At 30.9% G+C, this 144,179-nt stretch overlaps 16 protein-coding genes, 1 non-coding gene and 1 pseudogene across 19 annotated transcripts in view; 14 read left to right on the top strand and 4 right to left on the bottom strand.

The window, feature by feature from the left end:
* LOC114192673 (UPF0481 protein At3g47200-like) overlaps positions 1 to 1,113 on the top strand; it is a 1,638-nt gene extending 525 nt beyond the window's left edge. The window contains exons 1-2 of the mRNA XM_028082451.2: positions 1 to 319; positions 411 to 1,113. The exon at positions 1 to 319 is cut by the window's left edge and continues 525 nt beyond it. Coding sequence (XP_027938252.1) covers positions 1 to 319; positions 411 to 945 — 854 coding nt within the window. The 3' untranslated portion in view covers positions 946 to 1,113. The remainder of the gene's footprint in view (positions 320 to 410) is intronic.
* Positions 1,114 to 2,760: 1,647 nt separating this feature from the next.
* Positions 2,761 to 4,808, top strand: LOC114189517 (UPF0481 protein At3g47200-like). Its single transcript, XM_028078106.2, has 2 exons — positions 2,761 to 3,596; positions 3,987 to 4,808. The coding sequence occupies exons 1-2, from the start codon at positions 2,815 to 2,817 to the stop codon at positions 4,531 to 4,533; spliced, it is 1,329 nt and encodes a 442-aa protein (XP_027933907.2). The 5' UTR covers positions 2,761 to 2,814; the 3' UTR covers positions 4,534 to 4,808.
* A 445-nt stretch (positions 4,809 to 5,253) lies between these two features.
* On the top strand, positions 5,254 to 7,317 carry LOC114191919 (UPF0481 protein At3g47200-like). The gene is made up of 2 exons (XM_028081373.2): positions 5,254 to 6,259; positions 6,478 to 7,317. The coding sequence occupies exons 1-2, from the start codon at positions 5,451 to 5,453 to the stop codon at positions 7,016 to 7,018; spliced, it is 1,350 nt and encodes a 449-aa protein (XP_027937174.2). The 5' UTR covers positions 5,254 to 5,450; the 3' UTR covers positions 7,019 to 7,317.
* Positions 7,318 to 10,802: 3,485 nt separating this feature from the next.
* LOC146884541 (dihydroflavonol 4-reductase-like) lies at positions 10,803 to 16,027 on the bottom strand. Its single transcript, XM_028081375.2, has 6 exons — positions 15,816 to 16,027; positions 14,406 to 14,575; positions 14,123 to 14,317; positions 11,486 to 11,645; positions 11,213 to 11,405; positions 10,803 to 11,129 (listed from the first exon to the last, which is right to left on the bottom strand). The coding sequence occupies exons 1-6, from the start codon at positions 15,931 to 15,933 to the stop codon at positions 10,955 to 10,957; spliced, it is 1,011 nt and encodes a 336-aa protein (XP_027937176.2). The 5' UTR covers positions 15,934 to 16,027; the 3' UTR covers positions 10,803 to 10,954.
* A 5,363-nt stretch (positions 16,028 to 21,390) lies between these two features.
* LOC114191920 (dihydroflavonol 4-reductase-like) lies at positions 21,391 to 24,836 on the bottom strand. The gene is made up of 6 exons (XM_028081374.2): positions 24,641 to 24,836; positions 23,328 to 23,497; positions 22,910 to 23,104; positions 22,321 to 22,480; positions 21,977 to 22,169; positions 21,391 to 21,837 (listed from the first exon to the last, which is right to left on the bottom strand). Exons 1-6 carry the CDS (start codon positions 24,756 to 24,758, stop codon positions 21,672 to 21,674), a joined length of 1,002 nt encoding a protein of 333 aa, XP_027937175.2. The 5' UTR covers positions 24,759 to 24,836; the 3' UTR covers positions 21,391 to 21,671.
* A 6,385-nt stretch (positions 24,837 to 31,221) lies between these two features.
* Positions 31,222 to 39,776, top strand: LOC114191010 (S-adenosyl-L-methionine-dependent methyltransferases superfamily protein). 2 transcript variants are annotated; one of them, XM_028080130.2, is made up of 3 exons: positions 31,222 to 31,361; positions 35,794 to 35,868; positions 38,255 to 39,776. In XM_028080130.2, exon 3 carries the CDS (start codon positions 38,370 to 38,372, stop codon positions 39,774 to 39,776), a length of 1,407 nt encoding a protein of 468 aa, XP_027935931.1. In that variant the 5' UTR covers positions 31,222 to 31,361; positions 35,794 to 35,868; positions 38,255 to 38,369. The 2 variants fall into 2 exon arrangements, with proteins under 2 accessions (XP_027935931.1, XP_027935934.1); XM_028080133.2 differs by having other exon boundaries at positions 31,265 to 31,361; positions 38,272 to 39,776.
* A 1,079-nt stretch (positions 39,777 to 40,855) lies between these two features.
* LOC114191011 (uncharacterized) lies at positions 40,856 to 41,898 on the top strand. The gene has a single exon (XM_028080135.2). The coding sequence runs from the start codon at positions 40,856 to 40,858 to the stop codon at positions 41,615 to 41,617; it is 762 nt and encodes a 253-aa protein (XP_027935936.1). The 3' UTR covers positions 41,618 to 41,898.
* A 1,220-nt stretch (positions 41,899 to 43,118) lies between these two features.
* Positions 43,119 to 48,583, bottom strand: FLD (protein FLOWERING locus D-like protein). Of its 2 annotated transcripts, XM_028079676.2 has the most exons (6): positions 46,717 to 48,580; positions 45,600 to 46,358; positions 45,299 to 45,347; positions 45,095 to 45,207; positions 44,162 to 44,221; positions 43,119 to 44,023 (listed from the first exon to the last, which is right to left on the bottom strand). In XM_028079676.2, exons 1-5 carry the CDS (start codon positions 48,383 to 48,385, stop codon positions 44,190 to 44,192), a joined length of 2,622 nt encoding a protein of 873 aa, XP_027935477.1. In that variant the 5' UTR covers positions 48,386 to 48,580; the 3' UTR covers positions 43,119 to 44,023; positions 44,162 to 44,189. The 2 variants fall into 2 exon arrangements, 1 of the variants encoding a protein (XP_027935477.1); XR_003605839.2 differs by lacking the exons at positions 43,119 to 44,023; positions 44,162 to 44,221; positions 45,095 to 45,207 and having other exon boundaries at positions 45,600 to 45,849; positions 45,921 to 46,358; positions 46,717 to 48,583.
* Positions 48,584 to 59,179: 10,596 nt separating this feature from the next.
* On the top strand, positions 59,180 to 59,253 carry TRNAD-GUC (transfer RNA aspartic acid (anticodon GUC)). The gene has a single exon. It is a non-coding gene; the product is annotated as a tRNA-Asp (tRNA).
* Positions 59,254 to 63,377: 4,124 nt separating this feature from the next.
* Positions 63,378 to 66,870, top strand: LOC114189707 (MDIS1-interacting receptor like kinase 2-like). The gene is made up of 2 exons (XM_085675785.1): positions 63,378 to 66,341; positions 66,482 to 66,870. Exons 1-2 carry the CDS (start codon positions 64,640 to 64,642, stop codon positions 66,778 to 66,780), a joined length of 2,001 nt encoding a protein of 666 aa, XP_085531911.1. The 5' UTR covers positions 63,378 to 64,639; the 3' UTR covers positions 66,781 to 66,870.
* A 23,183-nt stretch (positions 66,871 to 90,053) lies between these two features.
* LOC114189705 (MDIS1-interacting receptor like kinase 2-like) lies at positions 90,054 to 92,569 on the top strand. Its single transcript, XM_028078358.2, has 2 exons — positions 90,054 to 91,994; positions 92,123 to 92,569. The coding sequence occupies exons 1-2, from the start codon at positions 90,158 to 90,160 to the stop codon at positions 92,419 to 92,421; spliced, it is 2,136 nt and encodes a 711-aa protein (XP_027934159.2). The 5' UTR covers positions 90,054 to 90,157; the 3' UTR covers positions 92,422 to 92,569.
* Positions 92,570 to 111,089: 18,520 nt separating this feature from the next.
* Positions 111,090 to 114,417, top strand: LOC146884538 (uncharacterized). Its single transcript, XM_085675786.1, has 2 exons — positions 111,090 to 113,413; positions 113,551 to 114,417. Exon 1 carries the CDS (start codon positions 111,121 to 111,123, stop codon positions 112,645 to 112,647), a length of 1,527 nt encoding a protein of 508 aa, XP_085531912.1. The 5' UTR covers positions 111,090 to 111,120; the 3' UTR covers positions 112,648 to 113,413; positions 113,551 to 114,417.
* Positions 112,684 to 113,004, top strand: LOC146884540 (MDIS1-interacting receptor like kinase 2-like). Its single transcript, XM_085675554.1, has one exon. The coding sequence runs from the start codon at positions 112,684 to 112,686 to the stop codon at positions 113,002 to 113,004; it is 321 nt and encodes a 106-aa protein (XP_085531680.1).
* On the top strand, positions 113,008 to 113,864 carry LOC146884539 (MDIS1-interacting receptor like kinase 2-like). Its single transcript, XM_085675552.1, has 2 exons — positions 113,008 to 113,413; positions 113,551 to 113,864. Exons 1-2 carry the CDS (start codon positions 113,008 to 113,010, stop codon positions 113,862 to 113,864), a joined length of 720 nt encoding a protein of 239 aa, XP_085531678.1.
* A 3,111-nt stretch (positions 114,418 to 117,528) lies between the features above and the next one.
* On the top strand, positions 117,529 to 121,199 carry LOC114189706 (uncharacterized). The gene is made up of 2 exons (XM_028078359.2): positions 117,529 to 120,537; positions 120,675 to 121,199. The coding sequence occupies exons 1-2, from the start codon at positions 117,549 to 117,551 to the stop codon at positions 120,986 to 120,988; spliced, it is 3,303 nt and encodes a 1,100-aa protein (XP_027934160.1). The 5' UTR covers positions 117,529 to 117,548; the 3' UTR covers positions 120,989 to 121,199.
* A 5,202-nt stretch (positions 121,200 to 126,401) lies between these two features.
* LOC114192681 (receptor-like protein EIX2) lies at positions 126,402 to 130,188 on the top strand. Its single transcript, XM_028082459.2, has 3 exons — positions 126,402 to 126,798; positions 126,871 to 129,217; positions 129,370 to 130,188. The coding sequence occupies exons 1-2, from the start codon at positions 126,486 to 126,488 to the stop codon at positions 129,192 to 129,194; spliced, it is 2,637 nt and encodes an 878-aa protein (XP_027938260.1). The 5' UTR covers positions 126,402 to 126,485; the 3' UTR covers positions 129,195 to 129,217; positions 129,370 to 130,188.
* Positions 130,189 to 133,311: 3,123 nt separating this feature from the next.
* On the bottom strand, positions 133,312 to 134,572 carry LOC114190170 (receptor-like protein EIX2). Its single transcript, XM_028078963.2, has one exon. It carries the CDS (start codon positions 134,542 to 134,544, stop codon positions 133,312 to 133,314), a length of 1,233 nt encoding a protein of 410 aa, XP_027934764.1. The 5' UTR covers positions 134,545 to 134,572.
* A 411-nt stretch (positions 134,573 to 134,983) lies between these two features.
* Positions 134,984 to 135,679, top strand: LOC146884537 (uncharacterized; annotated as a pseudogene).
* The last annotated feature ends 8,500 nt before the right edge of the window (positions 135,680 to 144,179 follow it).

Genomic DNA, 144,179 nt, shown 5'->3' with positions numbered 1-144,179 from the left:
GACCAGAGGAAATGAATGTTAAGGTTGAGCAACTGATTCTGGTGGTGCAGGATGTTTTGTTGTTGGAGAACCAGCTTCCGTACCCGTTGCTGCAACTGCTAGGGGGAGGAACCAACGAGGTGGAGTTGATCCAAACCATGAACAAGTTTCTTATTAGGTGCGATGAATGGGCCGCTGCAAATGGATATAAAAGGAGGATGGAGTTGGAAGCACCTACTCATCTTCTCCATCTTAAGCGCTCTATCATCTTGTATGACAGCCCTCCAAAACATACCACATATGTTAAAACTTCAACTCAAGACTTTTCGATGACATATAGGTATGAAGTTATTTCAGAACTGTTTACAAGTAGCATATATATAACATGTTTATTTGTATCATAGGATTTGTTTGTGGTTGCCCCTCTACAGAAACATAATGGAGTTGAAAGCGGTCGGGGTTGAAGTGAAATTAAGCAAGACACGTAGTCCAAGAGACGTATCTTTCTCCCATGGCAGGTTCTTTTCGATATTGAGACTTCCAGAGATGGTTGTGGATGACGCAACAGCTAGTTTTACACTGAACTTGATAGCGTATGAGATGTGTCCTGATTTTGATAACGACTCTGGGATCCGTGATTATATCTCTTTCATGAAGTCCCTCATAGAAACCCCTAATGATGTGAAGGCCCTGAGATCAGCACGAGTTCTGATGAACGCATTAGGGAGTGACCAAGATGTGCTCCATCTCTTCACTACCTTAAGCAGGGACTTGGTGTCTAACATGGGAAACTATGGTGGTATCATGCTTCAAATCGAGAAGCATTATCGGCATAAGTTCTTGCCCACTTGGATAGCCCTTACCTATCTCACCTATTTCAGGAACCCTATTGCCTTTCTTGCAGCAACTCTAGGCCTTATCCTCACTTTTATTCAAACCTGGTACTCCGTTCACCCAAAGAAATAACAACACTACTAGTACTGTTTTCATGTTACATAACCACAATTTTACCCATATAATTTCGCCTTTTTTTTTTTTTAATGTTTGTCTCTGCGATTGTTTCGGATTTATTAATGTATTGCTATTTTGTTTTATTAGAACTTTATGAATAAAAAAGTCGTTGAATTTGTTGTTGGGATGATGTAACCACGTAAATAAATGTATTCGTATTTTATCATGTCATATTAAAAATTTTTATAAATTAAATTTTATATATTTATTGTTTTTTATTGTATATAGTTTAATTTATTATGTAAAAGTAAGATCATTAAATATACTATTCATTGTACATGATTGAAGTGATAATGTAAACATTCTAAATATTTATATTAATTGTACCTAAAATAAAATACTGAAATAGATTTTTGGGAAAAAACATGTTTTTAGTCCTTTTAAGTTTGATCTAAAATTGAAAATGGTCCATGATCGAAATTTGATTATTGTTTGGTTTTTATACTTTCAAAATCATTGTTTTTAGTCTTTATTTTGGTGTTTTTTTTTATCGGCAGTCTCTATTTTGGTGTTAGAAATAACAAACGGCGTGTCATATGTTATTTAATTTTTTTTATAAAAAAAATTAGGCCGACGCTTTTCACAAAAACTGGAAAAATTATGTTTTTGGTTCCTGAAGTTTGAACTTAATTTAAAAATGGTCACTGGTTGAAACTTTGCCACTATTTGGTCCCTACACACATGCAAAGTGAGTTAACCCAGTTCACACAGGTTGGCTCACCACGAGCCGGGTTGAAAATGAGTGAACCAAACTGGTTCAGTCCACCATGAGTTGGTGGGTTAAGTGGAAAAAATTATTTATATATTTATTTTTAAGTATTCAAATATTTAAATAATTTTTTAAACAATCAATGAGATGATATAATCATAGTAAAATCAAGAATCAATCATCATGCTCACCACAAATATATGATGAATTGTTCCCAAGAAAGTGTCCATATAATCTAAAAAAACATGATAGGTATTACACATTTTCTGTCATGTTATTCAACAAAATATAAATAAAAAAGCTATACATTTTTGTCATGCTAATAAGAAAAATTTGTTTACAAGACGGTTGTTTGAGTAATTTATTATAAAGATTATAGTTAACAATTAAAGTATCAACATATATATATAGCTTGACAATAAAATTATTTAAATATTTAAACTATTCAAATATTATTGAACAATATTCTAACATTTAAAAATAAGAAATTGTGAACTTATATAATTAAAAATAGTAAATAATTATTAAAAAATAAATGTAAAAAGATATTGTTGACTTAAATGGATGAAAAACTTTGACGAAATGATAAGTTGGACGATGTTCTTGGATGGTTGTGCGGTGCTACGAATCCCGGAACATGCGCAACTTGAGCGACCAGAGGAAATGAGTGTGAAGGATGAGCAACTGAGTCTGGTGTTGCAGGATGTTCTGTTGTTGGAGAACCAGCTTCCGTACCCATTGCTCAAACCTGGTGTGAAGGAAAGATAATATGACGAAGGAAAATCATTTTTAACAAATTTTGATAATGAATACGCTATCTTAATGGATAAAAAATTGTTTGATGTAACATAAGAAAGAAAAAAGAAAATTTTGATGTGTATTAAAATAAAAACTTTATCAAACTTTCTCAAAGTATTATAAAGAAAATTATAAAAGAAGAATTAACAGCAATTAAAGTAAATATCTTTATTCGTTGTGTCCGAAATACTTTCCTTATTAAGCCATAAAGTTGATTCCGATGCTAGAAAACACAGCAGAAACACTGATCAATGAATTTATTTTTTAAGCAAATTAAAGGTTTGTTATACTATTACATCAAACTGATCAATCCCTCAATGGCTGAGAATTCAAAAAAAGTAAGCATTGAAGAGAGATTTGAACAGCTCCAAAACACCTCCGTAATATCAGAAATAGGTTCGAAGGCTAAGATACAACGCGTAGCACCTCATCTTGTGGGAGATGGAAGGATGCATTACGAGAAGCACTTCACGCCAAAGCTCATGTCTTTGGGTCCCATCCATTACGGTGCTCCCAAACTGCAGCTAGGAGAAGAGTACAAGAAAATGTGGGCAGCAATGTTCTTCAGATCCACCGACCAAACGCCGCAGTTTCTGTTCGGAAAGATTGCAGAAAATGTTGAAGCTCTGAAAGAGTTATTTGCGCCGGATCTTTTCACCGGAAACCGTCTGTTTTTGAAGTATTCCGAGCAAGGGTTCAGCAGCATGGAGGAAATGATATGCTGGACGCTGCTGGTGGATGCCTGTGCCCTGCTACAAATACTGGAACATTTCAACCTTTCGCGACCAGAGGAAATGAATGTTAAGTTTGAGCGACTGATGCTGGTGTTTCAGGATGTTATGTTGTTGGAGAACCAGCTTCCGTACCCATTGCTGAAACTGCTATGGGGAGAAACCAACGAGGTGAGGTTGATCCAAACCATGATACAATTTGTTGGGAGGGCTGCATGGTTTGTTCAAAGTAGATACGGGAGTTTAGAAGCACCTACTCATCTTCTCCATCTTCACCGCTCTCTCATCTTGTATCATAAGCATGGCATCCGTCTACGAAACACAGAATATGACACTACAAATGAAGACTTGTGCCTCATAACACATAGGTACGAAGATATTTTATTTTGGATTAAATATATTTTTGTCTCTCAAATATTTATAGTGAAAATTGGAATTAGTTCTTCTTCTTCAAAATTTTGATCCAATCATTTTAGAACGACATAGATTTAGTCCTTTTATCTAAAATTTGCTAAGTTTATTTAACATTTTAAATGTATTTTTTAATAACATCGAACAAAAGTACCAAATTTTGTAATTAACTTAAATATTATCATGAAACATCTCTGAAACATTAAATAAATTTTAAAAAAATTGGTTAAAAGGACTAAAATCACATAATTCTAAAATTAAAAAACTAAATTGGTTAAAGTTTTGGAGATTCCTTGTTCAAGAATTTACATTATATTAATATGACATGATTCGTTGGTGGTATACAGAAACATAACGGAGTTGAAAGCAGCAGGGGTTCAAGTGAAAGCAAGAAAGACATATGACGTAAAAGACGTATCTTTCTCCCTTGGAAGGTTCCGTTCCAAATTGACGCTCCCTGAGATTATTGTGGATGAGACAACAGCTGGTTTTACGCTGAACTTAATAGCGTATGAGATGTGTCCTGATTTTGAGAATGACTATGCGATCCGTGATTATATATCGTTCTTGAAGTCCCTGGTAGACACCCCTGACGATGTGAAGGCCCTGAGATCAGCACGAGTTCTGCTTAACACTCTAGGGAGTGACCAAGATGTTATGAACCTCTTCACTACCATAAGCAGTAACTTGGTCCCTAATAACATGGACAAATATGGTGGTGTCATGGTTCAGATTGAGAAGCATTTTCGGCATAAATCTTTGCCCACTTGGATAGCACTTGCCTATAACACCTATTTCAGCACTCCTTGGGCCATCCTTGCCTTTCTTGCTGCACTTCTCGGACTTCTCCTCACTTTTATCCAAACCTGGTCTACCCTTCACCCACCAAAATAGTGTTGGAAATACTCATGAGTCAGAGTTTTACATAAAATAAAATATACAAAATTAAATATTATATAAAAATAAAGATTCATAACATCATTATTTTAAAATTTTGGAATAAAAATAATATCAAATATCTTATTTATATAAAATCAATGTTATATATATATATATATATATATATATATATTATACGTGTAGAGTCTTACCGAAAGGTAAGGTGATGATTCCACTCGATTATAATTTTGACTACTTGTTTAAGTCTATGCAAGAAAAAAAATGTGAATAACGTCCCACTTAAACTCACCCAAGAGAAGAAAATAGACGCTAAGGTGTCTGCAGGGAGTCCGTTTCCAGCAAACCCCGTATATAGAAAGAATATTAAAGATTGAACCCTGTCACTTCAATTTTAGTTTCACATTTTGTTTCAATCCTTAAACTTCCAAATTAATTATATAGAAAGAATATTAAAGATTGAATAAAATCAATATATCTCATTTAATAATCGACTATGTTGTACCATTGCAAACTTCAGAAAACAACACATAGAATCTTGTATTTTAAGAACAACATTGATAGTACTCTTTCTCTCACCAAATATGTCAAATGCCTTTTCAAATGGTTATCTTTAAATGATTATCTCCAACTGTATTACACATAAGTGTTCATCAATATAATTGGGTTAGAAGTGCATTAAGAATGAGAAGCAATAAAGAGATAGAATACTATGAAAGAAGAAAATGGTAAAATGAGACTCGTGAGATGAACAGCAATGAAAGTGAAAATCTTTATTCGTTGCGTGCAATGAGAGGAAATAAAGTTTATTCCGACGCAAGCACACACAACAAAGACACACACCAATGAGTTCATTGCGTGAGCAAATCAAAAGTTTCTTATATTATAATTACATCAAATTGATCAATCCCTGAATGGCTAAGATGTCAGAAAAAGTAAGCACTGAAGAGAGGTTGGCGCGGCTCAGAAACGCCTACGAAAGATCAGAAATAGGTTCGAAGGCTAAGATACAACGCGTAGCACCTCATCTTGTGGGAGATGGAAGAATGCATTACGAGAAGCACTTCACGCCAAAGCTCATGTCTCTGGGTCCCATCCATTACGGTGCTCCCAAACTGCAGCTAGGAGAAGAGTACAAGCAAATGTGGGCATCAATGTACCTCAGCTCCACCGACAAAACCCCGGAGTTTCTGCTCCGAGAGATTGCACAAAATGTTGAAGCTCTGAAAGAGCTGTTTGCGCCGGATCTTTTCACCGGAAACCATCTTTTTTGGAACTATTCCGAGCAAGGGTTCAACAGCTTGGAGGAAATGATAAGCTGGACGCTGTTGGTGGATGGTTGTACCCTGCTACGAATCCTGGAATACGCGCAACCTGAGCGACCAGAGAAAATGAATGTGAAGGATGAGCAACTGAGTCCGGTGTTGCAGGATGTTCTGTTGTTGGAGAACCAGCTTCCGTACCCATTGCTCAAACTTTTATGGAGAGGAACCAACATGGAGTTGATCCAAACCATGAAACAATTTCTTATGCTTTATGAATGGGCCACTGCAAATAAAGAGAGGATCGAATTCGAAGCACCCACTCATCTTCTCGATCTTCACCGCTCCATGATCTTGTATGACAGCCCTCCAAAATATACAACATATGTTAAAACTGAAGACATCCCTCCACAAAAGACACAGTACTACAATTCAACTGAAGAATTCTGGATAACATATAGGTATCGAGTTATTTTAAAACTAATCTGTTTGTTTTGAGAATGAGTTTAAGTCTCAGATCGATTAAAAATAAAATAAATTAGTGTTATATGATGATAAAAAATCATAAATTTATTATTTAAGTTTTAAGTTGAAAATAATGTAACTATCTTACTTGGACTCAAATCTTATTAATATTGAATCTCTTTATTAAACCTAACAATTTGATTGTGGCGTACAGAAACATAACGGAGTTGAAAGCGGCAGGGGTTGAAGTGAAAGCGAGCAAGACACGTAACGTAAAAGACGTAACTTTCTCCCTTGGAAGGTTCCGTTCGGAATTGACGCTCCCGGAGATGATTGTGGATGAGAACACAGCTAGTTTTACACTGAACTTAATAGCGTACGAGACGTGTCCAGATTTCGCGAATTTCGAATTTTGTAATCACATATCGTTCTTGAACTCCTTCATAGACACCCCTGATGATGTGAAAGCGCTGAGATCAGCAGGAGTTCTGATTAACTCTCTAGGGAGTGACAAAGATGTTATGAACCTCTTCACTACCATAAACAGTAACTTGGTGCCTAACATGAAGAAGTATGCTCATGTCATGTTTCAAATTGAGAAGCATTATCGGCATAAATCTTTGCCAACTTGGATTGCCCTTGCCTATAACACCTACTTCAGCAACCCTTGGACCATCATTGCCTTATTTGCTGCACTTCTGGGTCTTATCCTCACTTTTATCCAAACCTGGTGTACCCTTCACCCACCAAAATAGCTTCACACTTTCAAACCACTGCACTTTAAGGTATTTACATATATACTATTTTCTTCCCAATTTGTCTATGGTATTTTGTATTATTAGAACTTTATGGATAAAAAACTTGTTCAATTTGTTGTTGTTGTTGTTGATGTAACCTCATAATTAAAACTAGTTTTGTATATTTGTATTCGTCTTTTTTTATTATGTCATGTTATAGTTTTTACGAATGAAATTTTAAATGTGTATTGTTTTTTATTTTATATAATTGTATTTATTAAAGTGATGTTGTAAGAAAGAAAGTTTGATTAGTCAAACATTATGACATTTGTAGTTTAATTGTAAAAAGTAGATGTGGTTACTTTTTTTCTTTTACTTTATTTGATACTTTCTTCTATAAGTTTTCTTTCTCCCTTTTCTTTTGATTTACTTTGTTTTTATTCTTTTGTTTTACATTCATGTTTTCCCCTTAGGATAACAATATATAAAACTGACCACAAGTCGTAAATAAAATTAAATCCATTTTAGAGTAATATAAATGAAATTTAACCTCCCTCGCCTTTGCTAAAATAGTTGAAACCAAAATAAAATTGATAATCATACAATTTTGTCAATAAATTTACTAACAAAATATTGATAACTAAATATCTGTATGTAAATTTTGTTGATGAATAAAAAAATTCATGACCAACTATCGATGAAGACAAATCTACAAATCTATTGATAAATATTCATTTATTATTTATCGGTAATCATTGATAAATTTTGGTTGTTGATAAAATTTATCAATAAATATCATGATCGGATTTTCTTCTTCATCCCTTTTTTTTTTCATTATTTTTCTTATTCTTCCTCCTTTTCTGTCAACGTCTCTGTTGCCATGCCTGCCGCCTTAGATTCCTTCTTCTTATTTCTTCTTTTATTCTTTTCTTCTGCCACATCTTCATTTATTTTATAAAAAAATTGTTAGATATTTTATAGGAAATGTTTTTTTACCGACAAATCTACGATGGAAAATTTTATCAATAATAAAAACTATAGATTATGATGGATTTACTATAAGATAATAACAAACTCGTTAGATTTATCCACGAATTTTAAAAGATTTAGTTACAAATATATTTACTAATAAATTTTAAGAAAACAAACTACTTGTCAAGAAATTTACCAATAGGTTTTAAAAAAATTAATTGCCAACTGATTTCGTCACGAATGGATCAATATATGAGTATAAGATCATTTAATTAATATATATTATCTATTGTACATCGTATTAAAGTAATATTGTAAGAAAGAAAGTTTGATTAATCAAACATTATAATATTTATAGTTTAATTATACATAAAATACAGAGTAGTTACTTTCTTTCTTTTATTTGATAGTTTCTTCTATAAGTTTTCTTTTCTTTATCCTTTTCTTTTAATTCACAATGTTTTCAATATTTTGTTTTACATTTGTGTTTTACCTTATAAAATAATTTTTTTAACCATCCCCTCGAACTTTAACGAAATTATATATTGTTTTCATATGGAATTGTAGTTATTAAGAGATTGTAATTATATATATATATATATATATATATATATATATATATGATATTATTTTTATATATATAAGATAATTTGACATTATTTTTAACTCAAAATTTTAAATTAATAAAATTATGAATCTTTCATTTAATATAGTGTTTAACTTTATATATTCCATCTAATGTGTAACTTTAACTTATATTTGGACTATTCCCAACAAATTTATTATAAAATTATGTTATTTATATACATTATTTCTTGAACCTTTTAAATTATTAAAATACTCATAATATATTAAGTAATCTTATATATATATATATATATATATATATATATATATATATAATACATGTTTTCAATTTTTTTTAGTTGTTTGGTTTGTCAAGAAATTTATTTGTATTTCCAAGATATTTTTTCTAATTCTTTTTCTACTCTTTTTTAATATTTGTATATATTTCATATTTTATTTTCAAATGAGAATGTTTAACACTCTCAATTTAAGTGTTCAATAGTATAAACATTTCATTTACTAGATAATATAAAAAATTATCTTCTTTATTCTATTATTATTACTTTTTGTTTCATTTGAAGAACTCTTTTGTTTCGTTAAAACAATTTTTATTTCGCTAAAACAATTTTTGTTATCTCTCAACCATCAACTAGGTCAATATTTGGAAAGTTTTCTCAAATCTCTAAGGTATTTTTCATCTAATCATATCCTAAATTATACGTTTGTTTATGATTTCATTCAATGGTCTCTCAAAATATTTTTTAGATATATATTTGATAATTTTTAATATTTTAATTTTTTATTTATTTTTATCATGTAGAATACTATTTTGATATATTTCATATTTTTTTTCTAACTCATTATCATTCATGTAATTTTATCACTATAATTGCATAAATAAATTTTAGTTACTATAATATAATAATTTAATGTAATTACCATGAATATTTTTTATCACCATCCAACATATGTTAAAGTTCAAAAGATGAAATATTTATGTTAAAATTTTAAAATTATATTATTATTAGTTTAATCTTTGTTCTTTATGTGATTTTGATCAAATGATATATTATAACTTTTATTAGTTTATAAAAAAAGAGATTTCATTAGAATTTAAAAAATTGTATTTAGTGGACATTTAAAATATTTTGTAATATTTTTTGTTTGTGTGATTTTGATCAAGTAATATATTATAACTTTTATTAGTATATATATATATATATATAAAGATTTTATTAGAATTTCAAAAATTGTAGTTAACATACATTTAAAATATTTTTTAATTGGAATATTTGTTTTCATTTTACATTTTTTAAATATACTTTTAATATTTGTTTTTATTATTTTATAAAAATTAATTAATTGGCATTGAAACAGTAAGAAAATGGGTATAGGTACGAGTAAAAATCCGTTACCCGGTGAAGATGAAGATGACACAAAAATTTGATACCTGTTAGATTCGGATAAATGAATGAATTTTTTCTCTGAGGATAGATATGAGATAGTGAAACTCGTTTTTGTCCATTGTTATAATATAACTATAAAAATACATATTTACTATCAATTTTGTTTTGATTGTTTTTTCCTAGTAATACTTACAAATTATTTTATGAAAAATAATTTTACAAGAAATTGTTGTCAATTTTTTTGTAAGATATATTTTATAAAAAATTTTGTAAAAGATGATTACAAAATTTTATAATTTTATAAAAAATAATTATCCACGAAAAAAATATTTATAAATTATAATTTAAAAAAAAACAAAAAAGAAAATATTTTCTTGTAAAATTTTATAACAAATCTGTAAAAAAATTTCCATAAAACATAAAAAATTCTAGGAGTACATATACAAAATTCTAGGAGTACATATACAAGAAAGTAAATGAAGTTAAATCAATTTGAGAGTAATATAAATGAAATTTAACCTGAGTTCCCTTTGCTAAAAAAGGTTGAAACTCAATTATGACTGTTTGAAGATGGAAATTCAAATGTCAAATTATAATATCTAAGTACATTATTGAAATGTCTAAAAGTGTTTAGAAATAGAAGAGAATATGAAAAGGAGTTGTCTAAGGAAGGAAGAAGGTAAAGAAAAAGGTTTGGGATGTGTAAGAAACCAAAAAATACTATACTATAGTAGTTTTGGCATGCACATATTCTGTGAACAGTTACTATTTTATAAATTTGATGCTATATATATAAATATCACGACGTTAAATGATGAATTATAATTTTATAATAGCCTCGGATAATTGCATATAGGTAAGAAAAACAAAATCTTATGCGAGGAATTAACAAGATTTGAGAATATTAATATCATACAATTCTCACTTCCAATTCACAACAGAAGAATCAATTGAAGAATCCGAAAAATATAAAAACCTATTTATTTATTTATTTATTTTTATTTATTAATTAAGTAGCATGTGATGGTGTTTCAGCAGTTTTAGGAAGAAGCCCTTTTTCTCTGCATGCATCAATTGCTTCAGTATACATATCCTCCAAGCTGTATTTGAATTCGAATCCCAGGTCTCTCAGTTTCTTCGAAGATAATCTTACAGGTTCCAATGCCTCTGGAATCTTCTCAAACCTAAAAATCCATAAATGGAACATATCATCTATATGAAAACCTTATATTATAAATATGATATTTAAATTTGGTGAGAGACTTACTCAGTGGGAACCTTATACTCTGGATATTTTTTGTTAATTAATTGTGCAATCTCAGGAATAGTAACGTCACATGCATTGCAGATGTATCTTCCTTCAGCTTTTGGCTCTTCGAATAGAAATATGTGAGCAAGACAAATATCTTCTATGTGCACCAGTTTACCCTGTCTTATAATCGAATAATGCTCCTCTTTTCCTTCATATATATAATTAATTCTTCAATAAATTTGAATAAAGAAATAAAAAAGAAGAAGTTTGAAAATTTTGTAAATTTACTTATGATAGGGGAAAGTGCTGTGATTATGCTAGATGGCATTGATGGAGGCAGAAAGGCGCCGACAACAAGAGTTGGAAGGATAGTGATGAAGTCCAATCCATTCTCTTTCGCAAATTTCCATGCTTCTTGCTCTGCCAGAGTTTTCGATACGAAATACATCTACATTCAAACCAAGTTAAAAAAAAAAAAAACATGATTTTTTATAGCAAATAGAAAATTCTTTATTAATTACATGTCTATAAATTATTAATTACATATCTCTATAAAGATGTCTCTTACTTTAGATTATTTCTTTAACACTAGATTACCAAAATAAATCGAATTCCTAACAACATAGGTAAAGATTCCATTGAGAAATAATGATTATTCACATGGATGTTATATACTATAGTGTAGAGATATTTGCTTTCGATTTTTTTTTCGATGGTATATTCTGGTTGAAAAATCGGAGTATATACAGACATAATAAAAAAAAGAGTTTAGGCTTTTGTTCCCAACCGAAGTTTATATTTCAAGAAAAAATTCTGGTTGGTAAGTCAATCGAATTCCAAAATAATTCATAAATATTTAAAACTAGAAAACTGTGCAAATTTTATGAGCAATTATTTTTTAATATTTTAGGAGAGCAAGTTTAGTGTGTTTTTGGTTGTTAATGGCTATTATAGTGACATGTTTTCTAATAATTGGAAGACATTATGATTTGGAGATGAAAAGTCAAATATAAATCCTTGTAATGCCTTGTTTACATGAAATATACAAGAAAAGTGAATCAAATTATTCACCAAAAAGTTTGATTTGATAACAAAGTGATATAAAGAGTTAGTTAGTTTGAGTGCTTGAGTGAGAAAAAAGAGAATGAGAGATGGTCGATCTTATAAGTAGTGTGCTCTTGCCTCAAGATGAAAGCTCTCTTTGACTCTAAGAAAAATTGGGAAGTGATGGAAAATGGTCATGCAGAACTAGAAAACGCCACGACTTCATTGAATGCTCAGATCATGCATTACAAAAAGTGCGTACGAAGGACGTGACAACTTTGTACATCTTGTACTAAGCTATTAACGAGTCCAGCTTTGAAAAGATTGCAGGCGCAAAATCTTTAAAAGAAGCTTGGGACATTCTGAAGAAGGCATATAAGGGGATGATTGAGTGAAGCAGATGAGGCTTCAAACACTCAAAGAAGAGTTAAAGAGCATGAGAATGAAAGATTGAGGAGTTGACCAACAAAATGTGGTATGTGCGATTGAGGAGTCCAAGAACCTAACAACGCTCACAGTTGAAGAGCTTATCAAGTCATTTGAGGCGCACGTGTAGCAAAAGAAGAAGAAGGTGGAGTCGCTTAAACATGAGCTCCAAACAAAAGCAACAATCAAGGAAGAGAAGGCACCTTACACTCAAAACACTTGAAGTAGAGGAAGAAGCCGAGGGGTCCTTAAAGAAGCAACACATAGTGACATTGTCAACGTGTAAAAGCCGAGTATGTAGCAGCACCATTGAGTGTCTGTCATTCAGTATTGCTTAGAAATCTTCTAAGCAAATTGGAGCATAAACAAGAAAATGGGACCGTAGTTCAAGTAGATAAAAAATTAGTCATTGAGTTAGTAAAGAACTCGGTCAACTATATGAGAGGAGCAAACACATTCATGTGCATTTTCATTTCTTCTGAGAACGGGTAAAGGAAGACAATGTGGAAGTAGTGCACATAGGAAGCAGAGAACAAGTTGCAGACATGTTTACAAAGTCATTGCCAATTATGTTATTCAATAATTGCAAGAAGTTGATTGGGATGAGGATGGAAGAAGCATTTATAGGAGAGTTTTGTTAGGTAAACTTAAATGTCACGGTTGAGCAATTATTTTTTTTTTCATGTTTTAGTAAAGCAAAAGTCAAGAGTTTAATGTGTTATGTTTTAGTTGTTAATGGTCATTATAGTGTCATATTTTGTAATAATTGGCAGACATTATAGCTTGAAGATGAAATAAAAAGCCTAATGTAATTCATATAAAGTAATGTCTTGTTTACATGAAATACACAGGAAAAGTGAATCAAATTATTCAACAAAAAGCTTGATTTGCTAACAAAACTAAATGGACAAACACTAGTTCTAATAGATAACCAAAGCCTATATTTTAAGGAATAGGCTTCGGTTCTTTGAGTGAACTGAAACCTATTCTCAGACAGTTACAATGTAGGCTTCGGTTCTACAAATAACTAAAACCTATACTTTGAGACTCAAAGTAATCATTTTTCAAAAGCAGTAACATTTTTAAAATTATTGATAAGGTGTAGACATCGGTTTTGGAATAATCGAAGCCTATACTTCGACTATTTGAGTAGGTTTCGATTTACTCAAAGAACTGAAACCTATACTCAAACAGTTAAAGTATAAGTTTTAGTTATTCCATAATCGATGCCTATATTTTGCTAATAATTTAAAAAATACCATCATATTTTTAAAGATTTCGTTTTTCTTAAAAAAACATACTATATTATTGGGCTAAGTTAAATGCTCTTTTTGCGATAGTGATAATGACATAAGTAGTGGGTTAATGCCAATTGAATGAATGTTTTAGCATAAACATAATTATGAAATTGGGTAATGAAAGACAATGAAGGTGTGAGGGAGAAAAAGTACTAACCCAACCAGGCATCTTTTCTCTTCTGCATAACTCAACATCAGTCCAACAGGTCTCATCATACAAAGACTTATGGTGATTAGTAATATGTGTGGTTATGGCTGAGGATGTGTAAATTAGTCTTCTCACACTTTTTGCCTTCAAGCAAGCTTTCATGATATCTATCACTCCCCTTATTGCAGGCTTTATCACTTCATTCTGCAATTCCAAACCACATTATAATTATGATTCATTCTCAGCAGAGAATCATCTTATAAATTTGAAATTGACATAATGATGAGTGAACCTCAGGATCTTTGGACTCAAAATCAATGGGTGTGGCCACATGGAAAACTCCAATGCAACCTTTAATGGCTTCATCAAAGCTTCCCTCTTCTGCAAGGTTAGCCTTCCACAGTGAAAGCTTGCTCTCTGCACCTGGTATGTCCAGCAAGGGCTTCACCTTCTTCATGTTATCTGCAGGGTGCACATGCATAATAATAGAGCTATGAACATTTTTTATTTCTTTACTGAAAGAAGTTTTGAATAGTATTTTATACTTAGTAATGGTCACAATTCCATTTCGTACTCATTTTTTTTTCTTTCTTACCTTTAATGATAAGTAGACACATGTATCCATTATAGAAAAAACCAAAAACAAAAGATTCCTCTCACATGTTTTCCATCTAATCTTCTCAACAAATTTAATAAAAAATCAAAAATATAGAGTCTTTACCCTTTATTCTACTTTTTCTTATCTACTTTTAATTCATTATTTTAATTACTATTAAATTATCTATTTTAATTTTATTTAATAATGTGATTTGATGATTTAACGATGATCGAAGTGATTCCATAATAGACATGTATCTATTATGGAAAAAAACAAAAACAAAAGATTCCTCTCACATGTTTTCCCTCTAATCTTCACAACAAATTTAATAAAGAAATTTAAAATATAACATGAAAACTTATTTTAGTTAAAAATGAAAAAATATTTTTGTCTTTTTCTCTTAAAATTGTATGTAGAAAGCAACTAATTGGAGAAAGTCTTTATAAATAAGTTTATTCAAAAAAACTCCAGAAAAAATTATTTCATTTATTAATTTTCTTCTCTTATAAAATTTTCTAAGAGTTTGCCCAGCTTGTCTTTATCCTCAATAATAAGACTCATAGCTTCAATAAGACTTTGTTCTCTGCGTAATTCTTTACTTCATTGTGGTCTGCCCAACAACTTTCAGAACTTTTCTTTAATATTATTAATCGAAAGTGTATCTGTACAGATTAAATTAACTTGGATAATAATATTTTAACTATTTGATAATTTTTCTTACAACATAAATTTTTTTTAAGTAGTATTAAAATATTAAAAATTAAAAAATAAAAAAATAGAAAATCACTTAAAATATACCGTTTAATATTATAAAAAAAAAATTGTCAAAGTTAGTAGTCCAAAAATATTTTTTAATTAACTTTTCTGTCAACTTCTAACACCACTAAAAAAATTTAGTTCAAATAAACATCTCTTGCAATTTGTCACATATAATCCAGTTGACATGGTTTGAACTAACTTTTGGATACCCAGATAAAACTTTATAAACTTGAGAGTAGAATGAAACCAGAAATTCAAAAGGGTAAACAAAAAGACCTATTTTAGGGTATGATATTGATGTTGGAAGGTGAAAAAGATGAATTTAGAGAGTGAGATGAAACGAACCTGGGTCAACAACGGTGGCTCGAACCGTATAGCCACGCTGGATGAGTCTCATGACAAGCCATGATCCGATGAAACCAGAAGCCCCTGTAACGCAAACGGTTGAGGATTCTGAATCCATTGTTCCGGCTTCTCAAAAACTGTAGAATGAAACCTTCCCTCTTCGAATGTTGCTGACGAATTGGGAAAGCAATGGAAGACATGTTGGGGGGTGTGGTGTTCGAACGTTTTATAGTTAGGTGATACTGAGTTTCACCTAACTAGAATAAACTATTCAAATCTCGTGGAGGTATGATTCAATAAAATATCACAATGGGTCGCTGGTTGCTAAGAAAATTTCAAAAATGAGGTTGGAAGAAGTATATTTTGATGGAGTTGTTGGAAGTAATGTTATCGTCAAAAACATGAACGTCGATGCGGAAATGTCAAATCAAATTCATGGGTTGTGATGATATTTTACTTTTATATATGAAAAATGTTTGAAGAACACTCCACATAGACCTTGAAAATTTGCAATAAAATAAAATTAGGAGTTGCCAAAATTGACTCTTCAGTGGACTGTGTTGTGAATTTTATCCTGTGTGGTGTCTCTTAAACTGCTCACAAACTTTATCAGTGGCCGTTATCACGAGAAGGACTTTAGGGCAGCTTTGTGGGTTTTCGGAAAAGTTTGGTGGTGGATGGGCACGATCCAATCTAGATCTAATATACGTAGATCAGGATCTAAATCTATTTTTTGGTTTTTTCCGGAACTAGTTTAGATTTTTTTTTTTAAATTTAAACTTTTTTTAAACTCAAATTCAAATATTTGGATGTGGTAAATCTAGATCCAAATATAGGAATTTCTTTCTACATCCCATGATTTCTTCTTGTACCCTCATAGTTTCCAAAATGATTTCTTCTTGTACCCCCATAGTTTCCAAAATTCCAATTATACATATGGTTTAATTATATTTTCAACTTGTGCAATATACAAATATTCGAGATTGCACAATGTATAATGCAAATTTATGCTCCAATTGTATAATTCATAATGCAAATTATATTTTAGATCGTATAATTTGTAATGTTAATTTACATTTTAGATTTTATATTTGTAATGTAATTCTGCATTTTAGATTGTATAATTCAAAATGTAAATTTGAAAGTCAATCTAAAATGAAAATTGTAATTAAATTGTACATTCCATAATGCAAGATTATATTCTAGATTATATAATCTATAATATAATTTTGCATTATGAATTGTATAATCTAAAATGCAATTTGCATAATCTGTAATGCACACAATTTGTGAAATTTGGAGCTTACATTTCACTTCTTCTCATTTTCTTCCTTACATCATTCTTTTTTATTTTTTTAATGTTTCTATCTTTTTTCCATTTGTTTAGAGGTGGAAATAGAAGAAGATGAAATAAAAGTGGAAGTGGAGGGGGAAGAAGAAGATTGAGTGAAGGTGGAGGTAGAAAAAGAAGAAGATGGAGATGGAGGTCAAGGAAAATTAGATGGAAATGTAGGTTGACGTGAAAGAATATAGGGTGGATGTGGAGGAAAGTATGCACATGCAATGGGAGAAGGGTAGAGAAGAACATGAGGGCAAAACTGACTTGTTAATTTTCCTATCGAGGTGTAGGAAGGAAACATATGGAGTGCAAGAAGAAATTGCTTTCAAATATTGGATCATCATGCAAATCAAAATTTATAATAAAATTTAGTCTTAAATATATATTTATTTTCTATTTTTGTTAATTTAATAAAAATGAGGAACTAATTTGAATATAAAATGAAAATAAGAATAAATTGAATAAAATCAATAAAAATATGGATCGAATGTATATTTAAGCCTAAAACTTAATTTTTTTATAAATTCAATTTTAATTCTAAATTTATATTTTAAAAATAAAATAACTATTCTATCTAATACATAAATATATAAAAAAAATTAAATAATATATAATAATATTATAATTTAAGAATATTAAATATTAAAGATAATATACTATATAAATTCTTAACATTCAAAAAACTAAAATCATATAAATCCCATGAACCAAATTCTAAGCTAAAACAAAAAATTGAACCAAATTTACTACAACTACAAGCAGCAACAAAAATCAAAAGCAAACAAGAAAACTAAATCAAGTTGAATGGCAAAGATAATTTATTCTATCTAGTTTTTTCTTCTTTTTTTCTTTTGGAACCTACAAATATCAGTGTATGTTGCTATCATGCAAAAGCAACAGAAATTCATTGCAAGGGGAAATTCATAATAAGTACACACAAAATATTCATTATTTCTAAGAATTCACTACACATCATCAAATAAATGTAAGTAAATGAAGAAGCAACACGTAACGAAATAGAAATTACAAGAAACAAACAAAACTAGATGAAATAAGGAGAGTTATTGGTTATACTATAACTGTCCATTTCCGTATCAAAAGTCTATTCACAAAAAAATGTACCTACAAATAAGAATTTGATCATCGAAAAAAGATAACAATTATATATTTCTATCATTAAAATAATAGAAACATGGGAGACATCTAAAAAGAGTTATATATGAAAATAACAATGAAAGTTTATTCATGTACATATTGTTGATTGCAAGAGGCATGAGACTTCAGCTCTAACTTAAACTTAAAGAAATTATTGTAGTCAACATATTCTTGAGAAACTAATTTTATAAAAAATACAAAAATTATCATTATATATATATATATATATATATATATATATAAATATATATATATATATATATATATATATATATATATATAAATCACTCAAAATTCCAGTTTAAAATTTAAAAGAAATGTACAAAGAAATTTATAATTCAACATGAATGGACTAAAACCGGTTAAAATTGTTCCCTCTTATTCTTCATACTCATTTCAATATTGATTCATGTCTTTATCTTATAAATTAATAAAACACTTTTTAATTTATTAGGTAATCTAAAAAGTTTATATTAATTTTTCTTTGGTTTTGTTTCGTAATTTATTTGAAACACATATTTGATCAATTTTATTCTTTTCTATAAATATTTAACTTTTATTCAATTGTCATTTGATACTTGATACTTATTTGATATTTTATACAATTATAATTTTTTTTATAGGTTAAATATGTTTGTAGTTCTTAAATTTTAATGAAAATTAGAATTAAACTATCTTCAAAATGTTGGTCCAATTTAATCCTTCAACTTTAAAAATGTATGAATTTAGTCATTTTAATAAAAAAAATTTAAGTTTATTTAATGTTTCTGACATGTTTCATTATAACATTTGAGTTATTCACACCTTTTCACACATTCCCGCTTGAGTATTAGTTAAGAAACACGTTTGAAATGTCAAATATTCTTAACAGAATTTGGTTAAAATGACTAAATCCACTCATTTCTAGATACGAGAATTAAATTGGTCCAAAATTTAAAAAGAAATTAGTTTTAATTTTTAGTTAAAATTAAGAACCAAAAACATATTTAACTTTTCTTTATTAACGAATGACATTGAAGAAAAGAAAAGAAATATATTTTTTTACATTGAATATTTATATCATGTTTTATTTATTATGATTTTTATGTTTTAGAAATATTATTTAATTAATATTTAAAATAGTAATATATATATATATAATGATTACATGTATACTTTATGAGATTAGGGACAAGATACAAGTTTCATACACGTTATAATATAAATGAATTTTTACTTTGAATCAAAATATAATAGTCAAACTCACACTAACTTGTTTTATTATCATTCTTAAGCCTATCCTCTTATTCTCGGTCGAGAAACTTGTTCCAATATATCCAAAAGTTTAAATCGTTATGAACTTAGACCAATGCCCAGTTTATCACGTATCAATTGTGTTATTATTATCTTGGTTAAAATACTTTTTTGTCCTCGTTTTTGTAGTGTTTGTTGCGGATGGTCCTCATTTTGACAGAATGTTTAAAATGATCCTCATTTTTACCGAATGTTTAAAATGATCTTCATTTTCGCAATTCGTGTTTTATTTGGTCCTTTTCTGTAACGTCGTTAAAATCATTAACGGAGCATTGTACAGGTGACACAGTTTGTATTAAGGTGTGTTATACAGGTGTGGTAATTAGATATTTGGGGTTAAATAAGTGAGCTAGGATTTTGGTAAGGAATAATGCTCTCTTAATGATTTAAACGACGTTAAAGAAAAGGACCAAATAAAACATGAATTGCGAAAATGAGGACCATTCTAAACATTCGGTAAAAATGAGGACCATTTTAAACATTCTGTCAAAATGATGACCATTCGCAACAAACATTATGAAAATGAGGACCAAAAAAGTATTTAAACCTATTATCTTATACCAATCCGAATAAAATACTAAATATAATCTAGGTTAAACCTTTCTTAATATAAAATATAGCTAGAAAAATCAAAATTATGAAATTCTAAGTTACTTTCCTTTAATAAAATAAATAGTTTAAAACTTAAAAATAGCTTGTTACAAATTTTTAATGTCTTTTTAGATGTAGAAACCACAATACTAGACTAGTAGTTTTGGGATGTACATATTCTGTGAACAGTTACTATTTTATAAGGGTGTGTTCACATGAAAAGATGGAATTGGGGAAGAGTGTAAGGATGTATTTGAATGGATATGAGTAGAATAATATGTGTGTTTTTTTGAGTGGATTTAGAGGGTAAAGTGAGTAAATTTTGTGAAAGTTGGTGAATGATTTGACTGATGTGATAGATTAAAAAATATTTTAATAGATAAAATTTGAAGATTACTAAATTGCCCTTACTAATAAAAATGAAATTATATAATTATTAGATGAATTAAGTAATATTTAACAATATTTATATATATAAATATTAATAATAAATAATAATAATAATTATATATATGATTCATTTTTAACAATATTTTAATTATTATTAATATATATATATATATATATATATATTAATAATATTATATATATATATATATATATTATAATTTAATACATATATTAAAACATCAATGACAAAAATAAAAATAAACAATTATTGAATAAAAATATTAATTTTAACAAAATTTTTATTACTTTTAATAATTATTATACCTATTTTTATTATTTATAAATATTATAAATAGTAATAAAAAAATTATTATATATATATACACATCAGTAAATATATTATTAATCATAATATATATTTTTAATAATTAATAGATTACTAATTATTATTAAGTATATTATTAAGTATTATATATATATATATATATATATATATTATTAATTTATTATATATATAATATAAGAAGGGTATATAAGTAAAATGCTTATAAATCATTTCAGATCTTTGCAAAATAGAGTGAATGAGATTTCACAAATAATTTACAAATCCATTGTAGCTTTTTCTTTAAAATCATGTAATGTTCTTTTGAAATCTATATTGTATTCTTATCATCTGTTCAAGCGAACAGACCCTAAATGTTTTAGGTTATATCACGACATTAAATGATCACTTATAATTTAATAATAGCCTCAGATAACTGCATATAAGTAAGAAAAAAAAAAATCTTATGTGAGAAATGAACAAAATTTGAGAAGATTACTTTCATAACTTATATAAAGAGAATTTAATTTTACAAGTCTGACTACTAATTTACAACCGAAGAATCCATTGAAAAAGGAAAATGATACCATAACAACTAAATTTCGATAACTTTTATTACAACCTGAGAAAATGGGAAATCACTTAAAAATATCAACTCAGATAGTAAAAAAAGTTGTCAAAACCACTTATATTTTCTAAATCCAATAAATATGAAAACCTATTTTTTTTAATTATTATTATTATTATTATTATTGACCATGCCAATTCACTGGAATTTTTCAGCAGTTTTAGGAAGAAACCCTTTTTCTTTGCATGCATCAATTGCATGAGTATACATATCTTCGAAGCTGTATTTGAATTGGAATCCCAAGTTTCTGATTTTCTTGGAAGATAATCTCACCGGCTCCAGTTCATCTGGAATCTTCTCAAACCTAAAAATCCGATGAGTGCAATTAGCCAAATAAGTGAGTATTGAATATTTTGAACATAGAAATAAATGGAACATATCATCTATATGAAAACCTTATAATAACAGAAATATGATATTTTTAAATTTGGTGAGAGACTTACTTAGTGGGAACCTTGTACTCTGGGTATTTTTTGTTAATTAATTTTGCAATGTCATGAATAGTAACGTCACATGCATTGCATATGTATCTTCCTTCAGCTTTTGGCTCTTCGAATAGAAATATGTGAGCAAGACAAATATCTTCTACGTGCACGAATTGAGCTTGTCTTATGATCGAATAATGCTCCTCTTTTCCTGCATATAAAAAACTATTCGATTAGTTCATAAATTTAGATTTATTATATCTTATAAGTAAGGAAAAAGCTGATAAAAATAAAATATATAATTAATTCTTCAATAAATAAATAAATAAATAAGCATGTGTTTGAGAATTTTGTAAATTTACTTGTGATAGGGGAAAGTGCAGTGATTAGGCTAGATGGCATTGATGGGAGCAGAAAGGGGCCAACAACAAGACTTGGAAGGATAGTGATGAAGTCCAATCCTTTCTCTTTTGCAAATTTCCATGCTTCTTGCTCTGCCAGAGTTTTCGATACGAAATACATCTACATTCAAACCAAGTTAAAAAAAAATTTATTTTTTCATACCACATAAAAATTTATATTTTATGTATATATTGATTTGTATCTTTGTTTAGAAAAAATATACTTTCACTCTATTTTTTTCCCTCTCATCTTTTATTTTCTGATATGACTGGGTGTGAATTATTAATTTTTCTGAAAAAAATAATAATAATATATTAATAATGACTTTCTGAAAATAATAATAATAATATATTAAATTACGTTAAAGAATAAAGATGAGAATAAAAAAATATGAATTATAATATCGTATCATTGTGCCTTTGGTTATTATGTATTAACTAAGCCTCTGAAAAGTAAGAAGATATGAAAAAAGTAATTGAAACTTGGTGATTTAGAATATGAAAATTGCATAATGAAAGAGAAAAAGTGAAGGTGTGAAAAAGTACTAACCCAACCGGTCATCTTTACTCTTCTGCATAACTCAACATCACTCCAACAAGTCTCATCATACAAAGACTTTTGGTGATTAGTAATGTGTGTGGTTATGGCTGAGGATGTGAATACTAGCCTTCTCACACTTTTTGCCTTCAAGCATGCTTTCATTATGTCTATCACTCCCCTTATTGCAGGCTTTATCACTTCATTCTGCACTCCAAAACTCATTGTTATCTTCATTTGCAAATCATAAAAAGTTATTCTAAATTTCTAATTAAGATGTAGAAATGGTGAGTTACACTATACATAAAAGTCAGTGTATATAAGTGTATTTTGAAGACGGTCTATGTCAGTGTATTTTGAAGATACAGTAAGAAAGAAAGAAAACTCGACAGAGAATCTAAATTCGAAAATGATAAACTGATGAGTGTACCTCAGGATCTTTGGACTCGAAGTCAATGGGGGTGGCCAAGTGGAAAACTCCAATGCAACCTTTAATGGCTTCATCAAAGCTTCCCTCTTCTGCAAGGTTAGCCTTCCATAGTGAAAGCTTGCTCTTTGCACCTGGTATGTCCAGCAAGTGCTTCACCTCCTTCATGTTATCTGCAGGGTACACATGTACAATAGAGTTATCACTATAAACATTTTTAAGTTCTTCGGTGAAGAAGTTTTGAATGGTATTTTATGCTTAATAATGGTCACAATTTTTTTTTTCTGCCTTACCTTTAATAAGTAGACATAAGACATGTATTCATTATGTAAAAAACATTTCTCTCACATGTTTGACCTCTAATATTTACTACAAATTTAACATAAAAATTTTAAAATATTAGTTTGCAAGAGTTTTTACTTTATAAATAATTTATGAAAAATTATTTCTGTTTAAAAGTTGCAAATAACTTGCAAATAAAGCTTTTAAAAAAAATAGACTATAATATATCTTTAGCATTTGAAAATTTATGAATTTTATGTTTAGTTGTATTAATTTGTTTTTTTAAAATTTAGTCTTTATTTGGTTCCTGAAAAGTTTTAAGTGATCTCTGTAATAATTTAAAACTTATCTTTTCATTTCCATATATTTTATCATAACATATATGTCATCATGTCAATTCACTTAATGCAATGACAATAACTTGATACAAAGTAAACAAAAATACAGAAAGAAAAAGTTAAGGAAAAAAATTATTACTGTATGTCAAATGAAAAATAATATTTTTTTAAGGATATAAAAATATCTTTAAGCCGCTAAAATATTTTTTTAAGTCAAAACAACTAACTGGAGACATTTTATAAATATTTATTCAAAAACTAAGTTCAATTTCCAGAAAGAAATTATTTCATTTTTTAAATTTTCTTCTCTTATAAATTTTTCTAAGTGTCTACCCACCTTGTCTTTAGCTTCAATTTGTTCTCTGCATAATTTCTTATTTCAGTATGGTCCCAACAACTTTTAAAAGATTATTTTTTTAATCATCTGAGGTGTCTCCATAGATCAAATTAACTTTTCTGTCAACTTCTTACACCACTAAGAACTTTAGTTGACATAAACATCATTACAATTTGTCACATATATATAATCAAGTTGACATATTTGAACTACCTTTTGGATACTTGAGAGTAGAATGAAACCAGAAATTCAAAAGGGTAAACAAAAAGACCTATTTTGGCCTGTGATATTGATGTTGGAAGATGAAAAAGATGAATTCAGAGAGTGAGACGAAACCAAGTTGATGGAAGAAAACGAACCTGGGTCAAGAACAGTGGCTCGAACGGTATAGCCACGCTGGATGAGTCTCATGACAAGCCATGATCCGATGAAACCAGAAGCCCCTGTAACGCAAACGGTTAAGGATTCTGAACCCATTGTTCCAGAAACTAGAACGAAACCTTATTCCCTCTGTGAATGTTGGTGATGAATTCAGAGAAGAATGGAGAACATGTTGGGGTGTGGGAACGTTTTATAGAAGCTGTGTTTGTGACAGGCATGCAAAGGATACTGAGTTTTTACCTAACTGGAATAAACTATTCAGATCACGTGGAGATATGATCGAATAAAATATCATAATCAAAGGTCGAAAGGGTCGTTTGTTGCTTGTAAATTTCGAAAATATATGAGGTTGGGGAGAAGTATGTTTTGATGGAGTTGTTGGAAGCAACGTTATCATCAAAAGCATATGGACGTGGATGCGGAAAATGTCAAATCAAGTTCATGTGTTGTGATGATTTTTTACTTTCATAGAGACGGCATTGTTCTTAGTTTTTAATCAACTTTTGGGCGTGCTTACAACATTTTTAATGATGTTTTCAGAATTAAAATGAAAGGTTTATTAAAAAAAATTATTATTGTCAAGTTTAATTAAGTTTTGAGAATATGATAAATTTGAAAACATTGGATGGTGTATTGAATTCTAAACATTTTAAAAATTTTCAACTAAGTACATATTTCTAGAAACACGTATTTTTAAAAATATTTTTAATTAGATGATATGATAAAATTAGAAATGAAGGTGTGAGAGATTATATGTTCAACTCTCCTACTACTAATATGTAAAGTTAGAAGGATAAGAGAAGTTTAAGAGAAGTTGTGAATTTAACTCTTCCACTTCCATAACATGATATTAACATCATGATGACTATTTGTTAATAATAAAAAAAAAATTAATGTTACCGTTAACCTCGGATGATACGAGAGTTATCTTGTCTGGTTTAACTTTTGCATAATTTTGTAATTAAAATAGAGTTTTTGTTTCTTAAAAAATAGTTTTATCATCATGCACATTTGTAAACATAGATTTTAGTTATCACAAAAGATTTGCATTTTCGACAAATCATTACTTTGATTTCTTAAAAATAAATATCTTAGTCATTCTTAGAAATCGTATGCTCTCGTAGAATGTTTGAGAATTGCAAATTGCATTATTTTAATACAATGTAAACGTAAAACCAGGTGAAACACATTACCCAGAACAGATTTAAAAACAAAAAATTAAAAGTCAACCCTTCAAACCTTCACCAACTCAAACCAATATGAAAATAGTAAAGAAAAATAAAGTTGGTAACCTCCACGATCATAACAACTAACAATTATTTGATTCAGATACATAATTGACCATTTAACAAGTAGAATCTAAATACTTAAGAAAACAAGCACAATTTAAAGTGTTAAACAAGTGGAGTTTAATTAATTTATGTTTAGAGAGTCATACATATTCTGCCATTGAACGCAGAATCTCCCACAATTAAGTATATTTTAACATGCCGAATTCAACAAACCCAATTGACTATGTTTAACAAGTAGAATTTAAGTAAAGAAAGCACAATTTATTATAGTTAACAAGTTGAATTTAAATAGTTTATTTATGTTTAGATACAATGGTGTATATGCTGGTATCAAACTTAGAAAACAAATATTATCATAACTAACGTGAAAGGCAGAAGGCCAAATCAAAGGTTGTTAGCTGTGTGAGCGAATATGAACTCCAACCAAGGGGCAAGTTCATTGTATTTTACACCATTTTCATTTACAAATTCAAGGGAATTAAATAACTATTTTTGATAAGTTAAATCTAGTTTATAAATAAGTTTAAAATGTAATTTTGGATTATTAAGAAATATTTTCTCCAAAATAACTTATTCATATAGTTGGATAAGTCTTTATTTATTTTTTTACTTCTGTTTAAAAGTATATATTTTTGAAGAAGTTCCTTCAAAAAAACCACACTCATTTTACAATCCATTTTAAAATATAATAATGTATATTAACATTTCAAGTTATAAATAAAATAATATTAATTAAATTGTCATATTTTTAATAACTATATAAATATCATCACCACTTTTTTTTTAATATTCGAAACTTTAGTGGATACGTTAACAAGAGCACTAAATGTGGTGCCATTATTGGCCATATCAGACAAATGTATATTGTTCACCTTCATTTTATTTTATTTTATTTATTATCAGCATTATCATTTTATTTTATGATTCCGTTTGCATGTAAGTACTCATAAATTGACTATTTTTTAGGTGAATGGAGTAGGTAAGTAGGTCGAATAGCTCGGCATCGAGTTGAGATCTTGCAAATGGATTAAAAAAAAGTGAATTATTATTTAACCTTTCTTACATACAGAAATTACTTATACATTTTAATTATTATTTTCATTTGAATAGAAAATTTCATTTTACTTTTGTTGAAAGTTGTAGTTACGCGTCATCGCTAATATCTAAAACATTCTTGTTGTGTTATTTAAAGCAACCACGTGAGTTAATAAGTCCATATGATAAATTCAAAAGACAACAAATATTAATCAAGTTGTTGGAGAATTGGTTAATACGTTTTCACATATGACAAACTTTAATGATAGATCACGTTCATTTAAAAAATAAAAAGTAAAAAGTTTGTGATAGAAATATATATATATATATATATATATATATATTACTATGAAAAATAGTTAATTTATATCACAGTTTTAATGTTAATTAATAACTAAGATAATTGAATATATATTTAGTTTTAATTTTTAATAATTATTATACATGTTTATTAAAACGAATATTTTTTATTATAGTAAAAATGAAATATGTTACTACTTATTATATTGAGTATTTATTTTATAATTATAATCTTCCTAATACAATAAATTTTAAATATTTTTATACATAATTAAATATTTACTTAAGAAAATTTTTTGTAAAATCACAGATGAATAAAGTTGATTTGTACCCTACAGAAAAGCATTTTCTCTTATATAATTATTCTGTTATTCAAATTGATGGACGGAAAATTATACAGTGCACTTCAGGTTTTAGATTCTCGTTAAATGGTGCAGATTCTTTCCAATTTTTAATAGTTTTTATTCTTATCTTGTGAGTTAACTTGTGTACATTTTTTAAATCTTTTCTATCACAAAATTTAAAATCACATTTTATCCAAAGATTAGAGGTGTAAAAATAAGTTAACTCGGTTCACATGAGTTTATACAGATTGAACTAAAAAAAAGTTAATTCAATCCGACTCATTTTTTGTGAGTGATAACGTTGTTTTCTACTTTTATTGATGTTAAGTTTTGTGAATAAAATCAACTCTTACATAATTTTTATCTTGTTTAATCCTCTAGTTTATGTTATTTTTGCATTGTTTTATTTTAGTTGTTTTATGTTTTTTTACTTCTAATCTCTATTATGTGTGTGTGAAATAAAACAATAGAAAACAATTCTGGTGTAAGAAAACAAGTTGAAACTCAAAGAAGCATGATTGGACATGAAAAATTGACTTTTACACAAATATTCATGTTGAGGGGCACCGAGATCAAGTCCAACACTGCAAACATCGAGAAAGGACTCATCTATATGTATATACTACCTTGGACCAACCTTGGAAGGCCAAAAAAAAGACCATTGGGCGCCAGGGTCACTCGCTGGGCGAGCTGGTGGCTTGCTGGGCGAAAATGACATACCAGAACTGCAGTATTCGAATCGCTAAGCGAAAATATGGCTCGCCCAGCGAGTTACATGTCCGAGAACGTCGATTTTAGGCCTCGCTGGGCGAGAATGAAGCCGCTGGGCGAGAATATCGACCCCAATACGCGAATATGGTTATTTAATAATGTTTCTACGAGAGTATTAGGAGATTCCTCATTTTGCACGAAGAGAAACACCTTGGGTGCTTAGGAGAGGCTCTTGGAGGCTATTAGGGGTGTTGGGAAACTCTCCCTTCTCCTTCTTGGTTCTCCTTCTTGGTTCTCCTTCTTCATCCATTGAGGTTTTACCCCTTTTGAGTTGGAGAGGACGATGGGCTACGAAATTGAAGGCAGAGATACGAATGGGAGGCACAATTGAACCATGAAGCAGTATTCAAAAACCTTGGGAGAAGGATTGTTTCTACTTTACGATTCTAATTTCTTCCCTATTCTTCAATTTTGTAAAACCCTAGGTTCTCCACCATGGAGAGCAATTTCTATTTGTTGAGATTAGATGTATAACATTGAATTCTTGTGTAAAATTGTGTTGTTAATTTATATGCTTTTCCAATTCATGTTAATATTTGATTTCCATGCCTAATGCTTGATGTGGATTGTTCCCATGCTTGATTTGTGATTCTTGAGGTGTTGGGAAACATCTTTAGAATCTATATTTGAATTAAATACCTAATGGATGTTTGTATTTAGGAATAGAACTTGGTTCATTAGTAATCTTAGATCTTGAAACTAATGCATGATTTCACTTGTTGATGATTCAAGGAATTGAAACTTGATGAGTGATCATAGGCTCAAAGGCTCTAGGAATAGGATTTGAGTATTCTTGTGAATTGATTTTAATATGAATATGGAATTGGGATAATTTAGAATGCATGAGAATTAAATGGTTGAAGTCTAATCTTGACAAATTGTAAATACATTATGTTAATTTCTTGTTGCACACCAACTGTTTCATAAAATACAAAAAGAGTTTTCATTGTGTTTGTGTGAACTTTGTGTCTAATTGAGTCGTGAATTGCGAGAGTTGTCATGCGTTGCACAAGCCCCTTGGGAGAGAACGATAAAATACTTATTACTTGCTATGTATGACCGACTTGCCGTGTTGGTTTTTCACTAACAGTGAGTCATAAATTTTGCAACCTGACCCGATCTACTAAGTGTTAGTGGGTTGCTCACTTATCAACATATATAACTTGACAAACAAATTAATTAAAAATTCAAACTCTTCAAATCTTATTTAGCAACATTTAAAAATATGAAATTGTAAACTTATATAATTGGAACTAGTAAATAATTATAACAACAAATTTTAAAATGTAAAAAATTATTAGTGGGTTAACTAGGTTAACGCACCTTTAACCCCCGACTTGAACCTATTTAATTCATGGATTAAGTGAGTCGGGTTCAATTCAATCCACTTTCAAAAAATTATTTTTTTCTCAACCCACCCAACTCAAATCTATGATGAGCCGGACTAACTCACAAATAAAAATCTATTTTGACATCTTTACCGAAACTATGCAAAAAAAAAAATCTTCCAAGTCTTCCTTAAATTCATATAATTATGTATTTAACACTTTTATGTACTCTTCAAAGTCTTTATCTAATCTTTTTCACCGAAGTGTCTTTTATGCTAAGTTAGACTTTATTCGATACATGTTTTATATATGTTCAAATTGTCAGATATAGAAAAGCATAAATGTCATAGACATGATGCTTATATCAAGACTTAGATTTTATCCTAAAAACTCTTAAATGCCATAATTTTTTATTTATAAGAAAGGGGTCTCTTACAAAATCAATAGAATATAATATTTTATATTTAAAAAATTGTTTTACTTAAAATAATACAAAAAAAAAAGTCGCCTAGTTAGTTGTACAAGTACGTCTAAGAGCATACCAATTAAATCAACTAACATTATTTGTTTTATACCTTAAAAAAATGTGGTTTATATGGTCCCTTTTATCCCACGTCATTACTAACTAACCCACGCTCAATTTTGTTTCAATGGAAGAAACTCCAACCATTTATTTAAAAATGTGATGTATAGACTCACTATCCTTCATTGGTGTTTGTTGTACTAAAGAAAAACAAGAATCTAAAAAAAAACATTTCTTAAGTAAAAAATAAATTTAAAGTTGAAGAAACTATTAGAGTGTCACGTAATTTACTTCAATAGAATATTTATTAAAAACTTCTTCAACTTAACTTAAGGGATCAAAATGAAATAACATGAAGATATTATTGCATGTCATTTATCTTTTTCGAGTGAAAATATTTAGCCAAACATTTAACTAAAAGGTAACCAACGTAAAATTCAATCATAATTATACGCTAATAGCAGTCAATTTTTTATAATTGTACTAAAAGAAAAAATGACAATATTTAGTGTATAAGAAATATAATATATAGTTAAATATATTAAATTATTTATAAAAAAATAAGTTTTATTTCTGAATTAAATTATAAATAATTTTATTTCTAAATTTTGTGAAGTCATATAAAACATATTTTTTTCTAACAAACAATGTAAGTAGGAGTTATATTATAATATATTATAGAACTTCGTTTTTCATATAAAGAATATTTCCTATATTATCTAAAACTATGCATATTTTAATAATTTAAACAAAAACAAAAATAAATATAGGATAGGTATTGGAATGTGTACGGAAATAGAAACAAAGCATATATAATCAGATTAAAATTATCAATTGAACCTATATATAACCCGTTCGAACTAAATTGGTTTTACTCATTTAATACGGGTCGGATCGGTTGCTCAACTATTGTTTTCCTTTTCCGGTGTCTGATAGGTCGGGCGCACTTCTTCGGGTTCTATAATAGCACGGTTTAAATATCAGTTAATCAAAAGCAATACGTTAAACGCGGTGAAAAAGGCCTGGTTTATGACCGGATTTGGATCGTGGAAAAAATTGCGGAGAGAGGTTGCTATGGGCGACGGTGTTAACTCTCCGACGCAAAGGTGAGTGATAAATATTCTCTTTTGCTTCTTCAAAAGATCCTGAGTTGATATGGTGGGTGTGTAGGTTCAGGTTCATTCTTCTTCATAATCAATCATGTGCACATTTCTCAATTTCGAATGACCAAAATCCCTTTTTTCTTTCGTGGGTCGATTTTATTATCATGTAATCCAATACTGATATTAAACTTCATACGGGTGTTGTTTCGTTTTCTTCGACTGGATAGGACTGAAATCAATCTGATTTTTGTTGCGAAGACCAATGCCAAAGGGTTCACATGATTTATGAATCCTAAAATGCTGCCAAAACGTAACGTTCTCTTTAACTCAATTTTTGGTTTTGTGATAAGGAAAACATCTAGGCGTCCAACTTGGCTTTCTGTGTTTGTTTCTTGATCGGTTCTCTTGGAGATATTATTAGGTGGACCTGAACCAGCATGGGTCGTTTGATCTTAATATGATTCTTAATCAACTGCTAATAATTTGTTCTTGTAAATTGTGAAATTTGAATTTGTGTTATACAAACATTGGTCATGTTGGGTTTTTTAATAAACTTAAATGTATTAACCACTATAGGTAACTAACCGTTGTAAGTGATTAATGGACTAGCCGTTGGAGTCTAGGTAGTTAATGAGTTAGCCGTTTATAGCCGTTGGAAGTACAATAGTAAGGAAATGTGGGTCTATAAATATATTATGTATTGTATGAATAAATAATAACAACAAGAGGTGGATAAAGTTTTTTCACAAGATCATTTGAGTTGTTGTCTAACAAAGTGCTAACAAAGTGGTATCAAGAGCCAGTTAGCTTGAGTGTTTGAGTGGAAAAAAGAGAGAGCTAGAGAGTTTGAGTGTTTGAGAAAAGAGAGCTAGAGACCTAAGTGTTTGAGAAAAAAGAGAGTGAGATGGCCAGTCTTACAAATAGTGTCTCCCTACCCAAGTTGACAAAGGCTGTCAATTATGACAATTGGAGTCTCAAAATGAAGGCCCTTATTGGATCCCAAGAAAATTGGGAGGTGGTTGAAGATGGTTTCGATGAACCAGCCAACACTACAGGTTGGTCAAATGCCCAGTTGAAAGTGCTGAAAGACGCACGTGTGAAGGACAAGGCAGCTTTGTACATCCTGTACCAAGCTGTGGACGAGTCTGGCTTTGAGCAGATTGCAAGTGCAAAATCTTCAAAAGAAACGTGGGACATATTAGAGAAGGCGTATAAGGGAGATGACCGAGTGAAGCAGGTGCGACTTCAAACACTTAGAGGCGAATTGGAGAGCATGAAGATGAAAGAGACAGAAGGAGTAGCCGAGTACATTACTCGGGTTGAAACTGTGGCGAATCAACTTAGTAGAAATGGAGAGACGTTGCCTGCTAGTCGAGTTGTGGAGAAGATCTTGAGGTCTCTAACGGATGACTTTGAGAACGTGGTGTGCGTGATTGAAGAGTCCAAGGACTTGTCAATGCTCACGGTTGAAGAGCTTGCCGGGTCCCTTGAGGCGCATGAGCAACGGAAGAAGAAGAAGAAGGTTGAGCCACTTAATCAATTACTCCAAACAAAGATGTCAATTAAAGATGAGAAAGCTCAGAACACTCAAGGTAGAGGACGATATCGAGGAGGTATAAGAAGCGGTCCTAGTGGTAGAAGCCGAGGACAAGAAGAGAAAGAACAATCCGGTCAACAAAATTAGAACGAGGTCCATGGAGAGAAGGTCAATCAAGCAACTCAAATGTTGAGTGCTTCAAGTGTGGCAAGTATGGCCATTATGCAAAGGACTGTTACTCAGGCAAGTGTTTCAATTGTGGTAAATCTGGACATTTTGCCAAAGATTGTAGATCTGAAAGTAGAAAGGAAGAGACGATCAACCTCACAAAAGATGTTGAAGAAGAAGCGACATTGTTGATGATGGCGCGTAGCTCGGGAGCTGAGCATAAGCAAGTGGTGAACTCGGCAAGAAGACCGAGTAGCATGGAGAATTCAGCAAGAAGGCTGAGTATAGTTGATAACTCGACAAGACAGTCGAGTAGTATGGATAGGTCAGCAAGACAACCGAGTAGGTTGCATAGGCTGGTGAGACATGTAGATAGCCCGGACAGGGTGGTGGAGCGTGTAGATACCCCAGACAACATGGTGGAGCATGAGGCCAACTCAGTTAACTTGGTGGAACGCCTACATAGCTCGGATAAGTTGGTGGAGCAAGTGGATTACTCAGATAGCTCGGTGGAACATGTGAAAAGCTTGAATATCTCAGAATTTGAAGAAGAAAAGCTTCTAATCCAAAGGTTAGAGATTGCAAAAGGAGACTTGCAACAGAGTATTGAAAAGGAGGTTAGAGACAATTTAATTCTACAAGAAAGCGTAGAGAGAAGGAAACAGGCTTTGCAAAAGTGGCACTTGGAATTTGAAGAAGATGTTTCAAGTTTGCAAGAACATTTACAAGTTGAGAAGGATCTGAGAGCTGCACTCGAAGTGCAAGATGAGAAGTGGCGACTTGAAATGGATGAGGAGATTGAGCACAACCATACGTGGGTGTGGTCTAACCTTTCAAAAGGAAGTCAACCTATTGATAAGAACTCAGTTAACGACAAATCGGTCACAAAGACAAAGAACTCAATGAGTAACAAGTCGGTCAAAGAGAAGAACAAGTTTGCCAGTAAGGATGCAAAAACTAAGAGAGCAGATAACAAGTTAGCCACAGGGAAAGTGAAGTACAAGTCGACCATAGATAAAGTGGAAGGGAAGTCAGTCATGAAGAAAGCGAAGAACTTAACTATTCATGAAAGGGACAAGCACAATGTGAGAAGAGTTATTGCACGTTGGAAGCCGTGATGAAGAATAAAGAACAAAGATGGAGAATAAACGAAGCATTTAAGTTTAAGGGGGAGTTTTGTTGGTTTTTTTAATAAACTTAAATGTATTAACCACTATAGGTAACTAGCCGTTGTAAGAAACTAGCCGTTGTGAGTGGTTAATGCACTAGCCGTTGGAGTCTAGGTAGTTAATGAGTTAGCCGTTTATAGCCGTTTATAGCCGTTGGGAGTACAATAGTAAGGAAATGTGGGTCTATAAATATATTATGTATTGTATGAATAAATAATAACAACAAGAGGTGAATAAAGTTTTTTCACAAGATCATTTGAGTTGTTGTCTAACAAAGCGCTAACAGGTCAGGACATGGACTGATGGTCAGGACCATGAGCTAATGGTCATCCAAGACCACCTAACAATTACTCATTTAGTTTTGTATCTAGTTTTGAATTTTAGGTTTGAGAGCGGTATTCTAGGGTCATGTTTATTACAGTTTTGGATGCTTTAGTGATTATATATGTTTCTTCAAGGAAGCTTTTTAGCCCTTGAGTCTTGGATAGGCTGTGTTTCTCTTTATTGAATGATATGTTTTTCCTGGTTTCTTTTAAGGAAATAGACTTTCTTCCAAATGATAAATTGGAAGAATGTAACAAACATGATATGATTTCATTGGGTATTTATGTGCGAGACAGTGAGATGATAGAGAATCCGTTTCACAATAATTTCAATAGTTTGAATTGATGATGGCTTTATGGTGATTAGGTAATTGATTGGATTGTTATACTGTGGTACTATTGTTTGTGAACACATGGTATAGTTCGGTGAGGGAAGGCTTTTGTTACTTAGCTTTGCTTGAGATGCTTGCTGACAATGCTGGTTATGTGATTGTTTTGAGGTTAGCATGGCTGCTGTCAGGTTCAGAATAAGTGTGTCGATACTTATTCTGGGTTTACATATTAGTTACGTGAGATTGTAGTTGGTTTTGTTATAGTGAAGGGGATGAATGAATATTGGTGATTACTGCTATGTGTCACTTTCCTTCCATTGCATCATACCAAATGAGTCACCAAAAAAAGTACCTAAACCTAACCATCAAAACTCGCAGTCTAAAACAAAGAAGGGTCATTGAAAGGACAAATGAAAAGAGTGTTTGGAATGAAACGACGTGCAGATTGTCTATCATTTCATTATTAGTTTACCATATAGATCTTCTTCTGGCCCATAACCTTCACGCTAAACCTATTTCATCACTCCTGCACACTATTTCTCTATTATCATCCAATATAAAAAAACGAGTCCTTGCTCCCATGAAATTAGCTCCTATATCATAGTTTCCTGCAAGGACAAGCTGGTGTAAGTTTAGAAAACCAATAGCTCTTGCTGAATACATAGCCATTGAATCTTGTGTTATACAAAGGTGTGGAAATAAAGGAAGTGCCTCAATGGAAATGACTATTTGTTTTAACTGAAAATGTTAATTTTCAGTGTTTAGTGTCAACTAAACGTTAGGGGTTTAGGTGTGGAAGGTCCATATTACTAAGGGTAAATGTATTTTGACTTTACGATTTTTATTTCTATTTATCAAATTGATGTTGGGAGTCTAATGCCCTTTCAATGTTTCATTTTTCTGTAGGAGCAAGTAAGATCAACGCCAACGATCTGTTACTAGTGAAAAGGCCTCAAAACTATTATACCAGACATTTGCAAGGTATGCTATAATTGTTTGGATATTCAAGGGTTTTTATTCTTTGTGTCCTTGTACTCCCAAGGTAGGCTTAATAGAATATTGAGGGTATATTTTTGTGGAGATATGCCTGGTTTGCAATGGATTGGTCTTGGCAGAAAAGATTTACAAATTAATTTAATTTTGCTATGGGATAAAATTTTTCGTGATTTATGTATTGATAAATACTGTCTTACCATACAAACACAGTTATATTTCTTTCTAGACAAATTCTAAGTTGAGAAACCCTCCCAAGTATATTAGGTTTTAAATTTATGGTTCAGATTTTTTTTTCCCTCTTTTCTTTGTTCTGTCCTCATATGTCCATGTCCCCTTCTCTCAATCACATCTCAGCCATCCTTCTCAACTTCAGTGATGGTCATCCTAAACCTTGACTACCCTAATACATTCAAAAATACCAACATGTTGATTGCATGATTTCATCAATCTATAAAAAATAACTTGCTCACATGTCAAATGCATTCCTCCCCCCACCCCCTCCATTTCATTTTTTATACACAAGACATTATGCAATTTAAGAGGAAGAGAAGAGGGGTGGGTGTGCAATGATTGTTGACTGTGTGTAGGGTGAACTGTAAATGAGGGAGATCGGATAACCTATATTGTCAATGAAACTTTGGCATGGGAATTTGAGGTTTCTCCCGGACATCATACTTGTGACCTTGACTTTGATACCAATTATTAAATTGAGTGCTTATTCTGCTAGGCCAAAAATTGTAGTCAATAGTTAATTAAGAGCATAGCAATCTAAGTGTTATGATTTAATTATGACTTGATCCATTTAAACTATGCCACATGACAATTGATAAACCTTGCAACATAGAGGACAAATTTAGTTTAGTTTGTTTGGTAGAAAAGAAATAAGGAGACAGAAATAAAAAGCCAGGGGCTCCAACTAGTGCTTTCCCACTTTATTTTTCATTTCTTTTCTACTCTTCTCTTTGTCTCTCTCTCTCCTCATCTCGTTGTTTTTCTTCAACCAAACATCTTTAATTTCCATTATTTTTCTCACCTTTTTTACTCATCATTTTTGTTTCCATCCACCTGTTCCTAACATGGCATTAAAGTTTGAGTGTTTGGGGTGAATGAGTTTACGGTTGGAGGTGCTGTCATACTGATGCAATAGACATTCAGGGGAATGGTCACTAACATGTGAGGAAGAGTTAAAGTACCTTCCTTGAGGTTGTTTCCTATGAGAATCAGACATGATATTTCAGGGGAACTGAAGAGGAGATGAAGAAGATCCAATCAGTTTCTCAACCTTCATTAGTTTTTGTGAAAAAGCCAAACCAAACCAATCAAATCATAGGAATTTAGATGATTGAGCATATTAATATAAAATAAATAGAAAACTCTGGAATTTTCTCTGAATTTAGTTATGGTTGTTTGACATAAGCTGACATGCATAAGTTTGGATTGAATATTTTGGGCTTCATATGCCAGTACCTGATCTTGGAGTCAATCATTGAATTACTCTTTTAAAATCTAAACTAAATTTGGTTCAATCCAATTCAAAGTTTTCCTTTTCAGTTTAGATTTAACTGTTGAAGTCATTAGGTCAACCCCATCGCATGACTGCCCCTAGTTGTTTGTGATGTTCTCTCAATTGACATTTGAAATTTTTTTGCATCCATGTGAAACTCCTCTTTACCATACTTGCTCATAAATTGGGCCACGACATTTCAGCCCCTAAACCTTAATTTTCCCTTTGTAAGGGAATTGTTATTCTCACATCACATTATTTTATATGTTCATTCTCAGACTTCTAAAAGAAAAGACTGACAATTATTTTGACGAAAATACGTCTTTGTTGTGTATTGTGTAACCATACCCCCTATTAACTGAAGGAAAATATGTTCCATTGTTTACCTCAATAGGATCTCTGCAAAATGAAACGTGTTTCTGTCATCTATTTTTATTACTTTCTAAAGGGACTTCGGGACGTGAACTGAACAAAATTGGATAAAAGAATAACATAGCTCCTTTGTGATTACTTTCCCTGTGGGGTCCAACAATTCTCAGAACATGCTTCCTTCTTATCTCACCCAAATTTTTTAAGGACAAAGCTTTTGGTGTTGTTTTCAAATCAAAATTTGACTATTTTGCCTCAAAAGTATGCCATGACATTGAAAATTCTTTATCAGGCATATTACCAAAATGAAATTCCAATTTTGATTAAAATATCAATAATCAACGACATCTATGGTAGTTTTTATAAGTTTTATCTTTTTATTAATATCTCAATCCTTGCATTATTTACTTTAATTGTGTTTGCTTGATGCTCTTGACAGTGTCATAATTAATTCTCTTCTTGTGGCCACCAAACAATACTTCTAACCTTTATTTATAGGTGTGATTGTTTTGCAGACTTGAAGAAATAAAAAATTGCAAGTTGAGTCAAAAGATTAACAATAACAAAAATCACAAACAAATCATTACAGCGAAGTTGGGCCAGAAGACCTTTGATGGCCCTCGACGCATCAACCTTTGAAACCTTAATCCCTTCCCGCTTCATTTCCTTCACAATACCCCATCCATCATGTTCCAATACAGCCCTTCGAGTTGCTGTGCTCGACTCACCACTCCAACCTAATGATGTGCCTCGAGTTGGTGCCATGTTGGTCCCTGAAGGTCGAGAAATCGATTGGATCTTCTCCACTGAATTGGGTCATCTCCAACTCCTTTTAAGTTCCCCTGAAATATCACGTCTGATTCTCATTGGAAACAACTTCAAGGAGGGTACTTTACCTTTTACCCCTCATGTTTATCACCGTCCCTTGGAGTGTTCATTGCACCAACAGGGTTTTGAGGTTTGGTCAAAGCCTCTTCTTTTGGCCCTTTCTCCCAAATCCTTGTTCAAAATGGGGATTCCTGAGATACCCATTTTGAGTTATGTGGATAACTTGGTTTGTAGTGTGGTGGTTCATCAGTGTGTCGGGATACATGTTGGTGAAATGTTGGTTGAGGATGTTGAAATTGAAAATGGGGGTGGAGTTTTGCGTCATGGGAGGGAGTTTAGGAGGAGGTTGAGGTTCAAGAGGATGCCTAATTTGATTCAGACTGAAATTTGTATTGTTCCAGTCAAAGGTGGCGATTGTTTGGATGGTGTTTGCATTGGTGGTAATGTGGGCTTTGTGCCTGATCTTAAGGTTTTGGTGCACCCTTACCTGGGGCCTATGGTGGCTGGTCTTGTGTTGAATAGTGAATATGTAGAGCAGCGGATTCAGAATGGGTTTAAACCAAAGGCTTTGTGCCTTGGGGTTGGAGGTGGGGCTTTGGCAACTTTTTTAAGAACTCAATTGGGATTTGAGGTCATGGCTGTAGATAATGATAGGGAGGTCTTCAGGGTGGCACGGGAGTATTTTGGATTCGAAGAAAGTAAGTTTATTCATGTAGTTGTTGGGGATGCCATTGAATCTTTGAAGAAGCTTGTTTGTCAGGGAAAGTTACAGGGTGATTGTGAGCTTAATGGTTTTAATGGTCACTTGGTGGAAGATGAGGTCAATGGTAAATTTGATGTTGTTATGGTTGATTTAGATTCAAGTGATATAAAGAACGGTGTAAGTTCTCCGCCATTAGAATTTGTTAGAAAGGATGTTCTTCTTGCTGCTAAATTGGTTCTTTGTGAGTTTGGAATTCTTGCTATCAATGTCATTCCTCCCAGCAGGTACTTCTATGACAACTTGGTGAGTCATATTAAGGAAGTTTTTCACGAGCTGTATAAGATAGATGTAGGGAACGGTGAAAATTTTGTTCTTATTGCCACTGCATCACCTCTGGTGTTTTCAGCTGGGGATTGTGTTAATTCTTTTCTTATGCGACTGAAATCAGTTATTCCAGAAGCATATTTGAAATCGATAACAAAGATGTGATGTCTCACTTGTTGAGGAAAGTAGCGCTTTTTGGAGATTATCTTTCTCCTCTCTAAGACTAATAGGTGATGTTTCAGTAGTTTTGATACAATGATACAAAATGGGGAGAGTTTCGCTGATGCACCTCAGCTCCAGTGTGGAGGAGAATCATCTTCAAAACTACTGTGCAAACACTGAAATTACATTCATATCAGTGGGTTTACATCTTGCTCTGGATTAAATTGCTTCAGTAAGGTACATATACCGTTTCTCAATCATTTGCTCGGAAACTTTAGTGAATGTGAAATTGTGGAGGTTTTTAATCGTGGTTTTTTATATCTTTCTGGGTATTAAGGAGTTACATTACATCAGCTACTAACAAGTATGGAAGGATGAAATCTTTGAAAAATTTGCAGATTTTGAAACAGTTAATAATAATGATAGTTCTAAAGATAGCAGTTACTATCTTTTATACAATTCAGATACTTCTCATCAGCAATATTTCTTTTTTCTTATGTTGTTATGATTAAAACAAATGAAGTGCTTCCCGTGCATTTTATTTATTTGTCCTCTTTTCTGTAAAACTTCTTAGTCACCCTGCTGATTTTTAAATTACTGCATGGACAAAGGCATATCTAAAGTACTCATAAGTGGCATCAAAGGTAACCTTGAATATGGTTTTGACATCAGAGTTATGAATAAAATATAGAAGTGCAGATAGTCACATCAATTTTCAGAGCAGGATGAAGAAAAGACTAGAGTAGATTTTGAGCTTATTCAACAGGATACCTAAGATTAAACAGATTGTGACAGTTGCTCATCTGTTTTCCAGCATCTTGTTCAGCATCCTGCAACTTTACTTCCAGAGAAAGCCAATTGTGTTTGTATTGCGGGATGATATTTATCAAATAAAAAGAACTACAAAGGAAAGACATTTTTTTTTTTGTTTCTGTCGTAATGTCCTGCGTAATAATTCACAATTATGGTTGGCACAAAACACAATAATTTATTAACATTCATTATTTACCCTGATAAAATTGTTCTGATTTGTTTCTTTCCTGGACAATGTCAGTGATGAACATCATTTTGTCTTCGGGAAGATGCATGGATTCTCCACTGTTGATGGCTTTGTGGAGATAAGCAACTGCATGGCAGAGATGATTAGATACGTGGCTAATGAACCGTCCGCTGGTCTTTTCTTTATTCAACAGCACACACAAAATGCAGTGCCCAATATCATGAAACTGAAGAAGAACGTTAGTGACAAGAGTCGTGAAACAACTCTGCACACAGAAGATTTGGAGGACTCAGTTACAATGGTGAGATCAATGAAAGACTGTGGATTCCCCATAGCTGACGAGATGATTGGAGACATTAAAAAATCCCTTATAACGATAACTTCAAAGAAACCAAAACGATGGTTAACCCATCGGCCGACATCAAATTTTCAGGCTCAGAGAGCTAACTCTGCAGTTTATGCCCAGGAGGGAAGTGAAATAAGTGATAACTATTTTTCAAGTGTTTTTAACTTTTCAAACTCATACAGTTTTAAGTGGCCACAACTTGATTCTATGGAATGGGTAAATTCCAGCGCCGAGAAGCCACAGCTGCAGCGTAGCGTGTCATTACCAGATGCATCTGCAGACACTAATGCATCTCCAGAAGCGGACAAGAAGCCCCCATCAAGCCTGGTTGAAGATGAATTTCGATCTGAAGCAGGTGATGTTGAGGAAAAGTTATTGTCAGTATCAGACAAATATGATGACTTCAAAGCATGTAAAGAAGCTAAGCTGGAGGAGTGGCTTGAAGGAACAAGCAACAATGGGGAGAATTCTCTACCAGGTGATGAGAAAAGGCTCTGAGAAAGAAATGATAATAATATTCAGATACTTCGGAAAATTCTATAGGATTTTTAAAATAATGCTTTAGCCTGTGTATAATGTGTTGTGCAGTATCTAATCAAAATTGTTTGAGTAGCTAGTATAACACGATTAGAAAAGTTCGTAATGCTGTCAGATGTACTTCACACAATGGGTTATTTCGTCCCAAAGTGCGATTGATAAATCCAACATTAGGCCTGAAAAAATTAGACGGGTTGCATAATCAATAAGTGAAAGCATTAATTTCACATTTTTCAGTTTCAGATTGTCACCGAATGCCTCTCGAACTTAAATTTGGCTCCTACAAGGTTAGGAACTTTTATTTTAGATTCCTGCAGTTTTTCTATTTTAATATCTGTGAAATTTGAAATCACTATTTTTTATCCCTATTTAATTTAAAATAGATAAAAATCTTTCTTTAAATATTTCATTCTAACATGTCACAAAATCATCAAAATTTGTAAGTATGAAATTGACTTTACAAAATAGTAATATACAAAAATTTCAACCTTTTTGATAAATGAAAACTAATTTTTTTGTAACTAAAATTTAAAACGCATTAATTGTACAGTAACTAAACATTTAAATCCAAAATAAAAGTTATAGTTATAAATCCGCAACTCTCATTCTTTAAAATTAGCAGAAACACATGCATGCTTAGGTGTATGTATTAATATGCTGATATTATATTAGTAAGTGATAATATTATAATGTTATTAAGTTAATATATAAACTAAAATTATATTTATTAAAAATAAAGTAAAATATATAAAAACAGATGAAAGAATAATATTAATAAATAAAAAAGAAGCAAAGATAGCTGATTTTATAAAAAACTTGGAAAAATAACGGTCAATTTTAAAAATTTAATAAATTATTATATTTGAAGGGTAAAATTAGTATTTTGAAATGTGAACACAAAAAGAAAATCCTCTTTGTATATTGTTATAGATACAAAATTAAAATCATATATTAACAAAAATTAATTGGACACACAAGCAAATTAAAAATGGAAAAATGATATTTTAACTCACTTTTTTTGATCCATTTTTAACCTATTACTTCAATCACCACTAAATAATTTATTTTAATTCTTTTTACTGATGTGATGATCTAATAGTGATTGAAATGATAGATTAAAAATGGATAAAAAAAATGAATTAAAATATCATTGTCCTTAAAAATGTAACTGAGTTTACTTTCTAAATCAAAATGAAACATGTGCCTCTTACATAATAACTACAAATCATTATTATAGGAAATAAAGTGTAATATTATTTAAAATAACTCAATTTGTTATATAATTATAATTAGTATTTGTATTTAAAATTTACGTTAAACAATAAGATAAAAAAGAAAAAGAACGTCCCCTCCTTCCACTCCTAACAACCTTGGTTATTTTATCCCCTCTTCCACTCTTTTCTCACCAAACATTCAGAGACTACATGAAGAAACCAAGTGGGACCAATTGTGCACACTATCCTTAAAAATTGCGGTGGGGGAACCTACTAAATTTAAGGGAACAACACAGTTTTCAGATCGTATAAATGTTACAGCTCGCGGTTTCATGTCCTCATAAATCATACACAAATGATACAAAACAAAATCTTCTATAAAATGGTTAAAGTGGCATGGCTGCCTTAAAAGGTGGCACCGAACCTGAAGAGGCCAATCACAATGCTGCGCCTGCATTCAAAAATTCATCCCTGGTTGGCAAGCAAATCCAACTATTTCAGGTCATATCAGGCCAAGACCAAGGCAAGGTCTTGAAAGAGATATAATACATGCCAGGTTGCTACATCATGAGCCATCAGCACTTAAGGTTTTACAAGGTCATCTCAAATTTATTCAACAAATGATGTGCGGATGATCCAGCCAAAACACCTCAAATCGATTCCATCACCAAAGACAGCTATCACAAGGTTGATGTAAGAAACTTTGGTACACAGCTGATACCAAAGACAGCTACCACAAGAATGATGCCTCCTTAGCTGACGGTTTCGTCATTTGTAATCAGGATCTTGGATTTAGTTGCAATAAATGATCTATTCAGTTACATTAATATATTTATTACTACTTTCAATTCTATCTATACAAAATTAGAACCGTGAATGAGGCTCCCACCTAGTGAAGTATGGGAAGAATAGATGTAGGAACCCTTGCCCCCGTAAATGGAGAAGTCTTTTCCAGCACTCGAACATGTAACTTCAAGTTACAGGGAAGCAACCTTACTTATCTGCACCTATGTGCAAGGCTCGCTCTCACATTTTCTTTCAAATTATAATTCTTTAAGAAACGGTAAACCAGACACCAAGAATCTAGGAAAGACACCTGACAATCCATTAAGAGCATTGTGGGAGAACAAGTAGAAGGGGCATCTTAGTCTTTCTGCAATTTAATACGGAAAAAGTGAATCTATTATAAAAGTAAATAATATATTTGAAACTCTCATTGAACTGAACAAGATAAAAGTATACTGAGCATATGATAAGAGAATTATTAAAAAACTATCAGAATCTGTCTCACCTCCTGGGTGAAAGACGATCATCCATATTTATGGATTGCTCAAGTCACTTTGATTGGTCCCTAGGAATATTTAGGCAATTAGTAATTCATACTGGCAAACTCCGCAACTACAAATACTAATGCATGGCACAGTTATCAGTTGCATATGCCTGTCCGTGGCGAAAAACCAAAACTCTACCATACCATATAAATTGGCAGACGATATTGCGTACAAATAGCATAAAGATGAATTATAACATACATATAAAGTACCAAAAAGCCAGTTAAACACAATGAATTATTAAAACAAATAACAAGGATCAACATAACAAAATCAGAAATAAAGTTTGAATTTTATGCATTTTTGGTGTAAAAATGTTACTCCACTATCAATATATTTCAATTAACTTCTAGAAAATTGTTTATGAAATAAAATTCGTCAAAGTCTCATAACATAAGCATAAGCATAAGCCACACAACAAAAAATATCTTAGAAGCGAGAATAAATGAAGGCCGATCAAGCAAAAAAAAGAGAGGAAAAAAGATGTTGAAAAAACTGAATAATAAAAGAGGAAAAAAAGAAAAATTGTCGTGACAACATCTAAATTTAAAATAGAGAATAAAACAAATATAGAAGAGAGTGTGAAGGGAAAAAAAAAGCAGATGGAAAAAAAAATGCAGAATCAACGAGAGATGAAAACAAATAGGTTTAACTAGAGATGGTGGTTGCTGAAGTTCGAGATGGGTCCGAAGGGAGATGCCAAACTGAAAGTTCAAGTTCTAAACATCAGGAACATATTACTTTATCTTTTGAAAAAATATAAATAGTATTTCCCCGCGAAGGCAGCTATTGGAACTTAGGTATAAAAGAGGCAAAAACTTAAAACAAATTAAAGAATATGAATTTTGAGGACAGGATACTCTGTATAAAAAAATTCAGCATACAATACTTACCTGAAACAGTTACATCAGGAAGCACTAGATCTGTCATCTTAACCTCTTCTGATAATTTGGCGGCACTCCCCACATCTATGGATCCATTGCTTTTCCTCACCACTTTTGCCCGTCTGAGTTGACAAATATAGTAAAGTTAAAGTTTCACACGAAATAGAATAATGATATTTGAGATTATATATAATAGAGAAATTGAGTTCAAACCTGATTAACTTGCGCTTTGTAATGCCTGCCTTCAGCTTTGATGACACCCCTGTTTATAAATCAAGAAAATATTATTTAAATTGATCCAGAAACTCATCATGCACAGAGGACAAAGAATAGAAAAAATGAGAAGCAAAGAAAAGGTAACAGCTTGTTTGGTTCGTGAAAATATTTTCAATTTTTCTCTTTATGATTTAACAAATAACTACGTAAATTGTATTGCTTTCACTTTACTTCCTGTTTTCAAAAGATATTTATACAGAAACGAAGAAAACAGCATTTCATAAGGTATATCACTCACCTGGTTTAAGAGCCAAAGAGGTTGAAACAGGCTTACGATTGCCCCTCTCACTTTTAATGAAATCAATGACAGAATCAGCATTCACCCCCAAACCTTTTCTTCCGACTAGTTTCACTCCTAGCTTTTCACAGAGGTAATTCAATCTCATTTCATCACCACCTCTTACCTCTCTTAGGTCAAGAACCTGTTGTCTTGTAAGTAATGTGTAAACATGAAGCTGTTGTTGTTGATTAAAATGTGACTGAAGCTGCTGAAAAAGTAATTTGTTAGAGTGCTGTTGGTCTTGTTTTGCAACTTCATTACATTTCTTTCTAGCCTCACCAAATGTTACCCTCAAGATTGCTGGTGACTTGGGGTCTGTATTCTTATGAGCAAAAATGATAGAAAAGCTCCCAAATTCTATATCAGGTTCTCTAAATAAATCTGCAAGAAGGGAAGCACAAGAATGAGCATTTGAAGGGGCCTTGTCAACTTTCACCTTCAGTGTTCGAATATTATAATGGTGGGCCATATTTGCAGCTTCTCTTAGACCACTTAGGAAAGCCCCGTGCATAGTAGCAGGATAGCGTCTAGTGGTTGCTTCCCCAGCAAAGAAAAGCCTACCATCTCCCACACTTTCTGCTAAAATATCGTAGTCGTCACCAGAAGCTCCAACTGCAACATTGGAGTAAGAACCAAAGCAGAAGGGATCACTACCCCATCTAGTACAGACAGTTTGGATTGGTTCAGGAACATTGATTCCTTTTGGTTCATATATACCTACAGACATATAAAGCATTTTTCTTCATACATATTTACTAAAATAAAGTAATCAAATATAAGTAATTGAGGATAATATGATTTGACTAAAAAATTAAACTTGTCCAATGAAAATTAAGAATTTCAACTGAATTATAATGAGAAAAGGATACAACTTCATTTACATATATTATAAATAAAACTCATATCACAAGACGTGTTAGGAAACTGAGGAAATCATACAAACTACATGATAATGGATATGCAATTTATTGTCCTCTAATTTATTTTTCTTTGCTTATTTTGTATGGATATTCTTATCTTGTAAATTGTATTAGCCAAAGTATAATGTAGGTAGTAACTTTCATATAAAGTGTACCCTTGAGAATTTGAAGAACCCGTGTGACTGCATCTGTGGGGGGCATGCTCTCAAACTTATGTGCAGCTTCCCCTGCCACTAAAGCAATCAACAGGGGACCACCAGCAACTGTTGCATAACTGTAAAACAAGAAAAACTCCCCACGACGACTTGGATCATCAGAAAGATGTCCAAATGTGTCAAGATCCATCTCCCAAAACACATGAGGAAAAAGCATGGCAACCTTATTCAGCAGACCAAACCCCAACCTTTTTATCCCATCAAGCTTCCTCTGAGGCAACTCTGGTATAAACTTGATAGACCCGTTCTTCAATACACCTAATGGAACAGTGCACAAAGCCATATCACCCTCAAACACCTGATTCCCTGCAATCACCTGCACTCCATCGCCACTATACCTAATCGTATGCACAGTTTTCTCATACAAAATTGGTACATTCTCTGCCAAAGCCTGAACCAGCTTCCCATTTCCTCCAGGCAAAAAACAATGATCTCCCCCCATATCATAAGGATCATCCTGGTCCCAAAATGCAAGGGAAAGATTTGACAACAACCCCGCATTTGCATACTCCAAATTAGCGAGATGCCAATTGAACAAACTCAACTCCTCATCACTCACCGAGTCCTTAAAGACTTGCTGGAACGTCTCCAATGCTGCCCCAAGGGACACATCCACCGAGACCTCCCCCATCAACTGCCTCAACCTACTCGCCTTGTCGAGCATACGATTAAACGCAGACTCCACCTTCACATCCGTATCCGGATCAACCGGCCTCCCATCCACGCAATAAAGGGGACACTTATCCCTCACCTTATGAAGCAACTCACCCAACTGCCTCCCCACAATCCCAAGGGGATTTCCCAACGTACCCGTCAGCACACTACCACCCAAATCTGCAGCAGCACACAGCCTATTCCCTCCCTCCATCTTCTTCGTATAAACACGACCACCGGCGCGCTTCCGCCCTTCCAACACCGTCACCTTGAACCCAAATCTCATAAGCTGCCGAGCCGCAGCCAACCCGGCAAGCCCGGCGCCGACGATAATCACCGACGGCTTGCTCGCCTCCACTGGAATCTTCTCCTTGATGGGAGAGGCCACTCCGAAATTGATGTAACCATGCGAGACAAGGTAATTATATGCGGAATCCAAAAGCACGTGGTAATGTTGCGGAATGTAATCCAGGAAGGTTTTCTTACTCACCCAATTGGACACGTTTTCGCGCCATTTTGCAATTATGTGATTCCGAATGAGAGTGTAATTTACCTGCTCGATGCCGCCGATGACCGGGAGCACTGCGGCGTCTAACTCCTCCTCCGTCAGAGAGTCCGCCGGAAAACCGGCGGTGAGGGCGATTAGGGCTTCGGTTTTGGCTTCTTTGTTGATTACGATAATCTCGTCAGAGGCAGGGGTTCGGGAGGAAGAGGAAGATGGAGAGTCGGTAGGCAGGGCGAGTGGAAGGCGAAACGACGCCGGATTGCGCTGGGAGCGGCCGCGACGTCGCTTCTTGGGGACGGAAAAAGAGAGGTAGTGACTCAAGGTGGTGGAGTTCGGGTTCTGGAGGAGATTTGGGATTGAATCGGAGGTTGGGTCCAAGAAAACGTTGGGACTTGGGTGAGTGTTAGGGTTAGGGTTTACGGTGGAGGAAAATTGAGGTGGGGGATCCATTAAACTGTATCGTTTGATTTTCGATTACGATGAAATAAGAGCCATTTGGTTTTGGTAATTTAAGAATCAGCTACCGGAATTTGGAAGCTTTAAGGCTTAGCATCCGTGCGCTGCCGCTGCCGCTGCCGCCACCGTTCGGAATGTTGCGCCGTTCAGACACACAGAAGCTCGCGTTCGCGCAGGAACATTTTGGAATATTGTGTATAATTATTAAAATCTATTTTTAAAAATAATATAATTATTAAAATAATAATATTTATTTTTCCTTTTAATCTCTAATTTAATATTCAATATAGTAATAGATTTACTATGATTAAATTCTACTTTTTCATTCTTTAACTTGGTCTTTTATTTTTATTTTCTTTTAATTTCAGCCTAGCCTTTTATGTTTCTAAACCACTTTATTGTAGTCATTTCATGAAAAATGTTCATAGAATATAATGTAATTGCTATACGTATATGCGTATTTAGTTTGTTAATTTAGTGAACAAAACTCCTTTTAACTCGATTCTCCCTCCCAACAACAGTAATAATGAGATTTTAATAGTTATTTTCCTTTTTCTTTAAATTTTGTCAATATGGAAGCAAATCAATTCAACAATATAGATGTACATATAATAACCATATCATATTTTATTAACGTTTTTCCTTAATTATGTGTTTAAAAATAATCAAAATGAATAGTTTTAAAAACTTAAAAAAAGATTAAAATTTACTTCGTTTTAAGGGATTAAACTAATGTGAAGACTGATTTTCCACTTCAGCAAAGCATCAATTGGAGAAGAATTGAAAGCATGAGGCTGGGAAAATGCAGAAAAGTACATTAGAAGAAGCAACCAAAAGGATTGGAGCTTCATGGACAAAAGAGTTGGAAATATGAGAAACATAGGGATTGTTGAAATAATATTCAAGTGGTTTAGAAATTGTTGTCACAACATTATTTAATAACACAAATTTGAAAGCTAAAATAAATTATTTTAAAATTAGAATACATAAAAAACCACTTTCAAATTTAGGGATTATAAAAATATTTTTAAATTTGGAGACTACAGATATTTTAAATTTAAAGAAATTATAATGTCAATTTTATATTTTTACTGATCCACTTTTAAATTTAAGGGACCAAAATAAAGTTTAATGCAAATTTTAGAGAATGAAATTTTTTTAGCCGAAAAAAATCTTCAAAATGTATTTCCACATTATTTATTATTTTACTGCGTGATCCGGACATTGTTAGCCACCACCACGTTAACGATGTTAACAACAAATGTAATTACATTAATGATTAGGAATAAAAGGATAATTCTTTAAATTTTAAATTAAAAATTAATTTTTAATTTAGGACAAGAAAAAAAAAAAACATCAAGTTTAAGGATTGAAAGAATATTTAACCATAAAATTATTATTTATGTTTAGAATTCATTTGTGCTGTTTCATTAATTAGTGTTGGTGCTGACCATATTCTAAGATAAACTTGCATTCTTTTTCGATCAAACTTTCATGATCTCTCTGGTATATAATTTTATAATTTTCTAGTTTAATACTTTTATAATTTAACATATTATATATATATATATATATATATATATATATATATTTCGGGTGTAGGGACCAAGAGCCTACTAAAGAACCTCTTCAAGCTTACTCCACTTCCCACTGCAAGGATAACTTCTCCAAGAAGATCAACTCCTTAGCTCCATCGGTTGGGGATGACGATCGGGGTACCTGTCTAAAGGGCTCCGATGCTTAAGTCAGTAAAGGACTGATCGGTGTATCAGTGTAACTGCTGTAATAAATGCGAATTTAAGATGCTCACCAACCTACCTTTGGGCCCTATTTATAGTTTTCGGTGTGGGCCTGTGATTAGGGTTCCTTAATCACGGCCCAATGATCCTTTAATCAAGATTACTGACTCGTTTAACGTTAATTAAACCGATTGACTGGTTGTTTGACCGTGCGACCGATGACCGCTTGACTGGGTTAGTTATACTTTGTTTTTAACAAGTGAACGATTCGCGTATGGCTGATCAACCGACAGACGCATGTAAAGGACTACGCGAATCTAGATACTGATCGACCGACCGACCCGATGGTTGATCAACTGATTGTCCTTTATTAGGTTAATGTGTTGTTCGTGCGATGCCGATCGATCGATGTCCCGTTGGGGATCAGAATGTCACTCGTTTATGTGTTACCGATTGACCGATGGGCCTGGACATGGTTGACTTGTGAGACCGATCAACCGATTGCTTCTGGCAGTACCGTGACTTATTTGTATAACCGTTTGACCGATGGTCCTACAATTTATTCACCGGGCCGTTCGACCGCTTGTCTCTTAACGAGGTTATGTGGTTTGTTCGTAGAATCGATTGACCGATGGTCCACAATTTATTTACCCGGCCGTTTGACCGATGATGTTTTATACACGAGTTTTTCCAACCTTGTTTGATGGGCCTGAGGATTGGTTTTGGCCGAGTGACCGATAGAACATACAGTACAATATATATTTAATTTTATAAAATTAATTAAAATGACTTCTTAGAAACCAAATGTGTCGCTCCCCAGCCTCATCCCAAATTTCACAACTAAGAAACTAAATTAACCATTCAAACACAAATTACCTATGCAACCAAAAAATCAACAATTGCAAACATACCAAGTATTTACATTACAAGTTTATAGGCACTCGTACTTGCATAGTTTGACCTGGCCAAATTCACAATATATATATATATATATATATATATATATATATATATATATATATATATATATATATATATATAATATATAATCAAACTCAAATATTAAAATTACATCTTTTTCAAATCGAAATAGAGACGAATGACAAACCAGAAATAAAACTTACAAATAGAATTGAAGTTAGTATCATAATTTATTTTGTAAAATTACAGAAAAATCGAAAAGATAAGTTTGTAAAAATAAGATTTTGGGTCTGAGAATCAGTTATGTGTTGACATCCTATCATGCGCGTCTTAAGACGATACATTTATTTAAATGTGCAAAAATTACGTGATTTTCAAAATATTTAATTTTTTTCAAAAATAAAAAAATACTATTAAATAATTAAAAATATTTATTTTTATTTTTGGGACCAACCCGTACGAGTCACGGGCAGCCCATACAAGCTGCGGGTCATGCAGAATGGGCCTTTGCGAGTTAGAGAAATCAATATCTCACTTCGTTTCACTTTTTGGCGGACTTGCGGATCGGTCTGCACACTTACAGACCGGTCTGTTAGGTCAAATCTATATTATTACTCCAAGGAAAAATAAAAAAATACTTTCTATAATTAGATTTTGAATAAAAATTATCTTCTTCTATACTACAAAAATATCATCGTGTTCATTTTTTATATATTCTACGTCCAACTGATATAGAAAATAACGCATGACTTACAAAATTCTCATCGCGTTATTTTTTATACCTAATAGATTAAAACCAATATAATATATGGATATAAAGTGTTTTTCGGTGAGAGGATATTGTTCGCTATATTAATTATGTTAACAAACAAAATAACACGAAAAGAAAAAAAAAAGAAAAAATGTATAAATTTAAGGATTAAAAATTTATTTAACCTTGAAATTCGAATCTATGTTTATATTTGATTTCTGGAGTCCTGTTTCCACAATTCATTAATTCGTGTAGGTGTGGTGACACATATTCTAAGGTAAGCTTGCATTATTTCTCAATGAAAGATTGACTTACCAAGTCTTTTTGTATGACCTCTGATATAGATTGAAAACTTCATGACAAATGCATCATATTTATTAACTCATATTTATACTTATATTTATATATAAATATAAATCCTGATATGTACATTTCAAATATATTACCAATTAAAATGTTAAAATTTAACACTTTCATTCAAATATGCTTTAAATAAATTATTTAAATGATATTTTCATATTTACACTTAATACTTTTAATTTTAGGAAAAGTAACTACCTAAATAAATAAAATTTGTATATTGTATTCATAATTGTACTTTTTTTCATTTATTATAATTTGAAAAAGAATTAGTTTAAAATTTTCAACAATCTACAAATTTTGTCTCGTGAACAAAATTTATATCAGACCATATTATTATTGAATTTATATAAAAAATATAGTAAGATAATACCAAAAAAGTCAATAGATATTATGTAATTATATTTCCCTAAAATGAAGAAGTAGTTTCTACAATTATTTGTTTGTTAAAGAAAATGAAATAACAATGATAAATTTAAGAGGAAATGAAATAAAGATAGATGGGGAGACATTTGGGGAGGAGTGGGAACCCTAATTCCATTCTTGCCTTGATCACTTCAGCTGAATTAATATATGTGCAGACAGATTTGATAATTATGCATATGTTCACATCAGTGTATTTGAGAGTATTTGAGGAAGAAGATGTGTGGGATCAGTCCATTTCTATAGTCGTATAAGAGATGAGATTTGAGATGAATTATTCTATGTGAAAATAGGTTTCAACTCCTGAGTTAATCTGACTTATCATGAGTTTGAATTAGGTTGAATATAGAAAAATTCAATTTTTTCAAAAGTAGATTCAATTGAGTTTGATACTTAATTCACGGGTTAAACGGATTCAAGTCGGGTTGAAGGTAAGTTGACCTATTAAACCCACCAACATATTTTTACAATTTTTAATTTTTTTTTGCTATAATTATTTAGTACTTCTAATTATATAGGTTCACAATTTCATATTTTTAAATGCTAGAGTGTTACTCCATAATATTTGAATAGTTTGAATGTTTAATCAATTGGTTTGTAATGTTATATACATTGGTAATATAATCTTTAACTATTATAATAATATTTTAAGAATTAAGTGAACAATTTGATTTTACTATTTACTATTAAAAGTTAATTAAGTCAATTCACTCTCATTGTAATGTAATAAATATATAAAATAAATTGCAGAAAAAAAAAAATTTGTAAGTGAGTCAACCCATTAACCCACCAACCCGTGGTGGGTTAGGCTAGGTTGCAAAATTTTTGGCTCACCAAAATGTAAGCCAGATTGAGCTGACCCTTTCTTAGCTTAACATGTGATGAGCCAATCCTTATAAGTCGAGTTGATTTACTTTAACACCCTATTATTCACGTAGTGTTATTTTACTGAAATGACCCTTTTTTTTTTTCAAACGTGAAAGCTTTGTTGAGAAGGCTGTGAATCAAAGGAGGCTTTGTTATATTATTATTATTATTATTACATGTGTAAATATTGGCACAACAGTGCCTTTGTGTACTATCTTTTAAATATGCATTATATTATATTAGTAGATGATGGTTGATGATATTGTAATATTATTAAGTTAATATACAAAATAAATTTATATTTATTATAAACAAAGTGAAATAAATAAAAAAAAAATAAGATGAATAGAAAAAGAGAGAAGATAAACAGTCTTACAAAAACATGTTAAAATAATAGTTAATTTTTTAAAATTTAACAAATAATTATTGTATAAAGAGTAAAGTTAAAATTAGAATATATGATGAAACTTAAGTATTATTAGATATAACTGTAACTCCAAAATTGTGCTGAAATTATTATGAAATTGTTCTAGAAAATTTTATGATTTTTCAAGTGTGGAAATGTTGTAAAAACAGCCAAATTAAAAAAAAAAAAAACATAGCAGTTTGACATAGCAGTCAGAGCCCACCAGACGTCAAACTACTCTGTTTTTTTTTTTTTTCCATTTAGTGCGAAAATTGACGTTTGCTGCTTTTGGCCCCGACGTTGGATAACATTGGACTCCTATTGTCCTGACGTTAAGTGACGTCTGCTATGTTTTTCGACGTTATTTTGACGTCACCCAGTACCACGTCAGTGTTTGGACAAACGTCAAAAACCGAAAATATAGGACTTTAAAAGACTTTTTTGTGTTAGTGAATATGAAAAGAAAAAAATTATCTTTATATATAATTATAGATTATTATTACTATTATAATTAATTATAATAATAATAATAATAACAAATAATAATAATATATTAATTTTAACTGTAAAGTAAAATAATAATTTTTTATTTTAATCTATTTAAATAATTTTTTATTTATTATATCCCTCTAATCTTTCGGAAAGTTTACTTAATTTTTTTTTTCATCTCTAAATTATTTTAAACATAGTACACAAATTTTACCTCAAAGTTTATCAAATTCATTTCTCTCGTTCTCAAATTCATTTCTCTCTTTCTCAAATTCATTCTTATAAGCGAACAAAATGTAAACATTTTGGCTTTAGTGTAATTAAACCTTCCAATCTTGGACGGGTGGGTGAGGAGGACTGGACTGTGGTTTTTTCTCGAAGTGGCTTGGCTTTTAATTGTCATGCGGCTGCGTGGGAGAGGAACGCTGCCTCGTGTGAGTGCATGCTAATGTTATTGTGATAAGACATGTCAAGAGGATGTGTAGGATAAATGTAACAATTTTTTCGTATTTTACCTGTATGATAAATATTGTCTTGTATTATATTTATATATATATATAGGTATTTGTTATACATGTGATTGGATATTTTTTTAATATTTATGGGTATCAATGGGTATCCACAGGTATTTAAAAAAAAATTATTTAACAACATATTTTAATCTTAAATTTAAATAAAATACAATACATAACATTTATAAATTTCAAACAGAATTCAAATAACCTATTTAATTAGTGTTGAATGACAAATTATAAAAGAAATAATTTTTTTAAAAACTAATTAATAAAAACATAACTCATTCAAAATCAATAAGTTAATATTTTAAACATGTTTTTTTTAATTTTTTTAATTTAAATTATAATATAGCGGTAAGGATATCCACGAGTACAGATATTATGATACCCGTACCTGCATAGTTAACATGCTGGTATAAAAAATACTCGTAAAATACTCGTACTCATTACCCACATGTATCTATTTACAATATTCATTTTCTACCTGTTGTCAATTTTATCCACATATACCCACAGGTACAAACTTTTTTTACATCCCTAATTATTGTTGACTTTCTATTCTTTATTTCTTCTAATTGTTTGATTTGTTATGAAATTCATTCACATTTTCAATATACTTTTCATCTTGTCATAACTTTATGTAATTATGTTCAAATGATGTATGTCAATTAAATATTTTTAATGTCTCACATTTGAATATTTATATATTTTTTAATATTTTTATTTATTGTATATTTTCATTTCACATGAGAATGTTTAATACTATCAAATTAAGTGTTTAATAGCATAAACCTTTCATTTACTAGGTAATATAAAAAAATTATCTTCTTTATTATATTATTATTAATTTTTGTTTCATTTGATTTTGTTTCGTTAAAACAATTTTTGTTATTTCTCAACCATTGACTATATTGATATTTGAAAATTTTTCCTAGATCTTTAAGGTATTTTTCATCTTATCATACCCTTAATTATATATATTTATTTTTCTTTCTGCGATTTCATTCAATAATCTCTCAAATTGTTTATAAGACAAACGTTGATAATTTTTTAATATTTTTAGTTTTTGTTTATTTTTATCATGTATAATTTTGTCATTATAATTATATAAATAAATTTTATTTACTATAATATAAATTTTAAATAAAATTTATTTATCTAATTTGTCATGAATTTTTTTATCACCATCCAACATATATTGAAGTTCAAAAAATAAAAGATCGACGTTAAACTTTTATTATTATTAATTTAATATTTGTTATTTGTTCTTTGTATGATTTTAATCAAGTTATGTATTATAACTTTTATTAGTGTACAAAAAGAAAGATTTATTAAAATTTAAAATATTGAAGTAAACAGACATTTAAAATATATTTTTATCAACTAGGTTTCATTAATGTTTGCAAATATAAGTAAACAAAAATTTATTAATATTTCTTTTTGATGATTCCATCATACATGATTGAGTTGCGAAAACTCCTGGATAGGTATCCTACATCTGAACTGAATTCTTTCTAGTTAAAGAATATTTTTCTAGTTGCTCTGGAACAATTAGGAGATTCTCTAGAAGAAATACAGAGTTTTGCTTTTGGTAACAACATGCTATGGGGTGGTGGTCCCGCTTATGAGGTCAAATCCATACGTTCTAAGAACAAATATTGGAATCTCATCGATCTCATAAATATTATAGTAAATCCCATCAATCGAATCGCTTTATGATATCCACATTTGACTTACAAAATGGATATTAAAATACTTGCTAATTACGGGTAACATATACTTACGGATATCAATTATTTGTCACAAATTTTATTTACAAATATCCATGGATATAGATATTTTTGTCATCCCCACTAATTTATATTAAAAAATTTCATCTTATCCTACGTTACCGAAATATTTACATGTTCAAAACAAATCTAAAAAAATCTTTATTAATATTTCTTAAAATTCTTAAAACAACATTTTCTTAAAATTCTATAATTATGTTCGTAGTATTATTTTCCCTGCTTTCTCTTACATCATTCAATAATATATATATATATATATATATATATATATATATATATATATATATATATATATATATATATATATATATATATATATATATAATGAAATTTTCAAAGTTATGTTACCGGTCATTTGGACTGACTTGGTAAGTCAATTTTTCATTGAAAAATAAGGCAAATATATGTTAGAATATGTCTTACCACTTAAATTGTGGAAACGAGTTATTTTAAACCCAACGGAACACGCCAACATACAGTTTATGCATGTTGACTCTATTTATATCAATGATTTTTTTATTAAAATAAACCCAAATTTTAAAAAAGAAAGTGATTTTTTTTCTAAAATAAATCCAAATAAAAAGAATAATTACCTAACTAAAGCTTTGAAAAGTTTATTTCTATATAAATATTTTATTAATTAAATAGTAAATTTATAATTTTACTTAAATTATTTAATTAATTTATTAAATATATAAACTAAAAAAACTGTATTCGAATCGGCTAAAAATCGTTATCCAATGGGAGAAATGTCAAAAATTTATATAATTTATACAGTTATAGGTCTACTTCAGTAAATAAACTTTTCAAAGTGTTAATTAGGATCTCATAATTTTTCTGTTTCTCTTTGTTGGTCACAATTATCTATATTTTATCTTTGTCAATACAATCTTTTTTTGCATATAATATCACTTTTAGTTTGTTGCAGAACTTGCATACACAATGAAGGTGAATGAGAAATGTGACGTGTATAGTTTTAGAGCGTTGGCATGGGAAATACTTCTTGGAAAGCACCCCGGTGATTTTATATCATCTTCATCCACTTGATCATATGACATTGACGGATAAGTTGGACCAACGTCTTCCTACTCCAACAAAACTTTGTGTTAAGGTGACATCAATTGCTAAGACAGCACTTGCTTGCTTGATTGAAATGAATTTGTAATGGAGAGCTCATCTTCCATGGATGGACTCAACATTGCAACTTACATATATATAGTTAGAGATTGGAGTTATTAGAGACCGTTCCCAAAAGCATAAAGTGCAAATAGCCAAACACTAGAAAGAATCATGTCTTCTCTTTCTTTCTCCATCCCCTACCTTCTTTTTTCTGTGCGAACCTTTTTATTTTCTCTTTTGTGTGCTAATTAAATGTCATTCTTACATTCATATTGAATTAATAACCGCGGAAAGAGAACTTGAATACACAACTCTAAATACGAAAGATAAGAAAACACTTTAATACCAATTAAAATAAGAGATGTTTAGAGCTCTAAATTAGGTTTTGGATGCAGAAAAGGTTTTGGAGCTCTAAATTAAGAAAACATATTTAATCTATTTTTTTTATAGTGATATATTCGTTTCTTCGATATACTAATTTTACTTCACAACAAGTTCTAAATCTTGCGGAAAATGATCTTGTATCTGAATTGCCTATAGTTGGTTATTCAATTTTTGTGGTCACATATACTATATTGCAATTGATCTTATTGTCGAAATCAGATAGGTGGACTACATGAAACAATGCCAAATCTTAGAAGTATTAAGTCCCTTCCAAATTGGTTAGGACAACTTGAACAACTACAAAACTTTCATTTAATCTTTTTTGTGTATGTTGTACATGGGCTTGGGAATTGGATTTGCAGTAGGATTCTGGGGTGTTGTTGGCACCATTTTCTTCAACGGAAGATGTAGACATGCTTATTTTAGATTTTTGCACCACACTTATGACTTTGCCATCCAAAAGATGAACTTCATCTAAGATATGACAATTATTTACAAATTTATTTCTTTTAGAAGTGTTAATAAATTATATTATTTAATAGCATTTATAAAATGTTAAAAATTCAAGTAAATTTTTGCTATTCAGTATAGTTAACATTGCAATTTACATATATAGCTAGAGATTGGAGTTACTAAAAAAGGGTTTGGTTTTATTTGCTCTTTTCAATTTTGTGTTGTATTTTTTTCTTCTATTTCTTTTTTTTTCCGTCTCTAATAATTTAATTTATTGAGGAATTGCCAATTTTGAATTGTACCTTTCAAGTAGGATTTTTTATTTTCTTTTTTCTCTCAAAAATGGAAATTTAGGGAAGTGCTTTATAAACATATGTATAAAAAGAACGAACATATTTCATTTAGTTTCTATATGCCCACTATCACTAGTTATTTCGGTTTCTTACTATCAGTTTTAATTATAACCTCGTCTCTATTTATTGGTCTTAGTAAAATACGACTTATTTGATTTGTAATTTTGAGAGGAATAGTAAATTTTGGTATAATATTTATACAGTACACCCCTTTCCCTGGGATTGTAGTTCAATTGGTCAGAGCACCGCCTTGTCAAGGCGGAAGCTACGGGTTCGAGCCCCGTCAATCCCATTGGATATAAATCCAAAAAAATAAAAAATAAATTCCTTTTTTGTGTATTTGTAGGGAATCAAATTGATAAACAAAATTTTATTTAGGGCTCCCCCTGCTTTTTCATTTGTTTCGCCGAAAAAGGAAGGAAAGGGATTTTGGACTTTCATCAAGAATAAATGTTTTTTTGTTTTATTTAGTATGGATAAAAGATCTTCCTATGTTATACTATTTCATGAGTTGATTTGATAGCTCAGATTTTGTGATTCATGATATTAATCCGATTTGATATCATTGAAATCCAATTTATACCTTGGTAATTTGTGGTATTTTAAACTTGCGTCCATCTTTGGGATATTTGAAAATGTAATCATAATTAAATATTTTTAATATCTGAACAAATTAAATATATCTAATAACAACAATCAAATATAATTGAGGATTAAAGGATAATCTCTTAACATACTTTGTAAGGCCCGTTTATTTTCTGCCTTTTATTTTAAGGGCTGCCCCAATTGATTGGGCCTAAGGCCTGGCCCAAAAAGAGGATTCAGACCTAATCTGCCCTAGTCTCACCCATTCCCTTCACTCTACAGAAAACACAGTCGTCATGTTCCCTATTCTCTCCAAGAGCTCTGCTAGGGTTTAACCCCAATCTTGATCCAGTGAGCCAGCTTCGTCTTCTTGATTCGTGTAAGTATTCTACGACTTCCTCATTCATTTTCCGTTCGTATGCTCGTGTTTCCTAGCTAGGGTTTCGTGGTGAAGCATTCTAAAAAACTCGCTCCGCTTTTCTGTTCCAGCTTGTTCGTCTGTCCCGGGAACTGTTGCGTCCTCGCTGTTGGAATTGAACCCTTCCTCTAGCTATTTCCAGGTAAGGGGAGCTAGGGTCCGTGTGTCTAGTTGTTTTTAGCTTGCTCTAATATTATTGTATGATTCTGTGGACTGAATGCTACTGTGAATTGATGAAAATGTCGTTGTAGCCTTTGGGTTTAGTATTTGCGTGACTGTTGTGTGAATGAACAATGGTGGGCACTGGTTTTCTCGTCCAAGCGAGCATGCCTCGCCTAGGCGAGACTAACAGAGGCTCGCCCAAGCTTTTCTGCGCGTACGGTCGCTCAGGCGACCTGGTTTCATTTTGAGCGAAGTGCAATCTCACTTAGGCGAGAAGGGGCTCGCCTGAGCGAGACATCGCATAATCCACTGTTCTCCTGTTTGAGCCCTCGCCTAGGCGAGAAGGGTCTCGCCTGAGCGAGAGGGTCTTTCTTGCCTAAGTGAGACTTGTTAGCTTGAGCGAGACTGATGGCAGGTTTTGGTGCTATTGTTGAATGGTTCACTGATGTGTGGCTTGCTTGTCTGATCTAAATGCTTTACTATAAGGGTTTGCGGGATGATGCCATGATTAATATATGAGGTTGAGATGGAGATGGTATGTTACTTTATTGTGTATGAATTGGAAAGCATGAGTTGTATGATTGGTTGTTTATACATGATATTAGTATTATGGGAACTTCCTGATTGGTTGGTGGGACATGTACAAAGTGTGAGTAGGGCGTAATCCCATGACTCTTGTAGTGAGAGCTCATGGTGGTGCCTCATTTGTTGGACGTAATCCCATGGACCTTCCTAATGGGAGTCCCTGGTGGTGCCTCACCTATTGGACTTAATTGGGTTAAATATATTTTTGGTCCCTCAAGTTTCAGTGAATTTTGGAATTAGTCCCTCATCAAAACTTTATACCAATTTAGTCCTTCATCTTTCAAAATGCGTGAATTTAGTCCTTTTAACCAAATTTTGTTAAGTTTATCTGACGTTTCAAGCACATTTCATGATAGTATTTAAGTTAACATTGAAGAAAAAATGTGTCAAACAGTGTAAATAATTTATATACTATCATGAAATGCGCTTGAAACGTCAGATAAACTTAACAAAATTTGGTTAAAAGGACTAAATTCACGCATTTTGAAAGATGAAGGACTAAATTGGTCAAAAGTTTTGATGAGGGACTAATTCCAAATTTCGCTGAAACTTGAAGGACCAAAAACATATTTAACCCGACTTAATTCCATGGATCCCGTGGTGAGAGTTCATGGTGGTGCCTCAATATAAGGACGTAATTCCACGCGAGTATCATGGTGGTGCCTCAAGGCCAGGACGTAATTCCACGAAGGCCACATGGTGGTGCCTCTTGTAAGGGTGTAATTCCGCGAAGGCCTCGTGGTGATGCCTTATTGCTAGGACATAATTCCACTGCCCGTGGTGGTGCCTCATTATGCGTATCCGGATAGTCAAGTCTTGGGGGTCTTAAATGATTTTGGTAATCCATGTGTGAATGTCTGCTATTCATGTTTGATTCTGAGACTGCATGTTGACTGTTGTTATATAAGATTTCTTTACACTAGCTTACCCTGTTTGCTTGTTTGGTTGTCTTGTGTGTGATTCTTCTCCTATTGCGATGATCATCGATTCTATTGATGTGAGCAGATGTGAGAACTTCTGGCAGTGGTAATGATATAGGAATGTTACAGCTTGATGGACTGGACGGGTATTGGGCCCACTATGGGGCCCATTGCTGAAGGATTTATTAGTTTTGATTTTCTTGTCTGTACAAGACCTAATACAATTAGTTCATTAGTATACTTTGTTTTAGGCCGTGTGTGGCCTCTTTTATGTTTTATGGATATGTTGGGGTACGGAGTACTTCATATCCCAAATCTTGTACTCTCTAGATATTTATGTATGTGGTGTTTTTATTAAATGAGTTTTATAAACTCCATTAATATATAAGAGGGTAATTCATAACCACCATTATGTATAACTATTTATACAAACTAAAAACTCACTTTTGAATGTTTCTGGTGAGAATGTCCATGGACTTTGACTCGTACAACCATCTTATATTACTATTAATATTTCTTAAAACAAGTTTTATTCTTTAAATTCTTCCTATATAATAAACAAAAATTGTTACTATCACACTGTTGTAAAAACCATTTGGACTGGTGTTTACGTCATTGAATCAGTTTATCGGATCTCGGTTAAAATCGAATTAAACTATCCCGAATGAACCAGCTCACACTTTTTAGTTATTTATAAAACTGTGTCGTCAATCATTTAGTTATGCTTGAATTCAATTAGGATTCAACATCTAATTTTTCTTTGATTTTGTTTTTAAACAAATAAATAATATATTTATTTTATTCTTAATTATTTATAACAATTGTGTTATGTGATATGAAAAAAATAAAGAAATTAAGTATGACCGAGTGAGGGTGCTCTTGTGTAGGTGGGTTCTGCTGAATGTGAGATCTTATCTTACATTTTAAGTTTTAAAACTTAAATCATTTTATTTGAAAAAGTATATAAAATCTGCATCATAGGATGAGATTTGTCCACGTAGAAAAATTATGTTCGTATCTTATCATCTTCTTAATCAATATGTATTGTGATGCGCACATGGAAGAAAGAAAAATTGTGAAAATGGAAGTGCCATCAGAGAGTGACACTCATTAGTATTAGTATACGACGTATTATTTTGAATTTGAAATTTCAAAACACAAATTATTCTAGTTTAAGATACATACATAAAATAGCATGATAGAAAATGCGAAAATAGAAAGCTAAAAATTGAAAAGTATAACTAGAGGGAAAGTATCATAATTTGTATTTTAAACTTATGGAACACGCCACCATGCAGTTAATGCTGTTGACTTGGTTCATGTATCATTGACTCTCTGTGTATAAGTAGTGGCACATTCCATGAAGAACATGCAAGCTTTCTCCTACACTGCATTTCAATATTGTTTGAACAATTCACTATGCCTTTCATATTTCCAAAGCTTCTGTCCATGAAGCTCCAACACTTCTGGTTGCTTCTTCTAATGTGTCTTTCTTCATTTCCTCATTGTGATGCTGTTCATTCTTCTCCAATTGCTTCAGAAGCAAATGCTTTGCTGAAGTGGAAAATCAGCCTTGACAGAGTCAAGCTTCTCTCTCTTCATGGAGTGGCAACAGTTCTTGCAATTGGCTTGGAATTGCATGTGATCACTCCAATCATGTGTTCAAAATAAATCTTCCAAGTATCGGATTAAGAGGTACGCTTCAAAATCTCAACTTCTCACTGTTAACAAACATTCACACTCTAAATGTGAGTAACAACAACTTGAATGGAAGTATTCCTCCTCAAATTGGAGTTTTGTCCAATCTAATTGTTCTTGATCTGTCTGCTAATAAACTCTCTGGGATTATTCCTTCTGAAATAACACAGTTGATTAACCTTCATAAATTGAACATCAGTCACAATACTTTCAGTGGGTCCCTTCCTCAAGAAATAGGTAGATTGCTGGAGTTGAGAGTGCTTGATATTCCTTGGTGCAATCTCACAGGCACAATCCCAATCTCTATAGAAAAGTTGAACAATTTGTTTCATCTAAATGTAGGAGGCAACAACCTTTCTGGTAGCATTCCTCAGAGAATTTGGCACATGGACCTAAAGTTTTTGTCACTTGCCATTAATAAATTCCATGGTTCCATCCCCAACGAAATTGTGAATATGAGGAACCTGGAGATCCTATATCTTTGGAAAAGTGGCCTTTCTGGCACCATTCCCCAACAAATTGAGATGTTGGGAAAATTAATACATCTTGAGATGAGCAGTTGTAATCTTACTGGGTCCATACCTGTTTCAATTGGAGCTTTGACCAATCTATCACTTCTTAGCTTACATGACAATCAACTTTCTGGTCATATTCCTAGTGAAATTGGTAAGTTGATCAACCTCAAGATTCTATATCTTCAAAATAATAATCTTTCTGACTCTATTCCTCGTGAAATTGGAAATTTGAGCAACCTAAATAATCTTAACCTTTATGGAAATCAATTCTCAGGCTCTATTCCACGTGAAATCGGATTTTTGAGAAAACTCTATGAACTTGATTTGTCTGAGAATTTTCTCTCCGGTAAAATCCCCACCACAATTGGAAACTTGAGCAATCTAACTTTTCTTTACCTTTAAGCAAACCAATTCTCTGGATTTATCCCGGATGAAGTAGGAAATTTGCATTCCCTTGTAACAATCCAGTTGTTGAGCAATAACCTCTCTGGTACAATCCCTACTTCCATAGGTAACCTGATCAATTTGGAATCCGTTTTACTTCATGATAATAACCTCTCTGGGCCAATCCCGACTTCCATAGGTAACCTGATCAATTTGGAATCTATTTCACTTTATGATAATAACCTCTCTGGTACAATCCCTACTTCCATAGGTAACCTGATCAATTTGGAATCCATTTTACTTTATCAAAACAAACTTTCTGGACCCATTCCTTCCACTATTGGAAATTTGTCGAAGCTTCGTGAATTATCTTTATTTCAAAATTATCTCAATGGCAAGATTCCAATAGAAATGAACAGGCTTATTGCTTTGGAAAATTTGCAACTAGCTTATAATAATTTTGTTGGTCATTTACCTCATAACATTTGTGTTGGTGGAAAGTTGACAAATTTTTCTGCTAGCAATAACTATTTCACTGGCCATATACCAAAGAGTTTGAAGAATTGTTCTAGCCTTATACGTGTTAGACTTCAGGAAAATCAACTAACTGGAAATATAACAGATGCTTTTGATGTACTTCCGAACTTGGATTACATCGAATTGAGTGAAAACAATTTTTATGGTCATCTTTCACCAAATTGGGGGAAGTTCCCTAGTCTCACAAGCCTCAAGATCTCTAACAATAATTTGTCAGGTGTTATCCCACCAGAGCTAGGTGGGGCAACCAAATTACAAGAACTTCAATTATCCTCAAATCATCTTACAGGAAACATTCCACAAGATTTATGTAATTTGGTCCTATTGTTTCATCTATCACTCAACAACAATGATCTTTCAGGAAATATTCCCAAAAGAATTGCATCGATGAAGAATCTTCAGTTTTTCAGTATTGGATCTAATAATTTGTCTGGCTTAATTCCAAACCAACTTGGAAATTTAATCAAATTATGGAACATGAATTTGAGCCAGAATAAATTTGAGGGGAATATTCCCTTAGAGTTTGGCAAATTAATATCTCTTACAACTCTTGATCTCAGTGGAAATTTCTTGAGCGGAAGATTAACACATATGCTTGGGGGATTAAACAAATTAGAAACATTGAATCTCTCTCACAATAGTCTTTCAGGTGATCTTTCTTGCTTTGATGATATGATGAGCTTGACATCTATTGATGTATCGTCCAATGAGTTTGAGGGTCCACTTCCAAACATTCCAGTCTTTCGCAATGCTACAATGGAAGCATTAAGAAATAATAAAGGCTTGTGTGGCAATGTTAGCGGCTTACAGCCTTGCCTAACACTAAGTGGGAAATCACATAATCATGTGACAGAAAAAGTCATAACAATGGTTCTACCCCTTACTTTGGGCACTATAATGCTGGCATTGTTTGTTTTTGGAGTCTTGTATTATTTCTACAAAACTTCAGCGAAAATAGAAGACAAGGATACCAATTTACAAACTCTAAACACATTTGCAATATGGAGTTATGATGGCAAAATGGTATTCGAGAATATTGTTGAAGCTACTGAAAATTTTGACGATAAGCATCTCATTGGAGTTGGAGGGCAAGGTCGAGTTTACAAAGCAATATTACCCACAGGTCAAGTTGTTGCTGTAAAGAAACTGCATTCAGTTCCAAATGGAGAAATGCTCAATGAGAAAGCTTTCACAAGTGAGATCCAAGCTCTCACAGAAATTCGCCATCGTAACATTGTAAAGTTATATGGTTTTTGTTCACATTCACAATGGTCATTTATGGTGTGTGAATTCTTGGAGAAGGGCAATGTCCAAAATATTTTGAAGGATAATGAACAAGCAATTGCATTTGATTGGAGTAAGAGAGTGAATGTCGTCAAAGGTGTAGCAAATGCTTTATTCTACATGCACCATGATTGCTCACCTCCAATTATTCATCGTGATATATCAAGTAAGAATGTTCTCTTGGATTTGGAATATGTGGCACATGTCTCAGATTTCGGAACGGCCAAGTTTCTTAATCCCAATTCATCCAATTGGACCTCATTTGTAGGAACCTTCGGATATGCTGCTCCAGGTCAATTTTCTTTCCTAATACCACTTTAGGATCTCACTATTTTTCAGTTTTTCTTTATTGGACACAATATTATCTATATTTTATCTTTGTCACTACAATCCATTTTTTGCATATATGATATCACCTATAGTTTGTTACAGAACTTGCATACACAATGGAGGTGAATGAGAAATGTGACGTGTATAGTTTTGGAGTGTTGGCATGGGAAATACTTCTTGGAAAGCACCCTGGTGATTTTATATCATCTTCATCCACTGGTGTGGCCTTAACAGTTGATCACTTGACATTGATGGATAATTTGGATCAGCGTCTCCCTCCTCCAACAAAAAGTTTAGTTAAAGAGATGACATCAATTACAAAGATAACAGTTGCTTGCTTAACTGAAAGTTCACGGTCTCGTCCTACTATGAAGGAGGTTGTCAATGAACTTGTAGTGTAAACCTCATCCTTCATGGATGGACTCAACATTGCAACTTACATATATAGCTAAAGATTGGACTTTATAAAGAGGGTTGGGTTTTATTTGCTATTTTCTATTTTGTGTTGTATTTTTTATGTCGTAATTTGTGTTATTTTTAACTTGTACCTGCAAGATACTATGAGATATAATGATAGTTAAATATCGTTAATAATATATATTTTTTATGTCCAAACAACTTATTTGTATATGATAGCAACACTCAGATATAACTTAGGATCAAAGGATTATTTACAAACTTCAATGGGTTTATATTCCAAGATGACACAATTGGTGATGCAATCGGGTGTACAATATCGTTGAAAATGATTGATATAGGATTCTTCAAGTTTGAAAAAATTGTGCAATATAGATACGTCTAATATATACAAACCAAGAGAGGATGAATTGAATTTTCAAGATTTTAATCCGTTAAGTAATTCTTGAAACAATTTTCAATGTTTAACAAATACTCAAATCAATTGTGAGTCTAGTGACTCTAACAAATATCATAATCGATTAGATAAGGTAATTAATCCTTTGTGTAGTTTTGTGAAGGTTTTTCTTGTGTCATATTTCTTTAATCAGTTATGTTAACACATCACATTTAGATTGGTTAATCTAAGCAATTCTAAGCTTAATTTACGATGATTCTAAGCATGCACTACTATTCATATGAATGATTAAACCTATTACTAGTGGCAATGCTGAATCATGTTACTTGACTTTGGACATCATCAAAAACTTCATATGAATAGGATAGTAAGCTCTCCCTTTCAACAATCTGCAAAGTTGTTTAGGTATTAGTTACTAAGAAGGTTTTGGAAGACACGAGTGATAGTTGGAACATTGAAAAGTGTGTTCGTATTTATGTTGATAAAAAATTTCTTGTCCTATAATGTTGAAAGTCTCACATCAATTAGAAATAAGTCAAGTTTTTGTATATAAGTGAGTGCAAACCTCACCTTATAAACTGAGTTTGTGGGGATGAGTTAGACCTAAAGTTCACTTCTTAACATATGACACATTCTTATGCAAGACTTATATTGTATTTGAAGAAGTTTTCAAAATATATTTTTCTGATTGCCCTTTGCAAAGTTGTTTGGAATTTTGTCACAAAGAAAGCATTGGAAAACACAAGGGATAGTTGATGTAGACATTATTGTTCTATGACACATTGTTTCAAGAGTGAATAAAAAAAACATTGTGTTTGACAAAGTTTTCCTGTTATATATATTTTTAAATTTTAAAATAAGCTATTAACTATAATCTTTTAATTTATTTTATTATAAATATTATTATTTAAAATTTTATATAGAGAGTTTTAAGACAGAATTAGCGCATGAGAGTGTTCTATATGATACGGTAAACAATTTATATTATCAATAATTTATATTATTTTTTGAAGTAATGCAAAATTATTATATGATTGGTTTTATATCACAGTGTAAATGATTTTTATTATCAATAAATATATATTATTTATTAAAATCATTATTTTAAAAAATAAAAGTAATAGTGAAATATATTTTTTAAAAGAAAAAATGTGTAAAAGAGTGAATATGTTATTTTTTACTAATAATATTGTTTTAAGAAATAAAAATAAAAGTAAAGTATATTTTTTAATAAATAAAAGTAATAGTAAAATATATTTTTCTAAAAAAAATTGTAAAAGAGTGAATATGTTATTTTTTTACTAATAATATTATTTTGAGAAATAAAAATAAAAGTAAAGTATATTTTTTAATAAATAAAAGTAATAGTAAAATATATTTTTCTAAAAAAACAAATTTGTAAAAGAGTGAATATGTTATTTTTTTACTAATAATATTATTTTGAGAAATAAAAGTAAAAGTAAAATATATTTTTTAAAAACAAAATAAATGGATAAAAGATTTCAACACGCAAAAATAAAAACTAAAAAGATAAATTAACAATTAAAAAGTTAATACTTAAAATATTTGTCAGTAAAATAAATATAGATAATAAAATAATTTTTTTAGTATTTTTTTTCTTATATTATAATAGATATAAATCGTAAATTCATATTTAATTTAATTGTTACTGTGGATCAAACCTTTAATGAGAGTTAATAGTATTTATAAAGAAGACTCAAAACCTAACATCTAACATGTAAAACAAAAAAGTGAAATGGCTTTTGTGGACGAAGGAACGAAGCTAACTTTGTGAGTCACTTACAATATTTTAAATATTTAGTTCAATTTTAACTATGTTTTAGGTAACGTAGTTAACAATACGCCACGTGTCACTTTTTGTTTCTTTTTTTTGTAAAAAAAAATTATTGTCACATGTTAAGTCCTTGTTATGACACATGACAATGTTAGTATCATGTGACAAGATAATGTTACGTGTGGCAAATGTCATTGTACTGATATTAATTTAGTACCTATATAGACCTCATTGTTTCAATTTAGTCTCTAGTTTTGTGTCTTTGGTTCAATTTTGTCCCAATTTCTTTTTATAATTGAAGTATATATTTTAATTCACTTTTTTATAAGATTAAATGTAATTAAATATAAATACTTTTACAAAATTAAGTACTGATCTTTACATTAAAATTTAATGGTAAAATATATTATACTAATGGAACAATATTGTCACCCACTTTTTTTCTGTTTTTCAAAATAGAACAATATTGTCTCTCCCAAATTCAAGACCAAATCTATTATTTGTATAAATTTTATACTAATATTTTTTTATTAAAAATGACTTTTTAGCATATTACATTATTGTATATTATTAACCCATCTTTTGTCGATGTATTCTTTGACCACTAAATTTTAATATAAATATAGTACTTAATTTTGTAAAAATATTTATACTTAATTAGTTTTAATCTTATTAAAAAATGAATTAAAAAATATACTTTAATTATTAAAAAAAAATTGGGACAAAATTGAACCAAAAACATAAAAGTGGAGACTAAATTAAAACAATGAGATATATATATAGGTACTAAATTGATATCAGTACAATGACATTTGTCACACGTGACACTGACATTGCCACGTGTCACAACAGGAACTTGACACGTAGCAACAATTTTTTTTTTGCAAAAATAAATTAAAAAAAAATCAAAGAGCGACACGTGACATACCGTTAATGGCGTTAATTAATTGAGATATTGTAAACATAAACGCAGAATATGATTCTAATATTGATTCTAACAATCAATCATAAGCAATATCCCATACTGATAATCATGTTGTAAAAAGTGAACGGAAGCGTACTGAATTGGCCATAATGATAATATTAGAGTAGAGTACTAACGATACAGTGATCTGCCTCCTCTAGAGCACCTTTATTTCCCTTTGGTTTTCTCTCTTGATGAGGATAGGAAGAAAGGAACAGGAAGAGTATGTTATGACTCTGTATGTGCTCTCAGAAGGGGACCACGACCATTTATAATCTGAATTACTTAAGTTTTAGTATTTCTAATTTGGCCCCTCATCAAATTAGAAATTACTAACTGGTCTCTACACAATATTTATTTTCATGACATGTGTCTTTAGCCAAATCTTTAATTTAGTCAGATCACTTTATTATTTGGCTTTATAAATAATGGCCCTAACACATTTAATTATGTGTCATATATATGCATGACCCAAAATTACTAACAATCTCCCACTGGTCACAACTATATATGTCCTTACAACCTTATAAATGTGTTAGACTTTATGAGCTCAAATTTGTCATTATATTACTCGAGCATACTCCAAAAGTCCCGTCCATTGATTATATCAGTATGTAGAACCAAACCAGTTTTTCATTGCATCAATCGCAACTAAAACCAACAATGATCACTGATCCTGACACAATCAAATGACATGGATTCATCATGAAATGTGTAGCATGAAAAATTATGTGAAGGTGATCTGTATATACACATCTATTTTCAACTGGTCCAAACTTTAATTTAATGAGATCAATATAAAAACTTAATGTACAAAGTGTAAAATTAAAACCACATATATAAATAACCAAATATGTTTGAAAGTTTAATGTATGCATACAAGAAATTATGTGATCTGTATATACACATCTATTTTCAACTGGTCCAAACTTTAACTTAATGAGATCAATATAAAAACTTAATGTACAAAGTGTAAAATTAAAACCACATATATAAATAACCAAATATGTTTGAAAGTTTAATGTATGCATACAAGAAATTAAACATATAACATAAAACATATAAAAATGACTATCTCCCACTAAACCTCAGATTCCTCAAACTGTAAAACACCTATGTGAGCAACATGCTCATGAAAGACCTTGGGTGGAAGTCCTTTAGTTAGAGGATTTGCAATCATGGAGTTTGTCCCTAAATGTTCTATGGAAATCTTTCCACTCTGTACTATTTCTTTAACAACTAGGAACTTAATGTCGATGTGTTTCGACTTAGTCGAGCTCCTATTGTTGTTGGAATACAATACAGCTGATTATTGTCACAGTATAACTTAAGTGGTCTTTCAATGCTTCCCACAATTTTCAGCTCTGTGACAAAATTTCTCAGTCATATCCCGTGATTAGATGCCTCATAGCATGCTACAAATTCTGCTGCCATGGTGGATGAAGCTGTAAGGGTTTGCTTGACACTGCGCCAAGAAACCGCACCACCTGCCAACATAAAAATGTAACCTGAAGTAGATTTTAAGTTATCTTGACATCCTGCAAAATCTGAGTCAGAAAACCCAGTGATCTCCAACTGGTCTGACCTCTTGTATGTGAGCATATAACCTCTTGTTCTCTTTGAATATCTCATGACCCTCTTTGCTGCTTTCCAATGGTCCATTTCTGCATAGAACCCCAACTATGTATGCTATGTCTGGACGCGTACATACTTGGGCATACATCAAACTCCCTACAGCTGACGCATAAGGAATCTTCTGCATTTCCTCAATTTCCAAATTTCCCTTTGGGCACTAATTGAGACTGAACTTGTCTCCCTTAGCAACTGGAGTATCCCGGATTTACATTCATGCATGCTAAACCTTTTAAGAACTTTATCGATATAGCTCCTTTGTGATAATCCTAGAATACCCCGAGATCGATCTCGATGTATCTAAATTCCTAATACAAAGGAGGCGTCACCAATATCTTTCATTTCAAAATTCTTTGACAGAAATTTCTTAGTTTCAAGCAATATGCCTATATCATTAGTGGCAAGCAGAATGTCATCAACATACAAGATCAGGAAAATAAACTTGCTCCCCTTAAACTTGTGATACACACAGTCATCAACAAGATTCATCTCGAAGCCAAATGAGAGAATTACTTGATGAAATTTATGGTACCATTGACGGGATGCTTGTTTTAGTCCATAAATGGATTTAGTCAATTTGCAAACCATATTCTTTGGGTTTCCCGACACAAAATTTTCTGGTTACACCATATAGATCGTCTCGTCAATCTCACCGTTGAGAAACGCCGTTTTGACATCCATTTGATGAAGCTCCAAATCATAATGTGCAACAAGAACCATAGTTGTCCTAAAAGAGTCTTTTGATGAAACTAGAGAAAAAGTCTCTTTAAAGTCAATCCTTCTTTTTGAGTAAATCCTTTAGCTACAAGACGAGCCTTATACCTCTCCACATTACCGTTAGAATCCCGTTTGGTCTTAAATAACCATTTACAACCAATGAGTTTCACACCTTCTGGTAATGGGACAAGTTCCCAAACCTTATTGTCTTGCATGGATTTATACTCTTCTCTCATTGCTTCAATCCATTTTTCTGAATTAGGATCCTGTATGGCTTGACGGACGGTGATTGGATCATCTTCCATCACATCATTGTTAGGATCTTCATTTTCTTGGAGAAATACAACATAATCATCTGAAATGGCACTTCTCCTTTCTCTCATGGATCTCCGCAAAGGTGCTGGCTCATGAAGCATAGTTTGTTGAGGATCTTGCGTTTGTTCTTCATGAACAACCAAATCATCTTGAGTATGGGGTTCATCAGTAATGTTTTGTGGAGGTTCCGAACTTATTTCATCAAAAGTAATTGTTTGAATCGGTTCTGGAATTATTATCGATTCTTCCTCCAAAACAAATTTCCTAATCTGATTTTCCCCCCAAACTCAATATCCTCGATGAATAGTAGTCCTTGTCTCAAAAATTGTCTTTAATATGAGATCATAAAATTTATATCCCCTGGATCTCTTAGAATAACCAATAAAGTAACTACTTACTGTTCGGGAGTCCAATTTCTTTTCATTTGGCTTATAAGGCCTTGCCTCAGCTGGACAACCCCACACATGGAAATGCTTTAGACTAGGCTTTTGCCCAATCCAAAGCTCATAAGGTGTTTTAGTAGCTGCTTTAGTTGGTACTCTGTTTAGAATATAAGTTGCCGTCTTTAGTGCCTCTCCCCAGAGTGACTCTGGTAAGGTGGAATGACAAATCATACTCCTTACCATATCCTTAAGAGTTTGGTTTCGTCTCTCAGCTACACCATTCATACTGGGTGATCCCGGCATGGTGTACTGTGGGACAATTCCACACTCCTCTAGGTACCTAGCAAACTCCTCTAGGTACCTGGCAAAAGGTCCTGGACGTTGTTCACCTGATTCATCATATCTGCCATAGTACTCACCACCACGGTCAGATCTAACAGACTTAATTCTTTTGTTGAGTTGATTTTCAACTTCAACTTTAAAAGATTTGAACACATCCAAAGATTGTAACTTTTCATGTATAAGAAATAAGTATGCATATCTTGAGTAATCGTCTATGAATGATATAAAGTATTGTTGATCATTCCAAGAAGGTGTATGAAATGGCCCATAAATATCCGTATGAATCAACTCTAAGACGTCTGAAGCTCTATATGCACCTAATCTCTTCGCTTTGGTCTGTTTGCCCTTAATGCATTCAACACAAACATCAAAGTTTGTGAAGTCAATGGACTCTAAGATTCCATTTGACACAAGTCGTTCAACTCTATTTTTAGAGATGTGACCTAAGCGCTTGTGCCATAATGCTCCAGATTGAGTATTGTCAATTTTACGTTTAGTACTATGAGATTCTGTATTTAGGGTTTCATTATAGGTGGTCACAGTATCAAGCAAATATAGATTATCATAAGCCAAAAGTAAACCAGTTCCAACAATATTTGAATTAAAAGACAAACTAAATTCATTGTTTCCAAATGAACAAGAATAACCGAATTTGTCCAAATAAGAAACTAAAATTAAATTCTGTCTAAATGACGGCACAACAAAAGTGTCTTTCAAATCCAAATAAAAACTAGTACATAATAATAATCTAAAATGCCCAATAGCCTCCACCTCCACCGATTTGCCATCTCCAACATATATCCATCTTTCAGAATCAATTGGCTTCCGGTAGTGTAGGCAACCCTTCATAGAAACACTTATGTTAGTAGTAGCACCTGAGTCTAACCACCAAGTGTTACTAGGTACTGACATTAAATTGACCTCAGAACAGACCATATCAAGACTATGGTTTAGACTTATGCAATTGAGAACAATTTCCATGTTCCTTTTCCAGTCCTTAAAATTTGTTCCGTTGAGGATCAGAACAGAATTCATATTAGCAGATACAGAAGCAACTAAAGCTATATATATATATATATATATATATATATATATATATAAAACAAGAGGAATAACTTATTATGCTCACATAATAAAATAAATCATTATAAAAATATTTAAATAATGGTTTAACCCATCCCAAAACACTCAATGCACCATTAATATCAAGTCTTTGGACAGTAATATCAACTGCTAGAGGTATCTGGTTGCAATGATCAAACATTGATAATAAAGCACGTCCAACAACAAACTAATCTTTGGATTAATTGATCATCAACAAAGTAAATCCTTATAATTATCACATGTTTATCATCACAAGTGTGTATGCAATCCGGCCAAATATTAATCTTCCTTTGGGTCGATCAATACTCACATGGACGTACATAAACACCAACATTTAACATTTTTTCACGAACTATCTACTCAAGAGAGGTCACTTTGGTGACTTCTTGATTCAATTAATTCATTTAAAATATTAAACAAAACCAAAATTTGATTATATATTTATTCCAAAACCAAATATATTTATTTTATATATTAAACAACCAAAAATATATAAAATAAATAAAATTATTTATATTCCAAAATATAAATCCTTATGTTCAAATGTCTTGAACCCAAAATTCAAAATTAATTAAAATAATTTACTTCAATTAGGATTTTAAGAAATCCTAGGATTCTCAATTTGGGGTTTTTCTCCCAAAAAACAAAATTGGGATTAAGGGTTTCAGAATTAGGGATTTAGGGTTCTGATCAAGTATGGGAGGCTCTGATACCACATGTAAGCATAAACACAGAATATGATCCTAATATTGATTCTAACAATCAGTCATAAGCAATATCCCATACTGATAATCATGTGAATTGGCCATAATGATAATATTAGAGTAGAGTATTAACGATACAGTGATCTTCCTCCTGTAGAGCACATTTATTTCCCTTTGGTTTTCTCTCTTGATGGGGATAGGGAGAAAGGAACAGGAAGAGTATGTTATGACTCTGTGTGTGCTCTCAGAAGGGGACCACGACCATTTATAATCTAAATTACTTAAGTTTTAGTATTTCTAATTTAGCCCCTCATAAAATTAGAAATTACTAATTGGTCTCTACACAATATTTATTTTCATGACATATGCCTTTAGCCAAATCTTTAATTTAGTCAGATCGATCACTTTATTATTTGGCTTTATAAATAATGGCCCTAACACATTTAATTATATATCATATATATGCAGGACTCAAAATTACTAACAGATATTTGTTCAAAAGTGAGAATACAATTGACACTTTTAACCTGTTGGTACCAAATTGACATATTCCTACCAAAGTAAATATCATAATTAAATCATATTTTGAAAAATCCAATACAGATTTAATTCAGTTTTAATATTTTATAAATTTAAAAATTTATAATCAAATTTTAACTAAAACTTTTTGTTATAATTATTAAAAATTTATATTTTTTAATTGAACTGTTTTCATCAACTGGAATGACGTTATGACAAACTGAACAATAAAAAAAATAATGTTCTGGAAGCCTAATTATTATTACCAAACGTCATTCTTTCCATGGTTCCACATGGTTCATTTAAAAAAAATCATGTTTTCAGAATTTCATTTTTGTTTATTTTGCGAGTTCATGATATTCTGGTTAAGACTCTTAAATCAATTGAATATGTTACCCTCAACTAACGACAGGAACTAAGTCAAAAAATATATTTGTTTTGATTCCAAGTTACGGTGACTTTTAGCCAGAAAGTTCAAGTATCTTCATTCTAGACAATTCATTCATATTTATAAGAAGCTTGTTGGTAAGTTTAGCAATTACCATATTTTTATTCTATTTAAGATACAAAGTACTTAACTTGATCGATGGACGTTGATAAGTTCTCTGTTTTAATAACAATTGAGTTATCCCTTTAATATTTCTCAAAATTATAGTTATTGCGTATTTAGTTAATACGGGATTGAATCAAATCGCTCTAAAACTGACTTACACTTTATAGGACTCGGAATAAGGCATTGTTTACGAAAACAGTGACAATATAAAGTAATATTCATGTCATTCCAATTAACTAAGAAAAATATATCAACAGATATTCAATTAAAAAGTATAAAAAAGTTAAATATTCAATAAAATAAAAAGTTTAAATAAACATTTAATTAAAAATACTCACATTTATTACAAACTTAAAATTTAATTAAATCGAGGGAAAGTGAAAGACTAAAGAAATGTATAAATATATTAAGTGTACAAAGATTAAATGTATTTGCATTTTGATTCCCTCCATAACATACTCTAGCCATTATTTTACTACAATAATATTATTTTTGAATTTTTTAGTGGACTAAAACATTTTGCATTAATGAATTGTGAAGAGGTTTATAGAAGAAATCATGAGACTTTCAATCTAAAATTTTAAAGATAATAAATTTATGAACGTTTCTATTTATATACTAGTTTTCTTATTATTTTTATAGGACTTCCAACTCAACTTAAGTTGCTAACATTTTTAGCTGTTTCAACTTAGAATTAGGTTATGGGATGGCAAATAAATCTCAAGTGGGTATTGTCCGAATTCTTACCTATTTTACTAGAAAATCTTTGTATTGATTGGGTGTGGGTATGGGTATAGATATGAAAAATCTCGATGTTTTCAATTGGGTATGAAAATGTACATATCTCTCTCGTTTCTGTCCCCATACCTGCCAAAATACATGACATTGCCATATACTTGTCTTCGTTTAAATTATTAAAATATTCATAGTCAATTAAGTAAACTTTTATATATATATATATATATATATATATATATTTTTATATATATATATATATATATATATTAATACACAACTTTTGTTTTTATTTCTTCGGATGATTTGGTTTGTCATAAAATTCATTTGCATCTCCAATATATTTTTCATCTTATCATAATCTTTATGCAACTATGTTCAAATAATTTATGTTAATTAAATATTTTTTATGTCTCACATTTGAATATTTCTATTTTTTTAATATTTTTTGTTGTATATTTTCCTTTCACATGAGAACTTTTAACACTCTAAGTATTCAATAGCATAAACCTTTAATTTACTATGTAATACAAAAAAATTATCTCCTTTGGTATATTATTATTATTAATTTTTTTTTTCATTTGAAGAACTATTTTGTTTCGTTAAAATAATTTTCATTATTTCTCAATCATTGACTATGTTGATACTTGAAAAATTTTCTTAGATCTCTAAAGTATTTTTCATTTTATCATACCCTTAATTATATATTTATTTTTCTTTGTGCGATTTCATTTGATGATCTCTCAAATTGTTTCTAAGACACAAATTTGATAAAATTTTAATATTTTTATTTGTTTTTTATTTTTATAATGTAAAATACTATTTTGATATATGTTATATAATTATTTTTTATTTTTTAACTCTTTTTGTCACTATAATTGTATAAATAAATTTTTTTTACTATAATATAAAATTTTAATGTAATTGTCATGAATTTCTTTTTATCAGCATCCAACATATATTGAAGTTCAAAAGATACAATATCTATGTTACAATTTTATTATTATTAGTTTAATATTTGTTCTTTGCATTATTTTGATCAAGTGATGTATTATAACTTTTATTAGTGTATAAAAATAAAACAGAGATTCATTAAAATTTTAAAAATTGAAGTAAACAGACATTTAACATATATTTTAATTTGAATATTTGTTTTCCTTTTATAGTTTTTTAAAAGAATTTAAATTTTATCAACTAGAATTCATCATGTTTGCAAATTTAATAGATGTTTTGGTTCTCATGAAATTTTATTTGGTATTCTAATTTGAAATGTATACAATTATAATATAATTTCATTCTAAATATTTGATACCGAAGAAACAACCCTCCTCTTAATATTTAATATTTGATAATATTTTGTTTCCTTTGCCATAATTTTTTATTATTTTATAAAAATTTATTTATTAATATTGAAACAGTAAGAAAACGGGTACGTGGATGAGTACGTTGCCTGGTGGGGATGGAGATAGATGGGTATAAGATAGTGAAACTCGTTCCCGCTCTGTTGTCATCCTTATATCTGACATACAAATTGTCGATATGAATTGCACTTTGTCATATCCCAAATCAGTCGTCAAATCGAAATATTTATTAAATTTGCAAACACTAACGAAACCTAATTGATAAAATTTAAAGATATTTTTAACAAAATACAAAAGGAAAACTATTATTCAAATTAACATATATTTTAAATGTTTGTTTACTTCAATTTTTTAATTTCTAATGAATCTATTTTTTATACACTAATAAAATTTATAATACTTCACTTGATCAAAATCACACAAAGAATAATAAAATTTTAACATAGTTCTTATATCTTTTGAACTATAATATATGTTGGATGGTGATAAAAAAAATACACAATTGCATTAAAATTTAATATTATAGTAAAAACATATTTATACAATTATAGTGACAAAATTACGTATGATAATAAGTTAGAAAATAAAAGATAATTATATAAAATATATCAAAGTAGTATTCTCCATGATAAAATAAATAAAAATATTAAAAAAATATCAAATGTGTGTGTTAGATAGAAACAATTTGTGAGACTATTAAATGAAATCCAACAAAGGAAAATAAATGTATAACTAAGGGTATGATAAGAGGAAAAATATCTTAGAGATTTAAGAAAACTTTTCAAATTTCAGCATAATTAATGGTTGAAAAATAACGAAAATTATTTTAGTGAAACAAAAGAGTTTTTCAAATGAAACAAAATAATAATAATAATTTATAACAATAATAAAGAGGATTCCCTCTTTTGTGTCCATATTTCATAATACCAATTTTACCCTTTATAATATAATTATTTATTATTTTTTAAAATTAATGGTTATTTTTACCTATTTTCTATAAAATTGTTTATCTTTTTTGGTTTTGTATTTTAAAAATAATGAAAGGAAGAGAAAAACAAGATTTGTTTGACATTAAATAATTTGAAAAAATATAAATAAATAATTTAAAATAAATTAATATTTACTAAGTGTTTAGGCTAAAATTATTTAGACAAGTAAAAAATGACATAAATAAATATTTATAAATATATATTTCAAGAAATTTAAATTAACAAAATAATGATTACAGTTTTTTAAATTTTAATTTTTATGTTTATGATATTTAAATAAGCATATATTTCAATATCTTTTAAATAGATTTCGTATAAAAATTACACCACTTTTTCTTTTATCCTGGATTTTTCTTTTTACCGATTCATATTAGAACCTACTTAAAAGAAAAAACTTTATATCACAGTTACAACTATATCACTACCTCTTTTCCATTATAGTGAAATTATATAAAAACCTACTTAATAAATAATTATAAAATTACAATAATGGACACACCACCATATCAATGGTAGACTTCAAATGGAGAAAGGTGACCCTTCAACCAATAAATTCTGAGACTTGTAGTTGACCTTGTAACCTAAAATCATAGGGTGAACGAAAGAAATAGATCAATAATGTAGTTGTTTTTGAATTTTAAAACATATGAAATTATTATATTTATTTATGGGGTCGCTTTTTCTCAATCTTATACTCATTTTTCAATGTTCTCCTAGACTAAAAACTCAATATTCTTTAACTGTCACTCATAGTTCACTGTGAATTGCTTTAAAATTAGTCTCCCAAAGACATGTGAATTGCTTAACACACTCCATGACTTGGAATTAGTTTGCGAAAGTCATAAAGTAGCCGTATAACCATTGCTTCACCGGAACTAATTTTCAAAACACATGTAAAGAAACTTTAATTAGGTACACCTAATAAATTTCATATCATGTAGAAATTGAAATCAACTACAATTTAGATATTTATTTTTTCTTCTACCTTGTGAAATACGTTTTAAAGATAAAATTATGACATAGTTTCGTTCCAAAACAGACAATACTTTAAAAACATAATGAGATTGAGACAATTTCCATTATCAAATTAATTTTTCTTTCTTCATTATGTCCGATCATGTTCAACCTCCATTATCACAAAACTATGATATTGTTGTCCTTAATCTCCTTTGGATTTCCAATTTTCATTGACTTCAATCACTCACTTTGCTTCCTTCTTCACTTCAAGTTCTAAATCTTTCTGATAATGGTTTTGTATCTGAATTGCCTAGTTTGTTATTAAGGATGCCAATAAATTAATTCATGACTCGAAAATAAAACATAGTTTGACATAAATATTGCTTTATTATTAGTTTTTGTATGATAGTCATTCATATTTGTTATCAATAATTTGATTAAAAAATACATGTTTTTACCTCAAATAAAATTTCTGACGTAAGGTTATTACTATAAGAAAATTATTAAATAACAATAAAGATATTTAATAATTTTTTTTTTTTGTAATGTATGTCTCTTGTATTCACGTTGAGCTCTTATGTGATATAATCCTAACAATCTCATGTAAAATACCTTTTTTATTCTAGTGTACCTCATCAAATTCAAATCTTTTCAATTTCATATCAAATTTTCCCCATCATACCATTCATTCAACTTAAGAAACAAGTATGTAACTTCTTTAAGAACCAAACATGCTACGTATAAACTCCATTAATTAAATAAGACGGTAAACATTAACCCCAACTATATAACTATTTATGCAAGCTGATAACTCAATTTGAATGCTCATGGTGAGATTGTCTTTGGACTTTGACCGGTAACCTTCTTATATTAATGTTAATATTTCTTAAAACAAAAAAAAAATTATTCTTTAAATTCCTCCTATATAAATAAAACAAAAAAAAAAATTGTTATAATCACTATTTCTATGTTATATTTTGCTTATGTTGTAAAATGTCCTACTTGAGCAAATTTCTCAAGGTGTTTTACTTCTCATGGTTGTCAAAAATTACTTATTATTACAATTGGATGATGTCATGCATGTTATTGGAGCAAGATTGTAAATGACAAATAAACCTGTTCATGTGAGTATTGTTTGAATCCATTCCCATTTTGACAAGGAATCTTCGCGTATGTATGGGTATGAAGAATCCTCGACTTTTTTAATTAGGTATGCAGATGTACATATTTGTCTCGTCCCCATCTGTTGGGTATTGGGCTCCCTTCCTATGTGGAGAAAATGCCCAAAATTTGAGAAGCCCATGTCTCACTTAAACCTAGTGGAGAGGAGGCTATAAAATAAAGAGAGAGGCAGAACAATAGAGTCAGAATACACTGAAAGCCCTAACACATAGAGGGAGAGGTAGAGGGAAAATTCTGTTCACGTTTTTCATAGAGCTGTCGCAGTAAATTCGGCGCTGCGGATTCGTTCACCGTTGGATCGGGCTGAAATTTTTACAGCAGGTTCGGAACTCATTGCTCTTCATTCTGACCGGTCGGATCTTTGATATGAGGTCTGAGTTGGGAGATATTAATTTTGCACTGCAGCAGTGATTTGTAGAGGTTTTCCCCTCTTGTTCTTCTCTATTTGAAAGTTTTGTTGCTTTGTTATTTGGTTGGGTGTTGGCACTAATTTGTGCTCTTGATTGAGACTCTTTTGTACTCTTGTTGATCATAGTGGAGCTATTTCTTTGGTCTGGACGACTCGTGGTTTTTACCCTTGATTTGAGGGGTTTTCCACGTTAAAAATCTTGGTGCCTTTATTTGTGCTTTTGGTGATTTATTATTGCTGCTCTTTGATTATTGCTCCTCATAGATTCTTGCAAGTTAGGGGAAATTATATCTGCTGCATTCTCTGGTATATTGTTTGTTGTTGTTTTCCCCATCAGAGTGGCATCAGAGCTCTTGGTTGGGCTATATTTACTTGCTTGAATGATGGATGCAAATGCAAAGATGGTTGCTTTGAATGGTACAAATTATCATTTGTGGAAGGGCAAGATGAAAGATTTATTATTTGTCAAGAAATTGCATCTTCCGGTCTTTACTACACAGAAGCCAGATTCTATGTCTGAAGAAGAATGGGACTTTGAGCACCAACAGGTATGTGGTTTTATTCGGCAATATGTTGAAGATAATGTTTATAATCATATTGCTAATGAGACACATGCCAGAGCTTTGTGGGAGAAGATTGAGTCTTTGTATGCTTCTAAGTAGGGCAATAATAAATTGTATTTGTTAAATTGCTTGATGAATTTGAGGTACAGGGAAAATTCTTCTATTTCTGATCACTTAAATGAGTTTCAAGGGCTCCTAGATCAATTGTCAGGAATGGGCATAAAGTTTGATGACGAAGTTATGGGATTATGGTTGCTTAATACTCTACCAGAGTCTTGGGAGGTATTTCGGGTTTCAATTACAAACTCTGCCTCGAATGGTGTTGTTTCTTTTCAGATGGCAAAAAGCGGTGCTCTTAATGAAGAGATGAGAAGGAAGGCACATGGTTCTTCATCTCAGTCTGAGATGCTTGTTACAGAAGCTAGGGGGAGAAGTCAGAAAAAGGAACATAAAGGTGGTAGAGAGAAGAGTAGGAGCAAGTCCAAGTCAAGATACAAGAATTTAGAGTGCCATTTTTGTCATAAAATTGGGCACATTCAGAAATACTGTTTTAAGTGGAAAAAGGAGAACAAAGACAAGAAGGGCAAACAGAGAGAGAATGATCATGATGATGATGATCATGTCACTACTGCTACAGATGGTGATCTTGTTCTTCTTCGTGACTTTGAGTCCGTTAATCTTGTATCTGATGAGAGCATGTGGATTATTGATAGTGGTGCTACACTGCATGTTACACCTAGGAAGGAGTTCTTCACATCTTACACTTCTGGTGATTTTGGAGTGTTGAAGATGGGTAATGATGGTGAGTCTAAAGTGATTGGTGTTGGTGATGTTTGCCTGCAAACCAACATGGGAGTGCAGTTGTTGCTTAAAGGAGTCAAACATGCTCCGGATGTCCGTTTTAATTTAATCTCTGTGTAGTTGCTTGATGATTGTGGTTATGACAATCACTTTGGTTCTAGTAAATGGAAGCTCACTAAAGGTAACTTGGTTATGGCCAGAGGGGAGAAACAATCTAAATTGTATTGGACTAAAGCTTTGGTTGCTAAAGACAGTGTGAATGCTATGTATATGGAGGCATCTTTGTGGCACCGGAGGCTTGGTCATATAAGTGAGAAAGGGCTTAACTGCTTAGCTAAAAAAGATGTGCTTATGGGATTGAGAAATGCAGAATTGGAGAAATGTTCTCATTGCATGGCTGGTAAACAAACCAGAGTATCTTTTAAGAAGCATCCACCCTCAAGGAAGTCAGAATTGCTTGAATTGGTGCATTCTGACGTTTGTGGCCCATTAAAGGTAAAGTCATTTAGTGGTGCACTTTACTTTGTTACTTTTATTGATGATTGTTCCAAGAAGCTATGGGTCTATGCTCTTCAGCGGAAAGGTCAAGTACTTGAAAAGTTCAAGGAATTTCATGCTATGGTTGAGAGGCAATCAGGCAAGAAGCTGAAATGCATCCGTAGTGATAATGGTGGTGAGTACCGTGGACCTTTTGATGTTTATTGCAGGCACCATGGTATTAGACACGAGAAGACTCCTCCTAAAACTCCTCAGTTGAATGGTTTAGCGGAGAGGATGAACAGGACCTTGGTTGAAAGGGTTACATGTATGCTTTCAGAAGCAAAGTTGCCTAAGCACTTTTGGGGAGAGGCATTGCTTGCAGCTGTGCATGTTATTAATCTCAGTCCCGCGGTTGCTTTGAATACTGAGGTGTCAGACAAAATTTGGTTTGGTAAGAATGTTAGATATGATCATTTGCGTGTCTTTGGTTGCAGGGCATTTGTTCATGCTCCTAAGGATGAAAGATCCAAGTTAGATAAAAAGACAAGGCAATGTATCTTTATTGGCTATGGTGAGGATGAATTTGGCTACAGGTTTTATGATCCTGTTGAGAAGAAGCTTGTTAAAAGCCGTGATGTACAATTCATGGAAGACCAGACCATTGAAGACATTGATAAGGTGGAGAAGACCACACCCGAGAAAGACAATAATCTCACTGATGGTAATTCGATGAGGTTGCCCGCTCACAATTTGGAGAATGTTGAAACGGAAGCTCAAGACAATGAGCAACATGGTGATGTTGATGATCAACAGGTTGGAAGTGGAGTAGAGGTTCCAATTGATGATGCTCAAGAGGAACATGATGATGATGATGATGATCTTGGTGATATATCTGAATCACCTCAAGTCCAACTCAGGAGGTCTAATAGACAGAAACAACCTTCTACAAGGTATTCTTGTGATGAGTACATAACCTTGACTGATGGTGGAGAACCTGAGTGTTTTGAAGAGACAAAGTTCATTGCTATTACTGAAGCATGCAAGGAGTTGTTATGGTTGAAGAAATTCTTGCAGGAGCTTGGTTTTAGGCAAGATAACTATTCATTGTTCGTTGATAGCCAAAGTGCTATCCATCTTGGTAAGAATCCAACTTTTCATTCTAGATCCAAACATATTGATGTGAGGTATCATTGGATACGTGATGCTTTGGATGCTAAGTTGTTGGAGTTGGAAAAGGTTCATATAGATGATAATGGTGCTGATATGATGACTAAAGCATTGCCAAGAGGAAATGTTGAAGTTTGTTGTGAGATCGCTGGTTTGGCGGTTATCTCCACATAGTTGTGAGGGGGAGATTTGTTGGGTATTGGGCTCCCTTCCTATGTGGAGAAAAGGCCCAAAATTTGAGAAGCCCATGTCTCACTTAAACCTAGTGGAGAGGAGGCTATAAAATAAAGAGAGAGGCAGAACAATAGAGTCAGAATACACTGAAAGCACTAACACATAGAGGGAGAGGTAGAGGGAAAATTCTTTTCACGTTTTTCATAGAGCTGTCGCAGTAAATTCGGCGCTGCGGATTCGTTCACCGTTGGATCGGGCTGAAATTTTTACAGCAGGTTCGGAACTCATTGCTCTTCATTCTGACCGGTCGGATCTTTGATACGAGGTCTGAGTTGGGAGATATTAATTTCGCACTGCAGCAGTGATTTGTAGAGGTTTTCCCTCTTGTTCTTCTCTATTTGAAAGTTTTGTTGCTTTGTTATTTGGTTGGGTGTTGGCACTAATTTGTGCTCTTACTCTGTCGTAGTATTCGTCTCCACCACATTTCCGTCCCCTTTAAATTATTAAAATATTCACAGTTAATTAAGTAACTTCATATGTATATATATATATATATATATATATATATATATATATATATATATATATATATATATATTACTACTCACTTTCTATTTTTTATTTCTTCTAATTGTTTGATTTGTTATGAAATTCATTCACATCTCTAATATATTTTTCATTTTATCATAACATTTACACAATTATGTTCAAATGATGTATATCAATTAAATATTTTTTATGTCTCACATTTGAATATTTATATTTTTTTAATATTTTTATTTATTGTATATTTTCCTTTCACATCAGAATGTTTAACACTCTCAATTTAAGTTTTTAATAGCATAAACCTTTCATTTACTAGGTAATATAAAAAAATTATCTTCTTTACTATATTATTATTAATTTTTGTTTCATTTAATTTTGTTTCGTTAAAACAATTTTCATTATTTCTCAACCATTGACTATGTTGATATTTGAAAATTCGTCTTGGATCTCTAAGGTACTTTTCATCTTATCATACCCTTAATTATACATTTATTTTCCTCTATGTGATTTCATTCAATAGTCTCTCAAATTGTTTCTAAATAGACATTTGATAATTTTTTTTTATTTTTTGTTTATTTTTATCATGTAGAATACTATTTTGATATATTTTATATAATTATTTTTTATTTTCTAACTCATTATCAGTCATACTGTAATTTTGTCATTATAATTGTACAAATAAATTTTATTTACTATAATATAAAAATTTCATTTAATTTTCTATGAATTTTTTTATCACCATCCAACATATATTAAAGTTCAAAAAAATACAATATCTATGTTAAAATTTTATTATTATTAATTTAATATTTGTTCTTTGCATGATTTTAATCGAATGATGTATTATAACTTTTATTAGTGAATAAAAATGAGATTTATCAAAATTTAAAAGTTTGAAGTAAACAAACATTTAAAATATATTTTTATCAACTAGGTTACATTAATGTTTGCAAATTTAATAAATATTTTGGTTCACATGAAATTTTATTTCCTATTCTAAGTTGAGATGTACAGTTAGAATTTCTTTCTAAATATTTGATATCGAATAGACAATCCTCCTCTTAATATTGAATATTTGATAATATTATGTTTCTTATACCATAATTTTTTATTATTTTATAAAAAGTAATTAATTAATATTCAAATAATAAGAAAACATGTACGTGTATGGGTACAAGAATATACTCATTGCCTGATGGAAATGAGGATGAAACAAAAGTTTGATACTCTGTGGGTTAAGGTATGAGGATGGATTTTTTTTTAGGATAGCAAAACCCGTCCCCGTTCCGTTGTGTTGGAAAAAACACGTCATCGATTAAGAATATTATTGTCTTTACCCCCAAGAATTACCCTATTAACATAGAAATAAAATCAAAACAAGAAACACAAGAATATAATGTGGAAGAATTATTCTATTAACAGAGAAATAAAGATCAAAACAAGAAACACAAGAATATAACGTGGAAACTCCAAATACAAAGAAAAGCCACGACAAGAGAATAATCACTATGTGTAAATTTGCACAACACAAAAAACCACTCTCTACCTTTGACCCCAAGTACACCTACACTCTCCAAGATAAGAATTTAACTACAAGAGTCCATTATATACTCACTAACACTCACCTTTAAGTTATCCTAAACGATGTAAGACTTTTTAAAATGTATTATTTTTATCAACCCGACACGTTTTCATGCCTAAACAAGAGTGGATGATATATATGATATTCATATTTTGTGCCTGTAGCACATTCACATTCAGTTATAGATCGTGTCGTCGTATAGTATAATATCATGCGAATTATTGTAATCCATCATTTAATGTATTATGTAAATAATAATAGTTAATCTATCATTATTTTGTTTATTTTAAAACAATTCTAATGCAAAAAAAAAAAAAACAACACTTAAATACACTATTATTTTTACTATAATAAAATGTAATACGATATTTCAAACTTATAATTTGAATGTAAAATTATTTTAACCATCTTATAATCTTATAATTTATTAAATCTACTTTTCATAATATAAAAGAAGTAAACACATACCACAATAGATAAATCTTTTTATCACAATTTTTATTTGAATTCATAGGAATGGTAACGGGTCGGGTCAGATATGGATAGTGCCTACTCACAACCTGACATGCAACAGAAAAATTCACCTGCTACCCGTTTGTTTACCTGTCGGGTATCAGTATAAAAAATATCCGGGAGTACTTTCAAACTTGTGGATATCCATGAATACCCGTGAATATTTACGAAAAAGTTATAATTTTAAAAAAATAAAATTTTAAAAAAATATAAATTAAAATTTAATTTTAATTAAATTTAACTTGATAAAACAAAAATTAAATTTTAATTTTAATTTTTTCGGGTAATTGGTACCCACAAGTACGAATAGTATGATGTCCATACCTAACTTACAAAACGGGGTATTGAAATAGTTGTTATATGCGAGTAAAATACATGCAAATATCAACTACTTGTCGCAGATTTTATGCGCAAATACCCGCGAATATTTTTACCATTCCTACTTTTCATATTAAAAAATTTCATATTATCCTAGATCACCCAAATATTTACATGTTCAAAACAAAACTAAAATAAAATCTTACATTATTGTAACGCATTTTCTTAAAGTTCTATAATTATGTTCCTAGTATTGTTTCCGCTGCTTTCTCTTACATCATTCAGTCAAATATATATATATATATATATATATATATATATATATATATATATATATATATATATATATATATATATATATATATATATAATGAAATTTTCAAAGTTATGTTACGGGTCATTTGGAATGACTTGGTAAGTCAATCTTTCATTGAAAAATAAGGCAAATATATGTTAGAATATGTCTTACCACTCAGATCGTAGAAACAAGAGTTATTTTAAACACAACGGAGCACGCCAACATACAGTTTATGCTGTTGACTCTATTTATATAAGTGAATTTTTTACTAAAATAAATCCAAATTAAAAAAAAAAGTGATGTTTTTTTCTAAAATAAATCCAAATAAAAAGAATAATTACCTAACTAAAGCTTTGAAAAGTTTATTTCTATATCAACATTTTCATATTACAATATTATAAATATTTTATTAATCAAATATAGTGAATTTATAATTTTATTTAAATTATTTACTTAATTTATTAAATATATAAACTAAAAAAACTGTATTAGAATCGGCTCCCAAAAATCGTTTTCCAATGGGAGAAATGTCAAAATTTATATAATTTATAGAGTTATAGGTCTACTTCAGGAAATAAACTTTTCAAAGTGTTAATTAGGTAATTATCTTTTTAATTTGGGTTTTTTTAAAAATAAATTAGTATATTAGTAGTGCACATTCATGAAGATGCAAGCTTTCTGCTGCGGTGCAGTTCAATATGTATGAACAATTTACTATGCCTTTCATATTTCCAAAGCTTCTGTCCATGAAGCTCCAACCCTTTTGGCTGCTTCTTCTAATGTGCTTTTCTGCATTTCCTCATTCTCATGCTTCTAATTCTTCTCGGGTTGCTTCAGAAGCAAATGCTCTCCTGAAGTGGAAAGTGAGTCTTGACAACCAGAGTCAAGCTTCTCTCTCTTCATGGAGTGGCAACAGTTCTTGCAATTGGCTCGGAATTGAATGTGATCACTCCAAATATGTGTCCAAAATAAATCTTCCAGGTATTGGATTAAGAGGTACGCTTGAAAATCTCAACTTCACGATGTTTACAAATATTCACACTCTAAATGTAAGTAACAACAACTTGAATGGAAGCATTCCTGCTCAAATTGGAGTTCTATCCAATCTAGTTGTTCTTGATTTGTCTGCTAATAAACTATCTGGGATTATTCCTTCTGAAATAACACAGTTGATTGGCCTTCATGATTTGAACATGAGTTTTAATACTTTTAGTGGGTCCCTTCCCCAAGAAATAGGGAGATTGAGGGAGCTGAGAATGCTTCATGTTCCTTGGTGCAATCTCACAGGGACAATCCCAATCTCTATAAAAAAGTTGAACAATTTGTTTCATCTAGATGTGGGAGGCAACAACCTTTTTGGTATTCCTCAGGGAATTTGGCATTCAACCCTAAAGCACTTGTCACTTGCCGTTAATAATTTCCATGGTTCCATTCCTAAAGAAATTGTAAATTTGAGGAATGTGGAGATTCTATATCTTTTTGGGAGTGGTCTTTCTGGCACCATACCCCAAGAAATTGGGATGTTGGGGAAAATTATAGAGCTCGACTTGAGCGGTTGTAATCTTAGTGGACCTATACCTATTTCAATTGGAGCTTTGACCAATATGTTACGTCTCGGCTTGCACAACAACCAACTTTCTGGTAACATTCCTAGTGAACTTGGTAAGTTCATCAACCTGGAGATTTATATCTTTAAAGTAATAATCTTTCACGCTCTATTCATTGTGAAATTAGAAATTTGAACAATTTAATTAATCTTAATGTAGATAATCTTTACCTTGTAGGAAATTTGCATTCCCCTATAACAATCGAGTTGTCAAACAACAACCTCTCAGGACCAATCCCGACTTCTATAGGTAACATGGTCAATTTGGAATTCCTTTTACTTGATCGAAACAAACTCTCTGGATCCATTCCTTCCACTATTGCAAATTTGTCAAAGCTTCGTTATTTATCTTTATTTCAAAATTATCTCAATGGTAAGATTCCAATAGAAATGAATAGGCTTATTGCTTTGGAAAGTTTGCAACTAGCTAATAATAATTTTGTTGGTCATTTACCTCATAACATTTGTGTTGGTGGAAAATTGGCAAAATTTTCCGCTAGCAATAACTATTTCACTGGCCATATACCAAAGAGTTTGAAGAATTGTTCTAGCCTTATACGAGTCAGACTTCAGGAAAATCAACTAACTGGAAATATAACAGATGCTTTTGATGTACTTCCGAACTTGGATTACATCGAATTGAGTGAAAACAATTTTTATGGTCATCTTTCACCAAATTGGGGGAAGTTCCGTAGTCTCACAAGCCTCAAGATCTCAAACAATAATTTATCAGGTGTTTTCCCACCAGAGCTAGGTGGGGCAACAAAATTACAAGAACTTCAATTATCCTCAAATCATCTTACAGGAAACATTCCACAAGATTTATGTAATTTGGTCTTGTTGTTTCGTCTATCGCTCAACAACAATGATCTTTCAGGAAATATTCCCAAAAGAATTGCATCGATGAAGAATCTTCAGTTTTTCAGTATTGGATCTAATAATTTGTCTGGCTTAATTCCAAACCAACTTGGAAATTTAGTCAAATTATGGAACATGAATTTTAGCCAGAATAAATTTGAGGGGAATATTCCCTTGGAGCTTGGCAAATTAATATCTCTTACAACTCTTGATCTCAGTGGAAATTTCTTGAGCGGAAGATTAACACATATGCTTGGGGGATTAAACAAATTAGAAACATTGAATCTCTCTCACAATAGTCTTTCAGGTGATCTTTCTTGCTTTGATGATATGATGAGCTTGACTTCTATTGATGTATCGTCCAATGAGTTTGAGGGTCCACTTCCAAACATTCCAGTCTTTCGCAATGCTACAATGGAAGCATTAAGAAATAATAAAGGCTTGTGTGGCAATGTTAGCGGCTTAAAGCCTTGCCTAACACTAAGTGGGAAATCACATCATCATGTGACAAAAAAAGTTATAACAATGGTTCTACCCCTTACTTTGGGCACTCTAATGCTGGCATTGTTTGTTTTTGGAGTCTTGTATTATTTATGCAAAACTTCAGTGAAAATGGAAGAGCGAGCTACCAATTTACAAACTCTAAATACATTTGCAATATGGAGTTATGATGGCAAAATGGTATTCGAGAATATTGTTGAAGCTACTGAAAATTTTGACGATAAGCATCTCATTGGAGTTGGAGGGCAAGGACGAGTTTACAAAGCAATGTTACCCACAGGTCAAGTTGTTGCTGTAAAGAAAATGCATTCAGTTCCAAATGGAGAAATACTCAATATGAAAGCTTTCACAAGTGAGATCCAAGCTCTGACAGAAATTCGCCATCGTAACATTGTAAAGTTATATGGTTTTTGTTCACATTCACAATGGTCATTTATGGTGTGTGAATTCTTGGAGAAGGGCAATGTCCAGAATATTTTGAAGGATGATGAACAAGCAATTGCATTTGATTGGAGTAAGAGAGTGAATGTCGTCAAAGGTGTAGCAAATGCTTTATTCTACATGCACCATGATTGCTCACCTCCAATTATTCATCGTGATATATCAAGTAAGAATGTTCTCTTGGATTTGGAATATGTGGCACATGTCTCAGATTTCGGAACAGCAAAGTTTCTTAATCCCAATTCATCCAATTGGACCTCATTTGTAGGAACCTTTGGATATGCTGCTCCAGGTCAATTTTCTTTCCTTCTACTAGTCAAGAATCTCATAATTTTTCAGTTTCTCTTTGTTGGTCATAATTATCTATACTTATCTTTGTCACTACAATCCATTTTTTTCATATATTTTAGTTTGTTACAGAACTTGCTTACACAATGGAGGTGAATGAGAAATGTGATGTGTATAGTTTTGGAGTGTTGGCATGGGAAATACTTCTTGGAAAGCACCCTAGTGATTTTATATCATCTTCATCCACTGGTGTGGCCTTAACACTTGATCACTTGACATTGATGGATAATTTGGACGAGCGTCTCCCTCCTCCAACAAAACGTTTAGTCAAAGAGGTGACATCAATTGCAAAGATAACAATTGCTTGCTTGGCTGAAAGTCCACAGTCTCGTCCTACTATGAAGGAGGTTGTCAATGAACTTGTAGTGTAAAGCTCATCCTTCACTCAACATTGCAACTTACATATATAGCTAAAGATTGGACTTTATAAAGAGGGTTGGGTTTTATTTGCTATTTTCTATTTTGTGTTGTATTTTTTATGTCGTAATTTGTGTTATTTTTAACTTGTACCTGCAAGATACTATGAGATATAATGATAGTTAAATATCGTTAATAATATATATTTTTTATGTCCAAACAACTTATTTGTATATGATAGCAACACTCATATATAACTTAGGAACAAAGGATTATTTATATACTTCAATGGGTTTATATTCCAAGATGACACAATTGATGATGCAATTGGGTGTACAACATCATTGGAAAATATTGATATGGGATTCTTCAAGTTTGAAAAAAGTGTACAATGCAATATATATATATATATATATATATATATATATATATATATATTATATTGAATCTATGTTTTATTATTTTTATAAAAGAAATAAAAAGATGTCCAATTTAATTCTCATCATAACATCTAGTGCTCTTTTTATCCTTTGGTAACGAGTTATATATATTAATTATTAAAATAATATTTTACTATTTTAAAGACAAGAAAGAATTATTTTTTGTAGACTAATATAGGAAGAGAAAATAATGAAACAAATAAGATTACAAATAATAAATTTGTGTTTATCTTTATTCTTATTAAAAAAACAGAAACAGATGAAAGAGATGAGTGTAATGTGATAAAAGAAATAAGAAACTCAAAGGACAATAAATAAGAAAACAAAAAATAGTTTAATAATTTCTTTTTATTATTATATTGAATTTTATTTTATTATTTTTATAAAAGAAATAAAAGATGTCTTCCGATGCTCCTTCTATCCTCTGGTTACGGGTTACTTACCTTCTCATTTCTTTACAAATTATATTCTAAATTTAATTTCAAGTAATTTTCACTACAATAAGAAAATTCTCTATTAATAACCGGTTTTAGTAACAAAAATGAATAATCACAATAAATATCAATTTATAAAATAAAAAATTATTAATTATTAAAATAAACACTATTATGAATATCAAATTATAATTAATAAACGACTTAATTAACTAAAATTAACAAAAATTAAGATATAATGGAACACTAAAACTAAACGAAGACTAAATTAAATAACCAAAAATTACACCATACCTCTTTTACCGAGTAGGCAACTAAGACACAATCACCAATTCTCATTTTAGACAACACTAAACTTTGCAATCTGAGTAATAAGATAATTTAGTAGTTAGATGAAAGGGAAGAAATAAAATTAGTATGATAAATTTAGAAAATAGGGCGAGAGAGATTGCAAGTTGAATTTTTCCATTAAAAAAAAAGTTCAATTTTTCCATTAAAAGAAAAACTAACGTCAATAAAAAAATCATAATGAAGCAGCATCTCGCCACTGACGCTAGCAAACAACTTACGGAAAAAATTGGACTCTTTCATCAGTTTCACGTTGCTCTGAAGGTAACCTTCCTTCTTCCTTTCTCTGACTCTTCGTTTGACCTAATTGTGGTGGCGAGTGAATGTAGGGACATGCAATGAAGATCAAGGGAAGTTTGAGTGCTGCTCAGAAATTTACTGTTGTAGAGTGAAAAAAATGGTGTAGGGAGATCGTGCTATACATGCTAAATATTTAATTTATTTTTTTCATTTTTTTTCGGTCTAACACTTACATCAATAAAAAAAATACTTTTTAACAGAAGTTTAGTCCACAAAAACATTTAATGTATTTAATTAATATTATTAATTTGATATTTAGAACATGTGTGGGATGATGAACAGCCAAAAAATTTATATTCACTTTAAAACTATAAAATTATTTTTCATTTATGTTTTCTACGTGCTAACAATCCAACTAACACTGTTGAACCGAATTTGGGAGTGCGGATTTATTTTTTGAATGTGTTCCATTTCACTGATTTGAAGGGATAAACTAGGGTTGATTTGAGGGATTAAAAAATTATTTCATCCACGATAAAAGTAGAGATTAACGAGTATTAGTAGTCGGTTTACTATATTGCCCTTGCGTTTGTTTGTTTCCAAGTAGTGCTTCCTTTGCCAATATTCTTCCTCTGCCAAGATTCCTGAAAGATTCCTGAGCAGATTCTTCCTCCATTGACGAAGCTCAATTTAAAATGCTACAAGCACTGGTGGTTGTTTGGTTGTTTGTGAACCAGAAGCTTGTTTGTGAATGTGAAGGTCATCCGTGAGAGGTGAGTTATGGTGTGTGATTGTTGAGTGCGGAGGGGAAAGAAGATGAGGTTGTTTGGGGTGTGGTGGTGGTCGTGAGAGGTGTTGCGGTGGTGTCGTGAGTGGTGTTGGAGGTGTTGCAGGGGTTGTGTTTGCGGACGGCTTTGGGATGGCACCGGTGTAGATGGATGACACCGATGTTGTGTTTTTGAGAGAGAGGGATGGCACCGGTTACGTAACCGGTGCCTTGTTTTCACAGGAGCGACACTGGTGTCATGGTTATAACTCTTTTTTTTTTTTACTTTTTTTAAATTTTTTAAACTTCTTTTTTAACTTCTTTTTAAACTTTTTTTAAACTTTATATAAATTTTGTTTAAAATTTTGATTGTTTAACTTTCTTTTAAAATTTAATTGTATAATTTTTTTACATTCATAAAAAATTAATTTTTTTATTTTAAAATTTTATACAATTTGAATATTTTTTAATTCGTATTAATTAGTTATAATTATTTTTATAACATCAAATTACAAAATCATTCTCTTTTTCCATCAAGGGTATTTCGGTAACTTTCTAATTCTATCTATTTTTAAATTTATTTTATCTATCACATCAATCAAATCATTTTATTAACTTTCATAAAACTTATCTCCAAATCCACTCACTTTACCCTCTAAATCCACTCACAAAAAACACAAAAATTCATCCACCAAAATCTACACAAATTCATCTTCACACTCTCCCTCATATCCAACCCCCCAAAGGAACACACCCTTAAAGAGGATGGATTAATCCATCCATCCCCCAAATAAGCACTCGTATATCCCTTTAAATCATTGAAAGTGAACGAGGTGGATGACCAAAATCCGCGCTCTCAAATCTAATCCAATAGTGCAATTCCTTCATGCGAACACTGCGTAAAGTCCGTTTAGCCAATTCTATAATTTTTAATTTAGTATTGTTGTAGACTTAGTTTGGTCAACTCTAATAGTGTTTCATTTTAATCCACACTATTTTTTGACAGTTGATGACCAATCATTAGTATAATGTGGTTAGAAAAGGTTTCTACGCCGATTCCGAACTCATTGTAGACACAGTTAACATAAAAAGTAGAGCTGTTACAATGGGTTGGAATCTGCGAGTTAATCTAGTTTATCATAGGTTCAGATCGAGTTGAGTTGAAACTTTTTTACAAATTTTAATACAGGTTGATTTTTGACTTGGTTCACCTAGAACCTGATTCACCCGGGTTGAACCCGTGGTGAGCCAGATTGGCTCACTAACCCGCAAATAAAAGGTCACACAAGTGTTTTATGTTAAGTTGGACTTTGCATTTGGGTCAGGCTAAGTCGTTTTTTTTAGCAATACATAGATAATTTTATATTTTTGTGATTTTGCTTTTTATTTAGATTGTATTAAAGTTTATTTAGATTTTAATTAGAATTATAATTTAGTTTTGACTGAAAAAAAATAAAAAAACATTGTATTTTTTTAATTAAGTGAGCCCGTGAGCCAACCCGTTTAACCCACCAATCCATGATGGGTCAGACCGGGTTCAAACTTTTTTGGTTCGTTAACAAGGTTGTTGGGTTAAATTAGCTCACTAAATGATCAATCGTTAATGGATCGAATCGGATTAGACTAAATTACTTGATTTGACAGCTCTAATAAAAAGTTTTTAAAGCCTCTAACGATTCTGAATCTACTATAAAAAATTTATATGCTAGACACATTCTAGATCCGTCACAAAATTTCGTAATAATATGTTTCTATGCCATGTGAACAACTCATCTAAAAGCAACAATCAATTACAACTACGGTTTCGAAAACACAAGAATATTTTTTTTCATTGAAAAGTGTGCTCGTACTCAAGTTGACGAAGAAATTATTGTACATATTGTTGCAAGAGTGAATAAAAATGTAATATTGGGTTTGACAAAGTTTTCCAAGTATATTTTACTTGTAATTTTGATTTTTTTTTTCATGAAGTATTTCTTTCAAAAGACGGAAGTAATTATGTAAATGTGTTGTATTGATCTATCCATTCATTACCTAAAGTTAGTTGAATCAAAGAATAACAAAATTTTTAGGACATATTCTTACACAAAAGCACATGAGCAAAAGAGTATGCTTCAACATCACAGTTCATATTTTAAAGTCGTTGACTATTATCGAATTAACAACGTTTAAAACACGCTTGACAAAATATGTAATACAAAATATGTTCTTCAAATTTCATTAAGATGCGATGTTATCCCATTTTTAAACTATTTAATCAACTCATCTTTATTTCATTGTCAAATGTCCAAAATATTTTGAAGAATGATGAACAAGCCAATTGCATATTTGATTGGAACATGAGAGTGAATGTCGTTAAAGGTGCAGCAAATGTTTTATTCTACATGCATTAGGATGAACTCATATCTAAAAGCAACATTAGCTATAATTTACACACTCTCTTATGTCGAGGTATATTCATTTTGTATGTAGGATAAGAAATTAGTGGATGGTCCATTAACGATGATAGACTCTAATTTGGTTCTGATACCATATTAGAAGTAAGTTTTTAAGTTTAATTCAATTCTACAAAATCAGCTTGTAAGGTAAGGATTGCACCCTCTTATATATTGTGAATTGACCTTATTTCTAGTCAATTTGAAACTTCCAACATTCCAAAATAACAAAATTGATTATGCAACTGTGAACAACATCGTTGGAAATGATTGAAACGGGATTCTTCAGGTTTGAGAATTGTACTTTGCAAAGTTATTTGGATTTTAGGCACAAAGAAAACATCGGAAAACACAAGGGATAGTTGATGAAGAAGGTATTGTTCTATGACACATTGTTTCAAGAGTGAACAAAAAAAAGTAATATTATGTTTGACAAAGTTTTCCTGTTATATATATTTTTAAAATTTTTAAAATGTGATATTAAATATAATCTTTTAATTTATTTTATTATAAATATTTTATTTAAACTTTTATAGGGAGTTTTAAGACATAATTATTGCGTCAGAATGTTTTATATGATACCGTAAATAATTTATATTATCAACAAATCTATATTATTTGTTGAAGTAATACAAAATTATTATATGACTGATTTTTATATGACAGTCTAAATAATTTGCGTTATGAATAAATATATATTATTTATTAAAATAATATTATTTTAAGAAATAAAAGTAATAGTAAAATATACTTTTCTAAAAAAAATAAATGTGTACAAGAGTGAATATGTTTTTTTTTCTAATAATATTATTTTAAGAAATAATAGTAAAAGTAAAATATATTTTTTAAAATAAAATAAATGAGTAAAAAAAGTAAATTATCCTCGACACGAAAAAAAATGAGTAAAAAGATAAATTAACAACTAAAAAATTAATATTTAAAACATTTATCAATAAAATAAATATAAATAATAAAATAATTTTTTAGTATCTTCTTTCTTCCTTATTTCTCCCCTAAAACAGAAACACAACACCACCCCTCTCTCTCTCTTAGCTTATCTGCAACCCAACTTCTCCCAATCTCTCTTCTCTGTTTGCTGCCATCTCACAGTCTCAATATTTTATGTTCAGATTTTGGAAGAACCAACCCAACAGGACCCTCAGCAGCCTCATCCCACGACTCCCATTATCCTAGGTAGGTTTCATCTTTAAATTGGGTTCAATTCCAGCTAGAATTCACTAGCTAACCTTTGAATTATGGGTTTGATCGTGTTATTCTTCATTCTCCCTGTCTTGATGATGGATCCTCTTAGGTTAAACTGAAAGTTCTGCTCCCTTGTTATTCACTTGACTCCACCAAACTAATTCTTGGCAAAAAGGTAAGGGAAGCTAACCTCTTACTCTAATTTCGTAAAGGATTCGTTGATTAGGGTTAGAATTGCATGATTTGTGTGTTGTTTGATGAATCTGAACACTTGTGTGTGATGAATTGTGAGTGTGGCATGAATTGTGTGGTTTGCATGTGAAAATAGTTTAACATTCTGATGATTTCGCCCAGGCGAGCAACTCTCGCCTGAGCGAAAATACCAGAAGCTCACCCCTGATGTTGCGCGAGGTCTCGCCTAGGCGAGCTGGTTTCGCCTGAGCGAGAGTCAATCTCGTCTAGGCGAGACAGCTTAGCTTGAGCGAGAATTCGCTCAGATTTTGGGGTACTCTCTGTTTGGAGGCTCGCCCAAGCGAGAGTGACTCGCTTAAGCGAAACAACTCTCTAGCTTAGGCGAGATCTTCTAGCTTGAGCGAGATTCACTGCAGAGTTTAAGTTCCTTCCCTGTTTTGACTAAATGATGTTGCGTTCACTGAATTGGTGTGATTATGGCTTATTTGGTATGTGATTTTATGCATGATAGTCAGTGTGATGATAATTGAGTGAAATTTGTATGTACGAGAATGTGTTGGAGTTAGGATTTCAAGGGAAATTCTAAGGAAAGTGGTTTTAAAAAATGTAAGGACATGAGGACTCATATTGGTGGCATCCTGACTCTCCTAATAACCATTAAGACTCATATAGAGTATAATGGATTATGTCGGGAGGAGTAGCAGGAGGTTCTAGTCTATGGACCCGATCTGTCATAGACGTGAAGGAGACTTACCTTGGGAGTGGTTGGTTGGGTGAATACCCCTTGTGCCTAAAACTCTGCAGAGTTTGGAAACCGTCATAAGTGCAAGCCACCGAGAGCTCCAATGTCACTTACATAATTCGGATATTGAGTCTAGAACGATGATGTTGTGTCATGATTGTGGTGATTTGGATGATTCTGATAATTGTGTGATCGACCCTGATTGATGTTTAACTATTAAATTGCATGATTTCTTCTTATTTAAGTTAGCTTACCCTTCTTGCATATGTTTGTTCTGTGTGTACTTCTATTCTTGCAATGATCGTCTTTACTGAATGGCGTGAGCAGTTAAAGGAGCAGGTGAGGATACACCCCTCCTAGACAGAAGTTGAGTGGTGTTTGGACGCTTCCAGCGGTAGTTGCCACCTTTAGTTCTGCTTAGATGTTTTTGGGTGTTTTGTAACTCCTTTTCTTAGTATAGGCTGTATGTATAGACAATATATGTATAGTTATTTTGAGGATGACTGTATTGTTACCTTATACTGACTTATTACTATCATCTGCTTTTAAATTATCACAATTTAATATTTTGTTTTATAGCATAAAAATTATTAAAACGGAATGTTACATTCTTCTTATATTATAATAGATATATAACTCGTAAATTCATATTTAGTTTTATTATTACTATGGATCAAATATTTTTTTAATGAAAACAAAATAATATTTATGAAGAAGACTCAAAACCTAACATCTAACATGTAGAACAAAAAAGTGAAATGGCTTTTGTGGACGAAGGATTCAGCCCCTGCAACACAAAGAGTAAACGAAACTAACTTTGTAGTCACTTACAATTTTTTAAATATTTAGTTAAATTTTAACTATGTTTTAGGATTGATTATTTTCAATTGACTTTCTTTTAAAAAATCATTTTATTGAATATTTTACATTTTTATTGCTTATATGTTTTAACATGAAAAATCCAATAATTATTTAATTCAGTTTTAATATTTTCTAAATTTAAAAATTTATAATCAAATTTTAATTAAAATTTTTTGTTATAATTATTAAAAATTAATATTTTTTAACTGAATTGTTTTCATCAACTGGAATAACGTTATCACAAACTGAACAATAAAAAAATTATGTTCTGGAAGCCTAATATTTATAAGGAAGCTTGTTGGTAAAATTTAGCAATCAATTACCATATTTTTATTCTATTTAAGATACAAAGTACTTAACTTGATCAATAGACGTAGATAAGTTCTCAGTTTTAATAACAATTGAGTTATCCCTTTAATACTTCTCAAAATTATAGTTATTGCGTATTTAGTTAATACGGGATTGAATCAAATCGCTCTAAAACTGAGTTACACTTTATAGGACTCGGAGTCAAGGCATTGTTTACGAAAACAGTGACAATATAAAGTAATATTCATGTCACTCCAATTAACTAAGAAAAATATACCAACAGATATTCAATTAAAAAGTATAAAAAAGTTAAATATTCAATAAAATAAAAACTTTCAATAAAAATTTAATTAATAATACTCACATTTATTACAAACTTAAAATTTAATTAAATCGGAGGGAAAGTGAAAGACTAAAGAAATGTATAAATATATTAAGTGTACAAAGATGAAATGTATTTGCATTTTGATTCACTCCGTAACATACTCTAGCCATGATTTACTACAATAATATTATTTGTGACTTTTTTTAGTGGACTAAAACATTTGGTATTAATGAGTTGTGAAAAAGTTTATAAAAGAGATCATGACACTTTCCATCTAAAATTTTAAAAGACAATAAATTTTACGAATATTTCTATTTATATCCTAATTTTTATATTATTTTTATTTGATACAGGACTTCCATCTCAACTTAAGTTGTTAACATTTTTAGCTGTTTCAAGTTAGAGTTAGGTTATCTGACATACAAATCGTCTATATGAATTGCACTTTATCATGAGTGTAGTATTATATTATTTGTATTTGTGGATATCTGTTACATGTGAAAAAATAAAAATAAAATAAAATTTATGTTCTATTAAGCTAAATTTAATTAAAATAATATTTTATTAAATTATATTTAATTAAAATAATATCTGGCAGGTAAGCAGACAGTTACGAGTAAATTTTTTTGTTATAAATAAATATTATCCGTATCCAATTCGACTCATTATCATTTCTACATTTAACGGTTCCTCAGCGGCCTCCAACCTTGGTGGCGTCCAACGTCAACAAGACAATGAAATCCCTAACTTTGTTCCGTCTTGTGGTACTAAAGTTTTGCCCTGTGTAAGCAAAGTAGGTAGCCATTGTCTAAATGACACTCAACAACAATACAAGAGCGCCTTTGCTGCACTAGAAATTTTAGGATTCCTTTATGAGCTTTAATTGATCAATTTGCCTCTTTTTGAATTATTCCTTAATAAATATGACTTATAAGATTACAATTTAACATTTTCTTAGCTTAAAACAGCACCAATTTGATCAATTTAACGTCTCTTCTAGAAATTCCCATTCACAACCAAAACAACACAAAATAAGCATTTTAAGTACATGAGTTCAGCTGTTAACCTATACGAAAATGAGTTGAGTTTTTAACAAATATTTTGTTCACAAGGTTGACAAAATTAGTAAATAGAGTATTTTTTTATTTTTTTATGGAAATTACAAATAAATTAATAAAATTTTAAGATTTTTTTTTTACCAAAAATAATTATTTGTCAAAGTTTCTCAAACAAAACTTTGTATAATTTTCCTAACCTATAATATCAATTTGTCGGTCTAATATACTTAAATATGATATATTTCTAGTTATTTCTAACTAAAGATAGTATCAATCGTTTTAAGAAATCAGATAACCAAAGAGATATATTACGTTAACAGACCAATCGTAGAATTTAACAGCCAATTTGTAAACAAATTTAATTCATCCTCCAACCAGCCAAATCATTTCATTCAACAATTTCAACCGGTTGAAAACATATTTATACTACTATTAGTAGAGATGACAAATAAACTTGTTTCCGTAAGTATTACTACCGGAATTTGTTCCTGTTTTGATGGAGAATTCTCACATTAACTGTATGGGTATTGGTATGGGGATATACATATCCGCCCCGTTTTCATCCCCATACCTGTCAAAATATCTGTCCCCGCCATATTCTCCTTTCTGTTTAAATTATTAAAATATCCATAGTTAATTAAGTAAACTTATATATATATATATATATATATATATATATATATATATATATTAATACACACTTTCTATTTTTTACTTTTCTAATTGTTTGGTTTGTCGTAAAATTCATTCGCATCTCCAATATATTTTTGATCTTATCATAGTTTTTATGCAATTATGTTCAAATGATATATGTCAATTAAATATTTTTTATGTCTCACATTTTTATATTTCTAATTTTTTAATATTTTTTATGTATAATTTTCTTTCACACGAGAACGTTTAACACTCTCAATTTAAGTGTTCAATAGCATACACCTCTAATTTACTAGGTAATATAAAAACTTATCTTATTTACTCTATTATTATTAATATTTGTTTCATTTCAAGAACTATTTTGTTTCGCTAAAAAAAATTTAGTTATTTCTCAACCATTGACTATGTTGATATATTCTCAAATCTGTAAAATATTTTTCATTTTATCATTCCCTTAATTATATAATTGTTTTCCTTAGTGCGATTTCATTAAATGGTCTCTCAAATTGTTTCTAAGACACACATTTGATATTTTTTTAATATTTTTATAATATAAAATACTATTTTGGTATATTTATATAATTATTTTTTATTTTTTAACTCATTATCATACTGTAATTTTGTCATTGTAATTGTCTAAATAATTTTTATTTAGTATAATATAAAAATTTAATGTAATTGTCAGGAATTTCTTTTTATCACCATCCAAAATATATTGAAGTTCAAAATATACAATATCTATATTAAAATTTTATTATTATTAGTTTAATATTTGTTCTTAGCGTTTTTTGATCAAGTGATGTATTGAACTTTTATTAGTGTATGAAAAAGAGATTCATTATAATTGTATAAATAAACTTTATTTATTATAATATAAAATTTTAATGTAATTGTCATGAATTTTTTTTATCACCATCTAACATATATTGAGGTTCAAAAGATATAATATCTATGTTAAAATTTTATTATTATTAGTTTAATATTTGTTCTTTGTGTTATTTTAATAAATTTCATTAGTGTATAAAAAAAGATTCATTAGAATATAAAAAATTAAAGTAAACAGACATTTAAATATATTTTAATTTGAATATTTATTTTTCTTTTATATTTGTTTAGAAAATTTAAAATTTTATCAACTGGAATTCATTAATGTTTGCAAATTTAATAGATATTTTGGTTCTCATGAAATTTTATTTTGTATTCTAATTTGACTTGTATACACTTATAATATAAATTCTTTCTAAATATTTGATATCGAAAAAACAACACTTCTCTTATTATTGAATATTTGATAATATTAGGTTTCCCCTTTATCGTAATTTTTTATTATTTTATAAAAATTAATTAATTAATATTGAAACAGTAAGAAAGTGGGTATGAATATGAGTATGAGTATGTTGGGAATAATCCAAGGGTGAGTCAAAGTTTCACATTCCCACATTGGATAGAATAGACAAAATTAAACATTATATAAATAATAATGACCCATAACACCATTGTCTTAAAATTTTAAATTAAGAGTGGTGTCAAAGGCCATGTAAGACGACAAATTATAATTTCTTAATGATTATGACCAAATCATATGAAAAAAATATATAAACTCATTAGTATCGTGACTGATAACTTAGGACTCTAGAATGCTCTTATTTCATAATTCAAAACTCTCACATCTCCAGCCCATATTCCCATATTGAATAGAATAGACAAAGTTAAACACTATATAAAGAATAATGATTCATAACACTATTGTCTTAAGATTTTGGGTTAAAAGTGGTATCAAATGCCTTATATGTTTAAGACCAATGTCACATTTATTACATATATTAGATATTAAGAAAAGAAGATACCACCAAAATTACTACATTATCCATTTTCTTTTATTGACACTTGTCATGAAAAATAGTTTTTTCATCATTTTAAAACTCTGCTACAAAAAGATCCAGGTTCAAATTCTACAAAAATCAAATTGTTTTTATTTTTTTCATTTATTTATGATTTGAACTATAATATTAATTATAATAATATTATTATTTGTAATATTTTTATAAGTATTGATATTATTATTATAAATATTATTTGTAGTGATAATAGTAAAACTATAGTCAATATTAATATTATAATAATAATAATATTATTATTATTATATGTTACTATTATATATTATTATTATTATTATTATTATTATTATTAACATTAGTAGTAAAGTTATTATTGTTATTAGAAATATTAATATGTAATATATTAATTTTATTACTATATAATATTGATATGAGAAAAGAAATACTAAAAATATTATTATTATTATTATTGTTATTATTACTTTTATTATTATTTGTATTATTATTACTATTATTAATAATAATTGTTATTATTATTATTATTAATAAGAATTATAATAAAAACTATAATTATTATATTATTATTATAATTGTTGAAAGGGGGAGCTTGCTCAACTCCAACGAAGATGATTTTGATGATGTCCAAAGCTATGCATCTTGTGCATCATTAGTTTAGGCTTAGTCTTGATTTTCTATCTTTTGCATTAGGTGTTGTAGATCTAGAATTACATGTAAAACAAGCTTGCATTGAATTGTATCAACTATCAAACTCTTGAATATGACCAAAAGCAGAACTCATAAATAGATTAGCTACTTATCTAATAGATTAGCTGAGAGCACCGCACTGATGTAGTGAAAATACACTCACAATAATCTATTAGGTAAATTCCTAATCTATTAATAACTACAGCAGAACTCTGTATAAAACCAGTTTCTGAAATCAGTTTTGATACAGAGAGAGAAATAACTGAATCATTGAGAAACGAACTGAAAGACTTATTTTCTGAGATCAAGATTTACAGAGTTCTTGTGCTTTATTGGGAGATCATTCAATTGGACATTCAAGAAGATTGATGGGGGATTCAACCTTGATGGGTCAAGCTTGGATCTAGGATCAAGTAATAAATCTGCACATCCACTAGGTGTATTCGTTCCTTGTTTCTTTTTTATTGTATTTTTGTTTACAAATTGATTCATTGTGTAAAGTGAAGGTCTAGGTGCAATTGTGTGGATGCATTGCATCTAGGGGGAGTTCTTGATTTGTAGATCAAGCTCCTTAGTCTTTAGGATCTTGAATTATATAGATGTTCTTGTAATTCTTGTAACTCTATTAATTGAGTGGAATCCTCCTAAGTGGGTTACTTAGGAGAAGACTGAATGTATATTCATTTTGAATCGAACCAGTATAAAAATTGTTGTGTTCTTTGCTTCTCTCATCTTTTATGCCTTTCTCAATTACTTTTATAAGTCCATTAACACGGAACTGTAAAACTAGTTATTTGGGGTATAAAGATTAAAGAAACATTCAAAATTCATTTAAAATCAGTAAAAGATTCAATAACAAATTCACCCCCTCTCTTGGTTGGGTTATATTAGACAGATATGTTTTAACAATAATTACTATCATATCTAATTTAAAAAATTGGTATTTCAAAAATATTATTTATTCATTACCATAATAATAATAATAATAATAATTATTATTATTATTAATATTATTTTTATTATCCATAGTTATTATTATTATTATTATTATTATAAATATAATTTTTATTATTATTATCATATACTATAATTATTTTAATTTTATATTATTATTATTATTATTAACAATTATAACTATAATTATTATTCTTTTTTTCAACTCTAACTATAATTATAATAATTATTATTAACTATAATTGTTACTGTCATTATTATCAACTATAATTAATGATCATTATTGCTATTAATTGTAAATATTATTATCATTATTATTAACTATAATTATTTCTATTATTGTATTACTATTATTATTATTTTTATTACTATTACTATTATTATTATTAATAAGAACTATAATTAATATAATTTGTGTTACTATTATTATTATTAGATACATATTTTACTTTTATTTACTATGTATGAATCATGCTTCAACTACTGACCATTTTTATTTGTTTTGTTGTTCATTTATCTTTACTTTTGAACAATTAGTTCTATTCAAGAAAATAGGTACTAAAATTAGTAAAATAATAAAACTGAAAAATAATTTTTATTATTAAATAGTGTGTTCACTTTTTTTTTATGTAGCTATATGTATAATATTAAGAATAATAAATGACAATTTATGATGGGTATACTACATAGATTGGTTGAATAAGAAAACAGTAAATTACTAATTCGTAAGATTGCATATGAACTAATATTTAATACATTTGATCAAGATTTGGGTTAATGAGCTATATGTGATGGAGTCAATGGTAGTTGTCTATAAATATACAAACTATTTTAGTAGGTGTCTATAAATATACATTTGTTAAAAAACTGAAATATATATTTACTACATACATGATGTAGAAAAAAATTAGTAAATGAAAGTATCGTACATTTACATCCTTAACCATTTCTTTAATTGGGAGGCCAAATAAAGATTGATGTCTAAGACCCGTATACAGCTGCTACTTAAGATGCAGTTGGAAGATTATACTATGGTTGATTCGCAGGACGCTCTTTAATGAATAAAGAACATATATGAATATTTGGTTATTAAGTAAGTTGTCATCGTTCCCACTGCGATAGAGAAATTTTCCTGGACTTGCCCAGAATATCTTGGTTGATTACTTTTCCACCATAATGAATTGAAAAAGGATAGGAAAAAAAAATGAAACAATAAAAAAACATGAAAAGCGAATAATCATAAATTGGACAATTGGATATTGAATAAAGATTTAATAGAGATAATCATAAATGAAAAGGAACAATGGAAAATACCTTTTTTGTTTTGTCCAATAAAGATAAATAGCATCAACAAAGTGAGTGTGAAAGCAAAGCCAATAAGCAAGGTAAGACAACTTCATGAATCGAACAGTAATGAAATGATGTTGTTGCAGAGAAAAACAAACGGTAGAATAACAGTTACATGTTAAATTATTTTAAAAAGACGAAAGAATAACCATTAATAAATAAAGATGAAGAGAAGAAGCAGAGACATCCGATTTTATAAAAATCTTGTAAAAGTAATGGTCAATTTTTAAAAATTTAATAAATTATTATATTTAAAGGGTAAAATGGGTATTTTGAAATGTGGACACAAAAAGGGAAATCCTCTTTATATATTGTTATAGATATTTAAATTTAAAATATGATGATTAAGAGGATAAAATTGAAAATACAAAAAAGAAAACCAAATATGTTTATCTCTTTATATATAGTTGTATTATTATTATTATTATTATTATTATTATTATTATTATTATTATTGTTGTTGTTGTTGTTGTTGTTGTTGTTGTTATTATTATTATTATTATTATTGTTATTATTATTTTTTTATCACTATTCGATATTATTATAGTTGTATTATTATTATTATTGTTGTTGTTATTATTATTATTATTATTATTATTATTATTTTTATCACTACGCGATATTGTTATAGTTGTATTATTATTGTGTTTATTAGTGAAAACACAGGCATTGTCACATTTATGTATTTGCATTTTTTAATTTTTATATAAATTTGAGTTAAGATTAATAAAAAATATATAATTAATTTTTAAAATAATTGTCAATCGTTAAAATTAGAACAATAAAATACGTGTATAAAAGAAATTTTTAAGATAACTATTAAAGATAAAAGGGGTAACAGTATAGACAACTCAAATACAATCTTGAAATACGTACGAAACATCAAATAAACCTAACAAAATTTGATTAAAAGGAATAAATTCACATATTTCAAAAGATGAATGACTAAATTGGTCCAAAGTTTCAAAATTGACTAATTCTAAACTTCACTAAAAGTTAAGAGGCCAAAAACATATTTAACAGAAGATAAAAGTGGTTTTTAGAATAACAGTTAAAATTAAATTATTTATAAAATAATTAATTTTTAATAATAAGGGTAAAACTAGAATATAGATTTGTGGACACAAAAGAGAATATATATATATATATATATATATATATATATTGTTATAGATTATTATTATAGTTAGACACATATTTTACTTTTATTTATTACGGGATCATATCTCAATTACTTGCACTTTTTATTTGTTTTGTTGTTTATTTCATCTCTATACATGTGTAATTATTAGAATAAAAAAATAGTTACTAAAGTTAGTAAAATGATAAAACTGACAAATAATTTTTATTATGAATAATTATTTAAATTTAACAAATAACAATTAAGAGGATAAAATTGTAAAAACAAAAAAGGACACAAAAAATGTGTATCTCTTTATATATTTAGTTGTTGTATTATTATTATTATTATTATCACTACGAGATATTATTATTATGGTACTATTATTATTATTATTATTATTATAGTTAGACATACATCTTAATTTTATTTACTACGGGATCATAATTGAATTACTTATCCTTTTTATTTGTTTTGTCATTAATGTTTATCTTTATATATAATTATATATTATTATTGTTAAGCCTTATTATTAGCATTGACATTAATATTTATAACATAAACATTATTATTATTATTATTATTAGTTTGTTATTATTGGTATATTATTATTTTAATTATTTCACTATATTATTATTTTAATATACAAAAAAAAAATACAACCCGTGTGTACGCACGAGTCAATCTACTAGTATATATAAAAATCACAATCTCTCAATGACTATAACCAAAACATATGAAAATATATAAACTCATCAGAGTATATACCCGTTACTCGGTGGAGATGGAGATGAAACAAAAATTTGATATAAGTTGGATTTGAGTATGGGGATGAGGATGATTTTTTCGATAGAGATGTGTATGAGATAGCGAAACCCGTTCCCATCCCGCATCATTGTCATCTCTAACTATTAGATTGGTGAACATAATCAATGAGTCTTAATAAGTATTTTTTTTTACGCTACAAAACTCAAAATAGATTATACCAACACAAAATGTACCCATTGAAATCAATTGAGCCAAATTTACTAACCCTTGAAATAAACTTTCCATCAAAATCTCAATTTCATATATCATTGGTTTAATTAGTCGAATGGTATTCAATTTCGTTCATGTGTCAGTTTCGTGTCAATTGAGTCCAAACTTTTAAAAATATGCCTCAATTAAGTCTTTTTCATAAAAAAATTATTAATGTCGTTGACTGACCGTATTGATATTTAAAATGACTTACAAAATTTAAATATTGATATTTATATTAAAATTGAGTGGTAAAAGTTATAAATAAATATCAACATCATAGTGTGATTTTAAATTTTAAATTTTAAAAGTCAAATAATTTGATCTGAAAAAAATGTCTACATCATAGGACGATATTTCTCCATATTTCTCCACATAGAAAAATTATGTTCATATGTTATCTTGTTCATAATGAATAAATTGTGATGGATACATCGAAGAAAGAAAATTTGTGGGACATAATAATAATATACGATGTATTATTTTGAAATTTAAATTTCAAAAAACAAATTATTCTATTTTAAGATACATATATAATGTATGATAGAAAATGCGAAAATAGAACGTTGATATATGATAATTATTGTTTTATTTAAAAAAGTTTATAAACTTTTTTATCCATTTAAATACTACTTTTATTAAAAGTTCAAGTCTTACAAAACACACATTATCACTTTTTCTTTTACTTTTCATTTATTTATGATAAAAATACCAAACCAAAGTGTTGGTTTGTGAGAACTATTGGTTTATTTAAAGTTAACACATTAATAAAACCGCTACTTTTAGTTTTTTTTTTTATCAGTAAAATCAAATTAAATTAACCAAACCCATATACACAATATAAATAAAAGAAAATAAAAAATTAGAATTTTATTGTTTCCTATTCCATACCAAGTCTACTCTGTACAAATCTAACATTTTCAAATAACACGAAAGGTTAAAAACATTTTATGTACATACATACAAAACAATACTAGATCCTACCACAAATACATAAGAAAACGGATTGAACATAAAAAATCTCAATTCACTTTTCATCCAATACCACTGCTTTTAGTTACCATTCCTAAAAAACAGAGACCGCGTGAAGCTTGGCGGGTGCAAAATAAATGAATGTGTTCTTACATTTTAAATTTTAAAAGTCAAATAATTTGACTTGAAAAAAATGTCTACATCATAGCACGATATTTCTCCACGTAGAAAAATTATGTTCATATGTTATCCTTGTTCATAATGAATAAATTGTGATGGATACATCGAAGAAAGAAAATTTGTGTGTAACATAATAATAGTATACGATGTATTATTTTGAAATTGAAATTTCAAAAAACAAATTATTTTATTTTCTATAATGTATGATAGAAAATGCGAAATAGAATTTTGATATATGATGATAGTTATTGTTCTATTTAAAAAACACACATTATCACTGTTTCTTTTACTTTTCATTTATTTATGATAAAAATGCCAAACCAGAGTGTTGGTTTGTGAGAATTGTTGATTTATTTAAAGTTAACAGATTAAAAAAACCGCTACTTTTAGTTACCATTCCTAAAAATTGAAAAGAAAAGTATAACTGGAGGGAAAATATCATAATTTGTGGAACACGTGAACATACTTTAAATTTATTGACTTAGGTTATCTACTATAAGTAGTGGCACTCTACATGAACAACATGCAAGCTTTATCCTACCCTGCACTTCAATATTGTATAAACACTTCACTATGCTTCTCATATTTACAACGCTTATGTTCATGAAGCTCCAACCCTTTTGGCTGCTTCTTCTAATGTGCCTTTCTGCATTTCCTCATTGTGATGCTGTTCATTCTTCTCCAATTGCTTCAGAAGCAAAGGCTTTGTTGAAGTGGAAAGCTAGCCTTGACAACAAGACTCAAGTTTCTCTCTCTTCATGGATTGGCAACACTTCTTGCAATTGGCTCGGAATTGAATGTGATCACTCCAATTATGTCTCCAAAATCAATCTTCCAGGTATTGGATTAAGAGGTATGCTTCAAAATCTCAACTTCTCCATGTTTACAAACATTCACACTCTAAATGTAAGCAATAACTTCTTGAATGGAAGTATTCCTCCTCAAATTGGAGTTCTATCCAATCTAGTTGTTCTTGATTTGTCTACCAATCAACTCTCTGGACCAATCCCTACTTCCATAGGTAACATGCTCAATTTGGAATCCATTTTTTTTGCTGAAAACAACCTCTCTGGATCCATTCCTTCCACTATTGGTAATTTGTCGAAGCTTCGTGAATTATTTTTATTAAAAAATCATTTCAGTGGCAAGATTCCCATAGAAATGAACAGGCTTACTGCTTTGGAAAATTTTCACTTAGCTGATAATAAATTTGTTGGCCAATTGCCTCACAATGTTTGCATTGGTGGAAAGTTGACACGTTTTACTGCTAGCAATAACAATTTTACTGGCCATATTCCAGAGAGTTTGAGGGCTTGTTCTAGTCTTATTAGAGTCAGACTTCAGCAAAATCAACTAACTGGAAACATAACAAATTCTTTTGATGTGCTTCCAAATTTGAATTACATCGAATTGAGTGAAAACAATTTTTATGGTCATCTTTCACCAAATTGGGGAGAGTTTCGTAGTCTCACAAGCCTCAAGATCTCTAACAATAATTTATCAGGTGGTATCCCACCAGAGCTAGGCAGGGCAACCAATTTACAAGAACTTCAGTTATCCTCAAATCATCTTACAGGAAATATCCCACAAGATTTGTGTAATTTGGTCCTGTTGTTTGATCTATCTCTCAACAACAATAATCTTTCAGGAAATATTCCCACACAAATTGCATCAATGAAGAATCTTAAAATTATTAGGCTTGGATCTAATAATTTGTCTGGCTCAATTCCAAACCAACTTGGAAATTTGCTCAGATTAGGTGACATGAATTTGAGCCAAAATAAATTCGAGGGAAATATTCCTCTAGAGCTGAGCAAATTGACATCCCTTTCAACTCTTGATCTCAGTGAAAATTTGTTGAGTGGAAGATTAACACATATGCTTGGAGCATTGGAAAGATTAGAAACATTGAATCTCTCTCGCAATAGTCTTTCAGGAAATGTTTCTACTATCTTTGGTGATATGATGAGCTTGACTACTATTGATATATCTTACAATGAGTTTGAGGGTCCTCTTCCCAATATTCCAGTCTTCCGCAATTCTACAATTGAAACATTAAGAAATAATAAAGGCTTGTGTGGCAATGTTAGTGGCTTGTAGCCTTGCCTAACATTAGGTGGGGAATCACAGAGTCATATGACAAACGAAGTCATAACAGTGGTTTTACCCCTTACTTTGGGCATTCTAATAGTGACATTGTTTGTTTTTGGAGTCTTGTATTACCTATGTAAAACTTCAGTGAAAATTGAAGAGCATGTTACCAATTTACAAACTCCAAACACATTTGCAATATGGAGTTTTGATGGAAAAATGATATTTGAGAATATTATTGAAGCCACTGAAAATTTTGACGACAAGCATCTCATTGGAGTTGGGGGGCAAGGACGAGTTTACAAAGCAATGTTACCAACAGGTCAGGTTGTTGCTGTGAAGAAACTGTATCCCGTTGTAAACTGAGAAATGCTTAATGCCAAAGCTTTCACAAGGGAGATTCAAGCTCTGACAGAAATTCGACATCGTAAAATTGTAAAGTTATATGGGTTTTGTTCACATTCACGATGGTCCTTTATGGTGTATGAATTCTTGGAGAAGGACAATGTCCAAAATATTTTGAAGGATGACGAACAAGCAATTGCATTTGATTGGAATAAGAGAGTGAATGTTATTAAAGATGTAGCAAATGCTTTATTCTACATGCACTATGATTGCTCACCACCAATTATTCATCGTGATATATCAAGTAAAAATGTCCTTTTGGATTTGGAATATGTGGCACATGTCTCAGATTTTGGAACGGCCAAGTTTCTTAATCCCAATTCATCGAATTGGACCTCATTTGTTGGAACCTTTGGATATGCTGCTCCAGGTCAATTTTCTTTCCTTCTAATAGTCCAGAATCTCATAGTTTTTCAGTTTCTCTTTGTTGGTCATAATTATCTATACTTGTCTTTGTCACTACAATCCATTTTTTGCATATATGATATCACCTATAGTTTGTTACAGAACTTGCATACACAATGGAGGTGAATGAGAAATGTGACGTGTATAGTTTTGGAGTGTTGGCATGGGAAATACTTCTTGGAAAGCACCCTGGTGATTTTATATCTTCTTTATTGCTATCATCTTCATTCATTGGTGTTGCCTCAACACTTGATGATATGACATTGATGGTTAAGTTGGACCAGCGTCTCCCTCATCCAACAAAGCGTTTATTTAAAGAGGTGGCATCAGTTGCTAATATAGGACTGGCTTGCATGCTTGAAAGTCCACGAACTCGCCCTACTATGAAGGAGGTTGTCAAGGAGCTTGTAGTGTAAAACTCATCTTCAATGGATGGACTCAACATCTATACTAACGTGTGAAGGTAAAGATTGAAGTTATTAAACAGGGTTGGGTTTTACTTGCTCTTTTCTATTTTGTACTTTTTTTTTTCCGTTGTTGTAATTTGTGTTATTTTAAACTTGTATCCACTTCCAACATCTTCGAAGATATAATCACAATTAAATATTGTTTTTGATATGCTTATTTGGTATCCAAACAATTCAAATATATCTAATAGCAATTATAATTGAGGATCACGAAAGGCCCAAACCAAGGTTCTAGAAAAGGCTTAAGTTTCATTTGGGCCAGGCCCAAACGAAAGCGGAAGTAAAAGATGACCGCCCAAACTGCAGAAAGATCCACAATGGAGAGGGATGAAAGCGGAATCAGAAATGAGAGTCGCATGAAGCTAATCAAGGTCAAGAAGATAATTTCAGATTCATGCTTTAGAGGTAGGAAACTATACGCAGGAGAACCAAGTTGTCACCAGAGTGACACAAGGGCTGACAATTCACTATCACTTATAACAACGACATCAACTTCCTTGTAGCGGAGGGAACTAAGGTTAGCTACTCATTCTTTCAAATTATATATAATATATAAATTATGTTCCCGAGACAAAACTTTCCTTTTATTCGAAAAATTTTGAATTTTCAAATTATAATCAATGAAAAGGGTACAATTCTGACTAAAATTTACAATTTTTATTTATTTATGTAGTCACTTTTCTTAAAATTAAAAAAATATAAGGTTTGGAAATGCAAATATTATTCAAATAAATTTCTTTATTGAAGGATAGTTATTAAATTTTAATATTTCATTGATTAAATATTATATATATATATATATATATATATATATATATATATATATATATATATATATATATATATATATATATAAGTTGCTAAATATGATACATTTGTCACGAAGTCTTAAACCTTATATTACGGGTCATCTTGAAGGACCTGGTAAGTCAATCTTTCACTGAGTAAGACTGCGAGTTTTTTTGTAATTACCTTAGATATTTTTGTAATCCTTTAATTTAGATTTCTTTTCCTTTTAGCTTCCTAAATTAAAATTTATCTTTTAATTTCAAAATTAAAAAAAATTCTTAACGTCATTATATTTGCTGTTAACATGATTAATGTGACTAACATCATATGATATATATATATATATATATATATATATATATATATATATATATATATATATATATATAACAATATTTACGTAATAAATTATAATTAAACCATTTTTATGTAAGTCTTAAGAATATTTAAATTTGTTAGACTCAACTTTTTCAAAACCATTTGTATGGGGTAATAACAAATGTAGAACACTACATGTTTATTATCATCATTACCATAAAATAGATATCGTACGTTTGAGGGGGAGCTTATTTTATTCAAGCAACTTTATTTTCTAAAACTAAGAAAAGTTTATTTGCTTGAGCTACTTTATATTTTTTTTAAGTGATACAATTTCAGAGAAAAAAATTGTTATGTCCATTAATAAAGCTTTCTTTACATATTTTCACAAATTCAACTAACATTTTTATAAGTCTAAATCCACAACACTCCTTAACTAACATCTTTTAGAGACAAAGAAAAAAATCAATAGAGATTTGATCAATTTAAGTCTTGTTGTATTACTTCAAGTATGACAGTTTTGTTAATTCTGTTTTTTTTCCTCTTATGATATAAGAGTTACCTCATCTTTTGTATATGTTGTTGAATCAATAATAGATATACACAAGCATTTAAACAAACACGTATTGTGCATATATGTGTGCGAGTAATTACATCTTAGAGAGAGTGTATTCTTCCTTCCTCTACCAACAAGTCTCATGTGTTTATCTTATAGTTGTATTCTATCAGCACAACAATATATCTCAACAAATTTTTAATCTTTGAGAAAATTCGTAATTAATAAAAAGGTTAAATAAATAAAATTTATAATGAGATCTATTAAATGTCTAGAACTGAAATGTGATGTGTTATCTTACATTTTAAGTTTCAAACTTTATAAATCATTTTATTTGAAGAAGTATATAAAATCTACATCATATATAGGATGAGATTTCTCCGCGTAGAATAATTACCTTCGTATCTTATCCTTTTCCTAATGAGACATAGAAAGAAAGAAAAACAGTGTCGTATCCTATCCTTTTCCTAATGAGACATTGAAGGAAGAAAAACAGTGTATACGACAAAATGGAAGTGTCGTAAAGGAAAGTGACATCATTGTCATATTAGTATATTATTAGATTTTCTTGTTAACTTAATAACTCTTAAGTAACTAGTGACGGACAAAGTTGTTGCTTTGTAAGTTAACATGGTAAAAAAACAACCACGTCAGTCATGATAGAAAATGCCAAAATAGGCACGTGGTTTACCATAATTAATTTTTTTATTTAAAAAATTGACAAACTTTTTTTGTCCATTTAAAATTATCATAACCCTTATGGTTATCACTATTTTCTTTAAATTTACAATATATTTATTTTCTTTAAAATAAATAGCCAACTATTTATTTTAATTATCATTATCACCTTTTCTTATTATTTTTCATTTATTTTTAAATATTATATATAATAACAATAATACGCTGAAAAATGCCAAACCAGATTGCTGATTTGTGAGAATTATTGATTTATTAAAAATTAACAGATAAGAAAATAGATACTTTTATATGATGAAAACAGATACTTTTGCCTTCCTTTCTTAAAAATTTGAAAGCATATTTCTAGGGTAAAACTAGAGTGCTGGTTTGTGAGGAAAGATCACAATTGAAAAGTATAACTTGAGGGAAAATATCATACATAATTTCTATTTCAAACTTATGGAGCACGCGAACTTACAGACAATGCTGTTGACTTCGGTCATGTATCATTGATTCTATGTATATACAAGTGAATTTCTTTTTCTAAAATAAATCGAAATAAAAAATAATAATTACCTAACTAACACTTTGAAAAGTTTATTCCTATATTAATATTTTCATATTAAAATATTATAAATAATTTATTAATTAAACATAGTGAATTTATAATTTTATTTATATTATTTACCTAATTTATTAAATATATAAAATATAAAAAGGCAAGAAAAAACCTGCATGGAAGTCGGCTCCCAAAAAATCGTTTTCCAACAGGAGAAATGTCAAAATTTATATAATTTATAGTTTGGAAATCGATTACCTGAAACACGATTTTTATATATCTACAGTGATAGGGTCTACTTCAGGAAATAAACTTTTTTATTTGGGTTTTTTTAGAAATAAATTAGTGTATAAGTAGTGGCACATTCCATGACCAAAATGCAAGCTTTCTGTTACACTGCACTTCAATATTGCGTGAACAAATCCCTATGCTATTCATATTTCCAACGCTTCTGTCCATGAAGCTCCAACCATTTTGGTTGTTTCTTCTAATGTGCTCTTATGCATTTTCCCATTCTCACGCTTTTGATTCTTCTCGAATTACTCCAGAAGCAAATGCTTTGTTGAGGTGGAAAGCCAGCCTCGACAACCAGAGTCAAGCTTCTCTCTCTTCATGGAGTGGCAACAGTTCTTGCAATTGGCTCGGAATTGCATGTGATCACTCCAATCATGTGTTCAAAATAAATCTTCCAAGTATTGGATTAAGAGGTACGCTTCAAAATCTCAACTTCTCCATGTTTACAAACATTCACACTCTTAATCTAAGCATCAACTTCTTGAATGGGAGTATTCCTCCTCAAATTGGAGTCATGTCCAATCTAATTATTCTTGATTTGTCTTTTAATGAACTTTCTGGGGTTATTCCTTCTGAAATAACACAATTGGTCGGTCTTCATACATTGAACATGAGTGACAATATTTTCAGTGGGTCTCTTCCTCAAGAAATAGGTAGATTGAGGGAGCTGAGAATGCTTCATGTTCCTTGGTGCAATCTCACAGGGACAATCCCAATCTCTATAGAAAAGTTCAACAATTTGTTTCATCTAGACGTGGGAGGCAACAACCTTTCTGGCAGGATTCCTCATAGAATATGGCGTATGGACCTAAAGCATTTGTCACTTGCAATTAATAAATTCAATGGTTCCATCCCCGAAGAAATTGTGAATATGAGGAACTTGGAGATTCTGTATCTTCAGAAAAGTGGCCTTTCTGGAAACATGCCCCAAGGAATTGGGATGCTGGGGAAAATAGTACATCTAGACATGAGCAATTGTAATCTTAATGGGTCCATACCTCTTTCAATTGGAGCTTTGACCAATATATCCATTCTTAGCTTACACGACAACCACCTTTCTGGTCACATTCCTAGTGAAATTTGTAAGTTAATCAACCTTGAGATTCTTGATTTGTCTAATAATTTTCTCTCTGGCAAAATCCCTTCAACAATAGGAAACTTGAGATATCTGAAGTATTTTTCCCTTCTTGGAAACAAACTCTCTGGCTCTGTTCCTCGTGAAATTGGAAACCTAAGCAATCTAAATTTTCTTAGCCTTTTTGGCAACCAATTCTCTGGCTCTATTCCTCGTGAAATTGGATTTTTGAGAACACTCGGTCAACTAGATTTGTCTAATAATTTTCTCTCTGATAAAATTCCCTCCACAATTGGAAACTTGAGCAATCTAGTTTATCTTTACCTTTATGCAAACCAATTCTCTGGCATTATCCCAGATGAAGTTGGAAATTTGCATTCCCTTGTAACAATTCAATTGCTACACAACAACCTCTCTGGACCAATTCCGACCTCCATAGGTAACCTGATCAATTTGAAATCCATTTCACTTTATGATAATAACCTCTCTGGGCCAATCCCGACTTCCATAGGTAACATGGTCAACTTGGAATCCATTTTACTTCATCAAAACAAACTCTCCGGATCCATTCCTTCCACTATTGGAAATTTGTCAAAGCTTCGTGGATTAACTTTATTTCAAAATTATCTCAACGGCAAGATTCCAATAGAAATGAATAGACTTGCTACTTTGGAAAATTTGCAACTAGCTGATAATTATTTTCTTGGCCATTTACCTCACAACATTTGTAGTGGTGAAAAGTTGACACATTTTTCTGCTAGCAATAACAATTTTACTGGCTATATTCCGGAGAGTTTGAAGAATTGCTCTAGTCTTATAAGACTCAGGCTTCAAAAAAATCAACTAACTGGAAACATAACAAATGCTTTTGATGTACTTCCAAACTTGGATTACATCGAATTGAGTGAAAACAATTTTTATGGTCATCTTTCACCAAATTGGGGAAAGTTCCGTAATCTCACAAGCCTCAAGATCTCAAACAATAATTTATCAGGTGTTATCCCACCAGAGCTAGGTGGGGCAACAAAATTACAAGAACTTCAATTATCCTCAAATCATCTTACAGGAAACATTCCACAAGATTTATGTAATTTGGTCCTGTTGTTTCATCTATCACTCCACAACAATGATCTTTCAGGAAATATTCCCAAAAGAATTGCATCGATGAAGAATCTTCAGTTTTTCAGTATTGGATCTAATAATTTGTCTGGCTTAATTCCAAATCAACTTGGAAATTTAGTCAAATTATGGAACATGAATTTGAGCCAGAATAAATTTGAGGGGAATATTCCCTTGGAGCTTGGAAAATTAATATCTCTTACAACTCTTGATCTCAGTGGAAATTTGTTGAGGGGAAGATTAACACATATGCTTGGAGGATTAAACAAATTAGAAACATTGAATCTCTCTCACAATAGTCTTTCCGGTGATCTTTCTTGCTTTGATGATATGATGAGCTTGACATCTATTGATATATCGTACAATGAGTTTGAGGGTCCACTTCCAGACATTCCAGTCTTTCGCAATGCTACAATGGAAGCATTAAGAAATAATAAAGGCTTGTGTGGCAATGTTAGCGGCTTAAAGCCTTGCCTAACACTGAGTGGGAAATCGCATAATCATGTGACAAAAAAAGTCATAACAATGGTTCTACCCCTTACTTTGGGCACTATAATGCTGGCATTGTTTGTTTTTGGAGTCTTGTATTATTTATGCAAAACTTCTGTGAAAATGGAAGAGCTGGCTACCAATTTACAAACTCTAAACACATTTGCAATATGGAGTTATGATGGCAAAATGGTATTCGAGAATATTGTTGAGGCTACTGAAAACTTTGATGATAAGCATCTCATTGGAGTTGGGGGGCAAGGACGAGTTTACAAAGCATTGTTACCCACAGGTCAAGTTGTTGCGGTAAAGAAACTACATTCAGTTCCAAATGGAGAAATACTTAATATGAAAGCTTTTACAAGTGAGATCCAAGCTCTTTCAAAAATTCGCCATCGTAACATTGTAAAGTTATATGGGTTTTGTTCACATTCCCATTGGTTATTTGTGGTGTGTGAATTCTTGGAGAAGGGCAATGTCCAGAATATTTTGAAGGATGATGAACAAGCAATTGCATTTGATTGGAATAAGAGAGTGAATGTTATTAAAGATGTAGCAAATGCTTTATTCTACATGCACTATGATTGCTCACCACCAATTATTCATCGTGATATATCAAGTAAAAATGTCCTTTTGGATTTGGAATATGTGGCACATGTCTCAGATTTTGGAACGGCCAAGTTTCTTAATCCCAATTCATCGAATTGGACCTCATTTGTAGGAACCTTTGGATATGCTGCTCCAGGTCAATTTTCTTTCCTTCTAATAGTCCAGAATCTCATAGTTTTTCAGTTTCTCTTTGTTGGTCATAATTATCTATACTTGTCTTTGTCACTACAATCCATTTTTTGCATGTATGATATCACCTTTAGTTTGTTACAGAACTTGCGTACACAATGAAGGTAAATGAGAAATGTGACGTGTATAGTTTTGGAGTGTTGGCATGGGAAATACTTATTGGAAAGCACCCTGGTGATTATATATCTTCTTTATTGCTATCATCTTCATTCATTGGTGTTGCCTCAACACTTGATGATATAACATTGATGGATAAGTTGGACCAGCGTCTCCCTCCTTCAACAAAGTGTTCAGTTAAAGAGGTGGCATTGGTTGCGAAGATAGCACTTGCTTGCATGACTGAAAGTCCACGATCTCGCCCTACTATGAAGGAGGTTGTCAATGAGCTTGTAGTGTAAACCTCATCTTCAATGAACAGACTCAACATCTCAACTAACGTGTGTAGGTCAAGATTGAAGTTATTAAACAGGGTTGAGTTTTACTTGCTCTTTTCTATTTTGTACCGTCTTTTTTTTTTTCTGTTGTTGTAATTTGTGTTATTTTAAACTTGTATCCACTTCAAACATGTTCGAAGATATAATCACAAATAAATATTGTTATTAATATGTTTATTTGGTATCCAAACAATTCAAATATATATAATAGCAATTATAATTGAGGATCAAATGGTAAGAGTCTTTATACACTTCAACAAGTTTATATATGAAGATGACAAAATTAATGCTTAAATCGGCTACTCAACATTTATGGAAATCATTGATATGTGATTCTTTAGGTTTGGACATAGTACAATGCAAAGTTGTTTTGGATCTCTAACACAGTTTGGCAATAGGAGCGAAACTATAAACATCTTTTCCAAATGTTACTCGGGTTTACTCTTTTAGTACAACATGTTGCTTTTCTTAATTAATTGTATTTTGTGTTACACCCATACTTTAACTGCCAAAAAAATAAAAAAACTAAATAGTCGTGTATATGTCATATCGTGAAAGGGTATGTTTAAGATCATAAATTGACTAGAGACAAAGGTAAATTTACGGTATTTAAGGGGTTCAAATTTCACTTCACAAAATGATTTTTCAGGATTAAGTTAGACTTATAACTTATTGCTTAATAGTGTGTGTATAGAATTTTTTGCTTCATTTTGTTTGAAAGAAACTAGAATTGCCAAAAATAAGAACTTAAATGGATTCATTTTTTCTCTAAATTTTAATCTATGAATTATGTCATTAAAAATCAATCTAGTTATTAGATGTAATATATATCATAACATGAATGAGATAGTTTACACTGTTAAACCTCCAAGTAGCATAGAGATTAAGGAAGAAATCTTAGTTTTCTCCCTAATGTCGTGTAGAGTCAACCAAGATATAAATACAAAGTTAAAGTGACTTGGGAATGTGAGAATTTGATATAAATGCAAAACAGTGAGGGAAATAAGAATTATCACTTTGAATGATCCTATAAATGCAAATGTTGCAAGTGTAATGATGAATGATGCAAAATATATATATAGGTTAAATATTTATATATCTATAATTTATAGATAAATGTTAGAATTTAGAGATATCAAAATGGATTTCAATCCGAGAGCCAACCCGACTTATCACAGGTTTGAGTCGGGTTGGGTTGAAAAAAATTCAGATTTTTCAAAAGTGGGTTGAACTCAACTCAGCTCACTTAATCCACCAACATTTTTTTATAATTTTTTATAATTTTTTTAATAATTATTTACTACTCCTACTTATATAGGTTCATAATTTCATATTTTTAAATATGTTAGAATGTTGCTCAATAAATATTTAAATAGTTTGAATGTTGAATTAATTTGATTATCAAGTTATATACGTTGATACTTTAATCTTTAATTATAATCTTTATAGTAAATTACTCAAGCAACCGTCTTACAAATAAATTTTTCTAAATTAGCATGACAAAAATGTGAAGTTTTTTAATTTATATTTTGTTGAATAGCATAATAGAAAATGTGTAATATTAGCATGTTTTCTTGGACTATATGGACACCTTTTTTTGGAAACAATTCATCATATATTGGTGGTAAGTATGATGAAGACATTGGTAATTGATTTTACTTTGATTGTCATCTCATGGGTTGCTTAAAAATTTATTTAAATATTTGAATACTTAAAATAAATAAATAGATAATTTTTTTATGTGGGTTGGTGGGCCAGCCCACTTAACCCACCAACCCGTGGTGGGTTGAGTCGGGTTGCGAAATTTCTGGCTCACCATAAAGTGAGCCGGGTTAGGTTCACTCATTTTCAACTTGGCTCATGGTGAGCCCACCCGTGTGAGCCGGATTGACTCACTTTGACATGCCTATTAGATTTGCTTTAAAAATAAAAACTTTATAAGTTCATATATAAAATTTTAAAATAATTTTATAACAATTTAAAATAAATATGTTTATTTAAAATTTTACAATTCAATTTATAAATTTTGCATTTAACTTTATTTAAATATTGTTTCAAATATTTATATTGTTTCAAATAAATAAATATTTAAATAAACTTAATTTTGTTAAAAATATCAATTATAATAAAAAATTATTGTAAAAATTATATAAAAATTAAATTTGATATAAGGATGAAATTGATCCAGTTTTAAAAAAATGAGACCAAATTGAGATAAAATAATAAATATAGGAACTACATTGAATTTATTTTTGTGTAATAGAATTTCAATAGACTTACTCGCCTAAAAGAAAGTGTACAACGTAAAAAGATATCTCATTCAATAATTTATTTATAGATTATATATTATAGTTAAATTATCATTTAATTACTTGTTTGGCTTCACTTTGGTTAGAAAGTTTTAAATTGGTCTCCATTTTTTAAATTATTTCAATTGCGTTCTAACTATTGAGAAGATGTCTCAAAGGTCTTTAAAAAATTATTAAGGACATTAATAATATCACGTGTCAATATGTGATTTATTTTATTTATTTTATTTATTTAATATATTTTTTTAAATATATCCTATCCGTTGGATAAATATTTATTACTATTTGTATCCATATCCGTCGGGTATCTATTGTGTGGATATTCGTCTATTTTTTTTATATCTACGGATACTCACAGGTAATTGCAAAATTATTTAAAAAACAAATATTTAATTATAAATTCAAATAAAATAAAATAAAATACATCATTGTCATAAATTTTAAATAAAGTTCAAATAAACTCAAGTTGATACAAGTCCAAATAATTGTAAAAGTATAAAATAACGTTCAACAATGAAAATTCTTTAATTAGTGTTTTGATCAACAAACTCACTTTCTCCGATTGGTTTCTGAAAAATAAACAAAATAAGCAAATAATAAACCTCAATTGTCATATGTCAAGTATTCTTATTTTGATTCCATCGTTTGACAACAAACATACCATAAACGCCATTGTCTATATAAGATTTGATCTATATGCCCAATTTCAAAAAAAGGAAAGAAAAGAATGTTAAGGGGTGTAAGTTTAGCGGGTAAGGGTATCCACAGGTACGGATACTATGATATCCGTACCCGCCCCGTTAACATGCGGTTATCAAAAATACCTGTACCCATGGGTAGCGGGTATCCATTTTTAATATCCGTTTTCTACCCGTTGCGGGTTTTATCCGCGGATACCCGCGTGTACGAATTTTTTTGACATTCCTACCCTTAAGAACTTTATAAATGCGGTTTCACTATTTTTTTTTAATATTTTGTAGTATATTAGTAATTAGTAATATTCTGCTTTAGTTATTTTGGTTAGAATGTTGTTATTTTATCTAGTTAGTTAAAATTAACTGTTTAACTTTAATATTTACTTAATATTTTGCACATAATATTTAGAGACGATTAAACTTTTTTTGGGAATCATTTAAAAAATATTTTTTGACAAAGTTCGTTAAAGAGAAATTAGGATTCACTTAATATATATCCTGATTCTAAAACAACTCAGTGAATTGAACACAAATGAGAAAGAGAAAAATAAATTTTGGTTGAATTCTTAATTAAATAGGATTTGATTATTAGAGCTAGATAGTTAGTCAAGATAATAAATTGTAACAAGTGATATATCAATGAAATAAACCAGAAAACAAACTAAGTGAGTGTGTGAATCCATAAACAATTTGAGTGTTTCCATTATTGTTGTCAAGTTGATATTGCTTGAGTTTTATTTTGATAACATCACATTAGAAGCATGAAAATGATTAAGAATTTTTTGTTGAATTTATATATCTCAATGTCAAACAGTCAACCTGTAAGTAATCATTCTTTGTTGATAACCCATTTGAGCCTAATTATTTTGAATTTATACACCTTAATCTTAACTTTAATTATTATCCTTTCAATTTGCATACTTAGGGATCAAGAGCATAAGTACATTTTATTCAACTGTAAACGAAATTAGTTAGTGGAATTGTACTTAATGAAAAAAGGGTTGGGTATTATAATTCACTCTTTAAAAAAAAAAGAATAAAAAGAAAGAGAGAATGAATTATGATGGAAATAATTGTAATAATGTTAATAATAATAATAATAATAATAATAATAATAACCTATTATAAATAATAAAATAATTATTATTATAATAATAATGACTATAATAATAATATTGAATTGTCACAATAATAGTATTACAATTACAATAAAATAATAATAATAATAATAATTATTATTATTATTATTACAACATTAGTAATAATAATAATAATAACAATAATAATATATGAGTGCATTTTCGTAAATATTTGGAGTGATATTTTTTGTAAATATTTGGAGTGGTATTTTTATAGATAATCTATAACTATATATAAAGGGGATTCCCTCTTTTGTGTCCACATTTCATAATTCCAACTTTACCCTTTATAATTTAATTATTTATTAAATTTTTAAAAATTAATGGTTATTTGTATAAGTTTTTATAAAATTATTTACTTATCTCTTTTTTCTTTTTTTCTCTTACTATTCATCAACAGTTATTTTTCTCTTATTTTCTCCGTACATTTTATTTTATTTTTTATAAATATACTTTTATTTTATTTATTAACTTAATAACATTACAACATCATCAATTATTAATATAATTCAAAAAAATGTGTACACACAGGCGCGATAGCACCTGTGTTTACACTAGTGAATGGTAATAAGAATATTTATGAGTGATATTTTTGTATATTTAGAAAAATATAAGAACGTTTTGATAAATTGAATAATAATTGAATGCAAAATGACCAAATAAGTATAAATAGGTGTCAAAATTTTAAGTGTGGATAAATTAAAAATTTCCATAGTACTTAACTTTCATGCAAGTAAGCACAAGTAAGGTAATTGACAAAATAGTGTGAATTTGAATGATGGACGGCTATAATTGTGGCATGGATGGAGGGATAGACTTAACGTACAGTGGTCCACGTACGTCCTCCACAAGTTGTGTTGAATCTGAATGATGGACATGCATATGAATGTACATTGACTGTTCAAAAAAAGGCACATAAACTGCTTTAAATCTATTCTTCAATATAAACACAAGCTTATACTACATTAAAAATTCCAGTAATAATTTTTTTTTATTACAAATGAGTAAACAAATATCTTGTTCTTTTTCAATCTTCTTCCTAAACTAAAAACTCTATTTTTTCACTGTCACTCATAGGTGTGACTCACTAGTTATAATCTTCCGTGTGAATTGCTTTGTAAGTCGTCTCCGAAAGACAGGTGAACTTTTTATCACATGAGACACGTGAACTTCTTATCACACTCTATGACTTGGAATTAATGTCCATTGGTTCATTGGAATTTTAGCAACATATGTCCACTTTGATGTAGACTTTACTTCCGCTATATAAACATTTGTAGGTGGCTAACATGCTACCCACATCTTGAATTGCATTATCATGAACTCCTCCATCTCCATCATCAAATTATTTTTTCTTTGTTCACTGTGTTCCATCATGTTCAACTCATGCAGTTTTGCGGTTCATTGCAATGAGAAGGACACGAACGTACTCCTTAACTTCAAGCAACGACTCACAGATCCTTCACAGCTTCTCTCTTCATGGTTTCCGAAATCAGATTGCTGTGAATGGAGAGGAGTCAAGTGTGATAACATCACAGGTAGGGTTTCAATGCTTACTCTCCCTTGTCACACTCATCCCTCTCCAATTACTGCTGTGGGAGAAAAAGGCAACAAATCACACTGTTTGTCAGGTAAACTTGTTACTTTTAGATTCAATCTTATAGTTTCTTGTTAGAGAATTTCATAATTTCTTTTATTAACAGGTGAATTAAATTTGGGTTTGCTGCAACTTGAATATTTGACCTACTTGGATTTGAGCAACAATGGCTTCAAGTTTCTCCAATTCAATTCAATGGGTAGCCGTGAAAACTCCTCCAACCTCCAGTATCTTGACTTATCACGAAACTATGATATTCTTGTCCGTGATCTCCATTGGATTTCCAATATTTCATCATTGCAATACCTTAATCTTGATGGTGTTCATATTCACAAGGAAATTGATTGGCTTCAATCACTCACTTTGCTCCCTTCACTTTCTCTGTTACATTTAGGATTTTGTCAACTTGAGAAGATATATCCAACTCTTCAATATGCTAATTTTACTTCACTTAAAGCTCTAAATCTTGCTGATAATGATTTTGTATCTGAGTTGCCTAGTTGGTTATTCAATCTTAGTTCTGACATCTCCTATATTGACCTTAGTTGGAATCAAATACACGGTGAACTGCCTGAAACAATGCCGAATCTTAGAAGTATTAAGTTCTTGTATTTTACTCATAATTATCTCAAAGGACCTCTTCCAAATTGGTTAGGACAACTCGAACAACTACAAACTCTTCGTTTTTCTTTTAACTTTTTTTCTGGTCCAATCCCTGCATGTTTGGGAAATTTATCATCCTTGATTGAACTGAACCTCGACTCAAATCAATTGAATGGAAATCTTCCGAAAGACCTCAGGAAACTGTTCAACTTGGAAAGCCTTCGAGTAGCAGAAAATTCCTTGACTGGAATTGTGTCCGAAAGAAATTTAGTTTCCTTTTCAAAGTTGGAGGTGTTATCCCTTAATTCACCTGCCCTGGTCTTTGATTTTGATCCTGAATGGACCCCTCCTTTCCAACTTCAAGCGGTTGAGTTTGGCCATGTGAGAGACAAGCTTCCTGAATGGTTATTCACACAAAGTTCTCTAAAATTTCTAACCATTGTAGACTCAACTGCTTCATTTGAACCTCTTGACAGATTTTGGAACTTTTCTAAACAACTTCATTATTTCAAATTAATCAACAACACAGTCAATGGAGACATATCAAATGTGTTGTTAATGCCACAATTTGTTTGGTTAGTTTCCAATAATTTAAGAGGTAACATGCCTCGTTTATCTCCAGAAGTGATTGTATTAATTTTGCATGATAACTCTTTGTCTGGGTCAATTTCTCCTCTCTTGTGCAACAAAATGAGCAACAAAAGCAATTTGATTCACTTGGACATGGGTTATAATCATTTATCTGGAGACCTCACAGATTGTTGGAATGATTGGAAATCATTGGTTTATGTTGATTTAGGATACAACAACTTAACAGGAAAGATTCCTCACTCAATAACTTCTTTGTCCAACCTTCGATTTTTATACTTAGAAAGCAATAAGTTGTTTGGTGAGGTACCTGTCTCACTTAAAAATTGCCAAAATCTTTGGATACTTGATCTCGGTCACAATAACTTTTCTGGAGATATACCAAACTGGTTGGTACAAAGTGTGAAAGGTCTTAAACTCAGATCTAATCGATTCAGTGGAAATATTCCCACACAACTATGTCAACTTCATTCTTTGATGGTCATGGATTTTGCAAGTAATGGATTGTCAGGAGCAATACCCAATTGCTTGCATAACATCACAACCATGCTTTCTAGCGATGCATCAACTCGTGCAGTCGGTTATACCCTTAATTTACCAAGTTTTAGTACAAGTGTTGCTTGTACTATTACCATGCTTATAAAAGGAAATGAGTTAGAATATTTTAATTTGATGAATTTGATCGATCTCTCGAATAACAACTTGTCTGGGAGAGTGCCTTTAGAGATGTATATGCTCACTGGATTACAATCATTGAACTTGTCTCATAACATGTTGAGTGGCAAAATACCAAAAGAGATTGGCAACTTGGAACCCTTGGAGTCCATTGATCTCTCAAGAAACTTTTTCTCTGGAGAGATTCCTCAGACCATGTCTTCCTTGCATTATCTAGAGGTTTTAAATTTGTCTTTCAATAATTTCAAGGGGAAAATCCCATTAGGGACCCAACTAGGTTCTTCAAACCTCAGCTATATAGGGAATTCTGGTCTCTGTGGACCTCCACTTTCAAAGATATGCCCAGAAGATGAAAAATCCCAGAATACAAAATCAACTGGAGAAGAAGAAGGAGATGAATCTGAAGTACATTCTATGTTGTACATGGGCTTGGGAATTGGATTTGCAGTAGGATTCTGGGGTGTTGTTGGCACCATTTTCTTCAATAGGAGATGTAGACATGCTTATTTTAGATTTGTGCACCAGACTTATGACTTTGCCATCCAAAAGATGAACTTCATCTAAGCTATGACAATTATAGTACAATGGTATGTTACAAATATATTACTTTTAGAAGTGTTAATAAATAATATTATATAATAGCATTTATAAATGTTAATAATTCAAGTAAACTTTTGCTTTGAATTATTTAAATTGCATATTATTAGATAGTAATATCTGACTATATTTGCTGCTACAGGTGTACTCTGCAGGTCCCTGATGTTCAGCTTCAATAAATTACTTCGTCCAGAACAAACATATCAAGTTTTCTATATATGTTAAAAATCCCGCTGAACATTGGTTTGTTCGTTATTCATGGAAAAAAATAAATTGATCCTAATGAAGAGAATTTGAGTAATCTTAGTACTGTTGTCAGCCAACCATTTAGAAGAACGATAAATGTCGATAAAGTCCCTCTAGTTGATAATGTACATGCAATTCGAAAAGATTACGATGAAAGAATATACATATGACTAATCAATAACTTTATGTATGAATTTCGAATTTCGCGTTCATTTTAAAATTTAAGTGTTTTATTAAATAATATTTTATATGTGATTTTATATGTTGCTTATTAATGTTTTGTGATGTTTTCATCTCAGAGATATATGACTGAGCATCATAGTTCATTAGAGGATGAAACACCCACTAAGAGACTCACTAGAGGAGCCACTAAGTTGAGACAACTCTTAATTAGAAGAGCTAAGGGTCAAAAAACACTTGTCGATATTAACGTCGACACTGGGATGTCGAGAGATCCTTATGCGGACATCTTCAAAAGCTATCTCGGGATGTTGGCGCAAGAGAGAATACCAATCCTTACTCCATCTTTTGATCATGTTATTGAAGTTGACCGGAACTTGATATGACAAAATTTATTGATAACTAATATTAATGTTATTAACCTTATAGTTTGATTTTGTTGATAATATGTTGAATATTATTGATAACATTTTATACGTTGTAGCTAACATTTGATATTCCAAATGTTGTCGACAAACGTGTAGAGTTAGCGCATCCTGGGTACAAATCTTCCTCTTAATCAAACTTAAGAGAATTAAATAAATGAGCTTTTTCAAAATTTTCTTCCCCAACATCACGTATCATGTCTTCTAAATGATCATCAATCCATTGATTTACATAATCTATTCCTCGTGACGTCGTAGGCTTTTCTAATACTTCTCCATGCCAAGTCCAAAGTGTATAACTTCTCATTATACCGAAGATGGAAAGATGAGCACGCATTGTGCCCAAGTCGTGACGTATTTGATTAAGACAACGAACACAAGGACAAAAATATGTTTCATTAACAGAGATTGCGTGTTCTTAAGCATATTGCAAAAAGTCAGAAACCCCCTTCACATACTATTCGCTAATGCAACGCTCATTCATCCATATTCCATCCATACTATTTTCGTAAAAAACTTCATCAATCTCAATTTTTTTATTCTCACAAGGTAAGGACTTACCCATTCGAAAAAATTATTTTTCATAATTTCCTAACACGTATACGAAGAAGTCAAACATCATATATTTGACAAAATTTTGAGAGCATTTCACATTGGTCTCTGACGTACACGAAATGAAAGAGATCAGTCATGATCACAATCAAGTATGCATCCAGAGAACAACACAAATTGCCTTAGTCAAAATTTTATCAAATTTATGCATAAACCTTAATATACATGTTATAGTGAATTATGAAAAATATTTTTTTAAAACTGTCTGATCGGATAGTTCAAGATTTAATACAAACAATTAAAAATTTAATCATTTGTACTAGATCTCAAATGGGAACTAAGGTTTGCTCAAAATCGTGAACTAAAATTATAATAAATCTTCACATATAAAATAACAATGCAATAATAATATTAATAAATAAAAACAAAATTAAAATTATTTTAACATTCAAAAAATCTAATAATAAATATAAATTTTATTCCAGATTTATCAACTATCATAAAATTTCAAATAAAAAAATAAGCCAAAAAAAAATCAAAAAATACATTAAAATCACTTTAACATGCAACTCATCTTATAATAAATCTAAATTTTATTTCAAATATATCAAAAATCATAATTTTCCGAATAAAAAAAAGTGCCAAAAAATATACAAAATAAGGACATACATGAAACTAGAGGAAAATGAAAAACTAACCTTTTGTAGAAAAAACAAGGATGCAGATGGAGGAGGAGGAGGAGGGTGGGCTGCCGGTAAAGAGAAAGAAAACCCTACATTTATGTGAAATGGAGATCAAAACGAAATTCAATCGGTTCAAAATACTTAAATCAGTGCACAAATCAAAACCCAACAAGATTCATGGTGGAAAACTCACCTTAGGAGGTCGCGATGGCCGACAGAACGCGAAGGAGAGCTCGCGGAGAAGAGAAACAGTGAGGTTTCGCGTGACTGTTGTGCAATATATGAAGCAGGACATCGGGTCTAAGACTACCTGACATCGAGTGACGTCGGATAAGTGAAAAAATCGACGTTGAGGGACGTCGGGCGCGTGGGGAACAAACGTCAAGCTGGAGTGACGTCGGGCGCGTGGTGAACAAACGTTAAGGGACGTCGGGACACACCTGGACAGATGTCAAAATTGACATTTTATTTACAAAAATACCACTGGTCATTTTTGACGTCTTTGTTCTCTTTAGTTGACATTAACTGAGTGATGTTATAGACATTTTTTGTGTTAGTTAATGAACCTTTAGCTTTTAAATTGATACCTAAATGGGTCACTATATGAAGACTAATTATTTTTTGTCACTAAAATTTGTCATTATTCAGATATTTTCTTGTAGTGCAATACGATTTCATAAATTAGATACTTCATTGATAAGTATCAATAAAGTATCCTAAAGTATCTTAAGGTATGTTACATGGACACGTGTTAGACACGAGTATATGACCCAAGTTAAAGTATAAGTATCGGTACATCATAGTTTAGGAGTGATAATTGTTTTCACGTAAGGTATCTTTGAAGGTGTTTTATAGCTAGTTAATTTGTTTTCACACATTTTATGAGCTTAATTTTACAATATCTAAAAAATAATTTATACAATTAAAAAAATTATCTTACAAACTCAATAAAACTAATTATCAGAAATCTTAATTAAATCATCTTTTAAACACAAGAATTAATTTTAAAATCCAAAATTAAATATTGAAAGAGGACATAAAGCACTCGTCAATATGTTGCTGTCCCGGGCCATTTGGCTTTACTTTTTTGCTTGGAAGTTGCCGAGGGAACTAGAACGAATAAGAAAGAAATGCAGGTCTTAAGAATTTGAATCATTTTCAAGAATTTATGATTATATTCCCTGTTTGTTATTTAAAGTTTCTCGGTCCAAATTTTCTAAAGTATTGATGTTTGTCATTAGAAAATTTTATAATGATTACTATTGATGCTTTTTCATTTGTTTGACTAAGCCGCAACAACTTAATTTTAGAAATCCTTTTAAGCAAAATAAAAGTGTAAGCATTTCTATTATGTTCTGACGTGTTTAGTTTGACGCCTGTCTTTGCGCTGCATTTTATTAAAAATAAAAAGTTTAATTACGCAAAAAATCTTAGTTTTAGTTACAAAATTTCAATTAAATTCTTAATTTTTAAGTAGTTCTAATTAAGTCTTAATTTTTTATAACGAAAAAAGTAACTTTTGTATAATTAAACCAAAATAAAAATTTTGTGAATTCAACTTTCAACGTATTCATATTATCGAATGAAGTTTATGTAAGATTACTAAACTATCTAAATCATAATTCATATTCAATAAAAACACTTATAAGCTGTTCTCAAACACAAATCATAAATGCAGTAAGTATCCTCATAAAAACCCTAATGTAAAAGTCGTATTTTTATTTACATATCTATAATATAACACATGAACGCTTGTGGCCTACTGCATAGAACTTCTGCATGAGTAATTTATTGAAGCTGAACATCAGGGACCTGCAGAGTACAACTTTAGCAGTAAATATACTCAGATATTACTATCTAATAATATGCAATTTGAATACATGTCAGGATAAAATTTTAAATATTCTTAATCATGTAATATAATTCAAAACAAAAGTTTACTTTAATTAATTATTAACATTTATAAATACTATTAAATAATATTATTTATTAACACTTCTAAAAGTAATAGATTTGTAACATCTTTTGGATGGTAAAGTCATAAATCTGATGCAAAAATCTAAAATAAGCATGTCTGCATCTCCTGTTGAAGAAAATGGTGCCAAGAACTCCCCAGAATCGTACTGCAAATCCAATTCCCAAGCCCATGTAGAACATAGAATGTACTTCAGATTCATCACCTTCTTCTTCTCCAATGGATTTTGTATTGTGGGATATTTCATCTTCTGGGCATATCTTTGAAAGTGGAAATCCACAGAGGCCAGAATTGCCCATATAGCTAAGGTTTGAAGAACCAAGTTGGGTCCCTGATGGGATTTTTCCATTGAAATTGTTGAAAGACAAATTTAAGACCTCAAGGTAATGCAAGGAAGACATAGTCTGAGGAATTTCTCCTGAGAAAAAGTTTCTTGAGAAATCAATGGATTCCAAGGGTTCCAAGTTGCCAATCTCTTTTGGTATTGTGCCACTCAACATGTTATGCGACAAGTTCAAGGATTGTATTCCAGTGAGCATATACATCTCTAAAGGCACACTTCCTGACAATTTGTTATTCGAGAGATCGATCACATTCATCAAATGAAAATATTCTAACTCATTTCCTTTTATAAGCATGGTAATACTACAAAGATAGTTCAATGTTAAACTTGGTAAATTAAGGGTATAACCGACTTCACGAGTTGATGCATCGCTAGAAAGCATGGTTGTGATGTTATGCAAGCAATTGGGTATTGCTCCTGACAATCCATTACTTGCAAAATCCATCACCATCAAAGAACGAAGTTGACAGAGTTGTGTGGGAATATTTCCACTGAAATGATTGGATCTGAGTTTAAGACCTTTCACACTTTGTGCCAACCAGTTTGGTATATCTCCAGAAAAGTTGTTGTGACCGAGATCAAGTATCCAAAGATTTTGGCAATTTTTAAGTGAGACAGGTACCTCACCAAACAACTTATTGCTTTCTAGGTATAAAAATCGAAGGTTGGACAAAGAACTCACAGAGTGAGGAATCTTTCCTGTTAAGTTGTTGTATCCTAAATCAACATGAACCAATGATTTCCAATCATTCCAACAATCTGTGAGGTCTCCAGATAAATGATTATAACCCATGTCCAAGTCGATCAAATTGCTTTTGTTGCTCATTTTGTTGCACAAGAGAGGAGAAATTGGCCCAGACAAAGAGTTATTATACAAACATAGAACAACCACTTCTGGAGATAAACGAGGCATGCCACCTCTTAAATTATTGGAAACTAACCAAACACTTTTCGAGCTTAAATCTACGAGGGGATATGATGCGATCTGGGTAATTGTAGAATGACTAACTAAATGTGCACATTTCTTGCTGATTAATCAGAAATTGTCGATGGATAAATTGGCGGAGTTGTATGTGAGGGAGGTGGTCAGATTACATGGAGTCCCAGCGAGTATAGTGTTAGACAGGGACCCGAGGTTTACGTCGAGATTTTGGCAGTCGCTACAAGCAGCATTGGGTACTCAGCTACGAATGAGTTTAGCATATCATCCTCAGACTGACGGACAGTCAGAGAGGACTATCCAGTCCTTGGAGGACTTGTTGCGAGCTTGTGTAGATCACTTGGGTGGCTGGAGTGAGGTACTCCCTTTGGTGGAGTTTACTTACAACAACAGTTACCATTCCAGTATCGGGATGGCACCTTATAAGGCACTGTATGGAAGGAGGTGCAGGACTTCATTGTGCTGGAATCGGGATGGTGAAGTAGTGGTGCTTGGCCCTGAGTTTTTACAGATGACCACTGATAAAGTAAAGATGATTCAGGAGAGGATGCGAGCCACCCAGAGTCGGCAGAAGTCTTATGCTGATAGAAGAAGACGACCGTTAGAGTTTAAGGTTGGAGACCATGTGTTTCTCCGAGTGACTCCAACTACTGGTGTTGGAAGAGTTCTCAAGTCCAGAAAGCTGACCCCAAGGTTCATTGGGCTGTATCAGATCACTCGGAAGATAGGTCCAGTGGCGTATGAGATTGAATTACCGCCACACTTGGCGAATTTGCATAATGTCTTCCACATGTCACAATTGAGGAAGTACATTGCAGACCCTTCACATGTATTGGAAGCGGACGATATCCAGGTTCGAGATGATTTGACGATGGATGCCGGACCAGTGCAGATCTTGGACTCACAGGTTAAACAGTTGAGAGGTAAAGAGATCAGGACGGTGAAAGTCCTTTGGGATGAAGCGACTCAAGAGATGACTTGGGAGATGGAGGACCTGATGAGGCAATCGTATCCGCATATATTCCCTGGTAAGCTTTAAATTTTCGGGGACGAAAATTTTATAAGGTGGGGGAAATGTAAAACCCGAGGAATTCAAATAATTAAATAAATAATTATTTAATAAATTCGGGTAATGAAAGTCTTTATGGCAATTAATGTTAACTTTTATGATGTGAAAAAGTACTAGCTTAAATGGTTGAGAGTACTTGGTTGTGTGAAAGGACTTAGGTTTGAGTTCTATGTATGACAAATGTGTAAATTAATTAATTTTATTATTTTTATGATACGTTGGGCGTGATAAGAGAGTATACGAAACAGGAATTGATTGAGTTGGTTGTGCATTAGTCGAGTGGTTGTGTGTTCGAACCTTGTCTAGAGCAAAATCATAATATTTAATTTTTGCCTTCTTAGGAAAGAATTTGAGTAGGTGAAGAGTTGGAGGTGAGATTCTAGGAATCTAGACACAGACAAGGGAGTTATGAGTCTTAATTAGACTTTAAGGACAGAAATTAAGTAGAGGATTTTAATTGTTTTCGTTTTTATTTTATTAAAATTATTTTAGGGTTAAAAAGAGAAGGGGGACTAGGTTAACTTGGTGTGGCTATTATCAGAGAGTTTAGAACCCTAAAAGAGTAGAGTTAGGAAGGCGTTAGAAGGCTGAGAGAAGATCTCAAGGGCGAAGATTAAAGTTGGCGCAAAGAAGAGTGTCTGTGGACTAATTTTTAGCAGGAACTACAGGTTAGAGGAAGCTGAACTTGTTTCTTTTCTCATTTGTGGTTTGATGCATGATTCTTGTTGTTTGCTTCGATGTATGAACACATCCAAAATGTTTGAATGTCTTTTGTTTTCGGTCTGTTGGTTTTCTTTTTGGTGTGAGAACCTTTAAAGGTAGGTGTATTTTTGTGTTTATACTTGTTTGTGTGTTGTCTCTTTGGTGGGTCTCATGGCGTAATTTCATGTTCCTTGTGCTTGGTGGTTCATTGAACCATGAACAAGCGGGATAGCAAATTTTGATGTGCACAGGTTCCCTATTTATAATACAGTTGTGGTTTAGGTGATGGAAAATTGATGTGCGGTGGTGTTTTATATATATAGTAGTGCATAGTATTTTTTTTATGCGTCGATGTTTTAAGTAGATAAAGCTAGAACAGTTTTGACCTTTTCAATTTGGAAATGATTTATTTTATTAACGTAATCGTGGTTTTGTGATTGCCACAGGATATAATATAAAGGTTAAAGTAATTGGTGTTTGAGTTTGATATCTTGTTATGTTTTTATTTTAGTATAACTTGATGTAGAACTTTTATGGAGTTTAATTGTTTGGAAACTTTAAGGTCTGGAGCATGCGTTTTGGTGGTTTGGAGTGCGGGAGTATTCTTTTGGGTTATAGATATAAATGATTAGTATATTATATATGATATGGTAAAAGATTTTGATTTTATATTATTATTATGGAAATTATTTTGGGAGCATAAGGAAATAATGGATACAATACGGTGTTGTGATATTAGGTGCGATGTGCAGTAGTGACGAAGTATATATATATATATATATATATATATATATATATATATATATATATATATATATATATATATATATATATGTGTGTGTGTGTGTGCGCGCAATTTAAGCTTTAATACGTTTTGCTATTACCGTGAATTGTGTTGGGTGTAACTAATTAGGACATTTTATTTAATTGAATAATATATTGATTCATTAATATTTTTATCTTGTATAAAAATTACTCTCGGTTGAGGCATTAATTTAATTCATAAGGCATAAAAATAATAAAAATAATAATAATAATAATAATAATAATAATAAATAATAATTAAAGTTTGATTAGTTTTTGGTGCAGTGTTTTATTTTATACGCTTTTAATAATTATGTATGTATATATATTAGAATAGATAGCATGATATTAATGTATATACATATGCTTCAGGCTAGGGGGTGATGATTATACAAAGCACACTTTTGTAAAAGTATTACATTATAATTGAATGATGATTTTTTTTTGTTTACAAAGATTGATATTTATCAGGTGGTGTAGTTGGTAGGCTACAATGTTTGTACTATTTTAAGAAGTGCGTAACATTGGTAGTTATTAATTGCATGATTAAGTGGTGTGAATGATAATATGGAGTAGAATTGTGCTTGGTGTGGCATATTTGCGCTATACTTTGGTGAGTGGTATGTTTTGGGATCCTTTGATATCTGTTTAAGTGCCAAAAACTAGTAGCAGTGTGCTACTGGTATAGCGCCTAGCGGCGTGAGCGAGCCGCCAGGCGGACGGGAAACAAACTAATGACAATGGTCACAGAGCGAGCAGGGTGCCTGGCGGCATGGGATGGGAGCGCCAGGCAGTGACGACGGAGCAGGGCGCCTAGCGGTGGGGTGGTGTTCGCCCGACGGTGATAGTGCAGTGCGGATACTGCAGGCGCGTGGCGCCTGACAGTGTGTGATGCCCGCCAAGTGGTCTGGACCTAGAATCCGCCTAGCGGCGTGAGATGCGCTAGGCGTTTTTGGTGCAGTGATGGTGCGCGAGGAAAGGTTTCTACACAGCTTTAGGTGATGTTCATGGTGCGAGGCTTTGGCTGGGGGCCCAGTTACGAGTGTATCTTGTATTGGGGTAACACGTGACCACTCTAGGTTGTAGCCTGGTGGTTTAGGAAGTCCAGTGGAGTGTGCGAGTTGTGGCTCGTACGGCGAGGTTTCGGATGATTTCCCTCTTCGGTGGATTCTGATAGAGATTTGGTAGTCTGGGAACAACTACAAACTTAGGTTTGTTTTGGGGAACTCTACTTGGTGTCACAGTGAGATGCTGTGACAAAGTTATTTCCACGTGTGGACTATCAGGTGGTGGTCTGTAGTCGGAGGGGCGAGTAGACACTCGTGCAGCAAAGATCGACCATTGATCTCACCTAAAGGGTATAGAAATGATAGACGTCTAATGCAAGTGTTGGAAATGGAGAAGTAAGGAATAGGGAGAAGAATACTAACCGGGTTTTTATGTTGAGATGTTTTATTTAATATTATAATTGTTTTGTTTTATTTAAATGAGCTCACCCTATCTGTGTGTGTGTGGCGATGATCATGTAACTCGTTACATGGGAGCAAATGTTGATGCAGGTGAGCAGGCTGATGCATAGAGACGGAGTGGGGACTTCTTGGGATTTTCATGGAATTTATTTTGTCAGACTATGGATTTATTGTTATAGTTTTATAGTCAATTATATTTGTAATACGATATTGTTGCAAATTATTCTATCTATTTTGGCGCGCTGAACTTAAGGTTTTAAGATTTTCTTTTTACCGCGTTTTGGGGAATTGTTGATAATAAATGAGGTTGTTTAATTAAATTTTATTTTGTTTTATTTTAATAAGTAATTTTCGGCTAGGACGTTACACTCTCTTAGTCAGTTGGGCCTAAGGTGCCCATAGGGCATCCCAAAACCCCTAAACCAACCTAACTCTCTCATGTTCTGCCCACTTTGCAAAATCAACCATCTTACTCCTCTTTTCCCCTCAAACAGTTCTCTGTTAGGGCTCGAAGCTCATTCAGATTCAAGTCAGCTCAACCTCATTCTCTGCTCCACCTCTTGAGTATGCTCCTGAAGTTGTTGGGTTCGTTGCCGTAGGTGCCTGTGCTTTCCACTAGCATCTGTCCAGGTGAGGGAAGCTAGGATTTTTCATGCTTTTATAAATAATGTGTCTTTTTTGTTTCTGTTGGGTGCTCTTGATAATTTAATGTGCTTTTGATGGTGTGAAAATAATCGGTGTATTGTTTTTTGATGGATTTTTGGCTTTGCATGCGTGAGAGCAGGTGAGATCTACTATGCTCGCCTAAGCGAGCTGTTTCTTGCCCAAACAGGAAGCTCTCGCCTAAGCGAGGAGCTCTCGCCTAAGCGAGAATGGCAGTAAACCCTTTTAATTTTGAGTGCTCGCCTGAGCGAAGGCCTCTCGCTTGAGCGAGATGGGCTAGCTTGAGCGAGAACTCGAAGTACTCTCTGTTTTCAATCTCGCTTAAGCGAAAGTTTTTCGCTTGAGCGAGATACCCTGTTGCCTGAGCGATGAGCGAGAGCTCGTTAGCTTGAGCGAGATTGACAGTTGTTAAATGTTTGTATGCTCCCATGATTGATTTGTTTACTCTTTTAAAGCATGAAATATGATGCCAATGTTTTATACAATGTGCTTGTGTTTTCTTAAATTTTTGTTGTTTGGGATTTTGTGTTTTTACATGTTGAAACCATTAAAAAGCTGTCAGTTTAGCTTAAGCGAGGGATTTTAGCTTAAGCGAGATCAGTCTCGCTTAAGCGAGAATTTCTAGCTTAAGCAAGATCAGTCTAGCTTAAGTGAGAATTTCTAGCTTAAGCGAGACCAGTCTAGCTTAACCGAGATCAGTCTAGCTTAAGCGAGAATTGCTGCAGAATTTTAATTCCTTACTTTAACTTGAACTTGTGGATTGATTCAATTACTTTTAAAAGCATGAATTGGGCGAATGGGTATGAGTAGAATGGTTTATGGTCTGTGATTGATAAGTTTAACATGACCTTGGCATGTGACTTGTTTGAGATGGTTGGTAATCAAAGTGGCATGGTGTCGGTATGAATTACACTTCTATATTCATGAATTGGGAAGGATGATTCGGAATGGACTCAACATGGAACATGTATGAGGATGGATTATAAAGGTTGGCATGAGATTTATAAGCATGATAAATATTACTGTTTGTTTGAATATGTATAGTATGTGGTCAGTACGTAATTCCTTGGAATCTCTAGGTGAGATTTTAGGGTCGTGCTTCAGTGGTCGGGACGTAATTCCATGGCCCCTGTTAGTGGGTGTCCATGGTAGTGCCCCATCTATATAATTTGGTAAGGATTCAAGGTAAAGATTGCATCCTGAGACTCTAAGGAGTCAGTTAGTCTCACTTAGAGCGGACTGACTCTTGTGGTGAGAGTAGCAGGAGGCCTAAAACTCATTAAGGGCTAACCTTGTGTGTGGGGGATTGATTCATTGTAACACTTGTAACACATAGCTCAGGGGTGAGCAGAGGTATCCACCACAAGTGCAAGCATGCGCTGAATCCGACCAAGTTATATGTATCTGGATGAGTCGAGTCGAGTCTTAGTGTATTGATTGGAAGGTCATAACATGCTTGGATGATGTATGCATATTGGACTGTGAAAGTATATCTGATTGCATAATAAAATCTTTTTGGCTCTAGCTTACCCTTGCTTGTTTGATTGCCTTGTATGTTATTCTTCTACCTTTGCGATGATCATCAATTTATTGATGGGAGTAGATGCGAGAGGTACTCGAGGTCAACAGGGAAGAGATGATTCCACTGCATAGTCTACTTGGGCTGGACTTCATGTTTTTTTTTTTGCTTTTCTTTAGGGCTAAGGCCCGTGTATTGTATTACCCCTAAGGTTTTATTTCGAATACCGGTTATCTCTTACTCCTTTTGGGTTGTAGGCTTTGTAGTGAGCTTTAATATTTTTTTTAAGTACCTTGGATAACTATAAGGAATGACTTTATACTTCGCAACTTGGCTCTTTATATTATCTGGTGTAAGATTTCATTTAATTATGTTATTATTTAAATGGATGTTAAACAATAAATATAAAATAAATTTATTTTTAATTATAAAAATGTCACTTCATAACATATTTCATTAGTTTTAAGCATAACTAAATGATTGATGCAGATTATAAATAACTCAAAAGTGTGATATGGTTCATTCGAAATAATTTAATTCGATTTTGACAGAGATCCGAAACTGATTTAATGACATAAACATCGGTCCAAATGGTTTTTACAACAGTGATAGAAACAATTTTGTTTTTATTATATAGGAAGAATTTAAAGAATGAAACTTTTGTTTTAAGAAATATTATAATATGAATATAAGATATAGTTGTAGAGTCAAAGTCCATAGACATTCAAAAGTGAGTTATTATAGGTTATATAAATAGTTACACTCATAATAACGGTCTTTTATGTCTTATTTCCTACCAAATCAACGACTTAAACATCATGCTATATTAATTCATTTCTGATATGTGTCCTTTTTGGGAATAAGACTTATTGAAAATTACTAACTAGCTAAGTTTCAATAACGAGTTTCAAATTAAATGAATTTGTGTTAAATTAGTTATATAAGATCCTAAGATGAACGTATTATAAGTTTGTAAGACACTATTCATATTACATTTGAGCAATTAAACAACTTTAAAATAATTTCATAAACAAATAACACAAAGATATAAGTGGGTATTTTTCAAAATATATATTAAACCTTTATAGGTAAAACAAAATCATCAATCACAAATTTTCATTGCTTACCTCTTAGAAGAAGGATTTCTTTCTTTTCAAATTCAGGGAAGGCGGTGGAATTCCAAAAATGGATTCAATGCCACCAACTGCATATTCATTAAAAAACTTATCAACTAAAATATATTCAAATTCAATTACAAATTAAAGCACGGATATATTACTGTTACTGTAATATTTTTGAATCCAATTATATTGACAAAATATAAATTAATAATATATAATAATGTAATTGATTAAAAAGTTATTTTTAGTAAAGATATCAATATAACATTTATAAAAGTAATAAATTAATTTTAATCTAGAGATGGACACTATTATCTTATTTTTAGAAAAAATTATATCTAAATTAAATCAAAGAAACATATATATAAAGACTAAATTAAAATTAAGATAATGACACTTGACATTGACTATGTCATGTGTTACATAAAAACTTGAAATATGACAACAAAAATTTTTGCAAAAAAAAAATTAAATTAAATAAATAAATAAAATAAAATAAATCACATATTAACACGTGGTATGTCGTTAATCGTTCTTAGTAATTTTTTTAAAGACTTTATTGAGACACTTTCTCAATGGTTAGAACGCAATTAAAAATTTTTAAAAATGAATATCAATTTAAATTTTTTTATCAAAATAGAGAACAAACGGGTAATTAAGACATAATTTAACTATAACATAAAATCTATAAATAAATTATAGAATGAGATATCTTTTTACGTTGTACACTTTGTTTTAGGGAAGTACGTCTCTAGTTATATTGAAATTCTCTTACACAAAAATATATAAGCAGGATGTATATCATTCATCATTACATTTGCAACATTTGCATTTATAGGATCATTTTAGTGTTGTTCAAAGTGATAATTCATATTTCCCTCACTGTTTTGCATTTATATCAAATTCTCACATTCCCAAGTCACTTTATCTTTGTCTTTTCTTTCTATTTATATCTTGGTTGAACTCTACACGACATTAAGGAGAAAACTAAGATTTTTTTTCTTAATCTCTATGCTACTTGGAGGTTTAACAGTGTAAATTATCTCATTCATGTTATGATATATATTACATCTAATAACTAGATTGATTTTTAATGACATAATTCATAGATTAAAATTTAGAGAAAAAATGAATCCATTTAAGTTCTTATTTTTGGCAATCTCTTTCAAACAAAATGAAACAAAAACATTCTATAACTGTCATATCATCAAGTGTTAAGCGACACTAGTGGATGAAGATGATATTAAATCACCAGGGATCTTTCCAAGAAGTGTTAATAAATAATATTAAATCACCAGGATGAAGATGATATTACAAATCTAGTTCTTTTAGAAGTGTTAATAAATAATATTATTTTATAGCATTTATAAAATGTTAAAAATTCAAGTGATTTTTTTCTATTGAATTATGATTACAGGTTTAAGAATATTTAAATTTTCATCCTGACATGTATTCAAATTGCACATTATTAGAGACTAATATCTGAGTATATTTACTGCTACAGTTGTACTCTGCAGGTCCCTGATGATCAGCTTAATTATAAGTAGATAATATTTGTAATTTGATTAATTAGTATATAAAGCAAATTTACATTTATTATTATAAATTTATATTTATATTTATATATGTATATGCTTTAAAAACTGAAAGTACTACCTTAAAGTTTTATAAATTTGCAACCATAAATTCTTCTTGACCAATTAAGATTGATGTTGAGCTTTAGCTTTCTTCTAATTTATAATAAGTAATTTTTTTAAATGAATTTGTCTATTAAATTATAACAACAATTGACAAAAAAATAATAATTATCCAAATAGAAAACATAATTTACTGATTGATAAAAATGGGTGATGGAGAAAAAATAAAATAAAAGAGAGAGTAGGTATGAATGGGTGGAGAGGAAGCGGATAACAGAGGTGAATGCGGTGACGAAGGAGGAACTTATGAATGAATCAATGATGGAGTGAAGAAGATGAATTTGTGATGTAGCAATAAAGGAGGTGAAGTGTCACGTAATAGGTGAAAGAAGAATTTGTTTAAAATCTATTTTATTTTATTTAAACACAGTATATATTATTTTATTTAAACGCAGGTTATTTTATTTGATGAAAACAGTTGATTTATTTTATTTAAATACTGTTTATTTTATTTAAACTCAGTTTACATTATATTAATTATATTATATTATATTATATTAATATTTTATTCATAATAAAAAAGAATTTTATGAACTTTTGTCTTTTTCAATTTAAATTTAAATA

The sequence above is a fragment of the Vigna unguiculata genome, chromosome 7, assembly GCF_037176805.1.
Source record: "Vigna unguiculata cultivar grain cowpea cultivar isolate G323 ecotype 2 chromosome 7, ASM3717680v1, whole genome shotgun sequence".
NCBI lineage: Eukaryota > Viridiplantae > Streptophyta > Magnoliopsida > Fabales > Fabaceae > Vigna > Vigna unguiculata.
The sequence above is the reverse complement of the archived record's forward strand: the minus strand, read 5'-3'. Positions and strand labels throughout refer to the sequence as shown.

What these genes read in the sequence shown, in the direction of transcription:
- LOC146884541 (XM_028081375.2), bottom strand. Translation starts at nt 15,933, where the DNA reads ATGGATTCAGAATCCTCAACCGTTTGCGTTACAGGGGCTTCTGGTTTC. An exon ending in AGCCACCGTTGTTGACCCAG is followed by an intron (nt 14,576 to 15,815) that starts GTTCGTTTCATC and finishes TGCACCCTGCAG; the next exon opens with ATAACATGAAGAAGGTGAAG. An exon ending in GAGAAAAGATGCCTGGTTGG is followed by an intron (nt 11,646 to 14,122) that starts GTTAGTACTTTT and finishes GTTTGAATGTAG; the next exon opens with ATGTATTTCGTATCGAAAAC.
- LOC114189706 (XM_028078359.2), top strand. Translation starts at nt 117,549, where the DNA reads ATGTTTACAAACATTCACACTCTTAATCTAAGCATCAACTTCTTGAAT. An exon ending in CTTTGGATATGCTGCTCCAG is followed by an intron (nt 120,538 to 120,674) that starts GTCAATTTTCTT and finishes AGTTTGTTACAG; the next exon opens with AACTTGCGTACACAATGAAG.
- FLD (XM_028079676.2), bottom strand. Translation starts at nt 48,385, where the DNA reads ATGGATCCCCCACCTCAATTTTCCTCCACCGTAAACCCTAACCCTAAC. An exon ending in GGTTCTTCAAATTCTCAAGG is followed by an intron (nt 46,359 to 46,716) that starts GTACACTTTATA and finishes ATATGTCTGTAG; the next exon opens with GTATATATGAACCAAAAGGA. An exon ending in TCCTGATGTAACTGTTTCAG is followed by an intron (nt 44,222 to 45,094) that starts GTAAGTATTGTA and finishes AAATATTCCTAG; the next exon opens with GGACCAATCAAAGTGACTTG.
- LOC114189705 (XM_028078358.2), top strand. Translation starts at nt 90,158, where the DNA reads ATGGTCAATTTGGAATTCCTTTTACTTGATCGAAACAAACTCTCTGGA. An exon ending in CTTTGGATATGCTGCTCCAG is followed by an intron (nt 91,995 to 92,122) that starts GTCAATTTTCTT and finishes AGTTTGTTACAG; the next exon opens with AACTTGCTTACACAATGGAG.
- LOC114191919 (XM_028081373.2), top strand. Translation starts at nt 5,451, where the DNA reads ATGGCTAAGATGTCAGAAAAAGTAAGCACTGAAGAGAGGTTGGCGCGG. An exon ending in GAATTCTGGATAACATATAG is followed by an intron (nt 6,260 to 6,477) that starts GTATCGAGTTAT and finishes TGTGGCGTACAG; the next exon opens with AAACATAACGGAGTTGAAAG.
- LOC114191011 (XM_028080135.2), top strand. Translation starts at nt 40,856, where the DNA reads ATGCATGGATTCTCCACTGTTGATGGCTTTGTGGAGATAAGCAACTGC.
- LOC146884538 (XM_085675786.1), top strand. Translation starts at nt 111,121, where the DNA reads ATGCTTCTCATATTTACAACGCTTATGTTCATGAAGCTCCAACCCTTT.
- LOC146884539 (XM_085675552.1), top strand. Translation starts at nt 113,008, where the DNA reads ATGCTTAATGCCAAAGCTTTCACAAGGGAGATTCAAGCTCTGACAGAA. An exon ending in CTTTGGATATGCTGCTCCAG is followed by an intron (nt 113,414 to 113,550) that starts GTCAATTTTCTT and finishes AGTTTGTTACAG; the next exon opens with AACTTGCATACACAATGGAG.
- LOC146884540 (XM_085675554.1), top strand. Translation starts at nt 112,684, where the DNA reads ATGACAAACGAAGTCATAACAGTGGTTTTACCCCTTACTTTGGGCATT.
- LOC114190170 (XM_028078963.2), bottom strand. Translation starts at nt 134,544, where the DNA reads ATGCCTCGTTTATCTCCAGAAGTGGTTGTTCTATGTTTGTATAATAAC.
- LOC114192681 (XM_028082459.2), top strand. Translation starts at nt 126,486, where the DNA reads ATGAACTCCTCCATCTCCATCATCAAATTATTTTTTCTTTGTTCACTG. An exon ending in CAAATCACACTGTTTGTCAG is followed by an intron (nt 126,799 to 126,870) that starts GTAAACTTGTTA and finishes TTTTATTAACAG; the next exon opens with GTGAATTAAATTTGGGTTTG.
- LOC114191920 (XM_028081374.2), bottom strand. Translation starts at nt 24,758, where the DNA reads ATGGGTTCAGAATCCTTAACCGTTTGCGTTACAGGGGCTTCTGGTTTC. An exon ending in TGCACTTTCCCCTATCACAA is followed by an intron (nt 22,170 to 22,320) that starts GTAAATTTACAA and finishes TTTTATATGCAG; the next exon opens with GAAAAGAGGAGCATTATTCG. An exon ending in GAGTACAAGGTTCCCACTAA is followed by an intron (nt 21,838 to 21,976) that starts GTAAGTCTCTCA and finishes TCGGATTTTTAG; the next exon opens with GTTTGAGAAGATTCCAGATG.
- LOC114189707 (XM_085675785.1), top strand. Translation starts at nt 64,640, where the DNA reads ATGAACAGGCTTATTGCTTTGGAAAATTTGCAACTAGCTTATAATAAT. An exon ending in CTTCGGATATGCTGCTCCAG is followed by an intron (nt 66,342 to 66,481) that starts GTCAATTTTCTT and finishes AGTTTGTTACAG; the next exon opens with AACTTGCATACACAATGGAG.
- LOC114189517 (XM_028078106.2), top strand. Translation starts at nt 2,815, where the DNA reads ATGGCTGAGAATTCAAAAAAAGTAAGCATTGAAGAGAGATTTGAACAG. An exon ending in TTGTGCCTCATAACACATAG is followed by an intron (nt 3,597 to 3,986) that starts GTACGAAGATAT and finishes GGTGGTATACAG; the next exon opens with AAACATAACGGAGTTGAAAG.
- LOC114191010 (XM_028080130.2), top strand. Translation starts at nt 38,370, where the DNA reads ATGGCCCTCGACGCATCAACCTTTGAAACCTTAATCCCTTCCCGCTTC.